Source organism: Lutra lutra, chromosome 7 (assembly GCF_902655055.1).
Source record: "Lutra lutra chromosome 7, mLutLut1.2, whole genome shotgun sequence".
Classification (NCBI taxonomy): domain Eukaryota; kingdom Metazoa; phylum Chordata; class Mammalia; order Carnivora; family Mustelidae; genus Lutra; species Lutra lutra.
In genome coordinates, this window is record NC_062284.1 from 138,335,863 (window position 1) to 138,477,147 (window position 141,285).

At 52.5% G+C, this 141,285-nt stretch overlaps 2 protein-coding genes, 2 long non-coding RNA genes and 1 other non-coding gene across 6 annotated transcripts; 2 read left to right on the plus strand and 3 right to left on the minus strand.

Moving 5' to 3' along the window:
- Nucleotides 1-14,923: 14,923 nt before the first annotated feature.
- Nucleotides 14,924-101,287, minus strand: SYNE3 (spectrin repeat containing nuclear envelope family member 3). Its single transcript, XM_047736453.1, has 18 exons — nt 100,960-101,287; nt 67,488-67,645; nt 57,552-57,724; nt 56,376-56,685; nt 48,822-48,983; nt 46,868-47,215; nt 42,985-43,121; nt 41,674-41,848; nt 35,417-35,599; nt 34,752-34,895; nt 33,610-33,744; nt 30,507-30,668; nt 30,207-30,379; nt 29,664-29,793; nt 28,396-28,554; nt 25,369-25,518; nt 24,345-24,383; nt 14,924-17,391 (listed from the first exon to the last, which is right to left on the minus strand). Exons 2-18 carry the CDS (start codon nt 67,629-67,631, stop codon nt 17,161-17,163), a joined length of 2,955 nt encoding a protein of 984 aa, XP_047592409.1. The 5' UTR covers nt 67,632-67,645; nt 100,960-101,287; the 3' UTR covers nt 14,924-17,160.
- On the plus strand, nt 27,457-30,294 carry LOC125104125 (uncharacterized). The gene is made up of 3 exons (XR_007128595.1): nt 27,457-27,531; nt 28,486-29,878; nt 30,215-30,294. It is a non-coding gene; the product is annotated as an uncharacterized LOC125104125 (long non-coding RNA).
- Nucleotides 101,288-110,774: 9,487 nt separating the features above from the next.
- LOC125105058 (uncharacterized) lies at nt 110,775-117,057 on the minus strand. Of its 2 annotated transcripts, none has more exons than XR_007128800.1 (5): nt 116,817-117,057; nt 115,409-115,565; nt 115,086-115,299; nt 114,051-114,145; nt 110,775-113,234 (listed from the first exon to the last, which is right to left on the minus strand). It is a non-coding gene; the product is annotated as an uncharacterized LOC125105058 (long non-coding RNA). The 2 variants fall into 2 exon arrangements; XR_007128799.1 differs by having other exon boundaries at nt 115,086-115,307; nt 116,817-117,055.
- On the minus strand, nt 115,871-116,144 carry LOC125105905 (small Cajal body-specific RNA 13). The gene has a single exon (XR_007129144.1). It is a non-coding gene; the product is annotated as a small Cajal body-specific RNA 13 (non-coding RNA).
- Nucleotides 117,058-117,336: 279 nt separating the features above from the next.
- On the plus strand, nt 117,337-127,069 carry GLRX5 (glutaredoxin 5). Its single transcript, XM_047738097.1, has 2 exons — nt 117,337-117,693; nt 126,422-127,069. The coding sequence occupies exons 1-2, from the start codon at nt 117,399-117,401 to the stop codon at nt 126,598-126,600; spliced, it is 474 nt and encodes a 157-aa protein (XP_047594053.1). The 5' UTR covers nt 117,337-117,398; the 3' UTR covers nt 126,601-127,069.
- The last annotated feature ends 14,216 nt before the right edge of the window (nt 127,070-141,285 follow it).

The window sequence follows — 141,285 nt, forward strand, 5'->3', positions numbered from 1 at the left end:
AGGGAACAGGGCCTCCGGGCGCCTGGAGCTTGAAAGGCTGCAACAGGAACCAGGGCGGGCGGTGCTGGGTCTGCGCTGGACACCGTCCTGGGGGCAGGCAGCCCCGGTCTCGGTGGGGGTCCATTCTGTGTCTGGGAGGAACGACGGTAGTTGGTCTTGGCCGGGACCTGGGTGCCATCAGACCCAAGGCATGAGGTTGGCACGGTGGGTGGGCAGGTGGGTGGGGCGGGCGCACTGTGGGCGGTGGGACGAGGGCCACACGGTTGGTGGCCTGTGATAATGGTGTCTGGGAGCAGTCGGCTGCTCAGGCACGTGGTCAGGATCAGCAGAGAACCACGGACACCCAAAGGTGGGATGTAGGCTTTAAGTGGAGGCGGGAATGAATCTCGAGGGTCTAATCAAAGCTCAGAAGGAAGACCCTCCCGTGAAGGGCTGGGTACAAGTCAGGCAGGACCTGTGGACAGGGGCCCCAGGCAGCCTCAGCTTCCTCATCTGTGTAATGGGGGTAATAACTGTCACCGCCTCACGGGAGCGATGCGGGGGTTATGTGTGGCGGTTAGCACATGCCTGACATAAGGTGACCACCATGTGAGAATCAGCATGTGTGACCATCCCTCCTGTCACCTCTCTGTTCATGACCGGCCTTTGGCTTCCCAACCCCCTCCCTGTGTCTTGTCCGCCTCTGCCCTGCCCCCACACTCCTACCATCCCCAGGCACCTGCATGCCTTTCAGAGGCTGGACCATCTCAGATTCCCCCTCAGCTGGAGGGACATCCCCGGGATTTGTTTCAAGGTTCTGCGGATGTCATCTTTAAAGGGTTCGAATGGAGAATGAGTCTGGTGCCTTGAGGAGGAAGGACCCCTGGAAACAGACCTCAAAGAAGGTGACGACACGCTACCCGCAGGGAGCTGTCCCGAGAGGTGATCCGTGGCCACTGACCATTTCACGGGCAGGAGGACCCCCCCAGAGAAGGGGGATGGTGGGGGACCAGCCTGGAAAAGCCTTGGCAGGCTGTGGGGTGCGGCCTTCATGCCCACTAGAGGGGGGATGCAATAGGGCTCCTTGCTCCTGCTTTGAATTTAAAAGAGGGAAAAATCCAGGCGAAGGGGTGTGAGTCACGAAGAGACAGTGCTACCTGTTTCTTGAAGCTTGCTGTTTGGGGAACAATGAGGAACCCCCCACAGGGCCACTGTCACCGCGCACCCCAGGTCGTGGGGCCATCCTCGAAGGGCGCCTCACAGCAAAGGGCTGTGATTCTTCACCCTGGAGCCGTTCGTGGTGCCCAAGGCCGTGGACAGGGAGCACGGGAGCGGGTGAGCATGGAACAGAAGGCTTCTCTTCAGTCCCGACCGTGGGAAGCCGGCCTTGGCCAGAGGGCCCTGCGGAGGCCACTTGGGCAGGGGAGGCGTGGGACCTTAAGCCTGTGTTTACTTTAAGCCCATTTCCTATTGAATCTGGACTCAAAGTTGTTATGCAAAGAGAAGTCTCAGTGGGTAATTAAATATTTATGCTCTTATTTAACAACAATTTCCATTTTAGTAAAGAACGCCTGACTTCATCGTTCCCCAGACACTTCTCACCTCTGCCTGGAGCAGGCCCAGCTTCAGGTGGGCCCAGAAAAACATGGGCCGGGGTGGCCCGGGGCAGGGGCGGGGGAGGTGCCTAGAATGTCAGGCAGAAAGTGAAGCTTCGTCGAGACCACAGCGGACAGTGTCTGGGGACTGACCGAGAGCTTGTCTTTGACCATCACACTGGGGGTCAAGCTGTGGCCCCACCTCCAAGGAGCAAACATTTTTCCCTGAGCCTCACTTACCTTGTCTGTAAAATGGGCACGAGGCTCTCTGCCTTACTGGGAGGCTGCAAAGCTGAAACGAGCGAATGAGTGCTGGTGGTTCCCAGGGGTGATGGTGCCAAGAGTGAAGGGAGAGATGGTTAAAATGTAGGTTCTTGGGCTCCTCCGGTTTTCTGATGAAGTGAAACTACGCTGGGACGCTGGGACCCTCTGACAAGCTTTGTACGGAGCCCGGCACGTCATGAGCCGCCAGTCCATGGAGCGCTGCAATCTTGTACACCAGTCGAAGCAATAGTGCTGTGTGACAGACAGTCCCCACATCCAGCCGCTCAAAGGAATCGTTTGTTTAGTTCATGAATATGTATGTCAGTGATTTGGGGTTGGTGGGATGGCTCTTTGGTTGGGCTCGGTCACAGGTCCGTCACCGGCTGGCAGCCCGCTGCAGCCGCGGCACACGGGGAGATGGATGGGCGGGTGGATGGGCCGCAGGACTCCCGTCCTCCAGCTGGCTAGCCTCGCCGTGTCCTCTCGCAGGGGGCGGAGGTACAAATATTCCCAGGGCTCTGCTTACTGTCATGCTTGCTGCCAAGCCAGTGGTCCAGTAAGTCACCCGGCTGAGCCCAGAACCGAGGCGCGGGGAGCAACCCACCCAGACAGAGGGGGTCCCGATTGGTGACCTGCCCAAAGTGGGGGGAGAGGAGTGAAGATGTGGGGTAATTAATATCCTCAATCCATCTCTCACAGGGATCCTTTTAGAAAGTAACAGCATCGCACCTTCTTTGCCTACCAGATTTGTTTCGGTGAGCATGCATTACATTTTAAATAAAAAAGACATCGTCATTCCCTGTCCCCACAGCATGGCAGAACAGCAGTGGTGATCGAAGCAAGGGCAAGATGATTCTGAGCATCTCCTGTATGCCAGGCACCCGGCTAAGTGCTTTAAATACTGGCTCGTTCGACGCCCACAGTGACCCTAGGAAGCAGTGTGTTAGTTTCCTACTGCTTCTGTAACAAACTGCAACATGCTCCATGGCTCAAAATAAGACAGATTTATTATCTTAATAAGATTGATAAGAAGTCTGGGGCGCCCGGGTGGCTCAGTGGGTTAAGCCTCTGCCTTCGGCTCAGGTCATGATCTCAGGGTCCTGGGATCGGGCCCCACATCGGGATCCCTGCTCAGCAGGGGACCCTACTTTTCCTTCTCCCTCTGTCCCCCTCTTGCCCCCTGCTTGTGCTCTCTCACTGTGTGTCTCAAATAAATAAGCAAAATCCTTTAAAAAAAGATTAATAAGAAGTCCAAAATGGGGCTAAAATTGAGGTATCAGCAGGGCTGTGTTCTTTCTGGAGACTCTAGGAGAGGATTCACTCCTTCTCATTTCCAGCTCCTAGAGGCCATGTGCACCTTTGGGCTTGTGGCTGCCTTCTGGCAACAGGGGTAAAAGAATGGATGGACAGATGGACAGACAGATGGACAGATGGATGAATGAATGGCACACAGAGAGATGGATGGATGGATGGATGGGCAGATGGACAGAGGGACAATGGATGGACAGACAGGGGATGGATGGACGGGCAGATGGATGGATACACACCAGAATGTCTTGTCTCCCAGGCTCTCATCTCCCAAGTCTCATCTCCCAGGCTCTCATCTCTCATCTCCATGGCTGAGACAACTGAAAAGCATCTTTCTCACCCGCATCTCCAGGGCTGTCATTTCTTCTCTGTCCGTCAGCATCAGGACACTTCCCACTTGGCTTCGTGGGTGAGAGCCATTCTCTTCCCAAACCTCCCACAGAACCAGTCCCCTCCAGTTGTGAGAAAATAAGTATGTTGCTAAATCATCAGCCATGTCAGTCAGGGAAACTTTAACAAAGAGATTAGTTCTGCTTTTATTTGTTGGTACAATGGAGAGCATGAAATATTTAACAGCGTCGTAATGCAGAACAGATGGGAAAGATGCGGCCTTCCAGGACCTCTCCACTCCTACCTACCCCCAACAGCCAAACCAGGAGGCCCTTGAGGACACTTTACAGGCTGGAGGACAGCCAAGGGACTGCTTGCCCAGGGGTGTCAGGGACTGGCCCAACCCCCCCTCACCCCGAGAATGCCTACTGGGTTATCCATGGAAAAGGATCCAGTTACAACCTTCGGCGCACTGGGGATGCCACAGTGGACCAAGACGCCGCATAGGGTTCAAGTCCTCCTCAGCTTTACGCGGTTATCGGTGTTCAGGGAGTCTTTTTCTCTGGTGCTGATTGTTATGGAATTTCTACCCACAAACCTGGAAAGCTTGAAAAATCACCAAGGAGTCAACTTCGATTTGGCTGTGTGCTGTGCAATCTTGGGCAAGTCTTAACCTCTCTGAGCCTGTGTCTTCAGCTGCATGAAGAATGAGAAGAGCCAGCCAGTGTCTCACTCACACTGAGTGAGACAGTGTGTCAGAGCTGCTGATAGGCTCATATCAGGTGTGCAAACCGTTTTCGGGCCCAGCAGGCGAGTGACCAGGCTTTGAACTGTGGGTCCCACCAAGGAACATATCACATGGGCACTATCTCTGGATCTGGGTCCCACATAAAATTCTAGAAATGTGAACCGAAAGGAATCTTGGGGATTATTTAGACTAAAGGGTGCGAAGCAAAGGCCCATGGGCCACATGGAGCCTAAAGACACGCGCACACACACACACATATACACAGTTTGTACAGGTACTTTCTAATTATTCAAACTACTTGCCACTAAAAAGAAAAGAAATGTTCTAATATTAAAATCTGAAATCTTGTGTGATCTCAGAACTGTCAGATTCAGTAACCCATGGGTCCCACACCCACATGGCGACAAACGGCAGCCCCGCCCCAATCCTTTTTTTCCTGATATTTTTTTCACACGTGATCTCGTTTCTATTTGCGTTTCCTGGCTTGGTTCCGTAAGGATGTGAGTTTGTGAGCCCGATGGAGCGCAGTCCTCTCACTTTTCGGGACAAATAAGACTAAGAGAAGATAATCCAGATATGCCCCTCCCCCCACCGCTGCCCTGGGCGTTACCACGAGATCTTGGAGCTCTTGGCTTAGTTCAAGCCTCGGAGTCCTTCTTAACCCAGCGCTTTGGGCGGTGATTCAGGTGAACCTAGCAGGTACTTCTGCACTGGGTGACTTTGCTCCCCGCTCTCCAGCCCGGCTGTAGTCTTCACCTTGAGGCATTGTTCTCTCTTCCGTACCCAATAAATAGTCTTGGGGGTTGGATACAGTAATGCCTTTGACATCATTGTAAGAACCAAATGAAATAAGTACCCAGCAAACTGTGAATACTATGTTCTCATGTTATTAAGCCCAGTGTGCATTACTCATAAAATAAATGGCTCTCTCCCTGACGTCTCCTCCCACTCCTGGATAAACTCGGGTTTTGATACATGCGCAAACGTAGCTTGGGGAAGGCGTTCTGGCAATCCAGACTGCACATTTTTTGTTTGGCCCCCTGGGCCTTGGGTCGGGGGTCGGACATGCCTTTCAGCACAAACATGATCATAAGAAGATGTTTCTTTAATTAATGCAATCTCCTTCTTTATAGCCCCCACATCACTGACCCCCTCCCTGACCCCGAAAGGCAGGACTTGCTGTGCGTTCAGGCTTGGATTGCTCCGGGGTCCCTACCTTCTCCTGACCTTGCCCATCCAAAGGCTCATTAACCCACAAAACAGCCTTTTTTCTTTCCAAGCTCAGTTAAAAAATAGAGAGCGAGAGAGAGAGAGTGAGAGAGAAATATCCATTCTCTTTCCCTTGCCCACAGTAATCCTCAAATTATGCACAATATCCGGAACAGAAAAATGGCCTCAAATTTAATTTTCTGGTTTCTGAAGAGACTTCATCAGCCAAGAGTCTAGGAGGGAAACCCCCCCGGGGATGGGCCCCAGAACTCTGCTGGGGCTCCTGGGGGAAACGCCCGAGGAAAAGCAGTTATGAAGGCTGGACAGCGAGCCATGCGTGTGTGTGGCTGTGTGTGGGTGCGCCTCTGTGCGTGGTTCGCAGGGAAGGTAACTGCGTGGGGTGTGCGTGTCTTTGGGCATGCGTGGGATGTGCCTACGTGTGCAGGTGTCCGTTCGTCTGCGAGGTGCACCTGTGCACAGCGTGTGTGGGGAGCTGGTGTGTTTGTATCTGGCGGGAGCGTGCATGCATGCAGGTGTGTCCAGTGTGTGTGTGCAAGTGTGTGCATGTATCTACCGTGTGTCGAGTGTGCCTCTATGTCAGTGTGCACGTACACCAGCCTGGCTCTGCACACGTGGCCCTCGAGCGAAGGATTCCGCGCAGGTTCTTCCCGAGCTTCCCAGGCTTTGCCTGCATGTCGTCCTCTCTGCGTGCTCCTGGCGGTCGCGTGCAGGGTGGGTTAAAGAGGATGGACACCCCCGTGGGAATTCCCCAGAGCGATTCACATCCAACCCCATGTGACAGTGAGGGATGTGGAGGAGCAGAGCGGCCACTCCAGAGCTACCTGGACGCACCGAGGGAGGTGGTGGCCATTGCAGGGACTGGAAGCAACTTCTCCTGACACCCAGTCCCACGGGCTTGCTCCTGGGTCCCCTTCAGGGGAGATCAGGACCAGCCGACAGGGAGCTGGTCTTCCCGAAAGATCTGGCTGGGATCCAGGAGTGAAGAGCTTGGATACATGCAGTGGCTGGGCGGGGAGCTGCCTAAGCAGCATCCTGAGCGAGGGTTGGTAATGCTTCTCTGTGTGGCCAAGCAGGCAGTAGTTCAGGACTCTGTAGGCTAAGAAGCGAAGCTGAAGCTATTATGTAGGTACTTAGACAACCACTCGATATGTGGCCATTTAAACATAGAACCGTTTAAAAATTTAAAAATCATGGTTATCTTCTTGGGCTACACAAAACAGGTGGTGGCGGATTTGGCTTGCTGGCCAGCCCAGTCCTAGAGGATGTGAACAACCAAATAGCTCTGGATTTATGGTCAAAGCCAGGGGATGAGAGGACAGAGCAGGAATTAAAGAGCAGCTGGGGAAGAGAAAGTGCAAACCAATGGTCATAAATTAGCCTGGGGGGAGGGGGCCTGGGAGAGGGGGAGGGCATGTCAGCGTCACAGGTGTAAGAAGTTCAGTCACAGCCTGTTAGCAGAGAAGGGTCTCCCAGCAGTACCCCGAGGAGCACATGGACAGAAGTTCGTGTTGTGGACAATGCTCCAGTGGGGTCAGGAGCTATGGTGGCTGAGAGGACCCCGATCTGCTCGTCCAGTCTTCCCATGGGTGGGAACCTCACACTGCCTGGTCCCAGCACCACGTCCAGTTGCTGGATGAGTGTCCAGGTGTGAAGTCTTGGCCCCTCGTCTCATGCGGTCACCCTGTGAGCTCCATGGCTAGGAGATTCACGTCTCAGGGCACCCATGCCTGCCGCACAGCCTCTGCCCCTTCAGCCTGCCTATGGTCTCACCTGGAAGTCCCCATGACCAGCTGTCAGAGGAGGAAAGACTTTGAGCCTAGTTTCCACATGGTGGAACCAGTCAGAAGGAGAGTCCTGCTGAAGGCTGGCGATGAAAAACAGCAGGGAAGCGAAGCCCCTCTATGGGCTGACTTTGAGCTGTCCGTTGGCCCTTGGAAGGACTGGCAGTCCTTCCAAGTGGTGGCTGGCGGTACCAATCTACATGGATGCTGGGCAGTGGCCAGCACTGGGAAGTCAGCTCCGCGAAGGCTGACTGTGTTTGTCCACCATCTTATCTGTCCCTGACATATCACAGGAGCTTAGTCATATTCTTGACTTAAGGAAGGTCAAGGGCTTGAAAAGGTCAAGTTTGGGGATTGATCACGTGGAGGTTTGGGGAAGAGGCTTGTGGGTGGCCCATTTGGAGTAGATCTTATACGCAGGGGTGTGTGTGGGCTCTCAGCTCCCCCAAAGCCTGCCTATACAGAGGAGCCTCCTGAGAGTTGGACGGGCAATCCCACAGCCTCTTTCCCTGGCCATGTCAGTGCCAGTTCACGGGCAACATTGAAACGGGGGTAGGAACTGGATGGTTAACCTCAAAATTCAGTTTACAGACTTCGGGATACTAAGTTAAGGTTGTGAATGAACCTGAGGGACAGAGCATGGAAATGGATATAGCGACCCGTGAGACACGGGGCTCAGTGTGCACCTGTTTCTACAGGAAGGCAGGTGCATTCCAGGAGTGGGAGCCGGCTGTTTCTGCTACTGCTTTCACTCGGAGATGTAGATACGGAAGTAGGGGTGTGCATGGATATTATGTATCGATAGGTGTGGACGGTGGGGTGCTCCCTCATCACCTACTAAAGCCTTGCAAGATGCCCACCTGTGAAGCAGAGAGGGAAAGCTAAAGGGACAGTCACGACTGCTTTGCTGCCAGGTTCTGATGTGCGCTAGGTTCTTCCCACCCAGATTCTCCTGCACGGATGCGCGGTGTGGAAGGGAGGGACACCAGGAGACAGCCTGACGTGGGGGACCTGTGTGCCACGGCGGGCGGGGGCAGTGGAGACGACGAGACTCCTTAGGCAGCCGCTGCCCTGGTTTCCTGGTTCGGCTACTTTCTGCAGAGTGGTCCTGGGCCGGAGTTATTCCTGGATCTCAGGCTCAATTCTGCGCCTTCAATTCTTCCAGCAATTCTGTGAGCCGGGCGATACCCCGAAATTTATCCTTTTCTCCTTAAACGAGTGAGAGTGGATTCGACAGTCTTCGGTGGAGCCCTGATTCTAGAATGCCCCTCTGCAACAAGGATCCCCAGGACCTTGTAAGGGCCAAGGGGACACCCCAGACCCCTAGCAGCTGTAGGGGGGCAGCCCTTTGGGATCAACCTCAGTGCCCTACAGACTCCAAGTTCAGATGGCTACAACGAGACGAGTCTGCGGAAGCTGCCCGACATGACGGAGGAGGTGGCTGGGATAGGGTTGAATGAGTAGCTCCCGATCGCTCCGTGTTTCCTCTGTGCCAAGCGCGGTGCCAGCCCCTTCCACGTATGATCCCTTGAACTCCTAACCACGTCCCCTCGTGGTGAGTATCATTCCAGAATACTGAAGAACTCCCCCAGGGTCAGGACCTTGATGATATGGTTGCAGGGAGCCACACACAGATCAGGCTGACTCCACGTCTACTCCGTGAACAGATCCAACCCCATTGTTAGGGGAGCAATTTAAGGGCAAAAGATTATTGCCACGATTTTCCTAAGGCCAAAAAAACCCCCCCAAAAAACCAAAACCCAAACTATATTAAAAACAATTTTTTAAATTTGGGCTCATTTTAGAAAAGGTACAAAAACGGCACACAGTTCCCAGATCCCATCCCCCCGGCCTCCTCTGATGCTGACATCTTACATAGCCATGGGACACTTGTCAAAACCGAGAAATTCACACCCGTGCGATGTTATTAAGGAGACTACAGACTACATTTGTGTTTCATTGAGTTTTTTGATAATGTCCCTTTACTGTTCCAGGATGCGGTCCAGGATACCGAATTGCATTTAGCTTTTTTTTTTTTAACTTCGCTTTTTGTCATCCTGTCACCTGATTCCAAAGCAAAAGGGCCTCAATTATTTGCACATGCTCAAGGACAGGAAACCCACACTCACGTGTGAGAGAGATGGTCGCAGGACAATTTGGAGCGATTTCCCTTGCTGTCCATTGGTAGCGGAGGCCCCTGTTAGAAACTGGCAACAGAAGGCCACGGCGAAGACCCAGCGGGAGCTGGAAATAGTGGCCGAGCAGGAGGCATGTGCCAAAATGCAACCGCCATCCGGAATCCCCGCCCCGGGAACCCCGAGCAGGCTGGGGTCCTTCCCTTCGCAGCCTAATTGAAGGAAGCAGGGTGGAGAGAGGTCATTGCAGGAGAGGTGGGGGCCAGGACTGGCGAGACAGTGACAGGAAGGGCCAAGGCCAAGTAGCTGAATAACGTTCGCACCCAGGGGTTTCCACGAAAGATGATGAATCTCTCCAATTAAATGTGTCATGGCCGGGCCGGGCTGCCACAGATGAAAACAGGGAAGATAATTACTTCCATAGCAGGGCTGGTTGTGGGAGGAAAAAAAAATCACACAATTGCAAAAATGACTTGGGGTGCCCGGATGGTTCAGTCGGTGCAGCGTCTGACTCTTGGTTACAGCGCAGGGCATGATCTCGGGGTTGTGAGATCGAGCCCCGCATTGGGCTCCACGCTGGGTGTGGAGTCTGCTCAAGATTCTCTCTCTGCCTCTCGCTTTACCCCTTCCCCTACTTCTCTCTCTCTCTCTCTCTGTTTCAGCAGTATTATTGTTTTATTTCTATGGATGGGTAAACAGATTAACCAAGAAATTACGTTCCCCAAAGTGACATAGGTGAGAAGCATGGGAACAACCCCCTGCCTTTTTAGTCTTGTACTTCTCAAATCCATTCTGTCCACCATTAGGGAGAATTCGAAGGAAAGGCTGCTGGGAACTCAGTCGTGATAGGAAGAGTTCTCCTTTTCTGCCTCCTCACCTTGGCATTTTTTTCTGGCACAGCAGACTTTGCTCTGAACGAGCTTCCAGGTGAGAATGAGGGACTGATGGGGCCCAAAAGGGGTGGCAGGAAGGGAGTCAGTACATTTGCATTTCATACTCTTTCTGATATGGAGAACATGAAATCTGTTTTAGCTTAAGAAAAACTTTCTATAAGAGAAGCCTCTTCTGGGACCCCTGGGCGGCTCGGTCAGTTAAGCATCTTCCCTTGGCTCAGGTCATGATCTCAGGGTCCTGGGATCAAGTCCCAAGTTGGGCTCCCTGCTCCATGGGGAGCCTGCTTCTCCCTCTCCCTCTCTCTCTTGCTCTCTCTCTCTCTCTCTCTCTCAGATAAATAAATAAAATTTAAAAAAGAAAAAGAAAATCTCTTCTTTTAAAGAAGAGATAGTGTCTCTCTCTCTTAAAAATAATAATGACTTGATGGGGCGCCTGGGTGGCTCAGTGGGTTAAAGCCTCTGCCTTCGGCTCAGGTCATGATCCCAGGATCCTGGGATCAAGCCCCACGTCGGGCTCTGTGCTCTACAGGGAGCCTGCTTCCTCCTCTCTCTCTCTCTCTGCCTGCCTATCTGCTTACTTGTGATCTCTGCCTGTCAAATAAATAAATAAAATCTTAAAAAAAATAATAATAATGATTTGATCACCCGGCCAGGAGGATGAGAACTCCGCTAAGATTTAGAAACTATGGTTTTCCCACCGAGATGATGTTCTAACACCGAAATGCCTGACCCAGGGTTTGACTCCTCCGTTGTAGAAACAAGCGTGTCCGCCCCCACGCTTACCATCAATGATGTGCGGCGTACTCTCACATCCTACGGATTAAGGCCATTTAGAAGCAACTACACAGACCAACCCCAGGACCTACATAATCCTAAAGGGCACAGCACCCCAGGGGATGGGGTTCTGTCTTTCTTTACCACGTATATTTTGTTTTAGGGGACAGCCAATTAGAAGTCAAGGAGCCACAGGAATCATGAGAGTTTCTTCACGGACCCTGGGTGCTCCCTTAAGACATTAGCCAGTGGGTCCCAGGATCCCTGGTGGACACATTTCTTTCAGGATATTCCTTGCAGCGAGCAAACACTGCTCTTGCTCTAGTCCGACAGTAGAAAATCGTTCCGTCCTTCGGCACCAGCTCCTACCAGCTGGGGCACTGGGGACTTCATTGCTTCCCTTGCTGGGTAGGCCGGCCTGTGGAAACTGAGGACCCCCTTCTAACACAGCAGCCTCTCCCACTCAAGTCAGGGACTCAGAGAGCAATCGGAATGGTGCTGAGGGCCAGGGCATATGCTCTGGGACCGGATCCTGCATCCAGAAGATTCCAAGTCATTCTCACTCACAATTCTGGACAGCACTTAGAGGAACAGAGAGTCTAAAACCTGGTTCAACCTTCTACCAGCCCCTGAGGGCGGCTGGATTATAGACACCTTCTTCTCACCTGAGAGGTCCTTCTCTCTCTCCTCTCAGGAAGTGATGAGGGTTTCTTCAGATAACAGACCAGGAAAAGTGTGACAAGCAGTATTGAAGTTAACAGCGCATTTTTTAAATTTGAGGTTGGGGGGATGATAAATAACACAAGAGGCAAAGCCTTTCTATTCTAAAGCCTTCCCATGGAAACTGGGTATACTTCATAAACAGAAGATTCTAGATACAAATTCACCTTTTCTTGGCAAGCCAGGGCCATTGCTAGGAGGAGGGGGTCATTAACAGGCAGTGGGTCCAGGATTCACTGCTGGTTTCTGAGACTTCCCCTCGAATGGTAACCCCCTCTGAGACCTCCCCTCGAATGGTACCCCCCTTCTCCTTATCTGCGCCCTCTCTGGGGATAGCGCCCAGTGCCCTGTGGGTTCAGAAACCAGACCCCCAGACCTAAGAACTGTTTGTTAAACAAACCATCAACATGGGGTTTTGATCCAAGGGGTGAGAGCAAAGTGCTGGGAGGGCCTTCTGTTATTTGCCTGGTGCCTGCCTCTGTTTTGGGCCGCCTCTCTCCTCAGTGCATTTGGAATTTTCAAAATGTCACTGGGGAGATGCAGGTAATGTTTGTGAGCACGCTTCCAGGTGATCCCGACATTCTGGTCGAGCTGAGAGCCGCTGTTGCCCTGAGGTCAGAGGTTGACCTGACCAGAGTTGCCTCCGTCCAGAAGTCAGAATTTAAAAACCAGTCAGGCCTCACCACCTACCCGCTTTCTCCTCAGGACCCCTTCAGACAAAACCCCTCAACTTCAGGAAAAGATGTTCCAAACCACACAATGCTTCATAGACCAAAATAGAGATTTTTTATTTCCAAACATAAAGCAGATACATTTTTAAACACATAAAGCAACAACAAAAACAAGCCAGACTTCGGGAACACAGCTCCTTCCAACTGGAGCAACAGAAAGGGACTTTGAAACACAGCACGGAGAAGAGACGAGAGGAATCCACGCGTCCCTCCCTCCTGAGCAGGAAAGGCTCTAGGCCGGCTGTGGGCTTGATGTGACCCGAGATAAAGCACACACGTTTCAGAACACTCACTTGGCTCTGGTATGGCTTGCCTTCCCAGAAAGCTTCATTTATTGCAAACGCGTGTTTTACAATCACAAATAATATGATGAGAGTGGATATGGTCCCTGCGAATACTGTTTACATAACAGAACATTTTAAACAGTGAAGTTAGTTTGCCTTTGATGCCAAAACCCACTTAGGTGATGCGCGCACACACACACACACACACACACACACACACACACACACACCCATTCTACCCGTCCACACTGCATTAACCAGACCGGTCCATGGGTGTAAACAGCTGGTCAGTGTCAGGTTGCAAAGATGGCGCAGCTTTGCCCCTGCGGACTTGGCTGACAGTAGAGAGGTTGTAGGGAGGTGGCTGAGGCCTCCCGGGTGGGGGTGGGGGGGCTCTGCAGCGGTGTGGACCCTTCCTTGGCCAAACCGATCACTAGATTGTCTATACTTCCAACCCAGGAAATCTCCAGTGGGGGAAAGTGGGCTTCTCAACTTGGCATTTCCACCCACAAATTTTTACCAAGACCCATGAATGCAGATGAATAATTGTGCCAGGAACAGAAATGACAATACATGGGGCACCTGGGTGGCTCAGTGGGTTAAAGCCTCTGCCTTCGGCTCAGGTCATGATCTTAGGGTCCTGGGATCGAGTCCCGAATCTGGCTCTCTGCTCTGCAGGGAGCCTGCTTCCTCCTCTCTCTCTCTGCCTACCTGCGATCTCTGTCAAATAAATGAATAAAATCTTAAAAAAAAAATGACAATACACATGGAAGATCTGAGGGTGTGCACATCCACGGCCACAAGAGGTGAGAGCAGAGACCGAGCAAGGAGGTGAGTGACGGAGTGAGTCCCATATACCGGGAACCGCTTCCTCTGAGTCCTGGAGGGGAGTTGAGGTGTCAAACACACTCGCCTCTGGGGTTTTTCACTCGATGCAGCAAGCACAGCTGAAGTCCCCACCCTGTGCTGGGCACAGGGCACGTCAGCCATGTCTGGGACCACGCAGGGGGACAGAGAGGGGCTCAGCCCTGCGATGGGCAGAAAGCCCTGCTTCCCTGTGCGGCGGGAAGTAACTGGTGTGGAGGTGTTGTAGAGGACCCTGGGGACTGTGCCCCCTGCCCACCTGCCCCACGGTGGGGGTGACCCTGTGCAGAGCCCTGGGCGAGACCAGCAGGGAAGCGGATGTGGGAGCTGCCCTCCTGCCAAGCAGAGGGCAGAGGCTGGCTCTCTGAAATGCACCTGCTCCCCTGCAGGGCCAGCCCCAAGCCCCCTCCTCTCCTGCCCTGTGTGGGCTTGGCACGGGCAGACCTGGATTCGAATCCCACCTCTGCCTGGGCAAGCATCTCTATGTCTTCAAGTCTCAGCTCTCCTGTCTTGCAAGTGGAGGCAGAGTTAATGCCACTCCCCGAGACCTGTCGAGCTGTCGTAGGAATGAAACGAAATACAGCTCCCCGGGCACTGCACCCGCAAGCACGGAATAGAAGGCACTCTTGGGAGGATGCCTTCGTCCCTGCACTCCGATGCAGAGCTCCTCCCGAGTCACCTCGGGCGCCCCCCCCCCCCCCGCACCCCTCACCGTCAGGTCATGCCTGGGGCCTTTCCCCACGGAGGTGAGGCTGAGGAAAGGGCCGGTGAGGGCCACTTGAGGAGGGAACCAGCACCTTTGATCATACTGTTTTCCTCTTCCCCTCTCCCTTGCTTCCCCTTCCCATCCTCCCTCCTCCTCTGCCCTCCCCCTTCTCTCTTCCTCCTATCCGCTCCATAATCCCCCCTCTTCTGCCCTCCCCCTTCTCCTCCTGCCTCCTCCTATACTCCCCTCTCCTCCTCCTCTTCCTCCCCTCTTCTCTCCCTCTTTCCTTCTCTCTCTCTCTGTGTCACACACACACACACACACACACACACACACACACATGCGCGCGCGCACCAGCTTGTGGATCTGGGCTGTGATATTCACATCTCTTTCCACGACTCTCACTCCAGGGACAGAGGAAAAATAAACACACGCAGGTCCCACTGGGGCACCTTTCTCAAATGGCACTTGAAAGCTCTTTGCGGTGGTTGTTCAGGAAGCTGGAAAGTCATAAAAATCATAACTGTCTGCATCCACTTGAAGCAGAAGAGATTACACTTGAAAAGCACCAGCGAGTAAGCTGTTATTTCACAACTGTATTTATAAGAAAGTAATGAAAATATCAATTCTTTTTTTAAAAAATTATGCAAACAAGCAGGCTCTATGGCCTCCTTATCAAAGTTTAAAAAATATGCAGAGACATCCCCCCGCCCCCGCCAGCCCTGAACATTGTAGCCCTCCCCTCCCCCTCCCTGATGGGGGCCACAGCTGCCTTCCCCGGAGTGCCTATTCCTTGTGGAGCTGCTGACATGGTGGGAGCGGGGTCCTGCCACCGTGAGCCTGGGGACAGGGGTGCCCAGCTCTGTCTGGCCTTCTTGCCTCTCCCTGTGTGGCCATGGCTAAGTTCCTCTCCTCGATGGGCCTCAGCCTCCCCACCTGCAAAGTGGGAGAGTGGAAATGGAAATTGCTCGAAGGCCCTGCCCTAGTCTGACCTTGACCTTCCAGCACCGGACCCACATGGCCCAGGGAGCACCTGGGCTCAGCCACCTGGGCCCAAGGCCTTGGTTCCCTCAGCCCTAAGTGTCCATGGTAGTGGTCTCGGCGAATAGTCTTGTGGTTCGGTTTCTTGGTATCTGGAGAAAAGTTGCTTTCCGAGTGCAAACCAACACCTCTTCTGGGCGATACCATTTTCCTGCCTGTGAATGTCCAGCTTCTCCGAGCTTCAGGGAGGCCTGGCTTTGGGCCGTTGGCCACTGGACAAGGAGAGGCCATGTGTGCAGGTCTGTGGGGCAGGGCTTGGTGCTGTCAATCAGGACCCTTCTGGGTCCTCAATTTCCCTCCCTTTAGAGGGCCTTCCTGGGTCTGGACACTTTATGACCCCAAAGGCCTGTATAACCCCACCCCCCTTGGTCTCCTCCTAGAGGAGAACAGACGAAATCAGTTTGTAAAGAATGGGCACGAGGCATTTTCTAAAAGGCCACTTAGTGTTGATTTAGGGGAAAACACGATCCAGTTATAATGCACTTAGGAGCCATCGAGAGTTCCCTGGGGAGGAAGGGACATGTTTCCGGCCTCAGGGCCCAGCATGGAGTCCCCCCACCACCCACTCCTCCCCAGGGGGTGCTGGGAGATTAACAGCCTAGCCCTGCCAAGAGGGACCCTTGTTTGGGATTTGGGGTGGCCTCGGCCATGGGCCCTTGTGAGGACACCTGTGGGACACTCTGGGCCCAGAAGACCCGCCTCTCTCTGAAGTCCCTTGTTGGAGGAGGAGGAGGCAGAGCCCCCAAGACAGGCTCAGCTCAAGGTCCATCTCTGATCTCTGTCCTGGATCCCAGACCCCTGGTGCCTGGCGTGCCGGCTGCTCCCCTTCTGGCCCTTCAGCTCCAGTGCAGACCAGGAAAAAAAGCCCGAGAGTGGCAGAAGGAACACGTCTTCCCCAGGGGTGCAGCACACAGCGCTCCCTATTCTGCATGAAGACCCCAGCAGTGAGGTTTCTTTCTTTCTCTTCTCCTTGCATAGAACACGTGGAGCCCCAGCTCAGCTGCGGGCAGATCAGTGTCAAGGCCCCAGACGTCCACCATGGCTCTGTGCTATGGGAGGCAGAGGAGGGCGGGGTTCCAGCTCTCCATACCCCCTCCCCGTCCCCACGGAGCCCTCCTGCTGTGTGCTGTTTCAGTGCTGGGGCTCCTTCCAGCTCTTCTTTTCATTCCTTGATATCACTTGTCACTTGTCACTGCTGTCACCAGGCCCGCCTTCAATCATCATGATTTCTGCTTTCAACACGGAGCCTCTAAGCTGCTGTCCTTTGTCCTCACTGTGCCCAAAGCAGGAGTAACTGGGTGCTGAGCGAGGGCCTGTGTGGCTCGTTCACGTCCACAGCTGGGGGTCTTCTCACTGACCTCTGGGCTCGGGGCTTGGCTTCTGGGCAAGCGGTGGCCGTAAGCGACATGTTATTGCTCCCGCTTTTGCGGGGAGGGGGGCGCGGGGATGGGGGGACCGCAGACCAGGGCAAAAATGCCACCCCATCCCACTGGACATGCACACTGCTAGGCATGTCCCCCCTACAAAGAGATGTCCTATATGAAACAATACAGACGGAGCATCTATGCACAGAGGATATAAAAGTCCATCCGGTATTCCCTGGTAACGCACAGTCCATCTTCCATATAAATAGACTAAGACGACACTGTATAAAAAGTGGTTTTCTTTGGGGCACATTAATACGGTATGTATACTGAGGCGGCCCCGCCGGTGGCTGGGAAGCAGCCCGGGGGCCGGCGGAGGGTCAGGGAGGAGAGTCCCCTGAGTCCCCCACGGGTTAGGTGGGCGGCGGGCCACTGTAGCGGAGCATGAGCCGGAATGAGCGGGCGAAGTTGTTGGCCAGCGAGCAGCTGCGGGGCTCCTCCCCGACCGGGAGCAGGAACAGCAGCAGCAGCAGGAGAAGCAGCAGCAGCTGCAGGGGCAGTGCCACGCGGCACGCCTTCCGGAAGAGTGCTCGGGGGTCTCGCCACCAACACGGCCACCGCCACTGCCATGGCCACTGCGGAGTCTGCAGAACAAAGGCAGGTGTGAGCGGGCTCAGGGGCCCTGAGCGGGTCAGGAGGGCAAGGGGGACGCTAGGCGAGCAGTGGCTCTGGGCTGACTAGCTGGGGCTCAGTTTGCCCGACTGGGAAGTGGGGCTAATGTCCGTTTTGCTGGAAGTGAGGATCGCTGGTTTTCTCACGGCAGTCACGGTAGGGAAGGTACCGCTGTGCTCGGCGCCACGCTCTTCAGCACCACCTCCTCCCCCTTCTCCACCTTCTGCATCACCACCGTCACCATCGACACCGCCAGTATCACCCAAAGGCCAGACACAGGGGCCCAAAAGCCTAATCAACGATCTTGCTGTAACACTCATGAAAGTTGCCAAGACACATTTCCCAAAGTCTAGAGGCACTGGCTGGGTTGTGGCCTTGTGGGATGTCCTCACTGCCAAAGAGTGCAGGCCCAAGAGCAGGCTACTCAGGGAAGTAGAGGCCCCATGGCCCAAAGACAGCACAGTGCAGGGCAGAGGCCTAGCCCTTAGGGACCTGGCCGACTAGTGTCCAATGTGGACTCTGTCACACAGTATCTCTATGACCTTGGCAGAGTCAGTAACCTCTCTGGGCCATTTCAGTCTCAGCAAGATGGGGATAAAACACCTACCCCCATTTGTCAGGTTGTAGAGAGGAGTCAAAGCAAAGTATATCTATATACCAATTTAAAAAGTATGTAAGTAGGACTACTATTGTAGAATGTATCTGTTGGGTCCTTGAAGAACCAAAGGGTCACTGTCCAGGAACCAAGAGCTACAGTCAAGTGATGGTGAGGATGACGATGACAATGAAGGTAATGATGGTGGTGGTGATGATGGTGATGACATGATGGTGGTGGTGATGGTGACAGCATGAGGATGGTGATGATGGTGGTGGTGGTGGTGGTGGTGATGATGGTAGAAGAGGTGAAGATGATGGAGATGGTGATGATGGTGGAGGTGGTGATGGTGGTGATGGTGGAGATGATGAGGATGATGGTGACGATGGTAGTGGTGATGGCAATGATAGTGATAATGGTGATGGTGATGTGGTGGTGATGATCACGATGCAGGTGGTGAGGAGGATAACAATGACGACGGTGGTGATGGTGGTGGAGGTGATGGTGGCAATGGTGAGGATGGTGATGGTGGTAAGGAAGGTGAGGATGATGATGGCAACAGCAGTGATGGTGGTGATGAGGAAGCGTTGCTGAATGTGGGTGTTCTTGGGAGGTTCTGACCTGAGCACTTCTGACTCTTCAGCTCTCACACTTGACTCACCTCACCTCCTGCCACACGATCTCCTCCAGGTTGATAACACTTGACCCTATGCCTCCAGCCTCAAGTGTTCTCACTCACCGAAGCCCTTTGCCACTGATTTTGCAAAACCAGACTTCTTATAACCCACACAGCTGAGAAGCCCTCCTGGTGGCGCTGGTATCAGCAGTATCTTGAGGAGGGGGAAAGGTAAGTCACCTGAGTCACTGAGTGAGCATGAGTTCCCAGCGACATCATGGGTCTCCCAGTAAGGCACCAAGAATACAGCAACCCTTTCACAACATTCCTGCCAGGAATGCACAGCCCGACTCCAATCACAAGGAAATACCAGGGAAATGTGTCTTGAGGGACATCCTATAAAATCTCTGACCTGGACTCAAGGTCAAGGTCAGAAAACAGAAGACAAGTTCTAGCCTAGAGGAAACCAAAGAAATGTACCAACTGAATGCAGTGGGTGACCCTGGACTGGATCCTGCACGGAGGAAAGAGGTCTACAAAAAAGGCCAGAAGTAGAATATTAAAATGATGGGATATGACTCAGTGACAAAAAGAAATGAGATTTCAAGCAACCCCAGATCCAGGTGGGAACCTTAAATGCATATTACCAACTGAAAGAAGCCAGTCTGAAAAGGCTCCATATGGTCTGATTCCAACTCTACGATGTTCTGGAAAATACAAAACTACAGAGACAGTAGAATAATCCGTGGTTGCCAGGGGCTCGGCGGGGGAGGGTTGGGTAGGTGGCGCATGGGAATTTTTTGGGCAGTGAAGCTGTTCTTCGTGGCACGAGGAAGGTGGATATGTGCCATTCCACATTTGTCAAACCCATAGAACAAACTTCACGGTGAACCCTGATGTAAACTCCGTACTTCAGCTAACAGTGATGTGTTGATATTGTGACAGATCGATTGTGGCCAACAGACCATACCAATGCAGGATGTTAATAATAAGGGAGAGGTGGGAGAGGGGTCGAGGAGAGGAACTAGCTGGAACCCTCTGTCTAGTCTGCTTGATTTTTCTATCAACCTAAAACTTCTCCCCCAAAAAAGTCTATTAATTTTTTAAAAGGCTATTGAGGCAGCTTTAAGATTTTGAATAACGACTCCGCATTAAGTAATGGAATTTCACCCACACTGAGTCTTACCAACACTGATTGTGTTCACTGGAAAAAATAAGACAAAGACAGAGGCACCCAGGACCCAGCACGAGAAGAGACACCAGAGCAGCTATGGGCGGGGAGCGCAGTCACCAGCCTGGGCTGCCCAGAGGCCAGGGACAGGAGGCCAGAGACATGCTCATGAGGCTTAGTGAAGCAGGAGCTACCATTACCTCGCTGGGGGTGAACTTCAGAGGAGTGGGGAGGTGGGCAGAAGGCAGGTGGGGTGGGTGACGGGGAGTGGGGGGAGATGAGGACATAGAGCACATAGAGAAGAACCTGTCTGGATTTCTGAAGTCAAAGACAAGTTTTAAAACCTTGATGTCCGAAGAGTTAGCACAGACTTTTTCCTACATCGGTGGTAGCCTGTCGATTCTGCGCTTGGTGGACAGATGGACAGACAGGGGCCTAGGATAACATAGCACATGGGGAGAGGCCCGGCCTGGGCTCTCTCCTCTTCAAGGTCAGAGACTGCACAGTCCCAGAAAGCCCAACCCTTTGACCAAGAAAGAGGCAAAGTTAGCCCCCAAAATTGCACAGGGAATCACAGCGGGACAAAGCCACGTTACATCTCCTCTGTCCCCACCCCAACTGGGCCCTTTGTCACGTATGGAAAACGAGCCAAGAGGCCACGCTCCTCCCACTACAAAGAAGGTGGTCACGAGTGACAAAGGCTGGCACCTGAGTGTTAAGAGTGTCATGCCCAGTGCATAGTAAAGATTTAAAAAAAAAAAGATTATTTTTTAAAAAGTTGCCATCTCACTTAGAGAACTCACTAAGGCTTCCTTATATTTGACACCTCAGTATTTCCTCTGATTGAGGACACCGACTGCGAGGTGTGTCATTATTTTATAAACCACTCAGAAAGGACACAACCCACCAAGACTCCACCTAAATCTGGGCCCCAAGGGGCCTCACCTTCCCTGTCAGGGGAAACAAGAAGTCATCCCACCTCCCAGAAAGGGGAAACAAGGAAATACAAGGTATTATCTTGGTACTGGGTGAAGTGAGGAGAGTTCCTCTTCCCTGCGAATGTGACCCACAGCTCCTGGGTGTGTGTGTGGGGGGGGGGGGGGGCTCTGAGTTTACACAATCAGTGTGAGCGAAGGAAAACAAAACAAGACACACCTGCAAGCAAAGATTTTCCATTTAGGGAAATCTCAGGTGGTGAGCGTCCTGGGTGGTGTAGGGAAGCAAGCCCAAATCCTCGTGGAGAGAAGTAGATCCTAGTAAGTCGCCCAAACTCCAGAAATGTGAAAATGTGAAAAATCACGAGTCTTAAGACCTATGCAATATGATGGAGTAAATAAAATGTGACTTTGGGTGGCTCGGTGTCTGGGGCTACACCCACAGGGGCTACAGTGTGCACGGGAGGGGGTGGGGGTTGCTCTCCAGTCGTGCAAACCGGTGCCTTGGCCCTGCCCCAGTCGACCCAGGCAACCAGAAACCCTTGCCAATCTGTTCTTCAGCAAATAAAAGTTTGTCTCCAGAAGGGCCACACGCCCCTTCCCCGCGCTCTTGCAAAAATGCAGTCGACTCACGGCCCAGTTGCGATCGAAAAAGCAATTACGTGTCCTGTGTCTAAATGCTGCAGGCACGCGTCTCCGGTGGCACCGAGCTGCCAAGTGTGTAGGCAGCTGCAAATTTAATAAATCTTAATTACTGTGTTTATACAAACAAGCAGGCTGAAGCCACTGACGTCGCTGGAGCTTTCAATGACTTGGTGCATGGAGGGGAAAAAAAAGTGCAGAGAACCAACTGCTCATAAATAATTAGCTTTGGGGCAGGTTTCCCCCCACTTCCTTTTGGACTAAAAATCACATACGAAAGGTTTTTAAGTTGGCAAGATTACAACGCCTGAAGACAGAGTCTGCTTTCTGCCAGTCGGGCGCGCGCGTGTGTGCACGTGCACGCGCATTGGCGCAGGTATGCGCGTGCGCACACACAGACCGGCAAAAACCACTCAAGAACGGAACCAAAGGGAGAAATCCCTCCACCCCCAGGAGCGTCACTGCTCCCTTTGTTCTCAGAAAGATAAGCAGGGGCAGTGTCCGCAGAAGTCTTCCGGGGCCTCACTGATGGGGCAATTAAGCACCTACTGTATGCGGGTTGTTACAGGAACTCTGCAGACCGTTAGCTCAGTGGACCCTCATTCTGTTCAGCGGAAAACTGTGGCTGAGGGACACGTGGACAGACACACACGCTAACGGTGGGTCTTAGATTCAAATCCGGGACACCAAGCCGTGGTTCTCAAAGTGTGGTCCCAGGCGGCCTCAGCATCACTTGGGAACCTGCTAGAAACTCAGGTTCTTGGGCCATCTCAGCCCCTGTGAATCAGACACGCAGAGTGGGACCCAGAAGTCTGTGCTTCAGCTGTCACATCAGTGAGCCCACCATGGTCTCTGCACACTGGCTTGTAGGCTGCGCACTTCCCCACAGCCGGCTTCACAAAAGCCAGTCAGCCAGCCAGCCAGCCAGCACAGAACTCAGATGTTCACATACTTAGTTATTCTACAGAGCCCGAATAAGCACATTTTTTTAAAGCCACATAGAGCCTGCCTGTTTTGCAAACCCTACAAAACTGTACCCAACGTCTGCCGCCTGCGGATAAGACAATCCCTGCTATAAAGACCCCAGTCTGCTGCTCTTCAGAGCCCCCGACCCAGAGACACTCACTGTCCTGAGCACCATCAGCTGGACGTGTGAGCCCTCCTCCCAGGCGCCCTCCACCCCGCCAGGACGCCCAGTCCCCGGGGTCGGGTCTCTGCTCTTGTGCTCACCCATGGATCTCAATTTCCCAGATCAGTGCTTGGCACATAGTTGGGGCTCAGTGAACCCTTGTGAAATGAATGAATGAGTGAATGAGTGGGAGACAGCAAGTGAACACAGGGCTGTGGACACTCCACATTCAGCCAATACAGGCTGCTGGGACGCTGAGCCTGCTCGGGAGGCCTGGTACCCCCCAGCCACGTGTCCCCCTACACAGAAACGTTCAGTGAGCACTTACTGTGTGCAAGGCATCAGGGACCCAGACAAGACTCCCATGGAGACCAACCAGGAGCTCCAGATCAGAAGAGGGTTCCCCATGGAGGGGCTTACAGTGCGGAGGCCACCAGGAGTCACCAGGCTAGACTGTGGGAGACACCCTGTTCTTCCTGATGCTCTTCCCCATTTCTTGGGGAGACCCTCTGTTATTCCAAATTGGGGATAAAACCAGGCCTCTAGTCTCTCTGAAAAATTCTACGAATAACCGTTCACATGATCTTCCATATTCATTCATGAAGGAAATAAAGCCAGCATTGATAATTGATATTTGATCATTCCATTTTACAGATGGGAAAGTAAGCCCCAAGAGGCAAAGCAACTCGATCCAGGCTAGGTGACGCCTGGCCCAAAGCACAGTGTTGGTCTTGTGACGGCCCCACCCAGTCGAGGGGACACCCATTCCCCTGCAGATGTGAGATGTGAGCCCCAGCCAGAGACCAAGAAGAAATCCTGGTGTGCAAAGCACCTGGAAATAGATTCCATGGTATTAGGGATCTCGAGGAACCCAGAGCTATTTGGAGCAGAGCACGCTGAAGGCTCCCTTCGTTACGGGCCAGTGCTTGGCAGGGAAACAAGTGTGTTTCCTTGGAAAAGGTGACATCAATTTACATTGGGTTTTCCCCAAAACAGGGATAACCACTGGGCCCCCGGGATGCCGTCTCCAAGGCACAGCATGGAAAGCCAAGATGTGGGCTTTGGAGCCAGAGGCCAAAGACCACCCGGAAGCTGCATGCCTGGGCTGAACGAGTCATTCCAATCCAGTCCTGGCTCAGTTTCCTTATGCTTAAGTGGAGGGAGTGATGCCTCTTGAGCATTGATGGGACAGTTAAATGAGATGCCCTGATCATGATTTAGCACGATTCCTGGCACACAGTGGACAGTTACTACCTAGCATCGAGGGCAATAATAATTATTACTCATTAGGATTATTACTGCTGTCACTGTGACTGTCTTGGCCCAGAAGCACCACAGGAGGGGCTCTTGGCACTTCTTAATGGGCCCGAGCGGAAACACCTGCTGGTAGAACAGGAAAGGCACAACTCCCTCCTTCCCCTTCTGTCCCTACCCTGACCCCTGGACACCCAGCCACCACTCAGGGGGCCACACAATCCAGCATGCCCGTAATGGTCCGGGTTTCCTTGGACAGTCCCGGTGTATACCTGTTGTCCCCACATAACTATCAACAGTGTGCCTGTCCGTTCCCCACCACATCCTGGTTTTACATGAAAAACTCCAGGGTCCTTCCTCTATCATAGGTGTGTCACAGCTGAGTACATTCTGCACCCTTCTGGGGCTTTCCCAGGGCCCCGGGGCCCCACATAGGGCAGCCCAGAGCTCATTCCCCACAAAATGTGCCTCGCACCTCATGGAACCTTCCAGAAAGCCCAGGAGTCTGGCTTCAGCATCGCAGGCCTACCAGCCTCCAGACACCCTGCCCTCTAGCGTGTGGAGCAGATGGCAGACACGGTACCTTTTGGAATCCAGTCGGCTCCCCTGGAGAACTCTGTGTCTGTTATTTTCGGGAAGGAAAGGAAAAGGGGAAAAAAGACATTAAGTGAGTGAAACTCAAATCCCAACAGAGCCTGTAATGGAATATTCATTCTGTCAGGGGAGTGTTTCTTTAAGACTTCTGGTCATCTGGATAGGCTGAACCAGCAGGTGATTCGATTTAATGAGCTTTTTAACGCACTTCAGGCCCAGGTGGGATTCTGTCTGGGAAGGCGCAGGCCAGGGGGCCCCTGCCCGGGGCTATGCTGACACCTAGTGGCCAGCACTGGTAGTTGCAGGGACAGCGGAGTTGGAGCGCCAAAGCTTGGTGTCTGGGGTCTGAAGACCCATAGGGCCCCCCGAGGCTACGACAATGGCCCCCACCTCGGGCTAGCCTCAGTTTCCCCATCGCATCTCAGAGAATAACAACAGCACCTCCTTTATAGGGTTGTTACATGGACATCACATTTCATAAAGGCTCTCATGACTATTCTCTTTTGTGCAAGGGGACATGGGGACACAAAGGGGGAAGGTGCTTGTCCCACATCGCAGAGAAAATCGGTGGGGGAACAGGGCTGGATCCCAGGGCTGAGGGCCGCGCTCCCCTCTATCACGCTTCCCCCAGCAGTGCGCTCTGAATGCTGGCTCTGCGGCTTCCTGTCTCCATGACCCTGAGACAGGTCCTGAGTCTCAGCCCCTGCTTTGGAAACTGGAGGCAGGACTGAATAGGGTCCTGAAGGTTTTAGCTCAGTAGGCAGCAAAGCTATCCTCACACATTAACCGTGATGGCTCCCGCCATCGTTCCCAGAGTGCCAGCCACACAGGGCAGCAAGACGACCATGTGACATTTTGTAACCAAGCACTGCTCTCTTGGAGTGGTCACCTCAGTCTGGAGTGTGGAGGCCCAGGGCAGAAAGTGTGTGGCCCAGCTCGTCTCCCTACGTGAGCCTGGGCTTAGCCAGAATCCCATCCCCAGGGCCTGGGACCCATGCTTCCTTAGCACCTACCAGCAGGTAGCTGGAGTCCTTGAGCTTGGACTTGTACAGCATCCACTGGTACCGCAAGTCCTCCAGCTCGTTGGAGGTCCCCCTTGCTGGCCCGAGTTGAAGGAGGTTCTCGAAGAGATGCTGACCTTCTGGCACCCGAGCCTCCAGCTCCTGTGGGGAAAAGGCAGTGTCCTGTGAGCCTTCTAAATGACCACCCCACCTGGCCGGTCACGCAGAGCCAATCAAATTTCACTTGAGAGGCGGCTTGAGAACCCCTTCAGTCAATTCAAGCCAAGGCCAGGCAGTCACTTTCAGGAACAATCCAGAATGATCTCCACGGTTACTTCCATCTCTAATGTTCTAGAACCGGGTCCTCTGGAGAGCCTGACATCAGAGTTGCCCTCATTATAAAAAGCTACACTGTTGAACATGGTTTTGTGTTGGCATGGGCAAGCCTGGACGTGGGCTATGGGGATTAGGCAGATAATCCTCAGGTCTCTGGGGCTGTAGTGATGTGGGGGTAGGAGCAGGGCTCCAAATCAGAGCACATGGGTCTAAATTCTGGCTTTGTAGCCTTGCTTTCCTCCCATCCTACTCACAGTGTGATACAGGCAGTTTGCCTAGCTTTTCAGAACCTATTAGAGTGTGAGCTGGACAAGAGTGAGGCTTAACCTGGGGCAGTCGCAAGTTGTCTGTGATACAACTGGGGTTGGGCAGTGGTGGCAAGAAATCAAGAAATGAATTGTGGCCAAATGTGAAGTAGGAGGTCCGCAGGAAGGACTTTCTGCTCATTGTCCCCTAGATGACTGGACCAAACCTCTGGCCGAGGACAAACTACTAAAAACACTGAAAAGGCATCCAGGAGTTGGCAAGAGAGTGAGGCCCATCAGGCTAAAACCTGGGAAATGATGAAGCCCAGAGAAGTAAGCCCAGTGTCAGGCCTGCTTCTGCTTGCAGGACACTTGCCAATCTGGAAGGAAGAGTTGTGAAGCAGATCATGATTTTGGCAGCCTCACAGGGCTCCAGAGACAAAGGTCAAGGTCTGGGCTCTGTAGGAGTGGAGATTCTCATAACCCGCTCCCCCTGTGGCTGAGACTTCCCAAAGGTTAATCAGAAATAAACTCACACCCTGTGTGGACTGAAGTCTGCATCATCAGGGGGCACAGGGAGCCTCCAACATTGAACTTGGATTCCCTGGTTTCAGAATAATAAAGCCCTCCTTGCCTGGAAGCCACAAACAAAATCCTCCCTGGAAAAGAGATGATCCTCAATTTCAAATGAGCCCTATACTTCTTTCGCCACATGTGATGCCCAGCACAAAAGCAAAGCAGCCACACACCTCCAAGACACTGACAACAAGAACAGGCAGAAACAACACGTAGAAGAAACGTTTCTAAGATGACTTGAGATACTAGAATTATTAGACACACTTGGTAAGACAGGTCTCTTTACTATGCTCGAAGGATTAAACACCAGGCTTAAGAAGATCAGCAGGGTTCTGGAAGCTACGGAAAGTGACAGAGTGGTTATTTCAAGAGAACTGGGTAGAAATTCTAGAACTGGGGAACATAGTATGAAAAGGTAAAGGCCTAACAGACATGTGTAAAATGAATGAGACACAGCTAAAGAGAGAATCTGTAAACTGGAAGGCAGGGTAGAAAAAGTCTCCAGAATGCAACAGGAAGAGACCGAAGGATGAACAAGACATTCGAGAAGGGAGGAGACATAGAGCCCCCAGTGAGAAGGAAGACGATGTTTCAGCAGCATCACAGAAGGAGAGGAGAAGGGGAACAAGGCAGTATGTTAAGAGGCAATAAACAGAGGCAATATGTTAAAGTATCACAGAATTTTCTAGAAAGACTCTAAACCACAGATTCCAGAATCCAGATGAGTTCCAGGTAAGAAAAATGTAAAAAAAAATTCCAAACCCTAACATATCCCAGTAAAACTGCAGAGAAACAAGGAAAAAAAGAGGTAGGCTGGGGCCTCGTTAAGCTGACATCGTGTGATATGCTTAGGGTGCGGATGTGGTTGGATTCTCTACTGAAAAGCTCTCATCAAGGGAAGAACAAAGGCAGGTTTATGATGCTGAAGGTCACTCTGGCTGCAGAACTGAGCTGTGACCTGGATGGGGGCCCAACAGGAAGGAAGGAGGCCAGCTGGGAGCCTACCACCATAATCAAGGTCAGAAGTGGTAACTACCTAGATTAACACAGTGGTAGCAAGCGGGCACAGAACAAAACGCACTCAGGAGGTGGAATCCAGAAGGGCTGGGGAACTGTTTAGACATGGAAGTGAAGGAGAAAGAAGATTGGTGGTAGAAGGATCGCAAAAATGGCTATGATGCTCCTAACGCACCTCCCTGCCATATCCATGCCCTTTGTGATATGACCTTGAGTATTTCCCATCAGGAGGTGGAGACTCTTTTTCCTCCACCTGAATCTGGCTTGGCCTTGTGATTTTCTTTGTCCAACAGAATACAGGGGAAGTCATGTACCAGTTCCTACTCTAGGCCTCAGAAGGGCTCCCCCACTTACCCTCTCAGGCAATGGCTCTGCTTCTAGAAGCCTGGGCTGCCCACAGGAGGAAAGCAGATGTGTGGTTCATCTCCAGCAGCCTGCCAACCCCCAGTAGAGCCGCCCAGCCGACCGATAACTGACAGCAAATCAGGGAGCCCTGCTGAGACCAGAAGCATTGCCCAGATGGCCTTAGCCTAGACTGCCAACCTTCAGAATCATGAGTTAAATGAAACGGGCTGTCTGAAGCCACAAACCATCGGAACGGTTTGTTACACAGCAACAGCTAACTGATATCAGAGTTGAGATTAGTAGTGATATTTTCCAAGTTCCCTAGGCTGAAGGAATGAATGGTTCTTCTAGAGTTCTTCTGAAACACGTGAACCCAAAAAGTTTAAGAACTGTTACTTATACATAAGTAAAAATGGCTCACAAGCCAAGTGTGTCCTTTTTTTTTTTTTTTTTTTTTTTTTTTAAGAACTCCCTGGTGGCAAGCACATCCACGGGGGGAAACCTTTATGTGAGAACTAACCTGCAGCTTTGTCTCCCTGGTCCTCAGATCCTTGGCGGTGGCTGTTCTCATGGCGATGATTCTAACCAGCTTGGCATTTTCCTCCTCCAGCCACTGCTCGAAGTCCCTTTGGAGCCGGGAGAAACCTTCATGGCCGCCTTCGTCCTGGAGCGGATTTGCCTGCGGAGCACACAGTGCCGTCAAGGCATCAGAGGTGAAACAGCCCATCGGCCCTGAACCCTGGGGGTTTCCACTGAGGCAGAAGGTGTGGATGGGGACGCACAAAGGGAAGGAGAGAGGCCTGGGCGGGAGGAGGCATGTCTCTCCATTCAATGTGGCCATGTTAGGAGTTTAATTCTGATTCAGGTCCGGAGGTCCCACGGGGTTGGGGTGGCCCAGGGGTCTGCCTCGGCCAGTGCTCAGGGCGCCCTGGGTCCCCCAAGGCTGTGCCACAGGATCTCGTGGATGGGTGCCTGCGGGGCATGTGGATCACGGCACTTTCAGCCCCGAGCTGCTGGAGCTATGACAGTGGGTCATCGTGGCCACCTGCTGGTGTCCTAGCAGCAGCCGCCACCATTCCTTACCAGGACGGCTGGAACAGTGGTCACCTGTGCACCACACCTGGCCCTCTCCGGGCTCTGTGGCCAGAGGGAATGTCAAAAATGCAGGGCTGTGGTCAGCGAGGCTGTGGGTGTGACCCTCTGAGGGCCCCAGGTCCCAGCTCTGCCAGGACCACCTTTCTGTGCGGACCACCTTTCCCCCACCCTAACCCCCCCACCAGTCACAGCGACCCCCGGCAGGTCATTTGGGAAGGGACAGTACAAGAATACAGGGGAGAATGAGAGCTGGCATTGGTTTCTGAAGAACCAAGAAGGAATGTCTTTTTAATGCATTTCCTTGGCTGTCAAGAGAAGGGACAGATAACGCAAGGTGGTTAGGTTAGATCTCTCGAACAAAATACAGCTTAGGGCACAAAGAGGGGCCCACCCTGCACGACTGCAGTTTGCAATCGGGGACCAGCAGGAAGCCCTCAGCCCTGCGGGGCTGGCTGGCTATCTCGTGTCTGAGGGGTGAGGACCTGTCCCCACAAGGGACGCCTCTGACCTTCCCTGGGGCCTGGGTCTGGGGTCTCTGGGTCCCTCAGTACCGTGGCACAAGGAGCTGGGGCAGGGGCATCCAGGATGGGACCCAGCCAAGTCCTGAGCCGAGCACGTGGCTGAAGACCATCCCCCATCCCTGACACTGGCCCTGGCCACCCCGCCCCGGGGAGCCCCGCGAGTCAGACGCACCTGACGGCGACGCCTGGAAACAGGATCCACGGGATCGATGAGAAACCCGGCCTTTGGGATGTTGTTGGTGAAAATCATTTTCTTCCCCGAGTCCACTTCCATCCTCTGAAGCTGCCGGTTTCTGATGAGGCTGAGGAGACAAACGGGCCAGTCACCGCAGTGATGCGATGGGGACTCGCCAGGTCACGGAAGTAACAGAACCGGGGCACCGCGTGGTAGGAGCCCATCCTCCGGGTCGTCGATCCTTCAGGTTTGCCGGAACGCTCCCCTGGCACATGCATTTCCAGTTTCCTACTGGAGACCCACGTGACCTTGTCATTAAAGTGCAGGTACCCATGGACAAGGGGGAGGCCCCAGGCAGCGTGGGCTGGAGGCTCAGCCCCAGGCTGGGACACTGCCCTTGGGATAGACCAGAGCTGCGCCTGGCATCATGCTTGGCACCCAGCGGAACACCGGCCTCCTGTTCTAAGGGCACCCCAGGGCTCTCCCCTGCATGGTAAGGGGGTGTTGCCTGAGACCAGGCTCCGAACCAGGGACCCTCACCTCAGCAGGCTTTCCTCCAGCCGCCTCAGGGCCTGCCACGATGCCACCAGCTCCTCCAGCTCCTCCTGGACCACGGCAGCCCCTTCCGGAGACGACTTCTTCATCACCAGCTGGCCGTGCGCTTCGACCAGGGGCAGCTGGGCCTCCTTCTCCGGGAGCTCAGCCAGCAGCCTCTACAGGACACGCGGCCCCGCACAGTGAGAAGTTGGGGCAGGGGTCTCCGGTCCCCGCGTGTTGATCTTTGACCTCCCAAGCCTGCTTCTTGGGAGGCAAGGGAGGGAACTGGGTAAGCCGTCTTACCTCGACTTCGACCTCTCGGGACGGAGCGTCCCAGGGGCCCGTGTCCTCCTGGTGTGACCGAAGCTTCTGAGAGACCATGGCAATCCACTGCCGCAGCTCCAACAGCTCGTGGGAGAAGGTACAGTGCTCCCGCACGCCCTGCTGGCACCTGTCCGTGAGGTCCTGCGGCACAGCCCCGGGGGGCCCAGTGTGGTCTGAGCACCAGAGGGGGCTGGGACCCTGGGCGCCCCCACATCCTACAGGCCCCCCAGTAGGATGGCCCCTAGGGCTCCCCACCCAGCAGGAACACAAGAGGCGAGTCCTCCCTTCTGCCCAGTATAGGGAATTTACCCTGGGTAGACCAGCTGTGGTTTAAAGCATCTCTAGTCCAGCATGACTTTTACAGACGGCACCGTGTCCGGACGAGGGTGCGGGCAATCAGGGCTCCCCCGCACCACCTGTGTGCACAACCCTCACACACCACTGGGGAGAACCAAAGGTCAGCGTCTACTACAACTGAACACAGGCAGCCCTGGACCCCAACCATCTCACTCCGGAGGTAAATGTAACAGACACAAGCATCTTCACCAAAAGGCACGCCCGCGAGTGGTGCTACTTGTGAGAGCCCCGACCTGGAAGCTAGGCAGGTGCCCAGCGACAGAAGCGCGGGTGTGTATGCGGAGCTATCTTCAGACAGGGGACTATTTTAGAATGAACAGTTTAAACAAGAACCCAACGCAGCACTGTGAATGAATTTACAGCCAACCTGTGGGCAGCTGGGAGCTGGACACCAAAGATAACGTTCTGTCAGATTCAATTAAAATAACATCTAAAATCGGGCAAACCCAATCCATGGTGTTCCAGGTTGAAAGTCGGGGTAACCCTCAGGTGCCAGGAGTGGTGGGCCATGACTGCGGGGGGCATGAGGGGCTCTGGGGGCCGGGGGAAGCCACTATCATTCTGTGTCATGATCTGGGTGCTGGCAATGTGGACCATTTTAAAAAAATTCGTCCAACTGCACGCTTAGACGCTTGCTTTTCTAGAAAGGATTATACTCTGATAGTTTTGGAAAATGGTCTTGCTTTTTCCTGCCCTCCTCTGGGTCAGCCCCTCTCAGCTCTCTGAGGCTGGGCCTTGTTCTTCTCCGTCTTCAGGAAAGGAGGGCGCCTGTCTGTCCTCCTGTTCACCCAACCTGGGCCCCTCTGAGCCCTCCCGCCAGCCCACCACAACGCAGTCAGACCCCCGGGTCTCTCTGCGAGCCCTGGCTGAGGCCACCACCGGCCCTGCCCTCTTGCATTCCGGATGCTGGCTGATACCACTGGACGCCAGGCCCGCTAGAGCTGGGGACACACTGACACTGCATCCCATCTTCCTGCAACAAACCAGTCACCAGAGCCCGAACAGTCACCTAAGACTCCACTGCTCTGCAGTGTCACCACACCTGCCCCTCCCGTCCCCTGGGCACCTTCAGACCCAATGCCTTCAGTGGCCTCCGGTTGCTTAGTGGGGTAGGTGCCCCCCGCCCCCCAGGGGGAGACAGGAGGGTCACCTGGGCTGTGGGGGAAGGACCTATTTGCACTTAAAGGATTTAAAAAGCCCTGAGTACCCCAGTAATAAAGGGGGGGCATGACTTCTTTGAAGAAGTATGTAGACAACAAATGAAGCATGAGACGGTTGGAGAATCCGCGTTCCCCCACTACTAATCGGGCTCAGCTGATGCTGCTTCTAATTATTATCCCGATCAAGCAGACTCATCACGTGATACAAGCATTAGCGCTCAGGCTTGCTGCTTCTCTGGGCTCTGTGGGCTCCCAAGCAGCAGGGACGGTGATTCCTTTTTCTCTACGCCCCCTGCCTCCACCTTGAGACCACTAGCCGCTAATTTATTAAGTGGAGTTAAGTCAGTCACGCAGATCAGTGGGCATCTACAGGTGGGTCCGTGTTTCCTGGACGCTCGCAGGGTGGACACCTGCAGATACAGTGAGAGCGACAGGTGTGGCCACCCCGCTGCCCCATAGCCTGCAAAGTTCCTTGTGCCCTCCTTGAACCCGCAGTGTGGAAAAACATGCTGATCATGACCCCAGCTTGGACACTTTCCCCAGCTGACGGACAAACACAGAGGTTTCTGGTCCTAATAAACAGCCTGATTTTTCCAGGAATGCCTCTCCTCCGTCAATGGATGGAAGACTGTGCTTTGGTGTGACTGAAACTTCACCAAATGTTGTTCACATTTTCGGAGAATCTCATAAGTAGAGGCGCTGGGGGCGGTCACCCACACGGGGCGCGCCTTCCTGGGACCACCTTCCACACTTACATGCCCAAAGCATTTTATTCTAACTACTGCCTTTTCTCTTTCGTATTACAGGAAAGGCATTACATGCCGTTCTTACATTGTGTGGGCCACTTAGACTCTCTATGAATTTCGGGATGACACAGGATGTTGGGAACATTTGATATTAAAATAGGCCGGGTCCCGTAGCGCGGAGAAGCCCGCCTTAGACTGTTTTCTCGAAGAATGGCTGCCTGAGGGCCGGCCCCACAATCCCCTGGGCACAGGTGACCAAGGCAGACCCGGGCCCCTATCTGAATCAGTCACTGACACTTGTCCTCAGGCCGGTTTTGAAGAAGCTTGTACCCCGCCCCACTCCCAGGGCTCAAAGGGCCGGCAGAAGGGTGCAGACCCGACAGAGCCCAGGGCGGCCGCTAGAGGGCGCTGCAGAGGAAGCCCCGGGCAGCTGCGGCGCAACTTTCACCTTGCCCTTCCCCCAGCCAACGCCCACTGCACCCCCGGGGCTGCTGTGGGGATCAGAGCAGCCCGTTCTGTTCCTCCACCTCCTGGCACACCTGGAATTGTATCTGAACTTGCTATTTTGCTGACTCATGGTCCATCCACCCACTAGAATACAATCCCCCGGGGAGCAGGGGCTTTGGCTGGCTGGCTGGTGCGGCCTTCCGCCTTGGGGCCCAGAACACTGCCTGGCGTACAGGAGGTGCTCAATAACCCTCTGCTGGGTGAATGAGGAAGAGAAGATAGGAACGGAAAAAGAAACAAAGGTTGGAAGGAATAAAGGAAGAAAAGACAGAGGAAGACCCCCAGAGTGTAGGATCCGGGAGCCTGGTTTACCTCCAGAGATCTCTGCAGGGCCTGGTAGCTGGTGGAAAGCTGGTCCATTTTGTGCTGGTGGCTGGGGTTCCCCTGGATGAGAGGCTTCAGGGCCTCCATCTGTGCCCTCAGGTCCAGCCCTTCTTCCTGAAGCCCCTGCAGGAAAAGCAGCAAGTGTGGCTGTCCTGTTTGCCTCTTGTCATGGGAGCCGATCAGGGTTGGGGGGAGAGATTCTGAGTGGAGGAGCTCAGGAGGGTCCCGGCATGATGGGGCTCCCCACCCCTGAGGCTGCACCATACGGCCATCTGACCGGTCCCCCTCTCAGAGCTGGTAAGATCTTTAAAAGGAGACAAAAATATTCTGGGACAGGGTGCCTGGGTGGCTCAGTCTGTTAAGCATCTGCCTTCAGCTCAGTCAAGATCCCAGGGTCCTGAGATCGAGCCCTGCGTTGTGATCTCTGCTCAGCACAGAGTCTGCTGCTCCCTCTCCCTCTGCCTGCCACTCCCCCTTTTTGTGCTCTTTCTGTCAAATAAAATCTTAAAAAAAAATTCTGGGACACCAGCCTGGAAGGCTTCTCTGGGGAGCAAACTCCCATGTGAATTCTTACTTGACGACCACTTCTCCTGGAGAAGAATCACAGCCCAACCTGAGTTTCAAAGCCCCCAAATGCACCATTTTTAATGTCTTCCTAAGAACCCTCTCAACAGAAGGATGAGCTCTGCCGGAGTTTTAAAAGGATCCTTGTATCACATGCATTTAAAATCTTATCAGCTCCTTATCAAGCCGATAATTATCGACCTGCAGCCTGTGCGCAGCCTGTGTGCAGCCTGCAGGTGTTTTAAAGCATTTTTTCACTTTAAAAAATCCAATTATTTAACTGAAGGCCGCTGAACTCATTAGGAACCCTTAGCAAAGCAATTTAAGGAAAACAATACCCACAGTAGACTTTGGAATCACAGAGTAAACACCACTTTGCTGGGCTCGGGAATCAGCTGTCTGCACGTACTAAAGGTCTCTCAGAGGCAGATAAATCAGTAGATAAATCAGAAATTCAGAGGAAAGGTCCGAGCTCAGGTGAGAGGCTCCGTGGCGGCTGGAGGGGACCTGCTTCTGGGCGCAGCAGAGCCCATGAGCAGAGCCACTCGGGCCCCACTGGCCCTTACCTGCAACCTCGAGAGCTGGGCCTGTTTCCGAGGAAGGTCCTGCTGAAGCCCATTCTCGGTTTGGACCCTGTCTTGGAGGTCCGAGAGCTTCTTCTGGAGGGGCTTAAAAGCAGCCCCAAAATCTTTGTGCTGGGCCAGCAAGCTCTGCAGAGACACATAATGGGCAGCACAGAAATTAAATTTCCTCACACGCACCTTGCACAACCTGCCCCTCACACCCCCACGGCTCTTTTTCCAGCCTTCTCCTGGCCGCCTCACACCCACTCAGGCATCACCCCCTCCAGGAAGGCTTCCTGGAGCCCTTGCGGGGGTGGACGCCCTCCCTGGAATCACCGTGGGGGTCCTCACATGACGGCTGTTCCGCTCTCTAGTACAGAAATCTCCTTTGACACTCCTGCCCCCCAACCCCGGGGAAGCTGGTTGTGTGTGACAGCAGTGTAGACAGGGGTTTGGGGGGCAGAGGAGGGGATGGCAGGTGCCCAGGACACCCGTTAGAAGGCTCGCTCGTTCATCACACCCGGTGTACAGATGAGGAGCTGAGGCCATGGGGACAAAGGGAGAGGGCAGGCCACTGGCAGCCGGTCGTGCCGCTGAGTCAGGAAGGCAGGCCACCCCCCTCCCTCCCCAGATGGGCTGGTGCCCAGTGGGTGGCCCGGGACACCCACCTGCAGCTTGCTTTTCCTCTGCAGAAGGCTGTTGTGCAGCAGGTCCCTGTCCCGCACAGAGCTCGCCACCTGCTCCAGGAGGGCCGCGGCTCTGTCCGGGCCGAAGATGCTCCTCAGCAAGTCCTTCTTCAGCTGCAGCCCCGTCAGCTGCTCCTTCAAGCGGGAGCTCTCGGCCAGCGCCGCCTGCGGCAGACAAGGCGTCTGGTAACCCCAGGGGCCGGCAGGGCAGGTCCGCACTGGGAGGCTGTCCTGCTGCCCCCCACCCCACAGGACGTGCGCCTTTCATGCCGGGAGCAGAGGGGATGGCAGAACAGGTTGGGGAGGCCCTGCATTTCAGGGTCACCGCAATCCGCTCTCACCCCCCCACTTCCATTAATCACCAAAACCTGGACAAGAAGTCTACCTCCTCTCCAGCCATCCCCCCCGCCAGAGTCCAGTGATCCTTTCCTCAATGACCGTCCCCCACCCCACCATCACTGACAGCAATGGGCCTACCCCCTGGGCGCTGTTTAGGACATTCTGAAGGTCTAGGGGCCTCGGGGAGTGCGGTCAGTGGGAATTCAGGAAGGCCCCCTGGAGGAGGTGACTGCTGTGTGGAATTCCGCTGTGTGGGGAGCTCGCCAGGTGAGGGAGGGCCTAAAGGAGACTCATGTGATGAGAAGCTGGCTCCCATGCAGCCGCAGTCGGACGCGGCACAGCCCAGGCCCCACCTCCTCCAGGAAGCCTGCCCTGACCACATCCCCCCCAGTCTATGCTCCCTCCTCCTGACCCAAAGCCCTGGGCCAAGCCTCAGGTTCCCGCTGATTAATTTGCCATTTGGGGTAAGCACCTCTTGGGACTCAGAGGGCCCTCAGGGGTCTTGTCATTAGCTGGCACAGTCCTTCCATTTTATTCCTGTGATAGTACTGAGATACTGAGCTACTCACGGAGCTGGGAAGGAAGAACAAAGATCGGCCCAGCCAGGTAGGTAACTCTAATCCAAGGCAGAAAGTGATCACTTCCCTCAAAGTTTCAGCAGAGCCCTCTGGGTGTTCAAGGCAGAGCTGAACACTCCTAGTTGGGGAAATCCAAGAAGGCTCCCAGAGGAGGCAGTTTTTCCAACAGCCCTGGGAGGGCAGAGAGGGTCCCTGGAGGAAGGGCAGCATAAACACGGCCGACACAGCTGAACTGGTGTAACCTTCCTACGAGGGCCTGTGGTTGGTGATCGGCTACAGAGAGGACAAGCCTCTTTAGGGAGGGGGTGACCTGCACTCCCTTTTCAGCAAACCTGGACACCATACCACAGGGGTCACAAATTCAAGCTGAGGAGTCGCCATTGTGAGTGTGAATTCTGTACTAACTGGGAGGCCTTGGGTAGCTCCGAGACTCAGTTTCCTCATCTGTAAAATAGGCATAGTCACACCCAACTCACAGGGCTGGATGAGGCTGACATGAGGGGAGACCCAGCCAGCATTTAACACGGTGCACAGCCCACAGCGGGCACACTCTAGCACACGGCCCTTCTCAACTGGGGTCAGTACACCGGCTCTTCCGGGATGAGCTGCATCCCCCGCCGAAAGATAGGAAGTCATGGTCAAGTCACCATCCCCAACTACCTCCGAATGTTGCTTTATTTGGAGATAGGGTCTTTACTGAGGTAACCAAGTTGAAATGAGGTCATTAGGGGGACCCTCATTCAGGGTGACCTGTGCATTACTAAAAGGGGAAATCTGGACCCAGATACACATGTGCAGATGGAAGAGAAGGGGAGAAGCTGTCCACATGACCCCAGAGGCCGAGATTGGAAGAATGGGTCTATAGGCCAGCGGACACCAACAACCGCCAGCAAACACCAGGTGCTAGAAGAATCAGGGAAGTCTTCTCCCCTAGAGGCTTCAAAGACAGCATGACCCCCTGGACAGCCTGATCGTGGCCTTGCTTTCTCCAGAACCATGAGAAAATGAGGTTCTGCTGCTCTAATACACCAAGTTTGGGGATTTGTTACAGTTACCCCCAGAAAAAAGTATTTCAGCCATGTCCAATGTTGGGGCCTGGTGTCTTGGTTCCGGAAGAACTTTGTGGGTCCATAGACTACTCAGGCTCAGTGTAGGAGCTGAGCCAAGAAATATAGGGCTGGCAGCCTGAACCTGGCCCATGAAACCCATGCTTCCTGGGAAAGGCTGGTGAGCGTAATCCAAGACATGATCGCATCCAGCAAACAGCATTTAAACACGGACAAACCTCAGTCCTGCCCAATTTTCCAATACACTGCTCTATGAAACTCCTGGCCTGGCGGTCCTGAGTCACATTCTAGAAAGATAGTACCTCTCCCTCTAGCCTGGCATAGGTCCTGGTTAGCTTTCTACCCCAGTGAGATGGACAGGATGGAAACACAACTGGGCTCCAGTGGGAAAAGCACCTGTCACTGAATCAAAGCCAGCCCTGACACTGTTGCTGTGTGACCTTGAGTCCCCTCTCTGGGACACAGTTTCCTTAACAGTCAAAGGATAATGATTTAATTGTCCTGCTTGCTTCCCAAACATCTTCCCAGGACCCAATGTAACGGCAGGAATAAGAACAGAAGAGGCTAGAATCCACCATTCTAGCCTCAGCTCTGCCTCTCGAGTGACCTTGAAATTGAGTGTCTCTGCCTGACCTTGAACAAACACCCTAACTTCTCTCTGGTTCTGGTCCCTCAACAGCAACATGAGGAGGAAAATGATGGAAATGGAGACCAAAATCTGTACATGGATATTCAACATATACAAATGATGAGAAGGAAAACTGGAAGCAACCTAAATATTGTAAGAAAGGAAAAGCATATCATGCAGCCATTTAAAGTGATGACTTTTTGGAAACATTTTATCTTTTTTCCTTAAAATTTGTTCAGTTGGGACGCCTGGGTGGCTCAGCTGGTTAAGCAGCTGCCTTCGGCTCAGGTCGTGATCCCAGCCTCCTGGGATCGAGTCCCACATCGGGCTCCTTGCTCAGCAGGGAGCCTGCTTCTCCCTCTGCCTCTGCCTGCCACTCTATCTGCCTCTGCTCACTCTCTCTGTCAAATAAATAAATAAAATCTTTAAAAAAAAATTTGTTCAGTTGAAGTATAATAGACCTATAACATATTTCAGATGCACAATATAGGGATTCGGTATTTGTGTACACTGTGAAAATGATCACCACACGAAATCTAGCACCATCCGTCACCATAGAAAGTTAGGATTATTTTTTCCTTATGACAATGAGAGCTTTTTTTTTTTTTTAAAGATTTTATTTACTTATTTATTTATTTGGCAGACAGAGATCACAGTAGGCAGAGAGGCAGGCAGAGAGAGGAAGAGAAGCAGGTTCCCTACTGAGCAGAGAGCCTGAAGCGGGGACTGGATCCCAGGACTCTGGGATCATGACCTGAGCAGAAGGCAGAGGCTTTAACCCACTGAGCCACCCAGGCACCCCGACAATGAGAGCTTTTAAGATTTACTCTTTTGGCAACTTTCACTATGCACTACAATAATGACTATAGTCACCATGCTGGACCTAACAGCCCATGACTTATTTATTCCGTAACTGCAAGTTTGTACCCCTCGACCCCCTTCACCCATTTTGCCTACTCCCAACACCCCACCCCATTGGCCACCACCATTCTGTTCTCTATATCTACAAGTTTTTTTTTTTTTTTTTTTTTTGAGATTCCACATAGAGATGGGATCGTGTGGTATTTGTCTCTCTTGGCTTGACTTGTTTCATTTAATGTAATGTCCCAAGATCCATCCATGTTACTTTCAGTGGCAAGATTTCATTCTTTTTTATGGCTGAGTAGCATTCCATTATGTATGCTCGGACCTATCTATCACATCTGCTTTCATCCATTCGCCCATCAGGGGACCCTTCAGTTGTTTTCAGGCCTTGGCTATTGTAAATAATGATGTCATGAACAGGGAGATGCAGATATCTTTTCAAAGTAGTATTTTTGTTTTCTTTAGATAAGTACCCAGAAGTGGGTATTGCTGAATCATAGGGTAGTTCTATTTTTAATTTTTTGAGGAACTTTCATACTGTTTTCCACCATGGCTTCACCAATTTGTACTCCCACTGACTGTGCTCAAGGGTTCCCTTTCCTTGACATCCTCATTGATGCTTGTTATCCCTTGTCCATCTGATGCTAGCCATTCTGACAGGTGCTATCTCACTGTGGTTGTGAAATGCATTGTCCAGATGATGAGCGATGTTGAGTACCTTTTCATATGCCTGTTGGCCATCTGGTTGTTTTCTTTGGAAAAATGCCATTCAGACCCTCTGCCCAGTTTCTGCTGAAAAATTTGCCTATAGTTCATGAAGTTTCCCTTATCCGTAACACATTATTTTTCTCTTGCTGCTTTTAAGATTCTTTCTTTAAAGTTTTGACACTCTAATTATCATGGGTCTCCCCGAACCATTTTAAATGATGCCCAAAAAAAGCTCAGATGGGTCAACTACAAATATCAGAATACACAACTATATAACATGATCCCAAATACACAAAAATTGTCATGAATTATTTAAGGCTTCTGTCTAATGGTGACCATATTGCACAGAAATGACTAGATGGATTTTCAACAGATATAAAGTGTATTATTTGGGATTGTCTGACCTAAAATTGATTTTTCCAACACATGTAAGATCCTCAGGCCTCCCCCAAGTGAATTTTATGTGTGTTGAAGGGCCCCTAGAAATACCAGGTTGGATAGAAAATGTGATGTTGTGTCCCTCCACATGTTAAGAGTGGTCCTAGGGTGCATGGGATTGTGGACGCTTTCTGCTTCCTTCTTCACAAATCTTCACATCTCCAAGCAGGCATGACTTTCATAACCAGAATGAAAATGAATATAAAGCAAGGCTTATATCTGACATTCTTTTGCGTGTCCTCCCACGCAGTGTGTCTTAGAATCCCTGGACCTAGTATTTTATAGACTAAAATGGTTGAAAGTATTTCATGGACTTCAGACCTCCACTGGGTACCATCGGGCAGCATTGATGGGCTAATCCGAGCTGCCATGTTGATGGGGGTTTGTGGGAAACGCTGAGGTCTGCTTGCCCAACACTCATCCCTCCTTCTTGCTCACCCAACAACCAGCACTGTGTCGGATGGCAAAGTGCCCGGTTACGGGTGCTGAAATGAGTTTCTAGGGTCAGGATGGGTCTGCCTCTACCCTGGATGCCACAGCAACAAAATGAAACTTCCAGATAAGTTCTGATTCCCCGTAAACGCTCAGCTTGACCAGAAACACAGTGTATCTAGCCTGCAATCCCCAAATGTCAAGCCAACTCTCGGTTTTCTCAACACAAACAAGGCTAACCGTCAGCCAGTCAGAGGTTTTCTATCTGTCTTTTCCTTGTCCTTCTTTCTTTATCCTATTAAACCTTCCTGCTGTCTGCCCCATTTTGCAGTTCTCCAAAAGGAGGCTGTCCGCTTCATGAAGTGTTAAACAAAGTTGGTTTGTCTCCTCTCAATTGTCTTCTTTAATCATGTTTGACACCAAACCATCTGTTTGGTATAAACCAGTCCTGGCAAACCCATCGTTCTCAACCAGTGATTGGCCGAGGGAAAGTCATGTGACCTGGCAACTGAGCTGTAAGGAATCCCCTGGGGCTTCTGGAAGGATGGTTTGCCTCCCTGTTCAAAATGGTGAATAGAGAAATCCTTTTTGCCCCCATACTGTTCCTTCCTGAACAAGATGTTGTTCATGGGAAGATGCAAGCTTGCTGTGGTGGCAGCCATCTTGGGGCCATGAAGGGAGATACAGCTTCAAGCTAGAAAGAGCCTGGGTTCCAGAAGATACTGTTGATCTGTCAAGCCAGTCCTGAACCACCTGAAAGTCTCTGGGTTTTAAGCTACCGTTGGTCAGAATTTCTGTCACTTGTCACATGCCTCCTAACTGAAAACCACGCAGTAAAGGTAATGGCCTCACATGCCCTCCCTCAAAATTGCTCATGCTTCCCCCAGAGGACTGCAGGAGGATCCTGGACGGAAGGGGTGTGGGAGGGTTGGTAAAGTCCTATGGTCACACTAGCTACCAGACTTTGCCTTCTACCCAAGAACTGAGGATGACCTTGGTTGCTGATGACATTTCCTGTGTCTACTTAGAACTTGCCAGGCAGGGGTATGATGAACTTTGCCCAGATTTCTGGAGCACCCAGGATCACGCCTTTCACTGGAAGTAGGGCTGTGGTGTCGTGCCTAGCGGGCGTGGCCTCCCTCCTCCCCCCTGCACTGGTCAGCCCTCCTGGCAGGACGTGCTTACCTCGATCTGGGGCAGGAAGGTGTGAATGGAGGGCAGGTCTGGCAGGCTGGCAGTGATGTCCAGGAGCCTCTGCGCCAGGGCCCTCCACAGCTGCAGATCCTGTAGGGGCCGCTGGAAACGCTGCCACAGCTCCAGCCCCGTGGCATTGTGAAGTTTGGCGCTCTGCCCCTTCAGGCTGCAAGGGCCACAGAGGGGAGACACGGAAAGAGGAGAGAGTGGGGTCAGTCCAGAACTGAGGCCTCTACCGGGACTCCTGCAGAGCCCAGCGCACGCTGTTCCCGCAGCCTTCTGGGTGTGGCTATGGGGCCTCGGGGGTCTAACCGGCTGGATTAACGTGTGCTGGAAGGAAGCCAGTTCTCAGACAGACCTGCAACCCAGCCTCACAACCCGAGAACTCAAGCCTTGAAGAGGAACCATGGAGCCCCTGGCCTGGTCCAGCCCACCGCCAGGCACCTTGAGGAAGCTAAAGCAAAATCCTTTCCTGAGTGAGAGACCATCATCCTGGGCCCTAATAATTTCTAGAAATAATCTCTCAACTACGACATCCAATCACAGAGAGCCAGCACATAAAGCCTCAGCAGGAGAAGCTGGAGGGGAGTCCCTCGGCTAGCCGTGCAAAGGAAGTTCATGGCCCTGCCACGGCCTTAGCTTCCCGCAGGGGATCTGGGCCCCTGCTCTGAGGTACAGATGCACAGCAAGTGGGGAGCCCCCGAGTTCATTCAGAAGGAACCTGTGTGTCAGGTGGAGGGAGGAGAGGTGCTGTGGATACGTGGACAGCGTGCTGTGTTTACAACTGCTCTGAGGCTCCTGGAGTGAAAAGAGCTACAGGGTGCAAACTGGCACTGTGCTCGGCTCCAGCATGGAGTGTGCTCTGATCTGCTGGTCTTTGCTGAGCCAGGACCCTGGAGCCCCAGCTCGGCCTGAGCCCATGGACCGAGGGGGAGGTAGAGGCTGGTCTGAAGACAGGCTCAGATGCTGAGTCAGCACCGTCTGCAGGCAGGGGGATGGTGCTTGTCTACCCAAAAGCCCTCCCTTTGGGCCATGACTTGGGGGACGCCTCCCCAGGGCGAAGCTACACGGAGACCGTATGGAAATCGGTGAATGAGCCACGCCTCCTGGAACAAAGCCAAGTCCAGTCCTTCTGGGAGCAAAATCCCTGGGATTGAGGGGCACCAGAATTATGTTAGAGTTCCCAGATTGTAAGAGAAAGCAAACAGGTTTCCCAGCGATGGCCTTCGAGGCAGTCAGAAGCCCCCCTTGCACGTGGGGTTCAAGGCACACCCTGAGTCCCGCCTCCCTTGGTGCGGATACCTCTGGAACTCCTGGAGGGCAGCGACCACGCTGTCGGAAAGCGGCTGTGGCTCACAGGAGAGGGCGATGAGCTCCTTCAGCTGGGCCTGCAGCCGGGCCACCCGGGGCTCTTCGGACGCGAGGGCCATCCGTGTCGCCTGCGGCACACAGACCAAACCAGAGGGACGCGGGAGAGTCAGCAATGGGGGAAGAGTGCGGCAGGTGGGAGAAGCCCGTCACCCAGGGCAAGGACTGGGGTCTCCAGAAGCTCAGCCTTTGCTCTCCGCTCTGGGCCCTGATTTTGGCATTTGCTCTCACCAAGCTGGTTTTTGTCTCTATCATCCCAGACCTCAGTAGTGTCATGAGGACCCGCACCTAATAACACCAATAACGAATATCTTGGGAACGCTGCACCCGCCGAGTGCTCTGGGTGTCCCATTCACTGAAGCTGGGCAAAGGCCCTGGGAAGTAATTCTCTGGATCCCCACTAAACAGCCAAGGGAAGCTCTGGCTAAGAGTTTTCTGCTGGTCGTGGGGCCAGTAAGCCATGGACCTGACGTGGGAGCTGGGCCCCTCCGGCTCTGAGACTCTGCAGCATTAGAGGAAAACAACAGTCTGAGGTGCTTTGTGGATCTGGTTCGTTATTGGCAGACTGACCTTGACCTTGATGCTTGCTGGGCCCGTGCTCAGTAGGAGGAGAGATGGGGTAGTGGAAAGTTCGGGCTTTGGCATGGCACAGGCTGTCTGGGAAACCCCCTCGGCCCCTTCCTAGCTGGGCAACCTCGGGCTGTTCCCTCACTGCTAAAATGGGGCCACCCCCTTGACCAGGCACTGGGTACAGGGCAGGAGCCTAGCCGTGCCGCTCCCCAGCTGCCCCACATGCAAGCCTGACTGAGCCTTGGTCCAGATTGTTCACTCACAGAGACCAGCAGCAGCTCCAGGCAGCCTCAGTCTTGGGTGAACCACAAGTAAACTGGAACTGGGACCCGCAGGGAGCTCAAGGGAGCAAGATCAGCAGGAGGGATGGGAGGCGGCAGCCAGGGGCAGGAGGGAACGCTGTGCAGGCAGCGGGCTGTGGAATCTGCCTGGGCAGACTTACTCATGCTCCAAATTATTCTTGTCTGTATTCAGTTATGAAGCAAATGTAATGAAATCTGTGCGTGTTTTCATAGAAGAGGAAGACACAACTGGTATGTGTGAACTCGTAGTTTCCAAGCCAGTCACGAGGAAGCCCCGCACATCAGCTCCCTGGAAGGCTGGCCAGCCTGTGGACAAGAGCCTTGGCCGACGCCGGGCAGGGGTCTGCGGTGAGGAGCAGAACTGTGGGCAGGGGGCGCCTCGGTGGCTCAGTGGGTTAAAGCCTCTGCCTTCGGCTCAGGTCATGATCCTAGGGTCCTGGAATCAAGCCCCGCATTGGGCTCTCTGCTCAGCAGGGAGTCTGCTCCCCTTCCTCTCTCTCTGCCTGCCTCTCTGCCTACTCATGATCTCTGTCTGTCAAATAAATAAATAAAATCTTTAAAAAAAAAAAAAAAAAAAAGAACCGTGGGCTGCCTTGGGAGAAAGGCCCATCCAGACCCCACGACGGTCAAGAGTCAATGTGGGGCCGAGCAGGTCACAGAAACGTCAAGTGACCAGGGACAGACCAGCAAGGACCCACGGTGGAAGGCTGCCTGCCCACACGCTGGTCTGGCTCAGCCATGTTCCTCATTAGACAGAGCTGCCCTCCTTGTGAAATAAGGGGGTGGGGGGGCTCTTCCAGCCCTGCCATGCCCTTTCTGCACCCATGAGGTGGGCATCTTTAGTGGCTGGATTGTTGGGATGCCCACGAGGGGGGCCGTGTGAAGCAGCTGTGGTCAAGGCTGGGTTAGACACAAAACCGCTCTGACTTCAACCTCAGCCGCTAAAAGTCTCCCTGAAGTGGATGAATGGTCCCGCCCGGTCCTCCTGGGGATGCCACAGACCACTCCCGGCCCCTGTTCTCCGTGGGGACGGGTCTTGGGACTGCCAGCAGAGAGACCAGGAGGTCTCAGCCTGTCTGAGCTCCAGTGTCCTCGTTCCTGGTCCTTGTCTCTCACTATGCTAATTTCCTAAAACTGGGAGTTGAGGGTTAAAAGCATGTGCTCTGGATTCCGACTGTCTAGGTTCAAGTTCAAATCCCTGCCTCCACCTGTAGAGTGCATAACCACAGGCCAGACTTCAACTCCTGAATGCCTCAGTTTCCCCATCTATAAAAGGGGATCACGGCAGTGCCCCCTGAAGAGGTCTGTCCAGTACTCAGCATGCTGGGTAAGCAATGACTATATCGCGTCGGTTTGAAGATGAGCACATCGCCCTTTCACCTGGGGCCTGACACCACCTGCTTCTCTGAAGTTTGCCTGTTTCTCATTTCCTTCTTGGTGCAAGGTGTGGCAAGCGTCCTCTACCTTTCACGTGCTCTTCGGGGCCAAGCCGGCTCCCAGCCAAACCTGGTGGGTTCCGTGTCCCCCCCCCCCCCCCCCCCCCCCCCCCCGCCTCCGACTCCGATGGCTGGCTTGGAGCAGGTCAGGTGTGTGTGCCTGCTCCTTCCTACAGAACACAGATAAGTGCAAACAATATCTGTGTGAGTGCTCACTCAAGAGCAGAAGTCTTGAGTCATAAATTCCAAACTTCCTTTTTTCATTGATTTCGGTGAATCACAACTTGACAACTTGATTGTAATTGAGAAGACATTGGAACCAGGTGGCACAGAGAGTTTGTAGGGAGGTGGTCAGGCTCCTGCCTCGGGACAGGCTTCCTGACACACAGCCGGGCGCAGGCAAGGAGCTGTCATGATGGGATAGTGGCAGGGCTTTCTAGGGCTTTCCTCCCGAGCTAGTCCTCCTTGAGCACCGGCTTTGGCATGTTAATGCTAAGCACTTTTTAAGTTTTCATCTGGTCATTTCTGTTCTGCATACAACTGAGGTTAAAGCACTTCTCCCAAGACCACGAGGTTAGCAAGGAAAGAAGGCAGGACCTGTGCCCTAGCAGTCTGACCCGAAAGCCCACGCCCTTGACCCCTGCACTCGCCACCTCCACCGGTGCCAGGCAGACGGTCCTAAAGAGGAAGCCATTCCCTCCAGACAGAGCTGGTCGCCGCAGTGGAAGCTGGTCTGCTATGAGGCTCGGCGAGCCTTACGGCCTATGTGCCTTGTTTCTACCCACACAAAAATGTGTCTGAATATGGGCGAGAGGAAGAGAAAGAAACCAAGTGACAATGCAGACTGGAGGTGGGACGTGGGCAGCTTTTCTGTTAGATGTTTCCTATCATAGCACTAGCGCGGAGCTGACCCGGTGAGTGAGTAAGTGAAGACAGGAGTGGGGGAGGTGGGGATCCTTTAAAAATCTCTCTGGGCGGAAGTCAGACCCGCTGAGTGCGCACACGGGTAGGAGGAAGGTGGATGCACTCTGACTGCATACTCTTGTCTGGGTGGGAAGCCAGCCCACCCTCCCGGGATGGGCACTGTCTGTGGGGTCTCCCCAGAACCCTAGCATCTCTACACTGAAGCACGTTCCCTCTGACCTAACTCTCCCTGCTCTGGGCTCAGGAAGCCCATCCCACATCCCACCACTGGGCAAAGGAATGGCAAACTCAAAGCCAATCCACCTCTGGGTCGTCGTGTGATCCTGGGGAGGTCGGGCTGGAGAGGTGAAATCTCTCTGGGCCTCAGTTTCCTCATCTGGAAAATGGGTACGAACACCCAACTTGTGTATTAACACCCAGGGAATCCAGGTTCCCGAAGACCCAAGGAAATCAGAGTGAGTGTGCTTAAGGCTTAGCTTGATTCTCCCCATGAGGCAAGGGAGCTCCACGTGGTGATGCCCCAAGGTGATGCCCCGAGCACACACAGCCCCCGGAGGGTCCATATCTTCGCCAAATTCTGCTTACCGAGTAGCGTCTCCAGCGGGCCACCAGGTCGTCCTCGGTTCCCGCCTTTGTGGTGGGCTCCAGGCCCTCCTCGGCCAGCCTCTGGAGGTCCTTCCGGAACTCTCCCAGCTCGGCCTCCAGCTGCCGCCGCTGCTGCTCACAGGCTCCCATGGACCTGAGCAGGCCTTGCAGCCGGCCCTCCTCCTCCCCACAGAGGACTCGCAGCTTCTCCAGAACCCTGCGCATGTCCTCCAGCTCCTCGGCGATCCTGTCTGCACCCAGAGGGGATGTGTTCTGGATGACACCCGCAGCCTGCTCCTCCAGCCGCCTCAAGGACGTCTCAGCCCTCGGAAACTCATCAGCGATGTCCTGGGGGGGGCCGGGCAGGGTCGGGCGGAGAAACACGTGAGCAGGGAGAGAGAGAATCTGCCACATTTCCCAGAGCCCCTGGGAATGTCACGTTAAACGCCCATCCCTGGTTAGGTTAACTCCCAGGTTAGGGTCCAGGGCGCCTTTCCAAGGAGTGCACTGTCTGCCTTAATGGGGTTGACATGCAACACGACGATAGGGTTCCCTTCCCTTGCCTTTTATACCCATTTGATTAAGTCCAGGAGAAAATCTCTGTTGGGTGTTTGTCTTTAACCCTCTCTGGTGTTTGTTGATCATCGTTTTTAACGAGGACAGAGGAAGCCTCAGAAGTAGGAGGGCGAACAGAGCCTAGTGACCTGTTTGGTTTCATTATATTCATTTGCGTGGTTATCTACTAATTATGAGCGAGTGCTGGCCTTCCATTCACGACAATGACCTCCATTTTCCCTTCAAATACAATGTTCATTCACTTTTAACGAAAAACAAATTTATAGAAACACCTTTCAATCTCTTTTGTTTGAAAGTGTCTTCCAAATATGTTACTTTTTTTGTCGAAGTGTCATTGCATGGGGTCAAGTATACAGATCTTAAGCATGACTGTTCAGATGGTTTTGAGAAACACTCAAGCCCATGTGGTCCACACTGTTCCCAAAATTTCTAATATCCCCAGAGCTTCTAGAACTTCACATATCTGAAGTCACAGACTATATCAGCTTTGGAAACTGGCTTCTTTTAGTAAAATACCCTCTAGATTCTTCCATGTTGTATATAGGAGTACCTCTTTTTTTAAATTGTGATATATATATATCCTGTTCCACAACATCTAATACTCTGCTGACTAAAATCTGAGTTGCTTTCAGTTTGGGACTATTATAAATAAGGTCTGGCAAATATTCTCATACTAGTCATGTAACATTTTTTTGGAGTCATTTTCATTGTGTGTGTGTGGTTTTTTTTTTTTTTTGAGTCATCTTAAGTACAAATATGAAATAAATGGTATAGGTGCTGGATATCTGTGGCAAAACTTATTATGCGATCCTTGAATTTCTGACGGTGATCCAACACTCCATTTACAGAAGACGTCAGAAGCTCATTCAAGGTCACGGCCATTCAGGAAGGCCAGAACAGACCAGGTCTCTCACCACCACAGGCCTGATGCCTATGCCAGGATTCCTTACCATGGCATTCTGACACCTGTGGGGGGTCACTCCCTTGTGGGGGCTGCAGTGTGTACCACAAGATGTATCACAACATCTCTGGCCTCCACCCTCCAGACCAATAGCATCTCTACCCCCAGCCCTAAGCACCATCTCCAGACATCGCTGGGATGTCCCCTATTTGAGACCCACTGGTCCAGAGACCACGCTGCCCTGGCCTCGGGTTTCCAAATGCCCTGCTGGCTCAGAGATCTCCAGAAAGCAGCTGAGCTCCCAAACATATTCCACTAGCTTCCATGCTCCTCCCCATGTGGGGGTCTGCATGCCCTGAGTTTTGTATCTCCTGTGGCCCCTAGGGCATCCTATTAAAGACATGACAACCCAGACAGAACCCCCGTACTGGAGCATTTCCTCCATGGCCCCTCCGATGGAGACACAGCCCAGTTTACCTGCAGTATGGAAAGCCGGTGCTGGGTGGACAGTTTGCAGCTGCGTCCCACACAGCTGCTCACCTTATCCATCACCGCCTTCAGCCACAGCTGGAACTCGTCCACATCTGCCTGGAAACGCTCATGCTCCCGGGTCATCTGCTCCAGCAGATCCACTCTGTCCTGCGGGAGGGGAGGAGAGTCACACCCTACGGAGGTCCCCTGGGCAGGCTGCCCATGGCCTTCAAGGCCTACCTGCCTGCTTCTGTGTGTGTGTGTGTGTGTGTGTGTGTGTGTGTGTGTGTGTGTGTGTGTGTGCTTAGGGGGTGTGAGATGCAGCCAACCTTCTGTCCTTCTGCTGAAGGCAAAGAGGTCCCAGATGCTCTCCTCTACCTTATTAGCAATGAAGAGACTCTTGGTCAAAGCGCGTCCTCACTGGGCCTGTCAACTCTACAGCTGGCTTTTTTGTCTTGCCATGTCCTGGGGGTGGCCCTCAAGACAGGCACGCTGTAACAACTCTTACTACACAAAACCATCACGGGAGCACTCACTGAGGTGCCGGGACTGCTTGAGGAACTTTCATGGGTATTATCATCTCCTTGAGCTCTCCTGACCACCCCAGCAGCTGACACTATTATTATTATCTTGGTTGGACAGATGGGGAAACTGAGGCACAGAGAGGTGCCTCAGAAAGCGCATGCCCAAGTCACCTGGGTAGGAAAGCGCCAAGGTTCAAACCCAGAAGGCAAGACGGGGCCAGCGGTGTCTGCAGGCATGCTAATAAACAGAGGCTCTCCCCACTTCCTCCCGGGTACAATGATGTTGCCGGCATGGCATGGGCTGCGGTTACCTCACTTTGCAGACAATCCCACTCTTGTTCTAACCACACAGGAATAAGATGGTGTCCTGAGGGCGGCTATCATCTGGGAAATAGCAGTGTCCCCACTGTAAGACCTGTGGGCCCAGGGACTCTGTTTCTCAAACACACCCCTGATCACAGCCCCATTTCTCTAAAGCCTTCCATGGCTCCCCATTGCCCATAGGCCCAGATTTCATGGCCATAGCCTACGGGTCAAGGGCAGGACCCCACGATGTGGCTGTAGCTCTGAGGTCAACACCCTGGGCTCAGGAGCCCCCTGCCCATGACCTAAACCCTGGCTTCCCTCCTGCCTCAGTCTCCCTATCTATACATGTGGTTAGTAACAGTCCCTGCCTCACTGGAGTGCAGTGGGATTAAATGGGTCAGAGCTCACAGAACCCCAGAACCACACTGGGTGGCTAGTCAGCCCCTAATGCCCATGAGCCTTTGACTCCTGTCACTTGCTGTCCCCTGTGCTCTTGTCACACCCAGCAGAGCGGGAGTGGGCAAGAGAGCAGCTCCGTCTGGATACGCTGACCTCCAGGCCCCACCTCCTCTCTGCCTTGGCCGGCCACCCCCAGGCTGAATGAGCGGCCTTCCCTCTGTCCTGTGCTTCCCTCCTGGCCTTGTCACCTTCTCGGCGAGCCAAGGGCTCCCTACACACCAGGCTGCCCCGGGCTGACTTCCTCTCCAGGCCCGGTGCAGGGTGGCTCTGAGAATGAACACTTCCCTAACGGCAGGAAGAAATCAACATAGAGTATGGCCAGCAGAGGGATGTTTTCAAGGAGAGCCAAGAAGAGCGAAAGAGGGGACTTCCTTCTCATGAGTGCCCGCTAAGTGCCTGGAACGGGACACACGGCATCTTATCTTCCCAACGGAGCGCAGCCCGCCCATTCTGCAGACGTCCAGGCTGATGCTGGGAGGTCACGTAACTCTAGAAGGGCCTTCTAGACAAGATTTAAACGGCCAGTGCCTGACTCCAAAATCCCGGCTGCAATCCGGAGGCGGGCAGACTAGAAGCTGGATGTTTTCTGGCCTGTCTGCCCCGTGGCATCTGGTAGGGCAGTTATGGAAGCGCCAGGCTGTGGCTCACAAGCCGCCAGAGACACACCCGTCCAGCAAGCTTGTATTCCAATAAAACTCAAATGTGGACGCTGGGATATGAATTTTGTATCATTTTCACATGTCCTGAAAGATTCTGTTTTTTGTCTTCCTCCCTTTAAGCGGGTAAAAGCCATTTTCAACTCGCAGGCTGTAAGAAATCAGGAGATGGAGCGGACTGGGCCCACAGGCCCTCGTTTGCTGGCCTCAGCTCCTCCTTGGCCAGGGAGCACGCAGTGTCCAGGAGGGCCCTGACCTTCTCCGAAACGAAGTCAGAAGTTCCCAAATGGCAAGTGTGGACAGACCCGTGGATTCAAAAAACTTCCCCGCCCTTTGAGAAAGTCCTCACCATACCTGGGAATAGGAATAGCAATTCATTTAGACCTTTGCGACAACCAGGACAGGGAGGAGGAGCTATCCCCATTTTGGAGATGGGGAAACCAAGGCACGGGACCAAGGCCCTCAGTGAAGAGCCGGGAGCCTCCCAGTAACGGACCGAGGCTTGGTGCACCACCAGCAGTGCCCAATGGGCGCCCGAATTCCAAATGTGGACCAAGAGCCCATGACCCGCTCCACACCTCCGCTGCTGGCTCCCTCTTCCCGCGGGATCGTGTGCCTCCATCAAAACCCTCTAAGAGCTACCCCGTCTGCAGGAAAGCCTCACTTCTGAAACTGGGTCAGGAATAACAAACAGAGAATCAATGCAGGTTGATGCTGACAGTGACAAGTGTCCCCCCCCTTCCCCCGAACGTGCTGGCCGGCCGCCCTGTGGGTGAGCAATGAGGTGCTGGCCAACGCTTGGGGAAGGCAGAGTCAATAAAAGTCTCCGTGATACTGAGCAGGTGCTCAGAGCCCAGCGCGGTCGAGAAGGGCAGGCGTCCAGACTTGCTCTGTGCCAGGCAGAACGGTCACAGGGCACAATTCAGCCACGGCCGGGCAGGCACCGTTGCTGGATGACAGGGGTGACAAATGGGGGCCTCCCTAGCCTTCCTGCATCAGACCAAACAATTAAACCATCTGTGGCGGACGGAGCTGTCAAGAATGTCAAAACCCAACCAATTAACAAGGGCAGCGTGGACTGATGTCTGTAGGTCTGTGCCAACGGCTCTGATTCACGGCCCAGATGCCAGACGGACACGCCCCCTTCGAGAGCCGCCTGGGGAAGCCGGGGGAGGAGGACGCTGCTGGGTGCTTGGCCCTTTCACAAAACAGAATGGGTGGTTTAAAAAAAACACCTCGTAGTAAACTAGCAGGACCCCGCTGGCAACCAGCCTGCTCTCCTCTTGACTCCCGAGGGCTGGGGTTGGCAGTGCGCCACACTGCTCACCTCAGGGCTTGGCCAGTGAATGGAGTCCCAGGGTCTCCCTCCAGGGGTGGCCGCAAAGGCCACAGCCCAGAGTGGCCCCCACGGGGCCTCTGTCCTCCTGTCCTCCTCAACACCGGCGGCTTTGCTAGTGAACGCATCGGAAGTCAAACACGGGTTTTCAGAGGGTGAAAGCAACCGGCGGCTGACTAGCTTGAGAAAAGTCGAAATGGACTCTTCGCTGTCCAATGGAAAGGCAGGTGTTAATGCCAGAATGTCTGCTACAGCTGGGGCCGTGACCCCCGATTCACGGGTTGCAGCCGAATCCCTGAACATGTTGGTATTTGGGGGCGGGGCCGTTGAGATCAGGGTCACTTGAGGCCATGAGGATGGGGCCTCCAGGATGGGTGCCCTTAGAAGAAGGGACAGCAGAGAGCTTACTGTCCCCCTCTCTGCCATGAGAGCAAGAAGGCAGCCATCGACAGGCCAAGGAAAGGCCCCTTACCAGGAGCCAAACCTGCCAGTGCCTCGATGCTGGACTTCACAGCCTACAAAACTGTGAGAAATACATCTGTGCCGTGGTGTTGTGTGACGGCAGCCCGAGCGGACGAGGACGATGCCGCGGAGGCCCACCCTGAGCACAGGCCTGGAGCCCTGGGCATTCTGACCCGGCCTCGTCCTGTCCCTGGGTTAGGAGCGTTTCAGCGGCCCGCCTCAGGACGGCTTTCTTATCTGCCTTGGGAGATCCTTTCATGCAAGGAGAAGCCTTTTTCCAACATCCACGGTAGGTGCACAGGAGGCATCTGGACCACAGTGGATCCTCAGGGGCCCCAGGACATGGAGTGTTGCCCGCCTTGCTTAGCACAGAGTTCCAGAATGTTCCTGTGGTCTAGGGCTGCAAGGCTGGGGTGTGCCCTGGGGGTTGGTGTCTGTGTGGCGGGGGCTCTGTCTCATTTCACTAATGAGGACCTTGGGCTTGGAAGTTAAATCTCTAAGGACAGCACCAAAGTTGGATTTGCTCACTAAATTCTGAGTCTTGGGGTGCCTGAGTGGCTTAGTCATTAAGCATCTGTCTTCAGCTCAGATCATGATCCGGGGTCCTGGGATCAAGTTGCACATCAGGCTCTCTGCTCAGTGGGGAGCCTGCTTCTCCCTCTCCCACTCCCCCTGCTTGTGTTCCCTCTCTCGTTGTGTCTCTCTATGGCAAATAAATAAATAAAATCTTTAAAAAAAAAATTCTCAGTGTTCGGGAGGTCAGGGCCCCTCTGGAATCTGGAAGAAGCTACGGCTCCTGCCCCGGGGCAAATGCACTCACGCAAGTCTGCAGAGAACTTTGGACGGCTCGAGGAGCCCGCCCTGGCCCTCCCCAGCCAGCACCTCTGGTCCGCTGCGGCCCGCTCTGGGGGAGACAGGCAGCTGCTCCCGCCCATGACCATGGGCTGACAGGGCTCCCCGTGAGTGGGAACAGAGCTCCCAAGGCTCTGGTGGCCGGGAAGCGAAAACCCAGCATCTGCGAGCTTCAGCCAGCAGCCGGAAGCCAAGCTGAATTCACTTCTCCACGAAGGACCAAGTCACCCTGCAAACATGGGAGCCCCCAAGCTTCTGCTCGACAGACCTTGATAGCTTCTCTCTGCCTCCCAGACACCACGGGAAGCACAGTGCTCCCTCCTCAGGGGCTCCAGATCTCCCACTCGCTGTTGCCTGCCACTTTCTCCGCGTGACCCTGAAGGGTGCAGGGCGAGGACCCGAGGCACCGCTGGGAGTAGAGCCTAGCTGGAGCGTCACCTAGAACCTTCTGGGTCTTTCTAGAGGGACAGTGGGGACTGCCACATGGGTGTTTTTTTGTTTTGTTTTGAAGTCTGCACAACAGGCCTAGGCAAACCTGCTCTATCTACAACAGAGAAGGCTGGAAGGACCTGGTGAGGCCAAAGACATGAAGAGACTTAGAAAAGACAGACATCGCCAAGAAGAATCGTGCTTTCTATGATCTTTCGGATCCAGTGAGGGGGAGGGCCCCCGGAGTGACCATGAGGATCTCTGAGGTGATCATTTCCACACGTGGACTGGTACTCACCCAGGGTCCCTGGCACACCCCCTCCACACACACGCACACATGCATACACACACAAAACACACCCCCCCCCCACGCCTAACGACGTTCCATTTCCTGTCCTCTGCCTGCTGCGGAGGCTGTCTGCTGATTGACAGCAGCACCTGTTTCCTGTAAAGTCACAACCAGGAGGCCCCAGGGGCTGGTGCCTTCTCTGCCGGGGCCCCAGGGGCAGACCTGGAGAGTCACTGCCCTTGCTGCTCGGGACTTGGGGAGGGCCAACTGGCCTCACATATGAGAACCAGGCTCCCTGCCTGCCTGGCCCGCCCGTCCATTCTGTCCCCGGCACAGCTGCCCCACCACCTCCTGTCCCTTCCCTCCGGGGCCTTGGGAATTGTGTGCATCTAGGCTGAAGGGCAGGGCTCTCATTCACTCTGTAAACAGCTCCTGGCACCCGCTGTGTCCCAGGCTGCATTGTGGTAGTGGTCGTGGTCCCTATTTACTCTCACTGCTATTGCAAGCAGAGCAGAGGTGTCCTTCCTGCTGGGAGGACGCCTGCCGGTTTGCAAAGGGCTCACCTGTAACTCCTTCAGTCCTCAGCCCGGCTGCTTGTAGGGTGAGCTGCCCCAAGCCACGCAGCTGGGAAGCAGCAGAGCCTGGAGGGAACCCAGGTTCCTTCCCAAGTATTCGGGGACGGGAGTTCTGTTCTTGCTACGGTTTTCCAGGATTCCTGTCCGTTATAGGACTGCTGTCCTTAAATTGTGATCAGAAGGAACCCAGCAATATGGCAGGCTAGAAAACCTGAATACCTCCCCAGGACCGACAGCCCCAAACGCCACATACAATTTAACAAAGCGTTGTTTAAACGCAGGCCTGTGTGTGCACACACCAAGGGAGGAGACATCACGTGGACCCCAAGCAAAGACTGTAGATTGCTAAACCCACGGGTATGCTTGAGGTTAGTGCAAAGGCTGGAAGAGGAAGTAGGACTTTTGGGCCCAGAGGAAGCGGAGGCAAATGCCAAATGTCAGAACCCTTAAGGGTGAACCAGAAAAATCTCCCCATACGCAAAATACAAGAAAGAAGTCTGGGTTTCCTCTTGGGCTCTGGGATAAAAATAAAACCAAACAAATATAAAACAAACAAACAAAAAACAATCACCTTTCAGAGTATGGAGCCAGGAGCCTCTCGCATAATTTTGGCTTGGGGTTCAAGTTTGGAAACAGGAACTCCCCAGCGAACACACTGACATGAACAGAGGAATCACGCAGGTGAATTCCCGGGGGAGCCTGGCTGAGGCAAACACAGGCCACTTAGGGGTCAGGCCCCAGCCACGGGGGTTCTGCAGACAGAGTCCCGCTTGGGGCGAGCTCACAGCTCAAAACTACGAAGTCCCCAAGGAAATGATCTGCCCTCTCAGGAGACCCAATGGACAGCAGCGTCAGGCTCTGGAACCTCAGCTACCTGAACAGCGTGATGGTGACTGCAAACTGTATGTACTGAGAACGCTGACAGATAGAGCCCGGATCCGGAAGGAGGGCAACATTTACACAATGACAGAAAGAACAGTGGAGATCATAAAACAAAATTACAATTTCTTTTAAAAATACTAATTGAAATTGGTAATTCAATGAACTGGTTAAAAATTAAGAATAAAATAAATAAATAAATAAATAAATAAATAAAATAAAAATCAAGAATATATGGGCCCATTGGACCCTGCTCGGTGGGGTGTCTGCTTGACATTCTCTTTCTCTCCCTCTGCCCCAAGAGCATGCTTGCGTGCTCTCAATCAATCAATCAATCAATCAAATCTGTACTAAAAAGAGGGCAAGGATATAACGATGTGTGGGGATGGGGACAAAGAATGGGCAGAAGGATTGAGAGGGAAGGTCAGGAGAGCAGAGGAGGGAGGGCTGGAGGGTGGCAGAAGGGAGGGGGGATGGGGGAAAGGAGAGAAGGTGGGCAGAGGGCAGCATCACTGGCGATCAGTCCGTGCACAGGCGGGTGGGGGGCAGGAGAGTCAACAGCAGATCAGGTAGTTTAGTGAGGGAAAGGACAGACAGGGAGTGGGTAGGAGCAGGGGCGGGTCGCTGCAGGGCGGGGCCAGCAGATGAGTGGGTGTTGGGGGGCTGCACCGCAGTGAGTACATGAGGGGACGTCCAGGATTGGACGTGCAGGGAGCGAGTGCTTAGCTGTGTGGGTAAAGGGCAGGGGTGAATGACACAGGGGCGAAGCTGGAGCCCGCCACACCTCACACACCTGGGCTTTGGCCTTCACCGCACTGTACTCGGCCTTCATCCTCTTCTGGGCATCTTCGTCCACGCTGGGGTCCCCGATTCTGCTGAACAGGGAGCCCGCCTCCTCCAGCAGCCGGTCCAGGAGCACGGCCTGGTTGCCCACGTTGTGCAGCAGCACCTGGGCATGGCTCAGCTGCCACTGCTTCTCCTTCAGGCCCACCTGCAGCTCTGCGGGGGCCTCCAGCGCCACTGTCATCTTCTGGAACCAGCGGTAGAACTCATCTCGAGCCAGCAGGTACTCGCTCCAGTGGAGCCACACCCACTCGATGCGGCTGCGGACAGAGCGGCGTGAGGCTGTGAACTGCCATATCCAATACCGTCCAGAGTGCGGGAGTATCTGGGGGCTTGTACCCGGCTCTGGGGAGGCAGCGCACTGGGGGCCTGCATGTGGGTTCAGAGGGGCCACGAACTGGCTGCATCTCCCTGACTCCTCACCCGCCTTAGTTTCCCCATCTGTAACATGGATATGGTCTCATCTATCCAGCATCTATCCAACATCGAACTACTTTGGAATTCTAAGTGAAGGGGCTTGCAAAGCCGACAGCACTGGGCCAAGTCACCCCAGCCACTCACGTCTGGTTTCATAAAGATGGAGCGGATGCTGTTAGCTCCCATGTACCGGGGGCCTACTGTGCCTTGCCCTTGACCTTTGTTACCCTTTTCCCTCTTCTCAACCACCTTCAAGGATCACTTGATTACACCCTTATCCCGGGGAGGAGCCTGGCACTCAGAGAGGTCAAGTAACTTTCCCAAGACCACACAGCAAGTCACCAGCAGAACAAGGGGCAATCTCAGGTCTGTCTAATCCCTCATCCCTCATTGGCTCCCAGGTCTAGGCGGACAATCTAGGCTAAATTGCTATCAAGTTAATTTTTACTCTGCCATTCTGCTAAAGGATGAACACTCGGCAAGTCTGCTAAGAACTAACTGTTGGCGAAACACGACCGGCTCCGCTGTCTATTATCATCATTAAGCTTGATTATAATTAGAAAGAGGTAGGCAGCGCTGGCCAAAATCCCCAGAGAACGCCCTGTTCCCAGCAATCCCAGGACTGGAGAAATGTCCCCTGGGCAGAGGACCCCAGGACAGTGCAGTAGTGGACAAGGAGGGTCCCCAGCAGGGTCCCCAGCCACCCTACCTGTGACAGTGAATCATGTAGGTGACCGTCTCCTCCCACTGGGCTTTGATATCCTTCAGCTGGGCCAGGATTGGGGGCTTCTGGTCCTCATGGCAGCACGCCAGGAGGGTTTCAGCCACCCGCAGCACAAGATCCACCTTCACACGCCCCTCTGGCTCCAACTGGCACAGTTTCTGTCATGGACACAAAAGCCAGTTTCCAGGGGGTGAGACAAAGAAAGTACAAGTGGACAGAACCTTGGCAAGACACTGGCATGATGGCAAGACCCAGGCCTTGGAGGTCAGCGGGGCTGGGTTCTCACCGTAGCCCCTGCCTCCTTCTCCCGTGACTGTGGGCAGCCAGCTAGTGGCCCTGAGGTCGGAAGCAGGGAGCCACGGAGCTGACTGCGCCCCCGCAGAGCTGTTGGATGGCGTAACTTCCTTCCCTTTCCCACTTGGCCATTTCCAGCTGTGTGAGCTCAGACGAGCTTCATTAGCGCCCGGGAACCCAGGACTTGGTTTTCTCATTTGTAAAATGGGGTCATTTATAGTAACTAGCTCCCAAATTTTTCTTTCATTGTTGTTTTTTAGTATAAAATGAGAAAATGCAAGGTCCATGTCATGGTGTATTGGGCCGTGAGAATCTGTCTCTCAGGTCTACTGGCAGGGGTGGGCTTGACCCAGGGCCTCTCAGCTGCTCCCTCCAGGGACCAAGCAGGAACATCAAGGCAAGCTCCTCTGATGGGTGACTGGTCCGGGAGGCCCCGTGGCCTGACCAGGCTCCCTTAGAATCACACCACAGTCCCAGACACTCCCTGATCCCCTGGATTGGGGGTCGGACCTCCATCAGACTGACCTTGCCCCTCCCAGCCTGATGGGGCTCCCAACTCATTTTCTCTCATAAATGTTTCCCTATCAAACATACTGAGATTTAAAAAAATTTTTTATTTAAATTCAATTTAATTACCATATAATGTATTATTATTAGTTTCAGAAGTAGAGTTTAGTGATTTGTCAGTTGCAAAGAACACCCAGGGCTCATTCCATCACGTGCCTTCCTTAATGCCCATCACCCAGTTACCCAGCCCCCTACCCCCCGCAGCAACCCTCAGTTTGTTTCCTATGATTAAGAGTCTCTCATGGTTTGTCTCCCTCTCTGATTTCATCTTATTTTATTTTTCCTTCCTTTCCCCTATGTTCACCTGTTTTGTTTCTTAAATTCCACATATGAGTGAAATCATGTGGTATTTGTCTTTCTGTGACTTATTTTGCTTAGCCTAATATCCTCTAGTTCCATCCATAATGTTGCAAATGGCAAGGTTTCATTTCCTTTGATGGCTGCATAGTATTCCATTGAATATATATACCACATCTTCTTTATCCATCCATCTCTCCATGGACATCTGGGCTCTTTCCATAGTTTGGCTATTGTGGACATTGCTGCTATAAACACTGGGGGGCACGTGCCCCTTTGGATCATTATGTTTGTATCTTTTGGATAAATACCTAGTAGTGCAATTGCTGGGTCATAGGGTAGCTCTGTTTTTGACTTTTTGAGGAACCTCCATGCTGTTTTCCAGAGTGGCTGCACCAGCTTGCATTCTCACCAACAGTGTAGGAGGGTTCCCCTTTCTCCACATCCTTGCCAGCATCTGTCGTTTCCTGACTTGTTAATTTTAGCCATTCTAACTGGTGTGAGGTGGTATCTCACTGTGGTTTTGATCTGTATTTCCCTGATACTGTGATGTTGAGCACATGGTTTTTTTCATGTGTCTGTTGGCCATTTGCATGTCTTCTTTGGAGAATTGTCTGGGGAAGTCTGCTGGCCATTTCTGGACTGGATTTTTTTTTTTGAATGTTGAGTTTGATAAGTTCTTTTTAGATTTTGGATATTAGCCCTTTTTCTGATAAGACATTTGCAAATATCTTCTGCTATTCTGTAGGCTGCCTTCTAGTCTTGCTGACTATTTCCTTTGCTGTGCAGAAGGTTTTTATCTTGATGAAGTCCCAATAGTTCAGTTTTGCCTTTGTTTCTCTTGCCTTTGGAGACATGTCTAGCAAGAAGTTACTGTGGCTGAGGTCGAAGAGGTTGCTGCCTGTGTTCTGCTCTTGAATTTTGATGGATTCCTGTCTCACATTGAGGTCCTTCATCCATTTTGAGTTATTTTTGTGGGTGGTGTAAGGAAATGGTCCAGTTTCATTCTTTTGCATGTGGCTCTCCAATTTTCCCAACACCATTTGTTGAAAACACTGTCTTTTTTCCATTGGACATTCTTCCCTGCTTTGTTGAAGATGAGTTGACCACAGACTTGAGGGTCCATTTCTGGGCTCTCTATTCTGTTCCACTGATATTTGTGTCTATTTTTGTGCCAGTGTCATACTGTCTTGATGATGACAACTTTGTGATAGAGCTTGAAGTCCAGAACTGTGATGCCGCCAACTTTGGTTTCTTTTTCAACATCACTTTCACTCTTTGGGGTCTTTCTGATTCCATACACATTGTAGGATTGTCTGTTCCAGCTCTGTGAAAAATTTCAATAGTATTTTGGTAGGGATTGCATTGTACATGTAGATTGCTTTGGGTAGCACAGACATTTTAACGTTTGTTCTTCCAGTCCATGAGCATGGAATGTTTTTCTACTTCTTTGTGTCTCCCTCCATTTCTTTCGTGAGTGTTCTATAGTTTTCAGAGTATAGACCCTTTACCTCTTTGGTTAGGTTTATTCCTAGGTATCTTATGTTTTTTTTTTTTTTTTTTTTTTATCTTATGGTTTTTGATGTAGTTGTAAATGGGGTCGATTCCCTGATTTCTGTTTCTTCTGCTTCATTGTGAGTATATAGAAATGCAGCTGACTTGTGTGCACCGATTCTATATCCCATGACTTTGCTGAACTCCTGTAGCAGTTCTAGCAATTTTTTGCTGGAGGCTTTCAGGTTTTCTACATAGAGAATCATGTGGGCTGCTAAGACAGACAGAGTGATTTCTTCTTTGCCAATTTGGGTGCCTTTTGTTTCTTTCTGCTCTCTGATGCTGAGGCCAGGACTCCCAGTACTAAACCATCTTGAGCTTTTATCTCACCTTGACCTTGGCCTCTTGGAGGACCCAGACTAACACACCATGTGTAGCAATTAGCATGCCTTTGATTAATAGCAGGTTGTCTCCTTATTGACTGGCATTATTTACTTCTTTGGCCATTAAAGTGTGGTCTCTGTAATAAAAGTACAACTGGATTCCAATTCCAAAGCCACTCCCTCCTACCTGCATGACTTTCATCACAGTACTTAAGACTCTCCAGGCCTGTAAAATGTGAGCCTGACGCCATTCAGGGTCATGGTCACACTCCCTGATTCAGGGAGAGCCCTGGGCACACCGTCACCTGGCCATGCTCCACTGTCAGCTACCAACTGTCCACTGTTAGCACTGACTTTTCCCACCTTTGATCCCTGTTCGGGGACAGCACATTTGCTTACCGCTCAAGATTAGTTGTCCCACCTGTCTCCCTGGTGACTGGCTGCCAGCCTTCTCGGCATGAAGTCCCAGGGCCTGGCTTTCTGGGACCCTTCTCTGTGGTGGGCACTGGGACCAGGTGAGGGAAACCAGATGCCACTTCACTGATGGCTGTGTGCCCCCAGGCAGGTCAACGGATCATTCTGGGCCTCCCTTTTACACCCTGAGATAGTGATAACAATCCCCACTTCGTCTACCTCATAGGGTTATGCCATTAATCTAAACAAATATAGTTACTTAAAGCATTGCTGGGTTAGTATACTTTGTAAAAGGTTGAGATATGATGTAGGGCCTTTTCCAACACGTAAAAATGGGCAGTGGTGTCAGCCCTTGTCACCTCCTAGGAGAATGGTTACCAATTACGGTGATGACGATGATAGGGGCCTGTCGTCCTCCCTGTATTTTCAAAGAGTGACATTAAACAAGCTCCTTTCTCAGGCTCTCTGTGGTCTGTGAGCATCGGGGTGGGTGGTACAGGCAGAGTGGAGAGCAGGGAGCTATCCCAAGAGGGGAAAAGAGGCTTTGTTTGCTTTGGGGCCTGGCCAAGCAGGGGGATACAGAAGGACCCCAAAGAACCCTACAGAGTTGCTGGGTCCCTCTCAGTATCAGGCTGTGATGTGGAAGACAAAGACACCCTAGTAGTTAGTGTGGACTAAAGATCTGGGGGCCCCTGCGGAATGTTCTGGGCTGAGGGAGATTACCCACCCCCTGCACAGACCATGTCATTCCATTCAGGAGCAGGGGTCCCGCAGTGAGGCTCAGGATGAATTTCTTGTCATCTCAGAGATCTAATTTGATGAAGGACCCGAGATTTCTGACCCCCAGTGTTGAGGAGTAGACGGAATGCCCACACCCTGAGCTCACAAGAGGGGTGCCCCGGTAATGGCAGTTTCATAGGCAACTGGGAACCCACAGAAACCTGAAGCCTTGCAGGACAGTTCTCCACAGCAGTGGGAGCGGCCTCCTCATACCTGCCCCCCAAATGAGGCTCTGTCAGAATCTGGCTCTATAAACCCATGGGGCCAGTGGCTGGGGGTAAAACGCTGAGCTCAGTCTCACCCCCAGAGAGAGAGCGCCAGCCAGGCCTGGAAAGTCCCCAGGAAACAATGGCCCCTTTCCCACAACCTAGTGTCCTGACGGTGTGACCTCCTGTAGGCCTCCGGCCCTTTGCTCTCCTGCCTCCTCTGCTCGGAGAGGTGCAGGCTGGATGGAGGGGACACGGCAGCCCTCTCAAACCTCTGCCCTTTGCAGGGGAGGGAGTCTGAGGTTTCCCTACCAAACAGGGGAGAGCTGGCCAGGCCCAAAGGCAGACAGAATGCCAGCCCCTCCTGGCCCAAAGCAGAAACATCTGTCCTCAAACCAAAATATCAACTAGTCGGGTAGTTGCCATCGGCCTGAGGCCGGGAGGTTGGGCCTAAGCTTTTAAGAAGCCGATTCCACCTTCCTTCACTGCTGTCAGGACAACGCTCTCTGGCTGGTGGGAAGCTCATTTACAGCGATCAAAGGCAAGATCCAGGAGTGCTTGGCAGGAGGCGCTGGCCAGCTGGGAAGGGGCACTCGACCTGCAGCCACAGAATGATCCTGCTTAAGGAGCCAGTGAGAGTCGCAGTCTGGTGGGGGTTGGATGTCACAAAAACCTCAGGGGAGAGGAGAACAACCAGATCAGGAAAGCTGGAGGAACAGGGTCAGTCTGGGCTTTTACCAACGCAGCCAGGATGAGACAGGAACCGTGCTGTGTACTATGCTTAGTGCTATGCTGGGCACTATGTGCAGTACTGGGTTGGGTACTGACTTGGACACTGTGCTGAGTATTATGCCAGGCACTAACTATAGTGGGTAATATACTGGGCATTGTGCTGGGCACTGTGCTGGGTAGTATGCTCAGTACTATACTGGGTACTAAGTTGGGCAGTATGGTGGGTACTGTGCTCAGTACTGTGTTGAGTACTATGCTGGGTACTATGTGTAGTACTGTGCTGGGTATTATGCCGGGCATATGCTAGGCACTGTGTTGAGTACTATGCTTGGTATTGAGTTGAGCACTGTGCTGGGTATTATGCTGGGTGCTATGCTGGGTATGATGCTAGGTACTATATTGGGTACTATTCTCAGTACTCTGCTAGGTACTGTGTTGGGTCCTGGGGTCCAGGATGAACCAATACGGCCCAGTGCTTGCAGGGTATGGTAGGGTCTGCAGCCAAGAGCACAGAGGACTGTAAATGAGCCACAGACACAACAAGGTAATGACCAGAGTTCCAAGGAGGGACGTGGGGAAACCCGAGGAGGCTTTGTGAGGAGGTGGCACTGGCGCCAGCTCTTAGTGACATGCAAGCTTCTGCGACGGGGGCTTGAGCAGAGGTAGAGGAGCACGAGGTGTTCAGGCACAGTGTGTCCGGCATTTGGAAGCCAAGTCCTAGGGAACGAAACCTGTTTCTGACCACAGCCGGTGGTCTGGAAGCCAGCCAGGAAGCAGCCCAGCAGAGGCATGGTCCCGGAGCAGGGCCATGGAGGCTGGGAACCAGAGGGCAAAGAGACGAGATGCCGGCACCCAGGGGACCGGCTCCTGGAGGCTCGGGCACGGGCAGGGAGGGTTGGCACACACCCATTCCTGCATCGAAAACACGAGAAACTACCTCACCCACTGGGCTGGCTCTGCCAGGGGGCCTGCACTTGGCCAAGGACCCCAGTAAGCCATTTGCCTCCCTGCTCCCTCCACCCCACCTCCACCCCAACAATCTTAAGCTCCAGGTGTTCCAGAAACTCTCCCGAGGCACCACGGCCATGCGGGGATTCGAACCCCAGCCTGCCAGAGCCCCAGTTTCCAGAGTAACACTCTCCAGTCTCCCTTTCCAGAAGGCTTCCACCACCCTGGGGGTCCTTGAGCTGCACGAGGGGAGAGGACCCTCCCTGCACTTCGCGGAGGGCATGCGACTCACTCCTGGCCACAGAGCTATGAGGTGTCACAGCTGGACTGGAACTTACACCCTGGCCACTCCAGCAAATGATTACCAGGAACACACATCACTGAGCTGGGGGTGGCGGGGGGACCCACAAGGGAGACCCCGAGACCCCAGAGAGAGGTCCCAGGGACTGGGTAGGTAGAAAAGTCCCTAGCAGCTCCCTTCACCAGATGGCAGGAGAGAAATGTTTTCTTTCTTATTGCGAAATTGGTTTTGAAATGTCAGAGCCCAGAATGGAGCATGCCTGAGCCATGGGAGAGCCTGCGGTGGAGCACCCAGGACACGACCCCTCCCCCTAGGCTCCAGGGGTGGGCACAGGCTCTTCCTCAGGACCACCCCCGCCTCGGCTTACCATCCCCGCCTCACACCACCAGAGGGTGATGACCTGCCGGTATACGGGTGCCAGGTCCAAAGGGATGGGTAGTACCCTGAGACAGCGGGTACATACAGGGCTGTAGTGTTCCAGGACTGAGAGCATCAGGAGCTGGGCTGCGGGTGGGGGGGGGGTTGGGGCGGTGCTTCATTTCACAAGCACACCCACACCCACACTCAGTAAAGGGTGTTCCAAGTAGAGGCAAGAGCACAGGCCAGAGGCCTGCTGAGCGGACATCTAGGCTGTCTGCCAACAGGAGAGGACGTGTGCTTGCTCGGGGTGAGGGCTGGAGCAGCTGAGGCCGGAAAGCAGGGTCGAGTAGGGAAGAGCAGACTTGGACATCAGGTGAAGTCTGGGTTTTCTTTGGTGGGCAACAGGGAGCCATGGAAGGTTTTAGAGGAGGAGAATCACATCGTAACATCAGGACACCCTGTGTGGCGTGGATTCTGGGCACACCTGTCCCCCTTTAGGTCGTGAGCCCTGGGGTAAGGTGGACCTCGCCTGCCTCCACTGCCCCAGGCCCCTGCATGGGGATGGCCAGCGACGCTTAGGACTCATGCCAGGGTTCAAGCTCTGACGAGATCAGTTTCTGGAGTTTTGGCTCCTCACTGTGTCCAGGAATCACAGGTTGCTATTGAAAAGTGGGCACAGTAAAACAGCGTTCACAGGGCTTTTGTAAAATAAACATGAAAGCGGAGAGTGCTGCCCGGAGGAACTGACAGGTGGTGAGTGAATGTCGCGCCCCTGCTCTGGTGATCTGGGAGGACGGTCATTGGTACATGCCTCCTGGTGGCAATGACAACGCTGCTGACGGGGAAGGCCGAGTCTGACACAGGAAGGGGTTCGGGATGCCAGCTCCCCTCCAGTGGGAGTCCTTCAATCCCAGACCCTCCGAATTTCCAAGCCACCATCCCCCCTGTTGCGGAAGAGACATCCAAGCCCCCCGGCTTGGTGCTCCAGGCTGTCCCCCACTGACCCCTAACCACCTCTCTGGTCCCATCCCCTGCTTCTGCCTGACACCCGGTGCTGTGCCAAAACCAGCCCCGTTAGGGCTCCGAGTGTGTGCTTCGGGCTCTGCCCACCTCCAGGCCCTTCTTACTTGTTCCCTCTGCCTGGAGACCCCTCCTCCCCAGCCTCGCCCCTGCAGTCCCCCACCCGACTACTTCCTCTGTACTGGAGCTTCAACAGTAAAGTCGCTTGTCCCCAGAGAATGCTCTTGATCTCCCAGACTGGGAGACTCAACCTCCCTGGGGTTCTCTAAGAGCCCCGTGTTCTCCACTCACTTCACTGTCCAATCGGGAAGCATTTGATCATAGGACTTAAAAGTGTCCCTGCCTTCCTGCCCTGACGGTCACTTGGTGGGGGGCTTTAACCAGCCCCGTCAAGCACTTGTTCCTGGTTGTCCTAGGAGGACACGTGGCCCGGGATGGCGAGTGCTCATGCTGCCCCAGCAAGCAGGCGACACCCCGCACTGGGAGGGGGGGGGGCCCACGCCTACCTTGCAGGAACAGGGTTGTGTTTAATCAGGTGTGTGGCAAGGGACTGTGTCAGGAGCAACCTGAAGGCAGCGGACAGGAACGAGTCGGTCACCTGGGAGTCCCAAGACCATGGTCTGAGGCCTGCCGTAGGGGAAGCTTGTGAAAAAACATGCCTCAAAAGGGCAGGTCTCTGGTCCACCAGAGTCAGGCCACTGAAGGCATGAGAAGCGCCATTCTGAGATAATTAGCACCATCCCTTTCGAGAAGGGAAGTAAATGGAGGCCCAACAGGGTCAAACGACTGGTCGGTGCTCACACAACCAGCAAGAAGCCGAGCTGGGATTTGATCCCAAGATGTCCAGACTCCATAGCCTGGTGTCACTCAAATCCAGTGAGCTGTTGTATGAGAAGAATGTCGCAGAAACCAGAAACCCTGCCGGGCACAGTTTTATTGTGAATAGCATCTCTGGTCATCAGAGGAGCACATGACGCTGTAGGGAGGCAGAAAGCTCATCTGACAAGGACTCAGAAGATCCGAATTCCAGGAGGGAATGTCCCACCCAGAGACTGTTCCAATGTGGACGAGTCACATGACCTAGGCCTCAGTTTCCCCATATGTAACTGAGGCTCCTCCTTCACAATGTTGTGTTGAGCCTTAAATATCAGCCCTATAAAGGTGATATAAATTTCTTCATTTTGACCGTCCATTTCTAAAAAGAGCATTAGATATTTTCAGAAAGATGCAGCAAATCAGTAAGACTACATGAAAAAAAGAAAGCAACCCAGGACACTGGGTGTGGGGTCAGCTCGACTTCTAGCCTGGTTGGGAGATCGGTTTGTGTCGGAGAAAGTAAGCCTCCCTTAAAAGCGACCATTGTTAGGTGACAAGTTAGAATTGCAGGATATCCCGATAGAGGTGACCTGAGAGACATGTCTGTCACAGCTTTGCTCACAGATGGGAAACTGAGGCCCAGAGAGGGAGAGGGACTTGGCCAAGGTCACACAGCACATTAGCATCAGCATGGAGAGTCCAACCTCTCTGATCCATGCTGATGTTTCTGTCTTGTCCCTGGGCCTGGAGCAGGTGCCCGTGGATGGGGGCAGCGCAGTGCCAGGCCAGGCCCCGGGCACCAGCACTTCTAATAGGCATAGCACCACAGGCCCTGAGCCCTGCCTTGTGGGGAGCAAGGCCAGACCCTGGCCCTGGGGTCACTTCTCACTGGGCAGAACCACCCTCCTGAAGGCCAATCTGGACCCACCCAGACCTGGAAGGGACGTTCGGCTCAGGGACTCAGGGAAGCAGGAGGATGCTAGGGACCCACCTGGCTGCATGGAGCCTCTGCTGGTGCAGAAGAACCAGACGGCAGCTGAGCAAGCACGGTCCCAGACCAGCTGCAACTGTGTCACCCGGATCACGTTAGCAATACCGTTGGCAGGGAGATAAGATGCGGGGACCCGGGAGGGGGGCTGCCCTGACCTCCCAGATCAGAATCAGCACTCAAACCCAAATCCCCGGGAGATTCCAACACATCCAAGTTTGAGACACACCCCTGCCATTTATCAGCCCGGAAACCTGAGGCCTGATAGGGGAGGGACACGGCCAAGGCCATGGGGCCACAGAAGCCACGGCCTCTGCGTACCTCGGTCTCCCGCAGCCTGGCCTCCAGGGCCGCCCGGGGCCCCTGGGTGTTGTCGTTGACCTGCAGTCGCTCCTGCACGGCCTTCATCCACTCGCGGGCGTCCTCCACGCTCCTGTCGAAGTCCTCCTGGGGCGGCTGAGTCATGGCACCTGCGGGGGCTGAAGGCAGGACCACATGAGATCAGGCCGGCGGGTGAGAACGCCGGATAGTGTTGGTGGGGGGTGGAACCGACGCTGGGGACAGACCCGCATCCCACCAGCGCCCCTCCTGGTGCTCCCACTCAACTGCACAGTCCTCCAAAGGACCACAGAGGAGACGGGGTCTCTCCTATGGGAGAGCGGGCCCTGGGCGCCGGGCTGGCAGAAATTCTCCCTGGCCTCTCAGCATCCCTGCCTCCCGCTCACCCTAGCTGGGGACTCAGGACCAACCCTCTTCTGTCTCTGTGGGTTGAAGCCCCTCCAAAGGAGAATCCCAAAACACATACAGTCTGAGATGTCCATGACACATAATGAATCATGATCTCAATGGATCCAGTAGTCTCACCCGAGAAATAATTTTTGGCATTACGCAAGCTGAGGTCAGCCCCGGAATCCCACCTGAATATTACCGTCTCAGGGCTGGGGACGGGCCCCATCCGCCAGGGGTCTTATTGCTAGCTCTCCACGAATTTGGGGCCATGGGGGACAATCACTGGTGTCTTTCCGCTGAGCCACAGACCACCTAGCTTGTGGTGGCCACGGACATTCAACTGACCTTGCACTTGAGATGACCTTGCACCTTCAACTGACCCACCTGCTCTGCCGCCTTAGGGGAAGCCCTAAGGCCTGGATCCCCCAGCTAAAGCAGCCCTCCCTACGGTGCCCTCCGCTCCCTCACCCTTACCTTTCAGCTGCAGACACCAGGGCACAGATATTCGCCCGTGACCTTCCTAGAATCCCATTAAACCCAGGCAAAACTATTCTGTATTCCAGCTCTAGTTGTCTGCTTATGCCACGATAACCGACTTCGGATTAAAGTTATTTATATCTGCATCTTACGTGAAGGGATTGTGTGTAGCTTATCCCCAACCTCCCATAACACCTTGCACAGAGTCAGCCCTCCGCCAATGCTGAGACAGCCCAGAACTGGTATAAAGTTTAAGGCACCGAAAAACGAATGTAGCGTTGGTTAAAATGGCAAATGAAGCAAAACTGGAAAAACCCAAATGCCCAACAGTGGGGCATTAGTTAAGGGATGCAGGGTTCCCCACCTTTCAGGATATTATGCAGCCCACGAAAAGTACGCTTAAAATGAATGGACGATGGAGAATTCTTACAATATGACACCAAAACATTCGGCAAAATTGTATATTTAGTAGTTACAACACTACACTAGAAGCAAACAGAGCCACAAAAAACTAAGCTCCTGGGGAAAGGTCGGGCAGTCTGGCCATGATGGGTCCACGTGACTGGCTGCACAGTGGCTGAAGCCACATCCCACGTGACCTCAAGCCTCTCTTTTCCTGGCACAGTGTCCTTGGAGGCTGCTCGGGTAAAGATTGTTGGCCTGTGGATGGTGGAAACATAGAGTTGGAAACTTCGGTTTCCTTATTTTTCCACAGGCACTTTGGGAATTTTCTAGAAAGAGCAACCACCCCTTTAAAAATAAAAATAAAAAAAAAACAACAACGGTTTCTTCACAAGGTTGAACTAACTGTGTGTTGGCTCTGTCCTCTTGATCATCATCTTGTGGTCCAACAAGCCTTGACGGAGGGCCTGAGGCTCTGAGCTCCCACCCAGGGCCGGCACGGGCTGGGCTGTGTCCTCAGAGTGCAGGGGACGGGCCTTCACCGCCGAAGCAGGAGGTCCGCAAGGGGGACCTGGGCCTGCAGCTTGGAGCTCAGCGTCCCATCCTGTTGTTTTCCTTTCAGAGCTGTTTTTATTTTTTTTTTTCTAACAATTTAATAAGTTCCCTGAAGCCACTCCCTGTCTTTGAATGCTCCGTTTGTAAAGCACAGTAGAATGTGTGGGCGCTTAAATTGGTTCATTGTGTCTTTAATCTCCCGTCTAGTGTGGGACTTGATTGGCTTCCAGAAAGCTCAGCTTTTACGTAACTTTACAAAGCAAGGCAGGGGAGGGGCAGACAGGAGTCTCCCAGAGTTTCTGGGGGCAGGACCGCGGCAAGAACTTTCTTCATTGCCACACGGGCCCGAGAGAGGCTTGGGAGAGCCATTCTGGTGGCAAATGCCCAGGGCCTGTAAGGCAGGGTGGTTTGCAGACCCCGATGTACATTGTACATTACACCGTCGTACGATGTACATTACATGGGACACCTGAGGTGTAGTGGGGTACGGTGGGGCTCAGGTGGGCCTCAGACCCCTGGATCGGCCTCCACTGAGGGACCTCATGAGGCTAGGCTTGGGGAGCCCCAGGTGGAGTTCAGGAGACCAGGGCATCTTAGCCTGTTTTGCAACCATTTCGTTCCCCATGACACGCATGGGAACTCAACACAAGCTCGCAGCCAGGCCTGTCTCAAGAAGCTCACAGGAGAGGGGCGCCTGGGTGGCTCGCTTGGTGAAGCGTCTGCCTTTGGCTCGGGTCATGATCTCAGGGTTCTAGGACTGAGCCCCACGTCTGGCTCCTTGCTCAGCAGGGGGTCTGCTCCCTCCCACCCCCCCACCCCACCCCTGCTTGTGCTCACGGCTCTCTCTCTCAAGTAAACAAAATCCTTTTAAAAAATTAAAAAAGCTCATGGGAGAGAAGCAGCACACTGAGCACGCATGTGGGCTGCAGATGAGTGTGCTCAGGGCCGGCGTGGGAGTGGTTTGAGGGAAGCGGGACAGCTCCAGACTTCCAGAGCTTTCTCTGAATAAAGGCTTGAAATCCCAACAATAGAGTGCAAAGAATTACAAAGGAAACCAATCGTCTGAAAACACAGTTATCAGGGGCCCTGGGTGGGCTCAGTCTGTTGAACTTCAGACTCTTAGTTTCGGGTCAGGTCACCATCTCAGGGTCGTGAGATCGAGCCCCACATGGGGCTCTGCTCTCAGAGGGGAACCTGCTTCAGGTTCTCTCTCTCCTTTCCTTCTGCCCCCTTCCTGTGCTTGCTCTCTAAAAATAAATAGATAAGTAAATAAAATCTTTAAAAAAAAAACAACCCATAGTTATCAAAAGACTAAATCAATGAGATATACATGCACACACAATTTTTTTTAATTTTTTTTAATTAATTTTTTATTTTTTTTAAAGATTTTATTTATTTATTTGACAGAGAGAGAGATCACAAGTAGACAGAGAGGCAGGCAGAGAGAGAGAAAGAGAGAGAGGGAAGCAGGTTCCCTGCTGAGCAGAGAGCCCGATGCGGGACTCAATCCCAGGATCCTGAGATCATGACCTGAGCCGAAGGCAGCGGCTTAACCCACTGAGCCACCCAGACGCCCCACAAACACACAATTTTTTATTAACACATTAAATCACAAGAGCTAACAATGGGGCTTCACTACACGACTATTTCTGAGCTTTGGGCAGGTGATCCTGGACAGGGAGGGTAGAGAGGGGAAGCCTTTACAGGGGTGGACAGAGGCTGGGGGTTAGGGCCGAAAGGGGCAGGGGCAGGAGGACCCCTGAGGGAAGGCTATGGGAGTGAGCACGGGGCTGGTCGTAGGAGGAGGAGAGAGAGCAAAAGGAAACGGTCCCAGTTTCCAGCCTCCTGTGTGGTTACCACAAATGATGGCAGGAAGAGAAATGACATTTTGGCCTTGACGACAGACAAGCTGGGTCAGGGCGCAGGCATAAAGCCAAGGCAGGACAGATCAGGGGCTCAGCTGGAACCCGGGTCAAAACCCCTAAGTGTGAGAGGCTGACATGTTAGTAGGAGGCTGGCAAGACTTGTGGGATCAGAAGGGGGGGAGCTGAACTAGAGCTTGAGGAGGGAGGCTCAGGGCAAAGTGAGGGGCCCAAACGCGGTTGATAGGTGTGCCGTGGTAGAGGGTGCTGGAAATGGGATGCAGCCCAAAGGGAAGAGAAAGGCACGAACACAGCTGCCATGGTAAACGGCCTACACTGTGCCAGGCACTTGGCCCAGGGCACCCCCCACCCCGACCTGAGAGGGAGGTGACACAGGGGGCGGCAGACTCACGTTGCCCTGCAGCGGGAGTTCAGCTCAGCCTCCCCCTGTCCACCAGCACCTTCCTCGTAGAATATCGTGGGGACTCATCAGGAAAGCAGGTGCTTCGAGCCCAGCGCTGACCCCCTCACTTCTCCCCTTGCAGGTAAGAACACTGGGACTAGGATGTCTGGGTGGCTCAGTCGTTTAAGCGTCTGCCTTGGGCTCAGGTCATGATTTCGGGGCCCCGGGATCGAGCCCCACATCCGGCTCCTTGCTCAGCGGGGAGCCTGCTTCTCCCTCTGCCTGCTGCTCCCCCTGCTTATGCGCGCGCTCTCTCTCTCTCTCTCTCTCTGATAAATAAATAAAATCTTTGGGAAAAAACAAGAACAAAAAAACTGAGACTAGACACACAGACCCATGGCTTCAGGCTGAGAGCTGAAACTCCTTCTGTCAGATTCCACAGTCTGTGCCCGTCCCGCGGACCACACTGTCTCCAAAGCCAAGTCTAGTTCCCTGCCCCCTGGGGCATCTGACAGAAGTGCCTCGGGGCGGGCAGTGACTCTGTTTTGGACAGGATCCCACCAGGTGGGCCGAATCCACTCAGTCCAGCAGCAAACCTCCGGGGCCGGCCAACGCAGGGGTGCGGGAGCCAAGTCGAGAAGACCAGAGGGAGCCAGGAGATCGGCCACCTTCACGCAACTGGAGGGATGAAGGGCTGGGAGCCACTGAGCAGTAGGGACCAAGCACTGCAGCAACAAAACCACTGACTGACTACTGACGCCCTCCCCCCCCCGCCAGGGCTCAAAGCCCGTCTCCTGACAGTCGGTGCACAGACCCCCCCTCCCCTTCCCAGGACCTGCAGAGCTGAGGTGGTACGGTGCAGGCCCCTCCTTGGCTCTGCGGTGCCACCAGACTCCCTAAGGACCAGGCTGGGACAGTCCCCTGCCTCAATCCCTTCAACGCCTCTTCTGGGAACGCGCACACACTGTAATACACATGCCATTTGGGGATCTGGATGCTGTCACCACCCTGCTTAGGACCTCGCCCAATTCCACTGGGGAACGCGGTACCCCAGGACACCTAACCCCTCCCAGGCAGAGAGAGGAGCAAAGCCAGGTTCACAGAGTGGCTGTCATGGGGCTGGCATTATTGGTACCAATTTACAAAGATAGAGACAGACCCAGGAAAGCAAATGAGCCTGCCCCAAGGGGTGGACGCAGGGTTAAGGATAATAATTGCGATAGGCAACAAGGGTCTGGCGTTGTGTGTGTGCCTAACTCTAGGATGAAGGGCTTATGGCTATTAACTCATTTATCCTATAAAGCCCCAGTGAGAGACTCGGCATTACCCCCACATTATTGCTGAGAAAATTAAGGATCCGTGATACTAAGAATGTCACCCGAAGTCAGAGGGACATTAAGTAGAAGGTGCGGGACTTGGACTCAGGTTGGCTTGTGTCCAAAGCCTTTGCTCTTAAACACCACGGTTCTACGAAGCGTCCATGCCTTTGCCCGTGGCCCCCAGCTGCCCAACCCCAGTGAGGGCTGCCCATGCAGTGTGGGGAGCCCGCGGATCCTCTCTGATGAATGTCAAAATTCCAAAAAGGCTACTCCAGGGGGAAATCTGGGCCTCTGCTCAGAGATCTGGCCCTTGCTGCCAGGCAGCCACGGTCATGCAGTGCCTGGCCACTGGCATTCGTTCTGGTACCCAGAAGCCTTCAGCACACAGACCTCAGTAACCCCTGGACCCGTGGGAGACCCTATGGAGAGTGACAGCCCGCTGTGCCTGCCCTGCCAGCCTGGCCAGCAGCCCCCACCACACGCTGACCCTGAGCCTGGGGAAGGGGGCTCGCGGCCCTTCCATGACTCGCCCAGCTTCCCCGTGACTCATTCCTGCCCTGCCACGGTTTCCATCCTTACTCATTCCCGCTGCTCTCATGGATGCAGATGGAATTTCAGGCAGCTGGTTTGAATCCCAAAGTTTATTTCAAGTGGATTCTGGGAATGCACTCTTTTGTTTACGTGTGGGGATGATGATGTGGCCAGGCCACCGTTCAGAGTGTCGTTCGGAGCACCAGGACAGTCCTGGGGTAGTTCTCTCCTGCCCAGCATGCCCAGAAGGTGATTCTGAGAGCAAAGCGTGAAGAGTGGGGACAGAGTCTGGCACCACCTTATTTCATCTTTTAACAGCCTCTAAGGGCCTGAATCCAGAGCCGGGACAATCGCTGGGCTCTGTCCCATCTCAGAGGGAAGGACAGGCTCAGAGAGGCTAAGGGACAGCCCAAAGCCACACAAACGACAGGCCACTGCAACCCGGCCCCTGCCCATCGCATTTGCTGATACCAAAACCCCCTCATCCTACCAGGCTTGTGGGGTCCACTCTACAATTCCAGCCGCAGAGGGGACCGGCCAGCGACGGCTTTCACAACGAGGGCTCTGAGAACGATTTTCGAACAGCCCCCGTCACGGATAAACGGCCGCTGGCAGTGAACACTGTTCTCCGGCCCAGCTCCTGCCCCAGACTCTGATTCCGAAACAGCGTTTCCCAGTCCTCAGTCGACTGAAGCCAAGCTCTCCGTCAAAAGGCACAGCGTGGAGGACGCCACAATTTCTGCCCAGGGAGCGCTAACCTCAGCGAGCATGGTCAGAGGTCAAATACAAACATCTGGGAATGGAGAGAATGCACAGGGCAACTGAGAGAGAATGGGGGGAGAGGTGGGCAACCAAGAGAGAATGGGAGGAGAATGCCCCCCTGGGGCAGGGCAGGGGCTCCTGGGGCACAGGTGTGCTCGGCTCCAGCTGCCGGCTGGAGGCGGGGCGGGGGGCCAGGGGGCAGGCGGGGACCAGTCAGAGGCCTCAAAGGGGTGGGCTCTTTGTAGGGATCTTGAGGCCCCAGGGTCATGGCCGGCTCCTGGCAGCGTGGTCAGGGCGGTGAGAAGTCAAGGAGGCAGGGACTGGCTGTCAGATGCAGATCAGAGAGCACCGGGCAGGGTGTCAGAGTACTAGTCTGACCTGGCTGGGACAGAGAGCCTTAGACCACAGGCACGAGGTCGCTCAGGCCAGTCAAGGCAGTCCTACTGGCTTCTGATTCAGAAGAGATTGTTAGGTGGGTGTTGGTTTTTCACACTGTGGGTCATGACTCAATCCAGGCTCTGGCAGTAAAAACACGGCTCACACTCCCAAGGACACCGTGATGACACCCCCTAGGGCTCCGGGCCGGGAGGACAGTGTGGCCAGGCCAGCCGCAGGTGCTGCCCCAGGCTCCAGGGCCCCGGCCTGAGAAGATCTGGCCCAATGGGATGGAAGCCAGGATGAGGTGTCAGCCCTTTGTCCCTGCACCTGCCCTGGCCTCCCTTCCCAAGTGATCTGTGACAGCATAGCAGTGACAGACATCCCCATGCCCCTCCTCCAGGCCTCTCACTGGTCCTGCAAAGCTGAGGCATCTATCAGGTCCCCTGTGCCTCATGCCTTCTCTCAGAGGTGGTGGGGTCGGGGAGTCTTCCCCAGGGAGCAGCAAATCCCACAGTCATCCCCGAACCCACAAGACCTGCCTGGCCTTCTGGCCCGACCTCCCACAGCACCTCCCCCAGAACTGGAGCCCCCTCCCTGCACAGTCTGCACCATAGCCCACAGGAAGTGTGGCCACAGCGACCATGCACACCTTGCCCCATGCCTCCTGTGGCTCCCCCGTGGAAGAAGGCAATGGCAAACCTTTTTAAAGGAGAAATTGTGGCTGCATGAAACGTATTCTCAGAACCCACTCTCACCAAGACGGATTTCAGAAATGAGAACTTTCTGCTAGGTGAAAATCTGGCCTTTCAATCTGAGAGCATTGCCCCAACATGTATAGTTTTTAACTTTTTATTTGTTTTTATTAGACTAGATTTGGCATACAACTTGTGGCCTCCAGAAACATCTCCCTGAGGTCCTAATTTGAGAAACCTTGGACTGGCGGATGAAGCCAGTGCTCCTTGTGACCCTCAAGGACTGAGCTCCCCACTAACCCTAGCTCCACTTTGCTGCATCACAAGGCACACTGTAGAGTCTTCCAGAAGCTTTGAGTCTGGGTGCTGCCCCCTCCTCCTGCTTAGTTCTGGCTGGTAAGTCCTTTCCTACCACACCCCTATGCTCCTCCTTCCAAGAGACACTTCTCTGATCTCCTTTCCAAGATCCACTTAGAGCCACCAAGAGAGGTGGAGACCTTCCCATCTTCCTCCTTCCCCGCCCAACGACCCCTCCCTTCCTCAGCAGCCCGTGGACACTGTGTACACCGCTGTTGATTATAGGTTTACTAAGCACCATCTGTGGATTTCCCCATGTTCTCCTTCTGACCTAGGAGGGAGTTAGGATCATGGTTTCCATCTCACGGAAAGAAAATTGGGTTTTGCTTGGGCGGGGGGGCACAGCATGGTTAGTAAGCCACGGACCCAGAATGGGACCCGGCCGCTGGACCGCGCTGTTCCTGTTCCATTGCTCGTATGTGCTGAGGAGTTCTCCGAAGGAGGGCAGGGTCAGACTCATCTTACTGGTTAGCTGACTGGAGATGGGGTCACCTTCATTTCCAACGGCTTCCCTGGGAGTATAACTGATGAATAAGGCATTGTTAAACCACACAATTTATAGGGTTTGACATGTAACCCATAAAACCATCACCCCACTCAAGATAAAGAACACATCTATCACGCCCGGGGTTCCTGATCCCACTTCTGGTCCCTCCCTTCTGTCCACACCCCATCTCCGGCAAACGCTGATCTGTGCACGGTCCCTGCAGGGCACTTGGCATTTTTCTGGAGGATTTCATATAAATCGTATGATGCACTATGTACGTGTGTATTTATTTTTGGCCTGGCTCCTTTTCCTCGCCACAGCTACTCTGGGATACATCCACGCGGATGCCCATATCAGTGGCTCATTCCTTTCTGTGCTTTGTAACGGCCCCATTCTGCGCAGACAGCACAGATGGACTGTTTGCAGCTTTTACGAATAAAGTGGCTCAGAACACTTGTGTATAGACATTCCCTTTCATTTCTCTTGCAGAAATACGTAGGAGTGGAGAGGCTGGATCACGTGGTTGGTGTGATGTTTACACTTTTTGGAAACTGCCAGGCTGTTTTCCAAAGCGGCCACACCCCCGTCTGTTCCGCCAGCAGTGTGTGTGAGGGTTCTGGTTCCCGCACATCCTCCCACGGCCAGGTCTTCAATCTTAGCCTCTTCTAATCGGTGTGCCGGGATAGTTTATTGTGACTTTTAATCTGCAGTCCCAAAAGGCCAACCACTTGACTGACTTGTGTTTGCGCTTTGAGCGCCCTTACTAAGCTCCCGGGCTCTGCAGAGCACTTCCCAGGCCCCTCCTCCTTTCAGGCTGTCCCTGGCTCAGCTCCCAGCCTGGCCATGGGCTGAAGGCCAGAGGAGTAGGGAGCTGAGTGACAGGGGGACACGCAGCCAACAGGAATCTGCTCCAATTCCAAGGGGCCTGCCAGCTGACTCCTTGAACAGGTGGTTCTCTGAGGCCAAAACCCTTGAACCAACAGCCAGAACCATGTAGCGTGTGATGGTCTCTCTCAGCTCTGAAACAGGGGTTCTGGGGGGGTGCCCTATTCTGTGCTCCTGGAGCTCTCAGACGGGCTGGGTTCAAAAGGGACCTGGATGCCTGCACACAAGTCAACAACTCAGCTCACTCAGTGGCTGCCACAGGATGAAAAGCGACAACTTCCCCAACCGCACTGAGCTCCTTTGAACGTGAACTTGCATCTGAGCCTGGCCCTTGCCTGTCTTGATCGCTGCTCCCTTGATCAAGGTACCTGGGACAGACACTGAGACGTGGCTGGTGTTACACATATTTGTGAACAGACAGGTAAATCTGGAAATTATAAAGAATAGTATTTACTCCCACTGTCACTTAAGTTGGTACTTGGTAATTATCAGCTCAATTCTTTTTTTTTTAATTTTTTCTAAAAGGAAGAAATATGGAACCAGAAGGAGCATCTCTCTGGCCATACTGGTCCTTGATGTACATATACATGCTATGGGTTTGGGGAAAATCCAAGAAAGGCGGGGATGCGGGAGGGAGAACATCAGCGACTCTGCTAACCCATTATCAGAGCCTTCCTGTGGGTGACATGGGCCCCGGAATGGGATTAGGGGACCCTGGTTCCAGTGCAGACTACCACCAACCAGCTTCCAAACCCAGTCTCCTTGTTGGCAAAGTGGAAACAATCAAAGTCGTCACCTGACTTCCATCCTCTCTGAGCTTTCAAACTGGAAGGTTGTCACAAAGGGAAAGGGCACACCCAATTCACCTTGGGACTTTTTTCCAACAGAATCACTCTTAATAAAGGAATTATATGTGACCAAGAAGCCCCGCCCTATCCAAAAGTGTAGGACTTTGTAATAATCGTCGTCTGTGCTGGGGAAAGAAAGGCTAATTTTACTTTGTTACCAGGTCACAACGTGCAACAGCCATGGGCTATAACAAGGCATCAGGAAGCCCATCTACCATGCTGGAGGGAACGCTACATTGTTCCAACCCACAACTCCTAACTGTTCTAGCTGGAGACCTTCATAAGAGTGAGCTCTCTGGGTCATACCCTACCAAGGTATGTTATAGGTAAGGAAACAAAGCACAGAGATCTTAAATAACTTTCCCCAAAGCATGCAAAGCTGGAATTGAAACTCTGACAGTTTGGGACTCCAGAGGCTTCTTCTCCTCGACCATGGCTCTTTCCCTGTGGACAAGCGGTCAGTACTACCTGGCTGGCATGTTAGGGAAGACTGGAAGGCCAGGGTGTCAATAAAGTAAATACCGTAGCTGGGTGGCGGATAAAAGACCCATGAATGACCTGTACAGCTCAACCTAATGTTCCAGATACTTCCTAGAGCAAGAGTTGGCATTTGGGCCAGGCCTATGGCCTTATCAGCAAAGCTGTGTTTTGGCATCTGCCCCTCATGCCTGTAGCCCCTGGTACGCTGCACCACCCCGGGTACCCCTGGCACCCAGCACGCCCCACTTGGCTCCATGACTGTCGCTGATGTGCCGACTTTCCCATCAGACTGTGGCCCTCAAGGGTGGAGGCCCTGTCTCACCTGCTCCGTACACATAGGCCTGGAGCACAGTTGGTGTGGAGAAAGGCAGTGCTGCTTACTAACTGAGCACAACATCGACGTTCTTGGAAAGGCAGGCTTGGCTTTCATCCTGACCAGGGAGTCGCTGAAATGGCCCTCAGATCTGAGACTGGCTCCAGATCTCTGGCTGCAGGGCTGGGCTCACAGCATGATGGGATACCCCAAAGAGCCAACGAAAGAGTCTACAGAGACCTCCCTGAGTCTCAGCATGTAACAGTCGGACCCCTTCTTAGGAATCCTCTTAGCTCACTGAGCCATTCTATAGATGGGGAGACTGAGGCTTACAGAAAGAAAGAGACCCATCCAAGAATTCGCTCAATGGCAGAGCTCTGGCCAGGATTTACTGTGGTATAAACACATTCTATGTAATGCATGTTTCTTCAAAAGGACCCACTGATGAAGAAACAATTAGTATCATAGTTACTGTTAATTTTCAACAAGAGTGCCAAGACAATTCAATGAGAAGAGAAGAGTCTTCAACAAATAGTGTTGGGACAACTTTATATCCACAGGCAAAAGACAGACCTTGGACCCCTACCTCACACCATAGACCAAAGTAACTCAAACTAGATCAAAAATCAAATTGTAAAGAGCCGGACTATGAAACTCGTAGAGGGAATCATAAGCATAAATCTTCCTAGCCTAGGACTGGGCACTATTATCTTGGATGTGACACCAAAAGCACAAGCAACAAAGGAAAATTAGATAAATCAGACTTTATCAAAATTATAAACTTCTGTGCTTCAGAGGACACTATCAAGAAAGTGAAGAGAGGGGCGCCTGCGTGGCTCAGTGGGTTAAGTATCTACCTTCGGCTCAGGTCATGATCTCAGGGTCCGGCATCGAGCCCCACATCGGGCTCTCTGCTCGGCAGGGAGCCTGCTCCCCCCCACCCCCATCTGCCTCTCTGCCTACTTGTGATCTCTTTCTCTCTGTCAAATAAATAAATAAAATCTTTAGGAAAAAAAAAAAAGAAAGTGAAGAGAAAATCCCACAGAACGAAAGATTTTGCAAATTATTTATCTAATAAGGGACGTCTATCTAGAAAGACAAAAACCCAATTATAAAATGGGCAAAGGATCTGAACGACATTGCTTCAAAGAAGATGTGGGTACAAATGGCCAATAAGCACATCAGAAGATGTTCAACATCATTAGCCATCAGGGAAATGCAAATTAAAACCAAAATGAGATACCACTTTGTGCTCATTGGGACACTTAGAGTCAAAAAGATAAACAATAACAAAGTATGCTCGAAGATGTGGAAAAAGGGGAACCCCAGATACTACTGGTGAGAATATACAATGATGCAGGCACTTTGAGAAATGGCCTGGTGGTTCCTTAAATGAACACATAGTTACCAGAGGACCCAGCAATCCCTGGGTGTCTACCCAAGAGAAATTACAACATGGCCCCACTCGAAAACTTGTACACAAATGTTCATGATAGCCAAAAAAGTGGAAACAACCAATACGCCCATCAACTTATAAATGGGTAAATAAATGTGTTATATTCATACCATGGAATGTTACTCAGCAAGAAAAGAGAATGAAGCCATCATAAAGCCATACTATAATTGTCCCTTAAAAACATGATGCTAATGACAGAAGCCAATCACAAAGGACCACACACCACCTGATTCCACTGATATGAAATGTTTAGAACAGGCAAATCTATAGACATGGAAAGTCGATTTGTGTTACCTAAGGCAAGGGTTGGGGAAAGATGGGGGTGGTGTAGGGTTTCCTTTTGGGGGAATAAAAATATTCTAAAAATGACCACAGTAACTTTTGTACAATTCTGTGAATGTACTAAAAGGCATCAAACTGCATACTTTAAATGGGTGAAGTGCATGTTGTGAATTATATCTCAATAAAGCTGTTTTTTTAAATGGGTGAAGTGCATGTTGTGAATTATATCTCAATAAAGCTGTTTTTTTAAGAAACGATCAGAATCCAAAAATTAAGAGGGCCATTCAAAGAGACCTAGTTTAAGCACCCATCTTTGTTTGAATTTCCTTAAAAATGTACCATCCAAAGGCCTCTAAGACTCTTGCACATCTCCAGTGATGGGTGGCTCACTACCTCTTCACAGCAGCCCATCTTCTTTTTACAAAGCTCAGGGGAGAAGGAAGTTCTTCCCTCCGGGGATCCAAACCCTGCACCGTGCCAGTGGTATGCCCATATATGAGGAGTTAACGGGCTACCTGAGATCTTTTATAAAATGGTGAACCTATACATTCCATCCACTGAGCACTTATTAGGTACCAGGAGACCTCTCTGTCTCCTGACCCACATGGCCTCACCTGACCCTTAAGGTAACTTTGATGGTTCTTATGATAGCCCCTACTACAAAGATAAGGAAACTAAGTTTCAAAGAGGTGAAATAACTTGACTTCAAACTTTCAGGGGCACCTGGGTGGCTGAGTTGGTAAAGTGACCAACTTGACTTTGGCTCAGGTCACGATCTCAGGATTGTGGGGTGAAGCCCCTTGTTGGGCTCCACAGTAAGCATGGAGCCTGCTTAAGATTCTCTCTCTCCCTCTGCCCCTCTCCCCACTCAATCTCTCATACACGCTCTCTCTCTCTCTCAAAAATAAAATAGAATCTCAGAACTGGTCACTGTGGTTGCCCAAGAGGCACAGCTGGGATTTGAACCTGGGTCTCTCAGACGCCAGCGCTGCAGCCCAGCCAGCCAGTCGGGCCAGACTGCTTCTGAGAGCCTGACACCACGCCAGCATGCAAGCCGGGCTTTGGGACGTTACGTGAGTGGCATGAAACAGGAACAAACAGAAAGCAAACTCTGCCACCCCACAGAGGGGCAGAAGGCGGCAGCCTGGCAGGCTGAGCAAAGTGCGGGCCTGGGAGCAGGCGGTGCGGCCGGCCAGGACCGCGTCACCAGGGCAGGCGGGCTGACACTGGGCAAACTCTGTGGAGCAGAGTGAGGCCCGGGGAAGCATTCCAGCGGGCTTGCCAGGGTTCACAACTCAAGGACACATCACTTGGTACTGGGGATTCCTGGGAGGAGCAAACCCTCCCTGTGAGAAGCTACTTGATGTGACAGCTTCTGCTGAGTTAATCATAAAAATATTTTGTTATACTTGAGAGTTGGCTCTCAATACCCAGTTCCAGTTTATAGATAAAGATGCTGAGATAGAAGTTGCACGGCCTGCACAGGGGCCCAGGGCTAGTAGTTGGGCGATAAGGAGTCAAATCCAAGCTCATCTGACTTCCATATCCAGATGTGCCCAGTGCAGAGGCCGGAGCCAAGCCTGGCACGGCCTGCCGGTTGTAGGGCTCGTGGTCTGCACAAGCACCGACTCTGAATGGGGCCATTACAGGTGCCCAAGTGGAGAAGCACACCAGAAGCACTTGGAGCCTAGAGAACAGAACGATGGGAGATCCCGGGAGGGTTCACAGAGGAGGGGACACCCTGGCTGAGACGTCGACAAGTAGGGTCTGCCTAAGGTGCAAAGCGGCAAAGAGCAAGACAAGTGGACGGAGAAGCGGGCCTAACAGCGAGGAGGTGGAAAATTGCAAGGCCCAGTTCAGGCTGCAGAGGGGGCTTGGGAGTTGTTAAAGGGAGACAGAAGGAGGCAGTTGTCGGAGAGGCAGGCTCCGGGGTCTGAATGGCAGGGATGCGAAGGGGTGGACTGACTGTCCTCTGCAGGCAATAGGGAGCCAGTGAGTATCCGTGAGCGAGGGAGTGGCATCCCCACAAGCAGCGGACAGCATCTGCTCACCCCTGTGAAACAACGTGGGACTGAGCAGGTTCCTTGCAACCTGGCACCTCAGCCCACATGCTGGAAAATGCCTCCTAAAGTGTCGTTTTCCCTTCTCATCACAAACACACCCCTCACAAGGGCAAGGTTGCAAGTCAAAAGATCTTTCTCGACAACTGATCAAATGTGCAAACGTCTGATGAGCTGTAGAAAGCGGCCTCCAGCCCCCAGCAGCGTCTGCACTTGAAGCCTGTCCTCGTGGGCCCTCAGCCAGCAAAGCACCCGGCCACACCTCGTGGCCAATGCTATTTGGTAGGTAACAGGTACCCTGCCTGCTCTACTGTCCCTACCTGGCTCATCTATGACCTACAATTGCCCTTGGGTGGTTGTCAAGTTTACCAGAGACCTTGACCTTTGGATACCCAAGGAGGCTCATGGGGTTGGGAGAGATGGGAGCGGAAGTTCATACGCGGGAGGCCCCCTGCCGTGGGCCGGGCACTGGGCAGGTGCCGGGCATCCCGTACCCACCGACACCAAGGCAGGAGTGACTGCGCCCCTTCTCCAATGGGGAAACAGAAGCTCAGAGGGACCAGCTGTCCTGCCCAGGTCAGATGGTGGCCGAGGCACAGAGGTGGGAGCAAGCTCAGGCCCGTTTGCCCCGTGCCAGGCTGCAGAATGGCCAGCAAAATGAGGAAGTGAGTCAGGAAGGCAAGAGAAGGGGGGTTCCTTTCTGAGTCAGAACAGGATTTCCCATCACACACCCGACTGACTGCAGAGGCACACAAGCTCGGGGGTGAACCCCAGCGGCTCCCTGGCAGGGGCCAGCCCCCCACACTGAGCGCCGCTGAGATGGAGACGAGCCAGAGAGAAGCCTGCATAGCTTGAGGTGACGGCTGCTGGGCCTGGTGACACCTCCCCAGCAGGTGTCCTGGCTATATGGCCAGACAAGGTCACCAGTCCCAGCTGCAGGGGTCTTAGGCCGGGGGTTCCAGAAAATGAAGCCTGAGAAAAACCCAGCTCTTCCCTTCTCCCGCCTTGTGCCTTCTCCTTCCACCCAGACAGGCCAAGGAAAGATGAAGGTCAGGCTCTCAAAGGACCGGGAGGGAGGAAGCAGGTGCTTGGGTTGGACTCATTTCATCTTCTAAGCGAGAACTACACCAGGCTTTTTTTTCCCTCCAAAGCCTGGGAGAGGCTTGGTCCCTTTAATGGCAAATCTCATTTCAACACCTACTCTCCACCAAACGCTGTGGTTGTGGGTCAGCGTGAAAATCACAGAAGGGAAGAGAACCGCTGAGGTCCTACACCCTTGGGTGGCCTGACAGCTCAGTCTGTCTTTCTGCTTCTGGAAGATGGGCACGGGGCTCACCATTCTCCCGCAGCCTCCCTCCCACCCCTGATCTCTGTAACACAGCGTTTCTCAACCTGAGACCTTCTGCAACCCCCCAGTTCACACGTCCTGTGGGAAGCGCTCACTGAATTCACCTTTCAGAATGTCTCTGTGAACCAGGGATTTTAATCTGTCCCCCGAGACCCTCAGGTGCGGCCCACGAGGGCTCCTTGAGCTAGGAACCTCATGTCGCCTTTTGGGCCTGCCTGTCCTCCTGGTGAGGTCTGCAGGTCTCATGAGGCCCCCTGACTCGGGGAAGACGAACACCGAGCCTGCCCCACACCACCCATGGTGTTAACCATTAACAGTTCTCATTGTAAGTGACCCAGAACATTCCACAGGTGGATGTCACAACCATCCTCAGCCATTCCTGTTTCACATTTTTGGTGGAGTTGTTCTCAGTTTGACTAGAGAATTGGCAAATGTATCACTTACTTAACAACTGAGTCTCTGATCTACTCTTGCTGGTATTACACACATGGTATTTTCCAGACCGGGACACATCGTTTTCTTGGCCCTGCCCTTTCTTTCTCTCCAGCATCGGCGGCGAACCCCCTTTTCCACAAAGAAACAAAACATGTGGTCACAGGGCCCTATCCCCCTGGCTTGTGACAAGGAAGACCAGAGAACGGTCAAATCTGGGTGATATGGGGCGGCTGGGCGGGGCAGGGTGGGGCTTGTGCTGGTGAGTCACTGCCCAGAGCCCCCTCCCACCCAGGCACAAAGGCCCGCCTCTTCTGGACACTTCCTCAAAGCGGCCAGGCCTCCGGAGCTAGCCTGCTTAGCAAATTCAGACCTAAGCCAAGTGGATTTAACTTCTCTGACTTCACTTTCTCACCTGTAAAATGGGAAGAAGAGGGGCACCCGGATGGCACAGCTGGTGATGCCACCAACTCTTGATTCGACTCAGGTCATGATCTCAGGGTCGTGAGATCAAGTCCGGCATTGGGCTCCCCCCTCAGCATGGAATTTGCTTGAGATTCCCCCTCTCCCTCTGCCCCTCCCCACTCTCCCTGCCTGCTCTCTCTCTCTCTTAAATAAATAAATTTTTTAAAAAATCTTTAAAGTTGGGGTAATAACAATAATATGAACTTCCTATTGCTGATCTGAGAAAAAGGTGAGCTCCGTTGTAAAGGGGTTAGAACAGTGCAGGTAAACAGCAAGGATTACATAAGTGTTTTAAATAAATAATAAGTTGACAAATGGGGGGAGGAAGGAAAACAAAACAAACCAAAGCCAAGACGCGACATAACAGTGCAGCAAAGAGGAAATGATGGAGAAAAGTTGAGGCATCATTTCGCAGAGTATTCTGGGCCATTCACAATGAAAACATGTGACGGTTCCCACCGAGGCATAAGTCCGGGAGACTCCGCCCATTCTGGACCAGGGGTCGGCAAACTTTTTCTGGAAAGGATCGGGGAGTATCCCAGCCATATGGTGTCTGTCACAGCTACTCAGATCTGCAGTTGTGGTGTCAACACAGCCGGGGCAACGCGTGAACCACCAGCATGGCTGGGTTCCAGCAGCTTTGTTTATAAAAACAACTGGCACTTGGCCGGGGGCTGTAGTTTGCCAACTCCTGCTGGTAAATTATGCAAAAGCTGTGTCAACACAAAACAAAAAAAAGATACAGATTGAAAGGAATGTGGAAAAAGACAAGGGGTATTCTTAGAGCAGTGGAATCACAGGTACATTGTTGTAATTTCGATTTCCTTAAGGTGGTACTCACAGTTTAAAAAAAAAATTGAAGGGCTTTAATGTAACACACTCTAATAATAGCACATTAAGAGATTTCGCTCCTCTGTTAGACTTTCCAAACAAGTTGACGTGAGTATTAAGCCCAACAATGACATTATGCTGCACAGAACAGGTAGACTTTGAAGTATGGTGGGTCTGGGACTGAACTTGCCTGCTCTGTTTGCTGTGTGACCTTGGGCAAGTTTATTAACCTCTCTGTTCCTTTGTGTTTCTCAGTTATAAAGTGAGAATAAAAACAGCACCCACAAGCACACAAAAGCCTGGCACTGAGCCTGGGGCACAGTAGGGCTTGCCTCTCAGACCCACCAGGACCCACAAGGATCCACGTGAGCCAGATCCCTCTGCCCCTGGGCCTGTGTCATCATCAAGAACAGGCTGATTAGAAAGCTGGGCATTCTTTCCAGGTAAGAAAAATGCCCTGCTGTGGTTTTCAGGTTTGGTTTAGAAAACAACAACTTGAACATCACTTTTCAATTAAGAAAAGGCACTCCAGCTGTGGGAAGAACAGCCCCAGGAAGGGAGTGTTCATTCCAGATGGGAGTTCTTGAAGGGAGCCCTGGGGGCTGTGCTCACTGAACCCTGGGGAGACCCTAGGCCAGACAGAGCCAAAGCCATGCCTGTTCCCAAGCCTTAGGCATCAGGGTGCTTCGACTCCTCCCCCAGAAGCCCGCCAGTCTCTCTCTTAAGATTTTATTTATTTATTTTGAGAAAGAGAGAGAGAGTGAGCACAAGCAAGGGGTAAAGGCAGAGGGAAAGGGAGAAGCAGCCTAGCAGACTCTCCGATGAGCAGAGAGCCCAGTGGACTCGGGATTGTATCCCAGAATCCTGGGATCATGACCTGAGCCAAAGACAGATGCTTAACTGACTGAGCCACCCAGGCGCCCCAGAAGTTTCAGAAATAGAACGCATGGTCCACAGATAGCTGGTTTATAAATAAAGATAAAAATTCCCATCTACATAATGGAATACAATACTGGGAATATAAATGACAGATGTGTAGAAAACAGCATACATATGAACAAATGCAAGATTCCAGAAGCTTAGATTAGAGTCCTTTACATAACACTCATATTTCCCAGGACAACCTCAGGTATCTCTAGAGGAGAAAGTCTTGCAGGACCAGAGTCCTCTCCTCTTGGGGGTTAGGGTCAGGGCCTTCCAGACTTAAACCCTTCAGTGCTCCATAGCCCCTGAGAAAATCCTCAATGCTTAACAGGACACCTAAAGTCCTTCTCCATTTATCTCTGCAGCCTTACCTTCCTCACTTCCCACTTCCTTCCCTGTAACAGGAGCTTCCTGGGCGGGGCCCTCCCCTCTATGCTCTTCTCTCCCTGGCTCCATTTACCCATCACTGCCTCCAGGAAGCTCTCCAGGATTTTTCAGTGGGTAGCAGGCTGGGAATTAACGTTGCTAAATACCTACTAGGTGTCCGGCACTGTGTTCAGTGTTCATGCACATTCAGCTCATTGATGTCTCCCACCTACTCTCGTATGCACAGCAGGAATGATTGATTGCCTTTTTTATAGGAAAATCAAGATTCAGGGGGATTGTAATAATCTGCCCAGGGTTACACAGCAAGTAATCCTGCTGCTGTCTTCTCTCCTCTTAGCAGAGCCCAAGAGGTTTAAAATTGTCCCCGAGCTGCTCAAATGGCAAGGTGATTTCCACAGGGCCAGCCAGAAGAGTCCACACCCTGTATTGTTAACCCCTGCCTCCTATTTGCAAGCCTCATGGCACCCTGGAGACGTTCCCCTCAGGGAACCTTCACCTCTCTGCAGTCCAAGGTCAACTGTTAACAGGCAGTGCAGATTATAATTAGCACATGCCTGTTCCTGCCAGGGCTTCAAGATGCCAGGTTCAGGATATGTCTGTGGGAAGCCAAGGGCACCCGGCTTGTGGGCTGACTCTGTGCTCTGGGATCTCAACAGGAGGGTGTGACCCCCAGAGTGACATCCTTGTAGGCATAGAGGTCCCACCCAAATTGCCTGGACCTTAGCACCAGGTGGAAGCCATCCTCCAGGGCTCAGGGGAGTGGTGTGTGTCCCAGTCCCAGGGAACTATGGCCTTACACCCCTCCTGGAGGGGCCCCTGTCTGGGTTTGGGTGCCCTGTCAGTCCCACAGGATAGTTCTCCACTGTCAAGGACAACCCATGGCATCTGATGACGCTGTCACCCTCCATATCCCCCTTGACCCTCTCCCTGGCAGTCCCCTGCCTAGGGCTGGAGTGAGACTAATCCCTTTCCTCCTGAAAAAGCCTGGGCTCCCGGGTTCTTGCCACCAGTCCCTTTGCGAGCCCATGTCGGTTCTGGCCATTGCCCTGGCAAGGTCACCCACCCAGTGGGGCGGGGGGACAAGGGAGGCCCACATGTGAGCCTGGCACTTGGTACTCCCACCCCAAGAAGAGGAGCAGACACATACTGAGCTCCCACAGGAGGCACATGACACCATCTGACTTTCTAAAATGTGTTTTGTCCCCTGCCCTCACACAATGCTGGCTTTCACAGATTTCCTTGAAGGGACTGAGGGCCCACGTGCCACCAAGCCTGAGAGGACCGCACTGCACAGGAGGGCCGCCACCACCCAGGGGAAAGTGCCTTCTTTCTGCCTCCATGGGAAGGCGCTGCCTGTACTAGGTCTGAACCATCAGCGGCTCCATCCCCAACTGGCAGGAGCTCAGCGACCCCCTCTTCCTTCACATCCTCTTCAGAGCATGTGCAACCTTCTGGTCTGGCCCATGCCACTCTTGCCTGCTTGTTGAATCGAGAGGATTCTAAAACTTTCTAGAATGTACGTTCCATCAGAGCAGAGACTCTCCCAGTTATGTTCACTGCTCGCATCCCACTTCCTGGGACCGTGCCTGGCACACAGTAGGTCCTCAGCAAGGAATAAATGACTCTGCTCTACACGTTCAGTGTCATTCATCCCTCCAAGAAACCTTTACAGGGCCTCCAGGTGCCAAGTGCAGCAGAGGAGACATGACAGTGGGGGCCTTCCCTTGAGGAGCTCACAGTATATGGGGAGAGAGATGCAGAATCACAGAAGCCCAGTGACGGAGCTGAGTGAGGTCCAGCTCAGAGGGGCACAGCGGGGCTGGGAGACACAGCTTGTGGTGAGGAGCCAAGGGTCGGAGGAGAGCTCATGCAAAGAAGCAAAGCATGAACGAGCATCTGAGTCATTCGCCCCAGCGTGGGGGAGACCCTCAACCCCAGCCAGTCCCCCTACAGAATTTATGGAGCGCTCTGTGCTCTGGGACCTGCAGTAGGGGGCAGCGGGCAGGAGCGGGCAGGGGGGATTGGTGTCTCCCGTCATGCACCACAGACCCAGTGACTCCTCATGCAGAGGGGCTCTGAGCAGACACTGAGGCTCAGGGGAGAGCTGACCCCCTCCTACACCGCCCAGCCATGACTCAGACTGCCCAACGCTGCAGTTGGGACAGTGAGACCGACTGACCAAGTGGGACCAACTGTTCCGGTTTGCTCCAGAATTTCCCTGTTTCTGCCCTGAAAGTCCTGTAGTCCAAGAGACTCTACCATCTAGGGCAAACTGGGGACAGTTGGTCCCATCTGTGCCCATCGATCTTTCTCTCCCAAGACCCCTCCCCCAGTCCTGACACCCCTGTCCCTACCCCAACCTCTCAGCCACTCACAGGTCGGGGCTGGGTTTCCACAGCCTGTGTCTAGGCCGCTTGTCCTCAGGTAGCTGAGAGAGGGAAATGCTCCAGGTTACAGGCGGGCAGCTGACCAGCGAGCCCAATGTCCGTGTGTCCTGCCTTCAGACAAGGGCAAGGAGTTCGGGAGACCCTGGCTGGCCTCTTCCCCCAGCTCAGAGCCCGCAGCTGGCCCAGATGTGTGATCCCTTCACAGTCTCCCTTGCCTGGGCTTTATCTCCAGTGGCCTCCACAGTCCAAGGTGAGGCTTCCTCCCCAGCCTTCTTTTGTGCATTCAGAGCAAGGCCCACTGCAGGCGCCCCGACAAACACATGCTCAGGCAACAGGCCACTAACAATGACATTTCCATCCCCATTTTACAGAAGGGAAAACCGAGGCCTAACACTGGTTAAGAACTCACCAACGGTATCTGTTTCCTAAGACCCCAAGGATTCCATTCTTCAAATGCAGCTACCCTGAATCCAGTCTTCTAGAACCTTCTAGAGCCTTCCCCACTAACCCTACAGAGACTCAGACACCACAGATGTTCTTGCCCTAGGGGAGTCTGGTAAACTTAAAGACTTCCTCCAGATGCCTGTTTCCAGGCTGGGACCACTAAACCAGAACTCCCTGCAGAATGACAAAGATTCCCCCCTAAGATATTTACAGAAAACCCTCAGCCTGGAGCCTGCCATGGGCTGCTGGAAGTCCGTACAGTCCCCCAAATGATGCTCATCCCCCAAAGACTTTGAGGCACAGTACAGAGCCTGGCTAGAAAGGGAAAGATGCTGATTACATTAACCGCTCAGCAAGTACTTAGCTGAATTAGACTTAATCCCCCCTCTGGTCCACTGGAAGGACATTGCACGGAAAGAACTAGGTCCTTCGAGTTACACGCCTTCCAGTTCTACTGTTTATTATCAGCCGTGGCCTTGGATGAGCTCTGTAACTTCTCGGGGCCTCCTTCTCCATAAAGTGCCAAGTAAGAGCTACTGTGCAGGGTTGCTGGCTGAAGGGAAAACGCTGCCCCAGCCACCTGTGCTCTTGAACTCGTTGCAGGGGGAGAGGACACAGCTGACCTCCCTGGAGAGTGTGCTATGTGCGTGGTACGTGTTAAGCCTTGCACTGATCATTCCATTGTTGTGGTAAGTCCCACTATTCTTGCCTCTCCAGATGGAAGAAGCAAGGCTCAGAGAGGCTGAGCCACCTGCCCAAGGTTGCACAGCCAGCACAGGGCAAGTTTTCTCCCTCCAGGTTCCTCTCTTCCCCGCCACTAGACTTAAGGTTTAGCTGAATGCAGGAACTGAGTCATCGACCCAAGGTTCTATTTTAAGCAGCAGGCTTCAAAGACTGAGACCTGTTTCAGAACTAGCATCTAGAACCAAAATGATTAGAACAACAACTCGCTCCAATTTGCAAAACCCACCGTTCCCAGCAGCAGGGGCTTCTAGTACAGGCGCCTGCAAACCACCACCCACTGCCTGTTTCAGTATCCAGCTTTCCAGCTAAGAATGTTTCTGTTTTCAAATGAAGGGGTGCCTCAGTGGCTCAGTCAGTTAAGCATCTGTCTTTAGCTCAGGTCATGATCCCAGGGTCCTAGGATCGAGCCCTGCATGAGGCTCCCTGCTCAACAGGGTGTCTGCTTCTCCCTCTTCCTGGTACTACTCCCTGCTTATGCTCTCTCAGTAAATAAAATCTTGTTAAAAAAAATGGTTGGGGGAAAAAACTGAGAGAGTAATATTTTATGATGGGTAAAAATGACGTGAAATTCTAATTCCAACCTCTGTAAGCAAAGTTTTATTGGCTGCAGCCACGGTGCCTTGCATACAACGGGAGAACTGAATCGTTACAACAAAGTCTGCGCGGCCCATAAAGCAAAGATAGTTACTATCTGTCCCGTCACAGAAAAGGTTTGCCAATGCTGTTTATCAGCTCCAGACAAAGACCTCACCCCTCCAGCTCCGATCAGCACAGCATTCCTGAGAGGTGTGGAAATCTAAAAGACTCCATACTATTCCTTTCGGCCAAAAGTCTGCAATCCTTGATATCCACATTGAGCTGACCAGTTAAAAGACAACAGGAACCTCACACAGTCAGGAAAGAGGGGCTCATGGGCCAGCTTGCCCGTGGCACGAGGTGGCTCCCCCAGACGAAAGCAGGAAAAGCGGGCTGGGGCCAGGCAGGGTCTGTTCTCCTGGAGTTCGGCTTCCAGGTCCTTTCTGGAGAGTTGAAGCACTGAGGCCGGGGGTTGGGCCCTCCTCCATCTGCAAAGTCAAGGTCTGAAGCAGCAGATTTCTCACGTCCCTCCAAGACCTGGTTCTCCCATGTGCCAGTGAGGGTGCCAGGGTCCTATGGAGTCAGATCCTGGTGACTTTGCATTCACTGGGTTTATGCAGCAATGTCTCCGGGGGAAAGAAAACCCGTGAGTGTGGCCCAGGGGGCTTCCCGAGCTGTGATCCAGGAGAGATGGAAACCCGCTGTGACAGAGAGGACCAGCTGGCCTGTTCGGAGGAGAGGGTCACTGAGTAAAGCAAGAGGGGGACACCTCAGGCACTATCACCCCCGACTCTGCTAACCCTGGCTCCCCAGGGGCCAGGCGGCTGGTGTGAACAGTCTGGGCTATCTGCCCGTCTTGCTAGGCCATCCACAGGGAGCGCCTCTCAGATCCATCAGGACGTGGGGCCTGGAGGGGCCCCCGTAGGCCAACAGTCACGGCTCTTACATACCTCAGCCATCTGCGCATCACATCTGCAATCCGGCCCATATCTAGGGATGCCCGCTCTGATTATTTTTTCTCATTAGTGTTTTTTTGTTTTTTATTATTCCCACTTACACTTAGATTTCTTTTAAAAGGAGAATTTTTATCTTTACCTCAAAGAGACAACCAGAGTGAGGACCGATTACCGTGCACAGAACCTCATAAGGGATAAACACAGTGCATGCAAACACCGTTTATTTAACTCCGTCTAAAGCTGCTGCGAGCTTGTGCCCGAGCTTGCTCATCGTTAGGGATGGGCAAGCGTTCGACCCAGACAGGACCCCACAGAGACAGAACCCAGTGGTTCTCAAACAACCCCGAGTGGCAGGATCGCCCAGGGAGCTTTGAAAAAACACAGGTAAGCAGCCCTGGGTCCGGATCTGTACACTGACCTAAAGGTAAGCCCAGGTGATTAGGAAAACATTGCATAATCTGAAGGTTAAAGGGGAAAAGTCAGAGGGGAGGATAGAAAGATGGAGAAGGGAATTAAGATCATTACCTGCTCTGAGCATGTGTCACCACATTCATTCTGTCTGTGATCAGTAGCCCCCAGTCCAAACTCAGACCTCGGACCTCATTTACACCCTTATATTGTACTGAGGACCCCGAGGCTCAGGGCTGGGATAAGACTGGAGGGCCCAGTGGGGTGACATTGACTTTTTCCCACAGTCAATTCTATAAAAGAAAAAAGTCACTCTGGGATGGCTGGGATGCTGGGAGGAATGTGAGTGATCAAGATACACAGTCTGCACCCTGTACACCCCAATAAGAGCATTCCCAGGGTTGGGGGGCCAAACTCCGCCCATAGCGCCCCTGCGCCCCGCCGGAGCATAGGCCCCCGCCAGGAACACCTGAGCCAAGCTGACTCATCAGTAACATGCAGATCCAGCCACTGGGACTTCCCTAGCAGAGGCGGGCAAAAGTGGCCAGGTCCCTTGCACGTGACCCACCTGCCACCAAAGTCACTTCCCCAGCTGGGGAGCACCCTGGGGAAAAGGGGGAGTGCTCAGAGAAGCTGGAAATGGAAGAGCCAGGGTAGCTGGGACCAAGCACTCACTCGGAGCTGGGAATCCCTTGTCCACCTGTGCCACTCTGCAGGGAACGTGTGACCAGCCCCATGAACAGGTGAATTGGCCCAGCCCATGCAGGTGACGTGACTTGCCAAGATGGCACTCCCCCCACAAGACTCCTGCGAACCACAGGGCACAGATGTGCCTCTGGAGTCCTCCTTCCCTGTCCAGCTCAGCGGACATCAGGCACGTGACTTCCAGCACCGAAGAGCTACAGCCCGGCCACGAACTTGTGTCTCTCTGGCTCTCCATGCAAAGTGGGTCCAGTGAGGAGCTGCGTGACCAACCCCACTGCTGCCTAGAGGGGAACAGCATGGGGACCTACAGGGCCACCCCCTCACGGGGCCAAAGGAGTACACGAAGCAGCAAAGACTGCTGGGAGCCTCTGCCCTCCCCTCTCCCAGGCATTCTGGTAGTTTTGCCTAGAAGGAAATGGGGACAAGAGATGCCGCAGATGGAATTTCCTACAAATCCATTTTCTAAACTCATTTCTGAGCCAAGCTGCATTTGAAACCAGCAAACAGATAAACAGGCAAATCACATCAGCCAGGCTTCACTGCTGCTCAGTCCTGAATGGAGGAATTTAACCTGACAGACCCAACTGGCTCACATCCAGCCTACAACGGCTGGCTTGTGGTCACCAAGTTCTCAACAGGGTGTGAGCAAGCCGCAGGCGGAGCTCCGGGACCTCGGGGACAAAAGGGCGTGGTTGGGGTGGGGCGCCCCTGGGGTGAGCCCTGGCTCTGGAAAACCTGTGGCATTCCTGGACGCCTGTGACACCGGCCCCACAGCAAGGATTTCCTCTGAGGAATGGCCTGTCAGCCTGAGCGCCTCTGGGGGTTGCCGAGGAAGAACTCAAGAACGCAATGCTTGGGGAGGAGACCTGAACTCTAGGTGTGACTCACCACGGCCAGCCCAGTGCGTGCCCGGCACGGAATATGGAGAGGCCACTGAAGGCTGGGGGTACCCTGCACGGACTGTGGAGTCAGAGGGTCAGAGCTAAATTCTAACTCCGCTGCAAAGTGGCCAAGGGGCACAGTATTGAACGTCTCTGTAAAAGGCGACCCTCAGAGCCTGCCTCCTGGGCTGCTGGGAGGACAGGGAGGGGCAAACACAGGGGATATTTGGGGCAGTGTAGCCACTCCTGAGTGCTGAGCAGATGTTAGCCATCAGGATCGAGTGTGCCGGGCCCCTCGGGGGGCAGTCGGTGCCCCTTGTCAATTTCTACTTCCATTCATCCCATAAATAGGGACTGGGCGCCTACCACCTTGGTGAGGCTCTGGGGACAGAAAAGAAATCCTTGCCCTCACGGAGTTGACCTGCCAGCAGGGAAGATAGAGGATAAGCTCAGGGGCCAATAGGTGGGGTGATTTCAGGGAGTGATAAGTGCAAGAGAGACTCAGAGAGGGAATGAGTGTCAGATGTGAGTCCCAGGGGTTGCTAAGACTTGTCGGATCCCAGACAGGCCCTAGGTCCGGCGCCGGCCTGGGAGAGCCCAGGAAAATGGATAGCTCTCCAAGAAGACAGTCTCCAAAGAGGGCCACAAAGGGAGTCGACCAGTGTCCCACCTTCTCTCCCTAGCCTTGGGGAGACACCTTTCTCCTCGGTGTCCTGGGAATTACTAGGACCTGCCCTGTCCTCTCCAGTTGGGGGTACTCATTAGGGCGACATCAGCACCCCTAGAGTTTGTAAGATGCGATTTTGAAGTGTAGAGCCTTTTAATTAAATAATAACAATGAGGAAATGAAAAACCCCATATCTCTGTCCCCAAGGAGGTCACAATCCTTGTGGAATCAGACATGAAAGCTGAAATTCAAACACCAAATGGAAAGAAAGTACACTAGGAATAGGAAAACAAACCCTCAACCCCGCTGGGTGGCCCGAGGCAGGCTTCTAGGAGGAGATATCTAGCAGGTTTTGGTGGGGAGGAGCTGGGGGAGGGGGACAGGTCTGGAGGCAGCGAAAGTCCAGGATGGGTTTGTGGCCTCGTGGGACCAGGAGGTAGCCCAGGTGGTAGAAAGCACAAAAGGCCAGCCGGGCAGCCTGGGGGCCTGGGACTTAGTCCTCAAAGCAAGGGGAGTCCCTGGAGAGGACAAGCATGGGCTCACGGGCTTAAGTAACCTGCTCTCCCCTACAGTGGGCAGATTGCAGTGGGAGACTCAGATGTTCCCAGACACCTCCTTCGAGGCCATGGCTCTTGGATGAGAGGACATCCAGACTTCAAGGCACCTTGGAGCTCTCCTAATTTCAGCCTCCCATTTCGAAGGGCAGGGAGCCAAGACTGGCCCAGGCAAAGGTCAGTGTGCCTGGGGACCGGCCAGCACCTCCCATCATCACAGAAGGGCCAGCTCTTTGAAAGAACAAGGAAAGAGGCTACCCCCATTGAGTCAGCCTGCTGTATTAGTTCACCAAATGTCACTAGGGAGGGGCTCAGCCCTTTCCAGACCTCAAAGAAAACTCCTGGCTTAATTAGAGGCCCACCGGTGACTCCAGGGGCCTTACCTCTTCTATGTAGGCCTCCGTGATGAGCCAGACGGCCTAACCCGAAGACAAGTCTGTCTACATCATCTGCCCAGCCCACCTGGTGTTATGGCACGAATGCAGACGAAACAGACTTTTAGGGAAGGTGGCTTCGAGGGAAGAGTACCATCCGGGGACCAGAAGACGTGATCTCAGATCCCAGATTGGCCCCGAGGCACCAGAGAGACCTGGGCCAGGCACTTCCGTTCACTGAGACTCTGTTTCCCCAAGGGGAAAATTAGAGGCCCAGAGGAGATGAAGACAAAGCTGGGGCTGGCTCTGGTTCTCCGCCGCAGCTGTCACTTGCAAACCCTTCGCAAACACTGCACACACAATCTCCGCGGGCACAGACAGGCAGTGCTTGTTTCCCAGCCTCTGAAAGCCGCCTGGCTAGGGCATAAGCCTTGCCGGGTGGGGAGGCACCACCAGCCCTGACAGGCACATGACAGATGGGCTCATGGTGCCACAACCGGCCCCAGGAAACAGGGCAGGGTCGGGGACCGGCCCTGGTCTTGACCGCACAGGTGAGCGCACAGGCTGGACACACAGCTGTCTCTGCGCCGGCTGCAGATCAGGAGAACCACCACTGAACGCATCAGTCCCCCTGGCGCCTCGAGCCCCATTGGCCTCTGCAGAGGGAAGGCCCGAAGAACAGCTGTGATCTGGGCAGAAGGAAGGTCGCCCAGAACTGAAGGGAGCACCAGGGTCAAAAATGGGATAGATTCCCCAAATCTCAGAGCACTGCTGTCCTGCTCTGCCATAAGCAGGAAGAAGCGGCGTTAGAGCTGGCAGCCTCTAGAGCCTTCTGCGATGGGACAGGTGGGCAGACACCGCCCAGGTACGCTCGACCAGGGCATGTCCTCATGACACGCCCGCCGGGCTGGGCCACCAGGGACTGCAGCTTCTGGGGAGCGAAGGACACATTCACAACACAGCACACGCAAAACAGTTTCTGTCTTTTCAGTTCTTCCTCTGGGTGGGACCCCCGCTCCAGCCCTTACCTGCCCTGGGATTTGGGGAAGGCAATCAACCTCTCTGATCCTGTTTCCCCAACTGAAAATGGGGGCAAGCATACCCAGGGCAGTAAGCTCTTTTGATGACTTATGAATAGAACAAGTGTGCCCCAAAAAGACCAGGAGGAACACGAGGGACTGTCCTAGGAGGGTTTCGTAGCGAAGGAGGATGTGGGTACCGCTCATGAACGCCTTTGGATGACATGATCACGTCTGTGTTCATGGAAGTTCTAGAAGTGGTCATGTGTGTGGTCATGGCACACTGTAGCTTTTTTCTAACTTTTTAAAAATTAAAATGATCATGTTAGTGTAGTCTTGAATATGCCACCCATTTCTCTGCCTGTCCCGAGGAGGCGACCCTTGTCACCATGGTGGCCTGGGTGTGGCAGGTGGGGTCCCGATGAGAGTCACACAGGTGTGGGAGCCCAGAGTGAGCTGTCTTCCCTGCTTATGTGCCTAATGTTGATTTTGGCCGGGGCACTTCCATTAGCCATAAAACCAGCAGGTTGGTCCAGTGACCCGAGGTCCCTCCCAGCTCAAACATTTCAGGACTTTCTGATTCATAAGCATAAATCATTACATGGAGACTTTAGAAACTCCTGTTGATAACCTGAGATTGCTGTGCTCACACCATCTTCTAGCTGTTAGGACTTCAGAAGAGGGAGATGATTTCTCCAGAAGAGGAAACCAAGTGTCTGTCCCACACTAGGATTTGTCTGTGTTTTATTTCTTAAATCCAGCTGGATTAACATCCGAATCCATGGGAAGAGTCTGATTTCCTAAGAGAGCTTCCTGAAATGTTTCATATTTCATATTACCTTTTCATTTTATTTGCATGTAAGATTTGATATCCACAATGGAATATGTGTGTGTGTGCGTGTGTGTGTGTGTAGAATCAGATACATACTTGTAAATGAAGAAGCATAAAACTATTTTAAAAGAGTACCCACGAGCATACCACTCGACAGAAGAAACAGAACGTGATGGATGCCAGCAAGGGTGCATCTCCCTTGCCCTGTGCCCTCTTCCTCTCCGAAGATAACCCCCCTGGGTTTGGTTTTCCCCTGCCTTTTATAAAATCTGCTTAAATCTGTAGCACAGGATCTATGTAGAGAGGCGCACAGAAAACATACATGTCCTTACCAATAGTTACAGAGGACATTCCTTTGTCACAGACCCCATGACCCTCCCGATCCCCTCTTACCCTCCACCCCGATGGCCTCTGCAATGGTCATCTCTGACTCATTAAAGGTGATCACTTCTCCCACTTCGCCATTGCTCTACTTCCCATATACGCATTGCTGAACAACTCACGGTTAGCATTTGTGTTTTGACGTTTGTTCGTACTTAGCAGCTCTCTGCCCAGCCTTTCAAAGCATTTCGGAGATGCTGGGATTCCCTGCCCAGAGTATGCACACTAGAAATCCAGGCCAGAGAGGCAGGCCGCGGCACATTGTTCCGGTTACACTAGGATTAGTAGTGATAAAACTGCGGTAAGTCCTCCTCCGATGTGTCCCCACCCTGCGGGGCATTTGCTGAGCCTTGTCCCCCATTGTCTCATTTATCCCCCACAGCAACCCCACAGGGAGGTGTGGGGGCCTCATATCTCTACTTTAGAGATGACCAAACCAAGGCTTGGGCGGCTGGGACTGTCCCCCATCTGCTTCCTAGCTGCTTAGCCCCACCAACGCTGTCCCCAGATCCCAAGGCTATGATTCCTTGGTGGGGGGGATGTGGAGAGGGTCAGCGGACAGTTCCAGAACTCCCATCTCCTCCTCCCAGGTTCTTCTCTCGGGGGCCCTGTTGAGCTACGTTTTGATGTTGCAAGGAGAAAAAGTTCAGAATCCATTCTTTTCCAGCAATTACCAATGTCTTAGTGATAACCAGGGTCCTGCCTCATCAATACTATTCCCCTGAGGGCCAGCGGATAACACAGTCCTTCCTTTGAGACTCGCTGTGGGGTATAAGGAAGAGCAGCAAGTCAATAGCCCCGAGTTCAAATCCTGACTCTGCCTCTCCCAGCTTCTGCATTTGTCCCCTCATCTGTAAATGGGCCAGGAGTGGCAGCCTCGGCTGCGGTCAGGGCCACAGGAGAGATAGGAAATGCTTCCTGAGAGCCCACAGACACATGGGGTTCCCTGGCAGGCCCCCTCCAATCTCTCTGCCTGGGTCAAAGACCAGCTTTCAGGGCTGTAAAGGCTCCAGGGCCACCTGCCACTGGACAGACATGGGTTTTCAAGGCAGAGAAGAAAGGGCAGAGCTGTGGTGGGCAGAGGGGACTCAGGTATCCCCCTGCCATGGGCCCTGTCACAGTAAGCTGTGACAGCTGTTTGCATGGGCTCTGTCGGACGGATGCAAAACGCTGTTCCTAGAATGCCTCATTTAATGCTCACAGCACCCAAGATGGGGACATTATGGTCACCCCCCTCTCATGGGAAAGAAAAGGCAAGCTCTGAAAGGTGACTTTTTCATGGCCAGAGCTGGACTGGACTACGATCTTTGGCTTTTCAAGGCAGCCTGGGTCTAACGTGGCCACCCCTGTTCGTAACAGCTGGGCCACACGGGAGGCCCCATCACCCTCTTGGCTCTCAGGGGCTCCACCGTTTTTAGGGGGTCATGCTGGACCTGTCCAGTCTTACCTCCCCAGAGCAGAGGTCACCCTGCAGCCATGCCAGGATCCCCCAGCTGTCCTGGCCCCAGGCTGTGGCATGACGAGGCCTCGAGGCCACACAGACAAGGACAAGTCTTCAGCAGTTACAGAACATGCAAAGCAGCTGGGAGAGAGGGTTGGTTGTTCCCATGGAGACGCAAGGAGTTCAAACTCACCCCAAAGTGGGTTCCCACAGGGGGCCAGCCTGCACCCTGGGGCAGAAACCAGAGTCTGGATTCTCAGACCTTCCCTCAAGGCCACTAGCAAATCCTCCGGCCTCCTCAGGACCCCCCAGCAAGGCAGAAGTTCCAGAAATAAGCCTCCCCAGCCCACTCCCCCTCCAGCTGCCCCCAGAGGGGCCTCCCTAGCTGAAAACAGCACCCTGGGGCCGGCAGGCTTGGCACAGCTGTGACTGTCAGCAGCCCAGCGAGGTCCTGCTTGAGGAATGTGCAGACCCACATGTGTCAGAGAGCCTCCCTGGGGCACGGCTACAGGAAACAGAGCAAAACAACCCGTTGGCACCAGCTTGTCCCTCCCGCCTCCCAGCTCCTGACCCCCGGGGGCTGCTGGCTGTGCAGGAGGCAGGGCCTGACCCTTGGAGAGAGCCAGTTTCTGTTCTTGGTTGTGCAGATCTGGGCAAACCACTCCTCATCTCCCGGCCTGCTTTCTCTCTCCTTGGTGGATAAAGAAGGCTGTCCCGCCATGCTCAGAAGGGCTGCGATTTTTGTGACATCCTCCCTTTTGTGGGAGGATGGTCTCTTTTCCCCCATGTCTCCCCCTGCCCTCTCTCACCTGGGATGGGGCATGCTTCCTGGGCACATCGGGCTCCCCCACTGGTGCCAGGAGGAAGTGATCCCTGCGGAGACCTGGGAGAGGGTCCCAGAGCAGCCTTGGGCCAGAGGTTTAGGACCAAAGTGATAAAATAAGAACATTCATTATCACCCACCGCAGCCTTATAGTTTTGAGGCAGAGGTCGGCTGAGCTGCGTGGGGCACTCATGTGCTCCTGGGTGGACCACCTGGTTACCCCTACCAGCTGCCCCGTCTAGAGTCAAGATCTGAAAACCCTGAGGGGAGTCAGCATCCATTTCGGGCACGCTCAGGCCGTGCAAGAGATCTTTGGCTCGCTAGGCCCTCCTTGAGAGACGTGGGATGAGGCTCAGAGACGCCAAGGGGCTCGCCCAGAGCTGCACAGCCGGCAGGAGGTGTGTGAAGGAAACCGAGCGAGCCTGGGGCGACCTCCCCCGCCTAGCACTCGGGCTCTGGGCTGCCTCAGGCACTACGAGGAGAGGAGGAGAGCGCGTGGTCGCCGGGACCCGGGATTCCCGCCCGCGTTTACTGCCCAGGCCGGGGACACGCGGCGGCGCGTGTCCGCGGTGACAGGTCCCCTGGCCCCACGCGGAGGCTGAGCGAAGACGGGAGGCGGCGCACGGCCCGCCTGGGACACGCTACTCAGGGCTTAGGGGCTTTTTCTTGGGGGCCGTACCTCCCGGCTCGGGGAGCGGAAAGGCTCGGGGACTTCGCAGGCGGCAGGGAACGGTTGGGTTTAAACTAAAAATACCCGCCCGCCCGCCCGCCCGCAGCTGTCACGCCAGGGCCCCCGCCCCCGCGTCCGGCGCGCTTCCCCGGGTCCCCTCGACTTTCGGCAACCCATGCCCCTGGGGGACGCGTCGCGGCTGGGCGGGGGGCTGCGGCCCCGACCCTCCCCGCCCCGGTTTGGCCTCCGGGTCCCGTGCCACTTACCCGGTACGGAGCGTGCAGGAGCGCGGCGCCGCGGGCAGCTCTGGCCCAGCCGCCCTCCTCCCTGCGTCCCGGGAGGCTCCGGAGAGGGGCGGGCCCGGGGCGGGGCCGGACACTCGCCCCCAGCCCCGCCCAGTCCCCTCGGGGACTTGCCGCGGGAGCCGCCCTCGGGCGGTGCCACCCGGCAGGGCTGGGGAAGGACGCGCCCGGTTCCACGCGCTCCGCCGAGGCCCCCGGTGCACCGCCCCAGCCCCCCGGCGCCCAATCTCAGACCCCTCGGAGGGAGGGATCGCGGCCGCGGGGGCTCCCCATCTTCACCCCCGGCCCCGCGCCCGGGGCTGCGCACTCGCGCCCGGGAGCCACCCGGATCTCCGGACCCCTGCCTGCCTCTGCCGGGGTCTCATCCTTGGGGATGACACAGAGCTGCCTCTCCCCCGGGAAAAGTTGGATCGGGGAGGGAGTTCCTCTGGCGTCCAGATTTGGGGGAGAAGGCTCGGGGGCTGGCAGGTCTTGCCCCCTCAAGAGCCGTGGTGGGGCTAACGGCAGGGCACTCCTCCCGGAGGCGAGAAATCCGAGAAGGAAGTGACACCTATCAGCTGGCCTGACAGTGGGGGCGCCCCATCCGGTCGCTCCCCCCACCCAGCGCCTGGAGCCACCGCGCTCGGGATCTCGGGGCCCCAGGCTCAGATGGGGCCCCCCCAGGATGCCGAGAGGGGGCGACGGTGCGTGAGCCGCAAGGGATGTGAATTCTTAGCCTAATTGGGACCTCCCACCCAAGCAAGGCCCGCGAAGTGTCTCCCTTTCCTCCCAGAGCCGCACTCCCACCCCAAAGACAGGTCCTCTCACCCTTGCTCAGCTACTCAACCAACTCTTAAGCCTTGCGGCAGAATGTCTGAATCTTATCTACCCCTCGGTTTTAGCTCCCGGCACACCAAGGCCCTTTGGACTGACTGTCCACCCCAGCCTTGATCTTTGTCAGCCTAATTACGTGTTTTGCTGATGGTTCTGTCTCCTGTGCTGGTGATAAGAGCCGCTAAGGACACAGCTGGTGGAACTGGGTACCAGGGGGACTCTCGTCCTCACAATTCAGGTGCGGTGATGCCCATTTTGCAGAGAAAACAGGAAGGCTGAGCCTGAAGAGTAGGGAGCTGGCCCAGATCTATGGCTTCCCAGAGGGTATTTTCCTCTTCTGTTCCTTAGTAAGGTTGGCAGGTCCTCTATCCTCATTGGTTGAACAAATCAGTGTCCGAAGACAAAGATTAAATTGAAAAACAGGACCAGATAGTAATGGGGGGGGGGGGTGTGCACTTCACGCATGCGTGTGTAGGGGTGTGTGTGTGCCTTTTCCAAACCAAGGACAAAGCCGAAGAATGCCACAGCCCAGAAGTAACACTGGGGTAGATCTAGCAGGAGTCACAATGCCGGTGTTAGTCACACCCTCTAACTCAGAACTCTGTTCATTAAGCTATAATTATGCACAGGGCCCTAGGAGATGCCCACAAATGGCCTCTCCCACGCTTCCCCTTGACCGGTTTTAGGTGCCCTATTATGTTTCATTATCATCCTACCTCCATCTGAGGGGCTGTCACAACCCTGGGGGTTACAGCCGCCAAGCTGAAGGTCCAGACAGCAATGAGCAATTATGATGATACTTGGCATTTGGAAACGCGCTTTGTTTTTCCAAACACTTTCACGTGTATCTCCTCGTGGCATCTCTGCTGAGGTCTTCCAGGTGGTTAAGAAAAGTTTCCCGAGTCTGTCTTAGGATGGAGGTCAGGTGCTTGGCACAAGGAGGAAGATGGTCCCACCAGCACTGCTGGAACCGGGGAGCAGCGGGCCAGCAGAAGTCAGCTTCCTGCAGGGAGAGATGGTTTAGCACAGTTGGGGTAAAGAACTCAAGCTAGTGTCAAACTGCCCGAGCTGGCGACTTTCTGCTCATTACTCACCCTTGGTTTCCTCTTCGGTTACATGCGCCCAATAATAAGAATCCATCTTGAATGGTTTGGCACCTGGTGGTGTGAGACCCCCATTCATATGAGCTATTCTGGGCAGAGCATGGCCACGACAGTTTTGTTACACATCATCAGACATTTCCTGAGCACCTACTATGTGTGAGTCCCTGGGGATATGGAGAGTGGGAAACGGAGGCCTACTGCCCGAGGATGAGCTCACAGTGCAATGATTCTGTGTCCGGGGGATTGTCTTCCGAGCGGGGCGATGGTGGGCATAGAGATGCCCCGACCCCATTGACCCCCCCACCCCCAAACCCTCCCCACACAGCACAGAGTGCCACCTCACAGCTATGAGACCCACACTTCGGACCCAACTCTGTGTTCCAACACTGTGTGAACCCCAGCAAGCCGTGTAACCTCTGAGAACATGGGCTCATCTCTTGAGTGGGCATAGCAAGAATATTCCACGGGTGAGAATACATGTGATAAAAATACTTTCTGTGCTAATATTAGTAGATTTATTGTCATCCTTAGTATTCTCTTCAGCTTTATAGGGCTTGGTCACTTGCGAGGATACTCTCCCGTTGCTCTTCTCAAGCCTGACATCAGCACAGGGAGTGATTTTTTGTTAATTCGTGGCAGTCTTCCTCCACTCCAAAGTAGTCCACACCGACCAGGAATGTGCTGAGTAATCAAAGTGGGAGAGAGGGGGAGTTTGCAACTAGGGACGCTGTAAACCTTCACCACTATCTTCAGCATCACCCACGGCTACAGAAAGGAGTAGAGACGAAAACTGCTCTGGAAAGAAAATTCTGGCAAAGGATGTGGGGGGAGAGCCCCTCCAGCATCTCTGGAATTGAGCACAGGAAACCCCGCCCTGGCCTCCCTTTCAGAAGTGGCCCAGAGAGGGAACCACAAGGAGGCCCCAAAATTATGCCATTCGGAAATTCTGACTCATTTGGCAGTGGGGGCTGTTTGTGCAACACACAAAATGTCTCCCAAAAAGTGAAATTTTTACTGCTCCTTCCCTGCGTCCCTTCCCTGCAGCCAGCATCTCCACCGCCACCCATGGGGAAGCAGGGGCTGATTTAAGAAGCCGGGGAAATGACTCAGGTCTGTTACACATTTGTCCTTGGTTGGCGATCTGAACGAGTCTTATTTGCCAAGCTGATTTTAGTTATCTGCTTGTGTGTTTAGTCCGCACGAGAAGCTCTGGACAAAATCTGGAGCGGCTCTCCTGGCTAATCCAAACCCCTTGTTGTATGAATGGGTAAACTGAGTCAAGACAGCAGCAAGGAGGAGCCCTGCCCAGGGCCCCAGGTGGTAATCGGTGTTCTGGAAACTTTGGTTTCCATTTCTCTGTCCCTAGCCTGGCTTCCCCCTTTGGTGATGACTTAAATAAACACCACTGGCCATACTGTGATGAAAAGCTCACACTGGGGTGACCATTTCTGGGGTCCCTCCTCAGAGAAGCCCTGATCTGGGTGCGGAGAGCTGGTTCTCATCCTGGCTCTGCTCCCAGCTTCTTCTTTCTCTGTTTTCTTTCTAGCCAATCTTCCGAGGGCTATTCCGTCGTTTCCCACTCTGATCCCATTATGTGCTTGTAGGGTGAGGGGCCCATCAGTCTGGTTTATTCTCAGAGTCAGTTGCTGTCCCCACCAGCAGCAGCAACCCCGTAACTGGGCAGGGGCACCCCTGCTGGAGGGCAATGAGTCATCTCAGGCTCTAAGCATGGACACCGGGGTAATTCAGGATATTGATCTAGATCCACTCATTGTGCCGCATTTAGAAAATAAAAATACAGAGCAGTTGGAAGTACAGGCCTGGATCCTGGGATGACTGGGTCCTAGTCCTGGTTAATGCTGCCAGTTATTAGTGAAATGAGAGAATCGGAAAAGATTAGCTCTTGATGACTCCTCCCAGTTTAAAAAAACCATGCGAATCCTGATGGTGTTAGACAATAATGTTGTTTAGCATGACTAAACACTGCTATTAATATGTCCCAAGGATTAAGTACTAATGGAAACAAAAATGTTAAGTACAATCCACAAACTTCCTTCCTAAAAAATAAAACCCTTCTAGAAGAGACTTGCCATATTTCTCCCATCAGTGGGCAACCCAATCTATTCTTTCTGCTTCTGCTGGGAATGCCCTAAGTGGCTTTTTAAAAATTAAACATTTGGTTTAGAGACAATTGTAGATTATGCGGTTGTGATCAATTACACGGAGGGTTCCCTGTACCTTTCGCCCGGTTTCCCCCGACAGTGATGTCTTGCAAAACCGCACAGCAGGATACCACGACCAGGATGTTGACAGTGACACCATCAAAATGCAGGTGGGTCTTCCCCATCCTCCAAGGGTCCCACAAGCTGCTCCTCCCCCCTGCTCTGAGTCCCTCCGTAACGTCTGGCAACCATTAATCCATTGCCATTTCTACAATTTTGCCGTTTTCAAGTGGAGAGACCACTGTTTGTCTAGCCATCTGCTTGCTGAAGAACATCTGGTTGGTTTCCAGTTGGGGGCTCTTGTCTCCCAGTAGACGTTCACTGTGGGCGCTTTTGCGTCTCTCCAAGTCTTCCCGTTTAGCGTGTTAGCCGCTGGCTGTGGCACCCGTATATGGTGCCAGAGCACGGGATTTGTTCCTGCTTGTTTGTAGTGAGGCACTCACTCCAGCGGTGCTGGTGTGTCCAGCGGTTACCCAGGACGGGGCTGTGTGCTGTAGGAATCCGGCAGAAGTAAATGACATGTTTCCTACGACCAGGGATCTCCCGTCTATCAACGATGCAGCATTAAGACTCAAACATTGAAATAACACTGGAATCACAAGACAGCACTGCCTGTCATCAAATACTGGACTGCACTGTAGGGAACTGAACCTTAGAGGAATCTAGAAATGGGAGGCGCGAAGGTCCAAGTGTTTGGGGGAAGGTGTTCTGGGTAGTAATGACAGTTAACATTAATTAATGCAGCATTAATGACCATGTGCCAAGCACTGCACTAAGCCTTTACTTATATTAACTCATTTAATCCTTTTCACCACCCTGCAAGGTAGCTACTATGATCTAATTTTACAAATGAAGGAACAGAGAGGGTGATGACTTGCCCATCGTCACACAGCTATGATGTGAGCGGGAGCCAATCCAGGCATCCCGGCCTCAGGCTGCGTTTAATCCCTAGGCCTTCTGCGTGTCTGGTAGCAATCGCGGAGGACCATCTCCTGGTCATGATGCCATCCCCGTCCACTTCTTAGGTTCTATTTTTGCACAGAGTTATGTGAAGCTGAAATGTTCATCTCTGGTATCCTTGGTGTGATGAGTTCCTTAGGGGTTAAGGTTATTGATGAAAAATTAATTGTACTTTGCAAAGAACTGCACGGGCTTTAGCAATAGGCAAGAAGCCTGCGTACACTCTATGTGCGGGAGAGGGTGAGCACCGGCCTGGAGGTCTGCCCCATGTGTGTGGTGCGAGTGTGTAAACAGCAGGGCTGAGCACTCCAGTTATGTTGAGTACCTGTGTACGCAGCGAGAAAAGCATCGAAGTTCCAGCTTTATCCCGTAAAACACTCAGGGATGGCTGAGTGCATTTCAGATCATGAATGTGGCTTCATGTCTTCTGAATGACTGTGTAGCTGGAAGGCCACGTCCACACTCACTCTCTCCGTGGCTGCCCAACGTGCCAGGGGTGTGGTTTCTGTTCAGTCACAGCGTTCCCTGCCGCTGGCCACTACAGCTTCATCATTTTAGTTTAAATGAGAGGATATCCGGATGCCTGGGTGGCTCAGTCGGTTAAGCATCTGCCTTCAGGGAGGCCTGGGTGGTTAAGCGGCTACCTTTGGCCCAGGTCATGATCCCAGGGTCCTGGGATTGTGTCCCATGCTGGGCTCCCTGCTCAGCAGGGAGCCTGCTTCTCTTTCTCACTCTGCCTGCTGCTCCCTCTCCTTGTGTTCTCTCTCCCTCCCTCTCTCTCTCTCTCACCCTGGCAAATGAATAAACATCTTAAAAACACACAAACAAACAAACAAGCAACCCTCTGCCTTCAGCCCAGGTCATGGTCCCAGGATCCTGGGATCGAGTCCCACATCAGGCTCCCTGCTCAGCGGGGAGTCTGCTTCTCCCTCTCCCTCTGCTGCTCCCCCTGCTTGTGCTTCCCCCCCTTAAAAAAATTAAACGACAGGATTCCAGCAACCTGGCTTATGTGTTTGTTTTTGTTCTGAAACCTAAATGCAGCCTTGAGAGTGTTGACTGCCAGCCCTAGGGTGGGTGGGCAGAGTGAAAAGCTCATTGGATGAGACCCTTCGGACCAGGACCCGGGGTTATCTCTGGGCTCTGCCCCCTCCAGCGGGCAGAGCCGGGTGCCCCCCCTCCCCACCATGTCTCTACATCTAGAAAGTGGGGACAGTTTCGCCCTGCCATCCCCGTAGGAGCTGTCCCCGTAGGAGGTGTCCCCAGGATAAGGACAACAAGCACGGACTAAAAACCCACTCAGTGAGAATGTTTGCTCCTGTGGGAAATTGGATCCTGCCGTTGCGATGCTTGCAGACACAACTGCAGGACCCACGCCAGCTCGGAAGAGGCGGTGAGTGAGGAAGACTTCTCCCCGGAGGAGGAAGAGGAGCCTTTATTCTTTTGCTCCCTGGAGACGTGTTTTTGGAAACCGGCTGTGGTGTGCTCTGCTTGCTTTGGGCAGGCTTGGCAGTCCTGGGCACGCTGTGTGATAGGCAGTGTGCCCAGGAAGCCAGGAAGCCTCGGAGCCCCGCCTGGAGGGTGGCAGAATCTGGGCAGGGCATTGGGGGGCGTGGGGCCCTCCAACATCGCGCCAGCAGGCGGGGCTCTGCTCTCTGGGGAAGCCCGCGCTCGGGGCGCAGTGCTCCAGCCACAGGGGCTTGCGGCTAACAGGTCCCTGGTCTGAGTGACACCTGCTGCTCTTGAGGACGGTTCTTGATGGCCCAAGAGGAGTCCCCAGCAGAGGGAGGCCCTCTCGCTGCAAGAACCTCGTCCACAACGTGTTAGAATCTTGCCGCAAACGGCTGAGCCCAGACACACGGATCCGGTGTTTCCAGATAGACGGCTGCACGTCCCTGCTGCAGCAGGAGCTGTTCCTGGCCCGGGACGTTAAAGAACTTTCATCCTCGATTTCTCCTTTGATATTGTAGAGTTGGCACGCGGAGAAGGATGGCAAGGCCATGCACCGCGCCTCCAGGCTAGTTAAAAAGCCTTGCTCAGCAGAGAGAAGCAGCCCAGTGGACCGGCGGAAGAGAAGGCAGCACACATGTCTCGGTGTCCTTGGGTGTTTGAAAGGTCCTTGCTGGCAGGACGCCTGGGGAGTCAAGGCTGTTCACCATCCGCATTGAAATGTTTGCTTGTTTGTGTCACTGCTGAATGCAGCAGAAGGACTGGACCCAGTATGCTCGGCTTTCAGATCCTGGGTTTGCACACAGACGCAGAAGTGATGGCCAGAAGCACCTTCCACCGCCACTGTCCTGGGTCTTTCATGTTCCAGAGACCCTAAGAGGTCCAAGGAACATCCTGATCGCTTTGGCCCATGACCATGCTTCACTCAGTGGCCCGATTGTCTGGGCGACACCCAGGTCCTTTCTGGCCTCTCCTCCTACCTCCTCCCAGTCCCATGGCCTGTCTTTCCCTAACTGCACACGTTCTCCGGGTTCTTCTGTTGTTCCTTTTCTCGCTCTCCTTGCCCAAATCTATAGCCCAGACAGACCTGTGGAGGCAACAATCTGAGTGTAATGTGCCCCCGTTTTTTTAAATTTTAAGATCTTATTTTTTTAAGATAGAGTGAGAAAGAGAGCACAAGCAGGGGGAGAGGAGGAGGCAGGCTCCCCACTGAGCAGGCTCAATTCCCAGGACACTGGGATCATGACATGAGCCGAAGGCAAACGCTTAACAGACTGAGCCACCCAGGTGTCCTGTGACCCCATATTTTAGGTACAATCTAATGATTTCGATTCCCTCAGAATGTCCAAAAGCTATTCACGACTTGCCTTTCCATCCCCGCCCCCCTTCTCCCTTGTGTCCCGAGTCTCAGCAAGAAGAACCACCAGGCACCAAGCCAGAATCCTGGGGATAAGCCCGAGTCCCCCGCTTTGCTTCCCAGCCAGCTGCCCACCTCCAGCCAGGCACCAGATGCCGTCAGTCCCAAGGGAAGCCTCGCATGGGTGCCCTGTGCCCACCCGAGTCCCTGCCCGGCCCCCCTCTGCCACTCTGCCCCCCCACACACCTTGCTCAACGTGCCTACGGGGGTAGATCTCCCAAGCTCCGCAGCTCACGCTCTCTCTGTGACCTTCTTCCACCCTGGGGAAGAGAGCCCGAGGCCCTCAGCTGTGTCCACATGTCGTCATCTCTCCGGAGCGTGCCTGGGCCTCGGAGCCTCTGCCCTGGATTGTCCTTCCCTTTCAAACAGCCGCCCTTCACCTTGCTTTTGACATAGTTCGAGCGCCGTCCAGTCTCCTCTACAAGCTCTCTCTGGCCCCCGAGGCACCGACTTGCTGTGCTGTTTTCTTGCGTCTGTCCCCACCATAGGACCGTGAGGCCCTTGGGAGCAGGAGTGCCTCATTGTACCCTGTGTCCCCCTTAGCGTCTGTGCTGGAATGTGTCTTCGTGTCCTGTGGTACCTGTGGTTGGGGAGAGGAGTTTCATGCAATCTGGGATTTCGGAGATACTGTCCTGTATTGCTCACGGTGGTATGCGCTCTTCTCTTGAGAATGATGCCCAGAGCACATACTAAGTGCCTGGTATAGGGCTAAGGACCAGGGGCAAAATAATGAATTCTGTTGGCCTAGAAGTTGATGGTCTAGTGGGGGTAGGACAGAAAAAAATAAAACTGTGATCCCTACAAAACATCTGAAGGGCTTGGCTCCCAGCAGCAGGGAAGTAGGGTTGGGCTATAAGACGCACGGTGATGTTCTTCGATGCGTTTAAGGGCACGTTCCGGATTGCACACCACAACATTCAGATGTGGTACGGACGGCTGTCTCCAGGCCTGGTGCTGGCTGAGCTCCCTCAAATCCAACACGTGGTTCACCGTTTGCAAAGATCCAACCATATACCAGTAACATTCAGTCCCTCCCCATCTAATTAAACTTCGTATTTCTAAGGGGCTTACCATGAACTAATAGACGGTACCTAATAGAAGTCAGATAATATTGTTTATCTGGCATAATGATGGAGGAAAGTATTCCTTTGAAGTTTTTTTTTGTTTGAGAGAGAGGAGAGAGAAAAAACAGGAGAGCACATGCACGGAGAGGGAGAGGGAGAGAGAGAATCCCAAGCCGACTCCCGGCCGAGTGCAGAACCGGACAGAGGGCTTGGGTCCCGGATGGTGAGATCATGACCTGAGCCAAAACCGAGAGCCAGACACTTAACTAACTGAGCCACCCAGGGACCCCTGAAGTTTATTATTATTATTTTAAGATTTTATTTATTTATTTGAAAAAGAGAGAGAGAAAGAGAGAGAATGAGAGGGGAGAAGGTCAGAGGGAGAAGCAGACTCCCCATGGAGCTGGGAGCCCGATGCGGGACTCGGGGATCATGACCTGAGCCAAAGGCAGTTGCTTAACCAACTGAGCCACCCAGGCAACCCCTGAAGTTTATTTTTTAACACTGCCCTTTGACCAAGCCATGCGTGTGTAATTTGCATAGGCAATTGGGTCTATGTTGTTTCCCTGACTTCCCAACCAAAGCCTGGGGAATACGTTCTTCTCTTGGTGACTTGGGATTATTTTACGAGGCTCTAAAACCCAAGGCATAGTGACATGTGATGGCGGTTGGCCCGCACACATCAAATGCTTCCAGAATGTTGCTTTACCAAACACAAACAACAAAACCAGACAAAACCCCAGAGTCTGCTGCTTCCTTCGTAGACTCTCCGGGTAACCTGGCACTCCCTGCTTCTTCCTGCCCCTAGTGTTAGCCTTTTGAGCTTACGGCTCATGCGTGTGACTGTCATGTTAGAGAAGTCAGCAAGCTAGCCCTTCCCTAGAGCAACAGGGGGCCTTGGAGGACGGAGGGACTCTGCCTGGAAGCGGACGGCTTCCCAGACGCTGTGCGGGGACGAGGACCCACGGCTCCTGCGGGCGCCCGCCGCCCTGGCTTCCCAAGTAGACCAGCGCGCCCTACCGGCCTGTCCGGGAAAGGCAGACACTCGGGAAGTGCTCCGAGTTTCTAGAAAGACACATGATCTTTAAAGACACATGTTTTACTTTTGCACATGAGCAAAAGTCCCTTCAAGTAAAAAGATACTATTGGCCGTGTCCCCGGCCAGCAGGATGGGTGAACTATCACAGGGCAGCAGCTGCGTGGGATGAAAGGAGACGAACCCACAGGAGTCTCTCTCATCCCCCATGGGGTTGTACCAGAAACTTAGTGCTTCCTAGACAGAGGTCCCCGCAGAAGAGAAGGCCGTGTGGCTGCAGATCTGTGCGGGGTGGGGAGAAGGCCCTGAAATACGTTCACCGTGTCCTCAAGGCTTCTCACACACAATTCTCTTGGTCACCCAATTTTTGTAAAGCGCTTCCCCTTCCTTTTTTTTCCTTTTACAGAGTATAATTGGTTTATAACTTAGTCTTTTATTAAAACTCTCCAACTCCAGCTTACAGAAATTTGATATCAATTAATTGTATCTCAGTAGGCTACACTCTCAGAAAGTATAAAGTTAGAATTAACAAAAGGGATTTTTCTGGCCATAAAGGAAAAAAAAATTCTCTAACTTTTCTCTGTAAAGGAAAACAGTTAAAGTCTCCACCCATTTCCAACCCCTGCCGCAGCCCCCCCCGCCCCTTCCTCCTCTGTCAAACTGGGGTGATTTCCCTTCCTTCCATGATGGATTGTTGCAGAAGGCTGGAGCAACGGAGCCCCACGATGGCAAGATTTAATTGAGAGCATGAAATGATTCAGACTCAAAGGCTGAAGTACAAAGTGAAATTCTGATGCATCCTCAAGAGTATTTATGGCCTTGGAAATACATCTTAGCAATCATTCAAAAGAAAACAATGAAACTTTTCTAAATGTTCCTCTGGCTGCAAACACTGGGTGATCATCAGAGGGAGACCTTCTGCGAACAGTTAAATCTCCTAACAGGTTTGACACGCAACACTGGCTGCTTGCTTTTCACACCCTAGGGTCTAGGGACCTTCTCAGAAGCTGCTGGAATACAGTAACAGTTTGTGCTCTGGAAACTACCTCCTGGCAAACAAACAAACAACACCCCACATAATGCAAAACATAAAAGATTTCATTAAACAGACAGTGAGGAAAAATCAACAATCATTCTATCACTTTTAATCAAGTCTTCACATGGTTCCTGATTACCATTTATTTCTTATTACCTTTGAGGAGGTTATGATTTGGGTTCTTTTCCTCTGAATAAAATGAAGTTTTCAATAAAGCATCGCGCAGCCCATGCCCGATTTTAAAAGCCTACAGCAGAGTTTGGGCCTGTAGAAAAGCAGCATGGGGACAAAGGACCACAAAACTTCCGAAGTGAAAAGCTATGTTGATCCCTACCCCCCGCCAAAGGATTTTGGACTGAAACTGTGGCCATTTTAGTTTCACAGAGTCTACAAATCACATCTGTATCCCCCAGATACACATGCGGCAAAGCTAATTCAGGAATATTTGATTTTCTGCAGGACTTGCTGGTGATACTATGATTCAGCAGGGGAAAAAAAAAAGTGCTTTGAAGGCAACAAAAACACATAGAGGAACCCAAAGGGCTCTAGTCTGCCAAAAAGATGTTATAAACAAATGCTGGAAAGAGAACATAATTTGGGAACCACTGGAGTTAATGAAAGGTTCAAGTGAGTTCATGTACAAGAACACATGATATGCCATACATGCGAGAAGGAAGATGGTATTATCTGGGGGGTAACTGTTTGGGAGCAGAATGGAGTACAAATACCTTTCCTAAAACCCTGCAGCCCTCATATAAAGACATCTTGGAATAGACAATACCTTTTGCAGACGTCACAAACACAATTTTCCCAAACCCCGGAAGGGGAAGATAGGAGGGGTGGAAAATCTCCAAGAGAAGGAACTTTTAAGTCTAAGCGATGTCAGCCCTAGAACCCAGGCCTCACAAATCCCAGGACAGAATCAGGGGCTGCTGTGGCATCCAGGCTTCTCAGAAATTCTTCTTAAGAGAATCCGCTTCCTTCAGGGGCGCCTGGGTGGCTCAGTGGGTTAAGCAGCTGCCTTCGGCTCAGGTCATGATCCCAGGTCCTGGGTTCAAGCCCCACATCGGGCTTTCTGCTCAGCAGGGAGCCTGCTTCCTCCTCTCTCTCTGCCTGCCTCTCTGCCTACTTGTGATTTCTCTCTGTCAAATAAATAAATAAAATCTTTAAAAAAAAAAAAAAAAAAAGAGAATCCGCTTCCTCCTGGATCTCCCAAGTTCTGTTCTAAACTCAGCGAACCCAATTTACGGCACACCGTGTTTCTCTTCATTTCACCCAGACGAGGAGAGCTGGACCAATGGAAGGGGGCCCTAATGAGGCCAGTCTTCCTGTCTCTAGGCGGAGCCCCCCAGCCGTGGGACAGAGATTAGCACGACTGAAGCCACTCCCATGGCCAGAGTAGGATTTCTAAAACCAGCTGTCTTGTCAGATAGAGGGAGTGAGCACCCAAAAGGCATTTCTATCTTGGCACGAGGGATTGGCAAAAATGCTCTCAGAAGGCTGGGTATTGCCTGGGTTTCTCACACGTTTCACTATTCTTAGGGGAGCTGGGGAATCGAGCTAATTCCATGATTGTGGTGATGCTATAAAGTTACCGGATAGTAGCCAAGCGCGCCAAGAAAGGGTTCAGGTTCCAGCTCATGTCTGTGGAACTGTGGGTCTCAAATGCGATTTTAACTCAGGAATGTTGGGTGGTACAACCCCCTGTGGAGTCCAAGCAGCCACTTCTTTCTTAAAATTACTCTTCTAGAATGCTCCGGCTGGCTTGGGCCGCCCATGTCTGTAGCACATGTGCTAGGCACAGAAACACACCCTCTTCGCAGGAATGAAGCAGGGACTTTAATACTGAGGTCAGCATACAGACACAAATGATGCTGGGTGTTCAAATAATGGGTCGTCTTAGGCTCAACAACCTTGACTCTTCATTGAGGGCTGTTATATAGAAGAAATGAGCTCACATTTGTAAGGTTTTTAACCATAGGTTTCATGGTGAATTTGCCTTCGGAGGGGTGGGTAGAAAGGAGAGATTCTTCCAAATATAGTAAAACATTATCTATAAATAAGCACAGGGAGAAAAACATTTTAGGATGCTTGAGTCAGCATGTTTATACACGGCATGGTTATTGAGTTTGTGGTCTAATTACACTTTGTGACCCAAATCCCAGGATTCAGATAAGTTTCTGTGTTCTTCCCACCCCCACCTTCTCACTAATATCCAGGTGGGAGATCACAAACTGATAGAGATTCCTGACTTATGTTCAAAACACCCAAATACTTGGGAGTGTAAGTGCAGATCTCTGACAACTGCTTAAGAGGTCTATTTTTATCATGTTTTCATTACAGAATTTTTTTCTCTTTTATTCCTGGCATAGTTAACTTAGGGTCAGGTATGCAATATAGTGATTCAGTCATAATAAGAATTCTAAAGAGAATCCTCAAAACTGAAATGCCAAATTATACATAAGAGTTTGATGCTTTGAGAGAAATATTTTGAACACCAGTTTTTTCCACTTCTTTATTTATTTATAAGATTTTACTTATTTATTTAGAGTGTGCATGAGCAGGGGGAGGGGCAGAGAGAGAGAATCTCCGGCAGACTTCCGTAGAGCCGGATGGGGGTCTTGATCTCGTGATCCTGAGATCATGATCCAGGCCGAAATCAAGAGTTGGATGCTCGACTGCCTGAGCCACCCAAGTGCTTTAAATCACCATGTTTGGTGCCAATACTCCAAGGGTGGTTCTGAGATTAAAAGCAGGAAGGAATGTGTTCGATATACATAGTATTTTATATTTGTGGATGCTTTAGTAAAAACTTAAAATTTAGGTCTACAGTTTTCATGTCTTTGGTTTAGCTACCTGATTTATCCTCCTGCCTTTGATCTTGCCATCAACGCTGCCCACTGAGCCTCCTGAAGGGGCACAGACATGCTTCCCCATATCCTAAGGTTTCACGCACGTTCTTGGGCTCTACTGCACACGGGAACTCAACTTACTGTAGGTTTGAAGAACACAAGCTCTGTATTGTTCCTGCTCCAGGTTTACTCGTCACCTTCAACAGCAGCTCTGTTCTCCACTGAATAAATAATGTGTGATAACTAAGAAAGACAACTATGCTTCCAAGCCACTGTTACACACTGGGGAAGGGACAGTTTACTCCCTGTCACGGGCCCACGTCTCTGCCTTCGGTAAGTCTGTGAGCTCTTCTCTCTATTCCACTCAATACAAAAATAGATCAGTTTAGAGCAGGAAACGAACAGTTTGAGATTTTCAGGAATTATCAACACTTATTTAAAAAAACAAACACACCCAAACTTACTACAACATAAGCCTGAGGAAAAGTGAGGTGATTTGGGAAATAATCTGTTCTCTAACGTGAGTGCCCCAGACCAGGTCTTCTTCAACAAGGCATCCCCGCACTTCCTACACATTCCTGTTCATGTCTTGTGTCTCTGATTTACCTGGAATCCACGAATCTGGGGGAGAAAAAAAAGCATTCTGTAAGGAGCTGATCAATTTTGGGTCCCCCATGAGAAAACGATCACACATCCATAACATCAATGAGGCTGAAAAAAACAGGTCCCTGAGGAGCACTTCTGAGTAGCATCTTGAATTTATTCCCTGTTACTAAGGTTCAACTTTCATGCTGAATGAGTATTTCCAAGAGTACTTGCTAACAGTACTCCGGCTCATTTTCTGGTTTTAAATTTGAGAACTTCCAAAACAGAAGCATGTCACCTCCAGCAACAATTTAAAAAAATTTTTTTTTTAAATTTAAGTAATTTGTAGCAGTACTTAGTGTCCAACAGAAACCACTCCGTCTGTTAAACAATATCTCGACTGCGAGGCTTCTCTTACTGTCGGTGGATAGATAACGACACGGCACAGTCATTATCACCGTGGCAACAGTACCCAGGACTATCCGAGGAAAATTGCACATAGAACCGCTGGCCCTTGAGCAGTCATGCCTCAGCTTCCTCCGGAGTTTGCTTTCTCTGCAGGTCTGGTGTGCCCCAGGGTACCACCAACCCTGCGCGGCTCCAAGACCACAGATGGTGCATGGGTTTCACCGGAGTCCCGAGTTCCGGAACCCTTCATTCCACCAGCAGGCACACGTGCCACGTCCCAACCACCGCTCTACGCGGTGAGGATGCAGCAGTGAGTTCACTCCAGTGCCTGGGAGGGAAATCTGTAAACCAGAGAATGAATGCATGTCAAGGTGCCATGCGTACAATGGGGAACAGAGGAAGCAGCGAGCCCTCTTCTGCACCCGCTTCGCAGTTCCCCAGCTGACTACCAGCTCTGGGCATCCCGCGCTGGCACCATGCCCGGCACGCAGCAGCAGCCCAGGAAACCTCTGTCCCGCGAACCAATTCCCTCCTAGCTCCCCGTTCAACAAAGCTTTCCTGGGCCTTAGGCTCCAAGGACTAAAGAGGCCTGCAAAGCCCACGAAGCCACATACCCGGAGGGGATCACGCACACGAGGGCACCTCACGCACTTTCAAGATAATAGTTATTCTGGAGAAATAACCGTGCGGTGGAGACGGGAGCCTTGGGGCCGGGTGTGGGCCTCTGCTCCCACGCGGGCTGCGGGGCAGACGGACAGCCGGACACGTGGCCCCCGCCTCGACCCGGGAGTCCCGGACGCGAGAACCTGGCCCCGGCCCGTCCCCACCACGAACGGCCGCGTTCGGCCACGGCCTTACGGAGGCACCGGGATCGCTCACCTAGGCTGGGAAAGGCGGACCGGACCGGCTCCAGCCCCGTCGCCATCCCAGACGCTGGAACCAGCCTCCCGGCTACCGCGTTGCCACGGCAACTCAACTACCGCCTACACCGGAACCGGAACCACCGCCTGGATGTGACCCCTTCCCGGCGTTCTCCGGAACGCCGAAACCCGCCCACTGCCTTCCCTAGTCATCCGGGAGTATCCCAGCAGGCCCATCTACCCTCGGAGGAAGTCGTCTTCCCCCTGGTTTCGCCTCTCCTGGCCTCGGAGCGTGACGCTGATGGACATTCACTCTCTCCAATCAACTGACAAAGCGACAGGCAGCGACCAATAGGAAGGCCGCAGGGTGCCGCTCTGATTTAAGTACGGCCTCCAATCTGGTGGGGGCCGGGCGAGCCACATGATTGGTAGAATCGAGTAAAGTGCGGGCTAGCGTTTTCCAATTATGTGGAGCAGTTCGGAGCCGGCCCAATGAGATCCTCCGGGGGGCGGGCCGGGCTGCCGCGGGCCGGGGGAAGGCTGGGGGGCGGGGGACGAGCCGAGGGCCCGGGCCGTCGAGGGCTCCGGCGAGCGTGTGGGCATGAGTGGATCCCTGGGCCGGGTGGCAGCGGCTCTGCTCCGCTCGGGGCGCGGCGCGGGCGGCGGCGGCCTGCGGGGCCCTGGCGTGCGGGCGGCGGGCTCGGGCGGCGGCGGGAGCGGCTCGGCGGAGCAACTGGACGCGCTGGTGAAGAAGGACAAGGTGGTGGTCTTCCTCAAGGGGACCCCGGAGCAGCCCCAGTGCGGCTTCAGCAACGCGGTGGTGCAGATACTCCGGCTGCACGGCGTCCGCGACTACGCGGCCTACAACGTGCTGGACGACCCCCAGCTCCGGCAAGGTCAGGGCCCGCGGGTTGGGGGGCGACGGGCAGAGGCCGCTCGGCGGGGCTGGGCTGTGCGGCGCGGGCTCTGTTTGTGGGTTCGAGTGGGGTCGGGGCACCGGCTCCTGCGCTGTGTTCGGGGTCGGGTAGGGGCATCGTTGACTTGAAGTGGGTCTTGAGGATCTGGGCATCTGGTACTCTTGTCAGCTTGGACATTGGGGAAGTTCTAGCGGTTCCGCGGTCCCCACGCGGAGCCGAGAGAGGCCTTTTGGGGCCAGATCGCTCAGGCTCGGTCCGAGGAGAGTGGTGGGGAAAGGGGCCTGGAGGGATCCTGTAAGAACCACTAGAAGGCGGGCACTTTGGGGGACACGTTGAGTGAGTTGGCCTGTCTCTTGGTGCTGTTGATGGTAGAGGAAGGGCCGGAGCTGCCCTTATCAGAGGCGGTGGGGTCAGAGGCTGGTGCCTCAGGGCTGGGGGTGTCAGGAGCTATCGTGTGTTGCTACAAGGAGCGGGTAGACACAGCTTTTGGACTCGTCTTCGTTGGGATCACTTGGTGTGGAAGGAAAAGGCATGAACTTTATTTTTAGATCCTTGAGGCCAGGGAGGGATTTGTAGGGGTCTAGGGCTTGGAGAGAGAGGCTTGTGCAGAGAGGTATGAGGAATGACCCTTGGGCTCTAGCTAACTCGAGCTTGGATCTCAGGGAACCTGGCGCCAATCAGGGTGTGCGGCCAGATGGCAACAGGTCCCGTGGCTTGTCGCTGGCTTGGGAAAGGAGGGAGGGCCCTGACAGCTAATAGTACCTTTTCTGCGGAACACGGTGCTAGGAACCTTATAAGTATCTCAGTGGGGGAGGAGGACAGGGCCAGTGGAGTACATAGATCTGCTCCTTGGCTAGGGCCCTTGGTCAGAGTTGGTGGAGAAATGGGGAGGCTGTGCCTGCACTTCCTGGAGGGTGGCTTAGTATCCTGCATTCCAGTTAGAGACCTCCAGTAGGGGTCCTGGCATCTCTCTGAGCCCGTGCTGTTCTTTAGTTACAGTGTTCTGAAAACAGTTTTACCCAGCACCAGGTTCCCTGTTATTCTACATGTAGAATTCTAGAGTTTGTTATTATGTACTTAGGACTGTTATTCTGCAGTTGAAATGATCAGTCCTCGTCTTCCCTCCTTGACCAGACAGGCTGGTGTGGCGGAAAGACTTGGGGCTGGAATCCCGCTGCAGCCAGTAGCCGGGCAACCCTAAGCAAGTCCTATTACTGCATTTTCCTTTTCGGTAATGGGACGATAATGAAACCAAACTTGACAAAGGTTTGATGAGGAAAAATAGAGAAAGTAAATCTTTTTAGAAAGTGCCCATCATTTTATCCGGAACACAGAAGGCACCCACTCAGCGGGAGGTATTTTATCATTGGGACTTAATGGTTCTCAGAGGAAGTATATTTTCCGCAGATTAATTCGTGGAAAACTCTCAGTTTGGATGGGTGGAAACTAGTAGGAGGACGGAAGGCAGGATACCATGACCCGCTCTGTGTGATGCTACCCTGTAGTAGCCTCCTGGTCCTTGTTTGTTTGCCTGCTAGAGTGTCACTGGCTGCTGGGTGCACCGGCACTCAGGCCGTGGGGTGTGTTTTTCATACAGGGTGGGGGGGTAGGGGGATGGCTGCAGTCTTCACCCAGCGGTGGCTGCTCTGCTTCAAAGATAAGATAGGAGAAACTACTCCGCAGTCTTTCAGCAGGGACCTTGCCACAGGGCAGGCTAGTAGGGCTGTTAATAAAAAGTCATGTCATTGATAGCTTGCTTAGTATAAGGTTTTGAGGGTCTTTGGTTTGTGGTTTCTATTCTGTTTACTTTTATCTTTTGTAAATTTATTTATTTATTTATTTTAGAGAGGGAACGCAGAGGGGAGGGACAGGAAATTAGGACTTGAACATAGTTTTTCAGGGGGCACAATTCAACTCACAACACCAGTCTTTTTAAAGATTTATTTATTTATTTATCTGAGAGAGAGAGAGAGCGAGCGTGCGGGAGCGTGCAGGAGTGTGCATATGCAGTGGGGAGGGGGCAGAGAGAGAGAGGGAGAGAGAATTCTCAAGTAGACACCCCCCACCCCCATCTGAGTGAGCAGCCACACTCAGGGCTCTATCCCAGGACCCTGAGATCATAACCTGAGCAGTTGGTCAACTGACGGAGCCACCCAGGTGCCCTGTGTCTCCCGTTTAACCTAACTGGAGATGGGGGTGTCCTGGAGCGTAAGAAGAAAGTAGGAGCAGAAGTAAGAAGGTTTACACATAGCTGAGGTTCCCATCTCATATTTCAGTCTCACGTTCCAGTGTTCAAGCAACAGCAACAAGAATTTAGCCCTTAAATTTTTTGAGCGTGTTGAGTTTCATCATTTTCATTCCCAGTTTGTTTCATACCAGATTATTATCTTGGTCAATAAATGTGTTGCGTATATATTGGACATTAACACACACCTCTTTTGTGGCTTGGAAAAATAAGCATGCATGCCAGTATTAACCCTCAGACTGGGGCAGGGTGGTGTGAGCTCGTTCCCGCGGTGTGGATGACTTTAGTCAGGGTAAGACTCGATAAAAACACAAACACTCTTCATCTCTTTGCTCTCTGCACCCTTGAGTTTTACGGAGAGAAGCTGACAGGCTGTCTGATGCTTGCTTTTGCTAGCCACAGATGTATCTGTGCACTTTTCCCAGATCCAAGGTCACCGCTTGTAACTAGAGAGGGGCTCCTGCAAAACTGCCTTTCCTTTTCTCTTGTGCCAGAGCTTTACAAAGGACTCAGAGCCCAGGGAACACCCACAGAAGCTGTCTTCCTGTTCTGGGGGCCGGGTCCCTGAAGTGTGATTCGGAGACAGCTTGGCCTGTGACCCAGGGAGCAGAGACGTGTGTGAGGTCTTCCTCAGGTCTTTTCTTTCTCCTGTTGACCTGGAAGAACACAGAAGGTGGCCACAGAGGGACCGGGTCCCAGTGGACAGGTGTCAGCACACCCTAATCCTGGTCTAACAAAGAATCTCATTTTCTGTTGTAAATCTGACTTGCTCATTGAAGAAACTTGGAAACGCTGAAGGCAATAAAGGGAAATTACCTGCAATTCTATATCCACCATTATTAACATTTGGATCTAGTTTCTAATCTTTTATTTTTTAAAACCACATTTGAGATCAGGCATGTCTGGGCATAGTATTTTGCCCTCCCGAAAAGGGGGAGCTTGTCTTATGCCACTGCCTGAGGATCCTGTATATTGCTTATGCAGAGCAAGCTTTCAGTGATTCTTTTTTTAAAGCTTTTATTTATTTAAAAAAAAAAAAAAGCTTTTATTTATGTTGAGAGAGAGAGCGCGCTAGTGCGCATGTGCACAAGTGGGGGGAGGGGCAGAGGGAAAGAGACTCCTAAGCTGGTTCCTTGCCCAGCGCAGAGTCTGATGCGGGGCTCGGTCCCAGGACCCCAAGATGATGACCTGAGCTGAAACCAAGAGTCAGACACTTAACCAGTGGGACGCTTAACTGACTGAGCCACGCAGATGCCCCTCAGTGAATGTTTTAATGAATAAGTAAATCCTTCTTTTATATATACCTCTTTTAAACTCTGTCCCATGCTCTTAAAAACATAAACACTGTGAAATTTCTGCCTGTTCAGATCATCTGTAGAATGAATAGCCATTATCCTGTTGTAGAGTGTTTAAGTATTTGAAACTATGCTCAGCATCGGGGAGATTAAGCAACAGGAACAAATCTGTGACAATGGCAAATGTTAGAAGTTACATTAACAAGTGGTGTTTCTGGCCTTGTGTGGCAGATGAGAGTATAAAAAGGTACCAGCACATGGGAGGAGTAACTGTCAGTACCGGGTCAAGTTGAAGGTGAACATGGCTGAAGACCCAGCTGCTTCACTCCTGGGCACACAGTCTAGAGTGGGGGTTGACAGACTTCCTTTGTAAAGGGCCAGAGAGGAAATACTTCAGTCTGTGTGGACCGCACGGTCTCCATGGCACGGATTCTGCTCTGCTGCGGTGGCGTGAAAGCGGTTGTAACAGTATCTGACAGGTGGGTGTGGCCGAGTCCCAATAAAACTTTATTTACAAAAATAGGAAGTGGACCACAGGCGGCCCAAACGCCATAGTTTGCCACCCCTTTCTCCAGAAAGGAAGCCCCTGCGTTTGAGTTAGAAGACAGATAAAATGATATTCATTGACGTGTTGCTTGTAATAAAGAAAAATTAGCAAGAGGGGGTCTTGGTCTCTTAGCAGACTGGATAAATAAACTGTGGTATAAAGCTGCATGGTGGGAAACTAAATTGTGGCTAAAACGAGCTGGATCTAGATGTCATCCATGTGACTGTGTCCCAGAGAATGCAGTGTTTAGTTGTGAAGTAAATTGCAAAAAAAGTAACTACGGCACAATGCTGTTTGTGTTAAAGGTGTGAGACGGTCCCCCGTGTCATGGATACACGTGCAGTGTGAGTATGGTTCGTGGGCTAGGGTGACTTGCCAGCCACAGGCCAGAGGCCATCTCTGCCGGTCTAGAACCTGGCCTTCGGACTCATAGAAACCTGGATGGAAATCCAGGCTCCACCACTTGCCAGCACTGTGACTTTGGTGAGATAACCTCTCTGAGCCTTGGTTTCTTCATCTGTAAAACAGAAAATTATGCAGTCCCTGTAGGATTTTTGCAAAGTTTAAGTGAGGCTATGTGTGTAAAATTCTTAGAGAGTATGAAATTCAATAACCCTTAGCTCAGCAAATGAATATTTTCGTGCTGCCTGGCCGCAGGACTGGTATTTTTTTCTGCGTTCGTCCCCATTGCGTGTATTTCTCAGAGGAGCACGATGGAAGGATGGCATACGGGACATCACGGTGGACAGAATCTCCGCTGGTACCTGGAGTTGTGGGAGTTTAACCCCATCACCAGTTAGATCTCATCACATCTTCGCAGTAAATCCGGAAATAGTTATTCCCACTTCACAGGCAGGGAAACTGAGGCTAAGAGAGTAGCAGATTGATCTGACACTGCATTTATTTACAAGCTGGCAAGCCACAGCCCGCTGACTCGAATCCAGTGCTCTGTTCACTCTGGCACTGGCCCCTGGAGGGTCTGCCTTTCCCTTACTCTTAGCTCAGATATCTCCGGTGATGCTGTCATTCTCTCTAGGAAGCCAGAGGAGGCCCTGTGACTTGCCCGAGGCAGAGTTGATCTGCATCAGATTCCGAAGCTGCTCCTACGGTGAAAATCTTCCAGGGAGAAAGGAAAACTGTAATTGTGGTGCTCCTATCCTTTGTTGTCCAGACTGGGAACGAAGTCTAATATTCTGAAACGTGATGAATTTTGAAAAATCCCTTTTGAAAGTTCTGGAAGGGAACTTTCTAATACCCTTATTTTCCCCCCCACTCTGGTTTGATGCTTTGGAATATTCATTTTTTTAGTGGGGCAGTAGATGCCTGTAGAACTGATTTTATCAGACCGCCTCCTTCCTTACTCCCAGTTTCTAGTGTCACCCTATTATGTAACTTTGCAGTCAATATTTTTTGTCCCAAATTGAATCGTTGTCACTTGTCATCTGTAAAATATGATTACCATTAAAATCCACTCTTGGATACGATTTCCTAATTTTTCAGAGTTTCTCTCTCTGATTCTGAGTTATTTGGAGTGAAATTTGGAAGAGCTTTCATTGTATGTTAGTTTTTGAAAGTGGAAAAGCAAGAGAAGTTAGCCACGTTTAAACGATTACATAGGAATTGATGGGATTCATTTTTCATTTTCAGCTTATGAACAGTGGTCTTTTATTCTTGGAAGTTACTTGCATTGTGCTATAGGAATCACTTGAATATTTCTTTAAATAGTCAAACCTGTAATCAGACCTTTAAAAATAGAAAATAGTATATTTTCAAGATGCCAGAGCTCTTTGCCTTGATATCAGCTGCCTATAACGTTTGTTCCCCTAAAACCAAAGAAGCTGGGGGCGCCTGGGTGGCTCAGTGTGGGTTAAAGCCTCTGCCTTTGGCTCAGGTCATGATCTCCGGGTCCTGGGATCGAGCCCCACATCAGGCTCTCTGCTCAGCAGTGAGCCTGCTTCCTCCTCTCTCTCTGCCTACTTGTGATCTCTGTCTGTCAAATAAATAAATTAAAACAAAACAAAACAAAACAAAGAAGCAGGTAAGTTTAATTTTGATAAACTATCCACTAGTTGGCACCATAGCCACTGTCACATGCCATCATGGGCTCTGACGCCAGGTTCTCCTGAATTCTTGAAATACAAATTATTAGGCAAGAGAGCATGGCCCTAGGGTCTGGAAGGTGTCTGTCTCCCTCACACATGGCTGTGTTGTGTCCCATGTTCAGGTTGGTTGGAAAGCCCACCTGTTTGGTAGTTTTAACGGTGACGGTTGATTCCGGTGACATGTCCTCTTCCCTCTAGTCTGGACACGTGTTCTGTAGTGATGTGCTGCTTAAATGAACGAGACAACCCTAAAGCTTTGAGTGAGTGTGGGACTGTGAACGTGATTGACGCGAGCAAAGTATTCTACTTTGCAGAGATTTTAAAAAATGACTTTTTAGGATTGGATGTATGTGGTTGGAGTGAACCTCAGATGGCAAATTTATTTTGATTTTTGGTGTGTCTCATAAATTTGCTGTGTTTCATTTAGGCAGTCACTGAAAGAATCATATTCGTTGTCTTGGAAGGCTTAACACAATGTATTACTAATTGAAAAAGATCCAGATAGAAAATCATGCACATAAAGGGTTTATGCACACAATATAGAAGATATTTAAGAAAGTTTCCAAGAATTATGACTTCTATGCTGAGTCATCTGTGTTGCACCAAATATCAGAATTCAAGATAAAAACTTGAATTCATTGAGAAATTCTAATAAATCTAGATTTTTGGTACTCTAATGACATTCTGATGGTTAATGGAATTTTCCCTTTTTTAGTAACCCCCGTACCTCTAGCGGATTTATTTATTTATTTTTAAAGACATCCAAAGTGGCTTAGAAGTGTCCTTTTCTGGGCGTGAAGTGTACAGCATGATGGCTGTAGTTAATAATACTGTATTGCACATTTGAAAGTTTTTGAGAAACTAGATCTCAAAAGTTCTCATCACAGGAGGAAATCTTTGTAACTGCACGTGGTCACGGATGGTAACGAGATTTACTGTGGTGATCAGTTTGTAATATATACAAATATCAAGTCATTATGTTGTAGACCTGAAATGATACGATGTCATATGTCAATTACACCTCAAAAAAAAAAAAAGTTAAAAAAAAAGTACGTTTTTTGGGCCCTATGATATTGTAACCCTTTCTCGGTAGAGGAAGTCTGGAGGAGAAAGATAAAGCCCTCCGTGGGGGGCCTTCTCTGGTTCTCTGTTTAGAGCAAAGTCACTATTTTTTTTAAGAAGGTAGTGACTTTTAAAAGAGAAGAAACCATTATTATCTTAGGACTTGTGATAAGAGTCAAATGGCTGATTTTATTTGGAAAACAAGTGATCATAAATGATAGGATATCAAAGACTAGTTTTGGTATTTTTCGTTGATTTACACAAAAACCACCACTGAATGATTCTTAATTTGCGTAGTATTGTATTTTGTTTGAAGAATCTGTTGACTTTTCTGTTTTATCTTGTCTGCTCATTTTGCCCTTTTAAAAACACCTTCCTATCTATAGAAGTATAAAAATAGCAACTGTGGTCTATAGTGGTTAATTCTTCTATGCCATGCTTTTGCTCAGCCTCTCTTTATAGCACCAACACTGGTGTTTTATGGATGGATGGATTTTTAAAAGCGTATCTCATCTGTAGGAAGGAGGTAGAACACGAAGAAAGAGTAATCTTTTGTCTTAAGCCTGAAACCACATTTACTTCCTCCTGTCTTGTTAAGACCATCAGCCTTATGGTCTGGAACTGAACAGAGTGGTCGCCCAGCTGGGGTGTCCTAGGAGGTGCCACATCTCTGTGTGTCCTCAGAACCGTTCGCACGGTTCTTGAGGTTCTTGTCTTTGAGGACAGGGAGGGGGTCTCTCTCACCCCGTGGCCCAGGACATGGACGTTAGCTGGGCTTTGGGCCTTTCCTTGCTTTGACTCAGTGACGGTGAATTCTGGGCCGAGCCCCATCAGCCTGCCCCACGGAGAGCCCATCGAGGGGCTGAAGAGGGTGAAGGCTGTAGGCCGCCCTAGGATAGAGATTGTTCTTTGGGCAAAAGGATTATTAAAAATAAAACCCAGTGACACAGCATCTTGGTGGTGTTCCCCAACCCAGACGGGCACAAGAAGCCTGAGTGAAGCCTGCCTCGCTTGGCAGACTTCCTGGGGTGGACCCACGTTAGGCGGTCCATTTGGAAAGGAAGTCATAGTGCTGAAGTTTTGTTGCACAGAATCCATGACTGCAGAGGAAGGGGGACCATGGCATCCACCGGCCAGGTTCTCTGCCCTCGGTCCCTGTTCACCGTCTGTCCTCTGTCCAGGGAGAGCCTCACCTCCCCGATGCTCAGGAGGACGGTGGGAGGTGGGGGTGGAGACAGGCAGACAGTTGAGTGACTTGGGGCGACCTCACAGTTGGTAATCGGAAATGGTAGGGTTTACGTAGCGGTCTGGTTTTCACTAAAGCTCCCACTCCGTGGCCGACACATGGTTCCCCAAGGATGGGAGGGGGACGCGGTGGGGGACCCCGGGAGGAAATTGCCCCCTGCGCAGTTCAGCTCCGAGCACCTAAGTGACGCCTGAGTGTTCTTCCCCGCAGGCATTAAGGACTACTCCAACTGGCCCACCATCCCGCAGGTGTACCTCGACGGCGAGTTCGTGGGCGGCTGTGACATCCTCCTGCAGATGCACCAAAATGGGGACCTGGTGGAGGAACTGAAAAAGCTGGGGATCCGCTCGGCCCTTTTGGATGAAAAGAAAGACCAAGACTCAAAGTGAGGGCGGCCCGTGGTCCCCCGCGCAGCAGCGGGCTGCGGGTGCTGAGAGCCACTGCCCGCAAAGCCTTACCGAGTCTGCTGTTCGCTCTCCGGATGACCGCTGCTTGCACGGGTCCCCCTGCTTGTCAGTAGTTGGGGGGTTTGGTGTGTCTGGGGTTTGGGCTGCGAATATTCGATTGTGAACATAATTATAACCACTGCACTGTAATAATGCACTGTTGTATTATGATATTGTTGTAAGCAAAATCTGTCCTCATATTGTCATCTGCTCTTTGCCTGATTCAGGAGTAAAACCAGGAGCTTTTAAATCATCATTATTCATGAATCCTCTGCAAATGTGTCAGTTGGCAAAGATAATACCCACCCCCCAATTTTTCGTAGCTTCTTCTGTTAAGAAAAATGATGGCCAAGGAAGAAGATGTGGGAACTGGGGTGCTGTTTTTTAAAAATAAACTGTCAACTGAGGGAAACCGTGTGCGAGTTGTTAATTCGGAATGGTGGTAAGCCTGTCCCTCAGTCTGCTCGGGCTACTGTGACAAAATACCACGGACTGGCTGGCTTGTAAACAACACGTGTTTACTTCTTCAAATTCTGGAAGTCTGAAGTCCAAACTCAAGGCTTCAGCAGATTAGGTCTCTGGCGAGGGCTGTGCCCGCCTGGTTCACAGGCTCCTCTTCTCCCTGTGTGTCCTCACGAGGAAGCTCTCTGGTCTCCCTCTTAGAAGGGCACAGATCCCATTCACGAGGACCCTGCCCTCCTCATCTGCTCACCTCCCAAAGACCCCCCCCCCAAACCACCACTCTGGGGGTAGGCGTCAGCACAGGAATGTTGAGGGCACACAGACCTTCAGTCTGCAACAGTTTAAGGATGTTTAATGCCTGTGACCTTCTCTTTCTAGAAATTAAGAGTGATTCTTAACACTCTTCCGTTAAATTTGACATAGAAATTGCCATCAGACTATGGTCTGATTTTTCGAGGGGAGGTAAGTGTCAACACTGAGTGCTGTTGACGGTGCAGTTGGAGGCCTGGGTGTCGTGCCCAGAAGTGAGGTGGCTGAGGCTAGGGGAGGCAACCCCCCTCACCCACTTTGGAGGGCTGGTGCTTGGCAAGCTGCACTGCCAGCAGCTGGGGAGAAGTCACCGGCAGGCCTCCAAAGAGGAATCCACACAGCATTTTCTTAAGAAATACAGTGTTTACATGATACTGTGTAGAGAAAACCCTAAAGACCACCAAAAAACTAGAACTGATAAAGGAATTCAGTAAGGTCTCAGGATACAAAATCCGTTGCATTTCTGTATGCTAATAATGAAGCAGCAGAAAGAGAAGTTAAGAAAACAGGTGCCTGGGTGGCTCAGTGGGTTAAGCCTCTGCCTTCGGCTCATGTCATGATCTCAGGGTCCTGGGATTGAGCCCCGAATCGGGCTCTCTGCTCAGTGGGGAGCCTGCTTCCCCCTCTCTCTCTGCCTGCCTCTCTGCCTGCTCTGTCAGGCAGATCTGATCCGTGGTCTGTGATCTCTCTGTCAAATAAAAAAAAAAAAAAAAGAAAAGAAAACAGTCCCATTTATACTTGCACCAAAAATAAAAGTACCTAGGAGTAACACTTAAGCAGGTAGGTGAAAGATATGTACTCTGAAAACTCTGAGATGTTGATGAAAGAGATTGAAGACCTCACAAAGAAATGGAAAGACATTCCTCACTTAGGGATTAGAGAAACAAAAACAAATATTGTTAACATGCCCATGCTACCCAAAGCAACCTATAGATATAATGCAATCCCTATCAAAGCACCAATAGCATTTTCCACAGATTTAGAACAAATAGTCCTAAATCTGTATGGAACCACAGAAGACCCCAACTAACCAAAGCGATCTTGAAAAAGGAAAAAAAAAAACACCCAAGAACCTGGAGATAACACAATTCCAGATTTCAAGTTATATTACAAAGCTGTAGCAAATGACAGTATGCCACTGGCATAAAAATAAGACACAGAGATCAATGGAACAGAATAGGAAACCCAGAAATAAACTCACAATCATATGGTCAATCTACAAGAAAGCAGTTAAGAATGTGCAATGGGAGAAATTCTCTTCAACAAATGGTGTTGGGAATACTGGACAGCTACATGCAGAAGAATGAAATTGGACCGCTTCCTGTCCTCACACAAAAATAAACTCAAAATGGATTAAGGCTCTAAATAGACCTGAAACCATAAAAATCCTAGAAGTGAGCACAGGTGATAATTTCTCTGACATTGGCCTTAGCAATATCTTTCTAGGTGTGTCTCCTGAAGCAAGGGAAATAAAAGCAAAAGTAAACTGTTGGGACTACATCAGATTCCACACGGCAAAGGAAACCATCAACAAAGCTAAAAGGCAGCCTGCTGAATGGGAGGAGAAGGTATTTGTAAATGACATGTCTGATAAAGGGTTAGTATTCAAAATACATATAGAACTGCTACAACTCAACAAATAATCCAGTTAAAAAATGGGCAGAAGACATTAACAGACATGTTTCCAAAGACATCCCAATGGCCAGCAGACAACATGAGAAGATGCTCAACGTCACTCAACATCAGGGAGATGCAGATCAAAACTACAATGACCCATCACTTCCCATCCGTCAGAATTCCGGCTAATATCAACAGCTCAAGAAAGAACAAATGTTGGAGAGGATGTGTAAAGAAAGGAGCCCTCTTGCACTATTGGTGGGAGTGTAAACGGGTGCAACCACTGTGGAAAACAGTATGGAGGTGCCTCTAGTTAAAGATAGAACTACACTATGATAATCAGACCACTGGGTATTCACGCAAAGTACACAAAAACACTAATTTGAAAGAATATATGTACCTCCGTGTTTATGGCAGCATTATTTCTGAAAGTCAAACAATGGAAGCACCCTAAGTGCCCATTGATAGATGAGTGGATAAAGATGTGTATATGTACAATGGAGTATTACTGTCATAAAAAAGAACAAAATCTTGCCACTTAGAACAACAGGGTTGAATCTAGATAGCATAATGCCAAGCAAAATAGACGTTTTTGTCTATATATGATCTTACTATGTAGAATTTAAGGAACAAAGCAGGGCAGGGGGAGGGGCGGAATGCCTGGGTGGTTCCATCCGTTAATCACCTGCCTTCGGCTTAGGTCAGGATCCCAGGGTCCTGGGGCCAAGTCCCATGTCAGGGATCCTGCCTCTCCCTCTGCCTGCTGCTCCCCCTGCTGTGAGCACTCTCTCTCTCTCTTTCTCTCTCTCTCTCTCTCTGATAAATAAATAAAATCTTTAAGCAGATTCAAGTTCCTGTGATCTAAAAAAGCAATAAGCATGCAAAACTCCATGTCCTCTCTTTAAAAAAAAAAAGGGAAGAAAAACAGTGGCGGTGGGGTGGGGGTGTGGGTAGGGAGCGACAAACCAGAAAAACCACGCAAAGAACCAGACTCTGAACTATAGAGAACAAGCCATGGTTCCCCGGGGGGGGGGGGGGGATGGGGAAAATAGGTGCAGGGGATGACGAGCACTGAGTAATGTATGGAAGGTGGGATCACTGTGTTGTACACCCGGGACTCCTACAACACTGTGTGAACTCTGCTGGAATTAAAAAAAAAAAAAAAGACTTGGCACATGAGAAATAGATAAGGTCTTTACAAAAGGGATAATTGGAATCACAGAAGATACTCTTGTAATATGCAGTATCTTTGTTTTTTTAAGTTAGGATTTATTTATTTATTAGAGCGTGAGCAGGTGGGAGGCAGGAGGGGCCGTGGCTGAGAAGCAGACTCCCAGCTGAATGTCAAGCCCAAGGCGACTTGGGGCTCAACCTCACAACCCTGAGATCAGGACCTGAGCCAAATCAAGAGTGGGTCACTTCGGGGTGCCTGGGTGGCTCAGTGGGTTAAGCCTCTGCCTTTGGCTCAGGTCATGATCTTGGGGTCCTGGGATCGAGCCCCACATCGGGCTCTCTGCTCAGCGGTGAGCCTGCTTCCCCCTCTCTCTGCCTGCCTCTCTGCCTACTTGTGATCACTCTCTCTCTCTGTCAAACAAATAAATAAAATCTTAAAAAAAAAAAAAAAGAGAGTGGGTCGCTTCACTGCCTCAGTGCCCCAGGGGCTCCTACGGCAGGACTGCGGAGGCGGAGCTGGAGGCAAGCCTTACAGGTCCTGGGCGGAAAGCCCATCCTGTCACCAGGTGCCCTTGGGTCCCCAGAGGCCTTCATCCCTCTCCAGGGCCTTAAGCCGGACGTCCGTTGGAATTGTATCTTCCCAGGGGTAGAAGTAGGAGGAAGAAAGCAGTTTTTCATGAACAGACCGGGAGTGACAAGGAAGGAGGGAGGGCTCATTCCCTAGAGCTGTTCTAGAAGCTCGTTCCCTGTCCTTGGTCTGCTTGAGTGCCTCTTGAAGAAGCTCTGAAAACAGACCGACGTAGGTAGGATTGACCTTCTGGGTTCCTGCCACCATCCCTCCTCCAGAGGTTTTGGGATCCAGAAGAAAGGAAAGAGGAAAGTGGGAGCCCCAGCCCCACTGCAGGGGAGACCGCCCCGTCGGATTAGCGGACCGCTCCTAGCCCACCACAGAGCCAGGGGCTTCAGGGAGAGGAAAGCAGATTGTTCTCATAAAAAGGATTTTTATGACCTGAATTCTGCCCTGCATCCCATCCATACCTTGGTGTCAGCTCTAAAATTCCATGGACCCCTAGGGGAAGCTGGGACTCAGCCAAGTGACCTTGTTTTGCAAATGGTAGTGTGGCCACTAGAAGGAAGGAAGGCTCAAGGTCTCCCCTGAGTTGCCGTTAAGGAGGCCAGGAGCCAAGGTTGCAGCCTTAGCCTTTGGAGAGAATATCACTGACAAATCACACGGTCCCTGGACCACACAGCTCTTCTTCCCATTCACCTCTGACGTGTAACTGGTACTTCACAATTTTGCCCTTTTTTTTGGCTTTTCCTTAGATCTGCCTACACACCTTTAGGGTTCACCTGAAAAATGAAACGACGAGAAGATCATCAGGGAAACACCAGTGTAAGACACTTCCCCCAGAAGAGCAGGACTGGGGGAGGGCCTCCGACTGAACAATCTTACTCAGACCGACGCTCGTGACTCACGGTGACACGCTGTCTGTCGCCAGAGAGCCTCAGTGTTCAAGGAATCACTGAGTTCTCCAGAAACAGAAGTGTTCTTTGCAGAAGTTAATTAATACTTTTTTCCTCTATATGCTTAACGAGTCTTTCCCAAGTGGAAAATTGAAGATGCTATCTTCTATCAGCCTGAATAATTGTAATGATCTGCATAAGCAGAATTCACTGTGATGATTAGAACAGCGACACCAAAGTTCCTTGTACAAACAGAGGTGTCGCACATCATGTATTTTGAAGTGGAAGGTCCGCTTCACAGCCTTTCAGCATAGTACGTTCGTCGCGTATCCTCGAGGTTTTTTGGCTTATTGGTTCAGCTTCCAAGCACTGTGTTAATAGACCCTTTAGAAATAGCAGAAGTTATTTTAGAAGCTTAAACGTTTGCATGATTTCAGGCAGTTTTTGCTTCCTGAATTGGTCGTTGTATAAATGTCATCACACTTCATTTAAACAACGAGTGTTGGAGATACTTTGGGACAGAAGGGAAATTTTAAGAAGTCTCTTGGCCTTGGGGCGCCTGGGTGGCTTGGTTGGCTGAGCGTCTGACTCTGAAATTCAGCTCAAGTTCTAATCTCAGGGTCATGAGATTGAGCCCCGAGGAGAGCCCTGCACAGGCTGTGGAGCTTGTTGGGAAATCTGTCCCTTCCCCTAAATGCCTCGGCCCACGGGTCATTCACCAGCGCTCAGGTTGTTTTGGTGGGGATTTTTAGGTAAAACATATATAATGTCGCCCTTGACTCCAAGGCGCCCCTTTCCACATCAAATGCCCAACATTTCATTACCTTCGAGAGTTCTCTGGCCCTTTCCGGGTGATCTCATCCCACCCCCAGCTCACCCCCACCCCCACCCCCACCCCACAGGCAGTAACTACCAGATTTTTTTTCTCCTAGAGTCACAATGCACTTTCGCTATTTATATTTCACTACAGAATTTTTAAAAAAGTGTTACTTTTCTTTCCTACAGTGGGAAGTCTTCACCCATAGATTGTGCTTTTATTGTTCGGAGTTATGCTTCAAAGAACACCGTCGAACCTTGAGCCAATTCTGATGTACCGACAGCAAGGATTGTGATACTAGATTGTCTTGTACCTAATTAAGAGTTTTCACAGGGATCATTTTTCCAGGAAAAAAAAAAGGGAGAAAAGAAATGATCCCTGGCTCATAGGAAATTAGGTGATGAAGTTCAGGAAGTATTTCCAGATGACTGGTGTCTGTCACCGGACAGGCAGGGGTTAAAGCAGGCGGTGCTTTGAAGCCCATGCTGAGCCCCCAACTCTGCAGGGGGAGCTCTTCCTGCCCCGACCCAGGCCTGCAGCTCTTCCGCTGGGGGTCAAGTGCGGCGAGGCCAGGGTCTGACATGCGTGTCAGAGTACTTGGAATCTGAAGGAGAACTTGGCGGTGATTCAGTACCTGAACAAGGAAGCTGGAATCCCGAGAACCTAGCGTCGTATTTCCCACATGCTGGCTTTTTTCCATTTTTATTTTTATTTTTTAATTTTTCCCCACAATTCCTTAGCAAACACTCCTTAGAATGAATTTTGGGAGCGCAGACACTATTTTGGAGGAGAGAACAGAAGATGGTTTTGGTCCCACCCATCCAAGCCACCACAGTCTGGGTAGAATTTCGGAAGGACCGGTTTGGTGGTCGGAACAAGGGAGCCCCAGAGGTGCCCGTGTCCTAATCCTGGAGGGTGTAACTGTATTACCGGGCGCTTTGCCAATGCGGTCCAGTTCAAGGTCCTGAGACAAGGAGACGGCCCTGGATGATCTGCGTGGGCCCAGTGCAGTCTCACGTGTCCTGGGAGAGGGAGGCAGGGTCACGGTCAGAGAGGAGGTGGGATTTCAGCGGCAGAGTGTGGAGAGGTGGGCTCTGCAGACGGTGAGGGGGTGCGGGACAAGGATGTCAGCGGCTTCCAGAAGCTGGGAGGGGCAAGGAAGCGGCTTCTACCCTGGGGCATCCAGAAGGACCCTCCCCCCACTTCCGCCTTGAGGTTGGCCCAGTGAGACTGATTTTGGATGTCTGACCTCCAGAACTGTAAGAGAATAAAATTCAGGTTGTTTTCGGCCATCGAGTCTGGTTATTTGCTACAGCAGCTGCAGCAAAGGGATACGGCTGGATTTGTGTGGGAGGCGCCACTTGCTATGAGTGGCCAGGGGTCTGGGGACAAACATTTAGTGAACCCCTACCTTGTGCCAGGCATTTAGACCCGTAATATACTGGTCACAAAAAGCCTGCATATGTGGGAGAGGGTCTCTGCGACAGATGATAAAGCAGACTCAGTGGGTTGGTGACTTGTCCAAGGTCACTGCCTGGCGAGTAGCCAGGCTGGGACTTGAATGGAGGTCCTCACGCTGTATCACATATCAGAGGCCTGGCCTGATGGTCCCGTGCTCAGCGTGGTGCCAGCTGTGTCTAGGAAGACAGCCTTGAGAAAGGCCTTCTCCTGCCGCTGAATTCAGTCTTCACTTCCCACCAAAGCCCGTAGTGGGAGAGGCTGGGGCTTCTGGAAGACCCTCCCTGACCATCCACAAGTAAGTGTCCCCAGCCGGGGGGACATCCAGCTACAGAAAGCAGCCTGCAGTGAGGCCAAGGAGGCTGGGGGGCCCCCTGGTGATCGGTGTGCGAGGATCGAAGATTGAGGGGCGTAGGAGAAGCAGGAGTGAAGCAGGGAGTAGTGGGACATGAATGTGGGGGGGGGGTCCCAGGAGCAGCCTTCATGTCACACATGGCTGTCAACTTTTCATGGGGGAACAGAGGGGAGCTTTGGGGAGACCAGGCAGAGGCTCCAGCCTGAGATGGGGCAGATGGTCTAGAAGCCAGTGGAGCCGAGGACACTCTCGGAACGCAGAGGAGGGCGCATGTGATGGACAGTGCTGATGGGAGCTGTCTGGCTAGGGAGGCCTGGGCCCGCCACCTGCCCTCCTTCCCTCGCTGCTAGAGCCCAGGACGTCGATTGCGTGTCCCGCTGGGGCTCTACTCCGGCTCCTCCAGGGCCCTGGGACTCCTGTCTGCTGGGAGTGTGTCTGTGTGCCCGGGGCCCCGCGGGCTGGAGACTGAGGGGCTGAGGAGTAAGCACCCGCACCAAAGACCTGGCCCCCAGCTCCGGTGAATTTACCTGGCGGGCAGCCCTTGGGCCATGTCACATGGTTGCTGGAAGAATCAGGCGTTGTCCCTGCGGTGACCTGGCGAAGGCAGCTGCCAGCCCCTGCCTCATCCTGAATGGACTCTGTCCTGTGTGCCTTCTACCTTTGCTTTCAAAATGGTCTCTAGCTTGTCACTGTATAAGGCACATAACAGCTTCAGTAAGTCCCGTGAGTCCTGTGTGGTGGTCCCAGGGACCCCTGGCCATGGGGAGGATCTCCAGCTGGCTGGGCTGGGGAATCCCAACACTTTTTTCTTGAAGAGTGACCAGATGTCATTAACTTGTTACAGATGACCTCCACCATGACCAGCCTGACCTCTGGACTCGTGGACCCCCCCCCCCCCCACGCCATGGCAGTGCCTTTAAGAACAGGCACACTCAGAATGGACAGACTGGCTCATGGGCACAGATTCTGTGCCTGGCCTCAGTCATGGTGGCCTTCCTTCCTGGACCAGACCCCCGATGGCCCCGCACACTAGCGCTCTGCACCTTGCAAGGTCCGAACCAAAAGAGAAACAGTCCTAAGCCCTCTCTTTCCTCTCCCTGGAGCCAATACCTGAGCTGGGATTTCCCGTCTGGGTTCCAACCTCCTCTGCAAGCTGTGTCCCCTGGGAGCGACCTCTGACCTCCGTGTCTAGCACTAACCCTGGCCCGTTATCCACCCCCAAGAAAGGGCCCTGGGAGGGGCTGTGGGTTGTTGTGCAGAAGGACCTTAAGCAAGCTACAATTTTGCTGCACTTTTCAAAGTCACCTGAGTTTTCTCCTACTCATTTAATGGACTGTTTACATTTGAAGACTTTATCCAAGTGTTGACTGAGGTTAGCGGAGCCGGCGGTGAAGGTAAATACCTCTGAGAGCTGGGACTTGTGCAGAACCCAGCTAAGAGCTGCGAACTGACATGAGCGACCCCAGATTGCTGTATTCCAGATCAAGTGGAAATAACTTTGGGTTTCCAAACAGTCAAATACATTAAATATACATATACTGCAAGTATCCTAATTTTAACGTTGATTTGTAAAAAAGATTCTATTTATTTATTTGAGAGAGAGAAAGATCGAGCACGAGCTGGGGGGAGAGGCAGAGGGAGAGGGAGAGGCAGACTCCCCACTGAGCAGGGAGCCAGATGTGGGGCTTAATCCCCAGACCCTGAGATCACGACCTGAGCTGAAGGCAGATGCTGAACTGACTGAGCCACCCGGGTGCCCCAAATTTTAACATTGATTTTAAATTTACCAGTGAGAGTGGGGCACCCAGGTGGCTCAGTCAGTTCAGCATCTGCCTTCAGCTCAGGTCGTGATCTCAGGGTCTGGGGATTAAGCCCCACATCTGGCTCCCTGCTCAGTGGGGAGTCTGCCTCTCCCTCTCCCTCTGCCCCTCCCCACACTTGTGCTCACTATTTCTTTTTCTCCCTCTCATATAGATAAATAAAATCTTTTAAAAATATAAATTTACCAATGAGAGCACTGAGGCATAGAGAAGTCGAGCGGCCAAGAGACACACAGTTGAAAGAAAGTGAAAGAAGTAGCTAAGGAGCCCAGGGGGCAGCCCCAGGGCCCACGATCATAACCGCTACACTGCTAATCTAGCAACATATAATGTATTCTAGAACACACTGATTTAGGAATATTGCTTCCCCCACTGTTTATGAAACACTATTAAAACACTCCATCTGCATTTTCATTATCGATGTGTCTGTCATCATGAGAGCACATTTGGAGCTCTGTACCAGCTTTTCTAGAACTGAACTTCTCACACTTCGTGGGGCATACCGACCGTCTTCTGGTGGGATCCTGTTTAAGTGTAGGTTCCAGTTCCAAATTTCTTTTTTTTAAGATTTTATTTATTGTTTATTTGAGAGCAAGTGAACAAGAGAGCAAGATCAGGAGAGGGGCAGAGGGATGGAGAGAAGCAGACTCCCACCTAAGCACAGAGCCTGATGCGGGACTCGATTCTAGGACCTGGGATCATGACCCAAGCCAATGGCAGATGCTTAACCGACTGAGCCCCCCAGGTGCCTCCAGTCCCAAATTTCTAACAAGCTTCCGGGCCAACGCTGCTGCTGCTGGCCTGAAGACTATGGAGTGAGAAGCAGGTCAGGGGAGTGCATTGCCTCGGCTTTCATTTGAGAGAGATGAGATGGAGCATTTTTTTTTTTTTAAAGATTTTATTTATTTATTTGACAGAGAGAGATCACAAGTAGGCGGAGAGGCAGGCAGAGAGAGAGAGAGAGAGGGAAGCAGGCTCCCCGCTGAGCAGAGAGCCCGATGCAGGACTTGATCCTAGGACCCCGAGACCATGACCCGAGCCGAAGGCAGTGGCTTAACCCACTGAGCCACCCAGGCGCCCCAGATGGAGCAGTTTTAAATGTATGTGTGACCACGGGAATCTGGTCTTAAGCCTAGTAGGGCACTGGAACTTCTCCTGTTGTCCCGTAGGTGTTTACCCCCAGTGTCCATGAAGTAACCACGTACTGTTCTGCCTTTTAAAGTGATCTTTAAAAGACTTGGTTAAACGACCTTCAACATCCCAGCTGGGACTAGTGATTGCATCCTGTTTAAATACTTTGGCCAAACTAGTTCCAGGTGAGGTCATTTTGGGGCTCTCCAGATGGAAGGTCGTTATTTCGAGAGTGGCTCAAAGGAGGCCCTGCAGGCTGCCATTTTGGAAAGAGTCAACTTGCTGCTCCTTCTGCTTAAGAAACTCTTCTTCCCTACGTGGCTGCTTCCTTCTCATGGTTCGTGTCTACTCAGAGAGGACATCTCTACCACGTTGACCGGGGGGGGGGGGGTGAACCCTACTTCCTCCCTCCCCCAGAATGCTGGTCAACATCAGTTTCATTTTTGATCCTCCGTCTTTTTTTTTTTTTTAAGATTTTATTTTTAATTTTTTTTTTTTAAAGATTTTATTTATTTACTTGACAGAGAGAGAGATCACAAGTAGACAGAGAGGCAGGCAGAGAGAGAGAAAGAGAGAGAGGGAAGCAGGCTCCCTGCTGAGCAGAGAGCCCGATGCGGGCCTCGATCCCAGGACCCTGAGATCATGACCTGAGCCGAAGGCAGCGGCTTAACCCACTGAGCCACCCAGGCGCCCAATTTTTAATTTTTTTTATTTGGCAGAGAGAGAGTGAGTGAGCACAAGCTGGGGGAGCAGGAGAGGGAGAAGCAGTCTCCTGGGTGAGCAGAAAGCCCCTGTGGGGCTCGTCCCGGGACCCCAGGGTCATGTCATGACCTGAGCCGAAGGCAGACACTTAACCAACAGAGCCACCCAGGCGTCCCAATCTTCTGTCTTAATCATGGCATCTTCCGATACCTAAACCGAGCTTATGTACGTACATATGCACGTGTGTACATGTATGTGTGCAAGTAGGTCTGTCTGTACGTGTGTGTGTTCATGCGTGTGGGGGATGGAATGGCTATCTTTTACCAAACGCAACTTCCAAAACAGAAACACTGTCTCTTATTTTACTAGGCTCTTGACACGTACTTATCACATAGTTAACAAACACTCATTTTGGTTTCGTTTCAAATGCTAAACAGATAAAACTCTTGCATAATCTCAAATTTAACTCCGAAGAGTAAAATACAGAGTTCTGATGTGTCTTTGAGATGCTCTTGTCTCTGGGTCTTTGGTGGGTCGCAGAGCGTGTCGCACGACGGACATCCAGCAGATGGCGCCGTTTCCCCGGGACTGAGCCGCTCCGCCTGGGGGTGGCTGGGCGGGCTCCAGGCTGTGGCTGTCCCTTGACTCAGGCTTACCCACGCTGAGCCAGATTCTGATCTTCCCAAACAATCCTTTGTGTGGAAAGCAAATGGGGCAGATTTACACATGTCCCCGGGTACAGCCCCGCGTCCCCCACATGCCTCACTCCCTCCCACAGAAGGGGTCTCACCTCCTCCCCTGGGCCTTTGGGGTGCAGCCCAATCCTATAGAGGAGCCCGGTGGGTTTGGAGCCCATCCCTTCCCCTCCCAGACCCGCCTCCTGCGTCAGGCCAGAAGCGGGCGGTGTGGTGTTCTTGGGCTCAGAGCCACCCAGTGGGGGGATGGTGGGGAGGGAATGTGGGGTCTGAAGACCAGGAGGGCAGTCCTTGCTCCCACTGAATTCGGACGAGCTCACTCAGCTCTCTCTGTTTCCTCCCCTGTCAACTGAGATAATCACGGGGCCTCCCGTCAAGGAATAAATCAGCTGCAGGTAAAAATTAGCACGTGAACTTGCTTCTCTACGGGGGAAGCCAGCAGAAGGTGGTTCCCCATGGGGTCAAGGCAAAGGCAGGGTCTATCTTCTGCTGAGATGCTGAGGGGCTGGCATCGCAGAGGGCCAGCCAGGGTATCTGCTGTTGGCTTGCAGATGGGTCATCGAGGGAGCAGTCTGACTTGCGCAGGGGTTTCCAAAACACTTGGGGCTTTAACTGTGGGATTCCCATTGCACAGAACTCCCAGAAGATCCCTTGCAAGGACTTCTGAGTCCCCCTGACACTGGTGCCCTCTGCCTGTGCCTCCATTCACACTCCTCCTGGGGTCTGTGTGATGCTGTCGCCTCGGGATCTGGATCAAATACTCATTCCATGGGCCTCACCCCTCCTTCTTCCTAGAGGAAGCCACAGCCCCCCAGTCCTGGCTGGTGCCTCCTGGGACCCTACTTTCCTCCCTGCTAGTTCTTGGGTTCTTCCTTGCTTCCACCACTGAACATAGGCTCCCAGGGGGCAGGTACATGTCTCCCTTCTTCCCTGCAGCCCCTCTGGCACCCAGCACAGTGCCTAGAGCATAGTAGGTGCTCACTAAATGCCAATTTTAGTGGCAGAATCCTCTGCCCTATGCTTCCTTACAGGAGGTCCACTCTCTCTCGAGGCAGAATCATGGACATTTGTGAATGGAAGGACAATCTTGCTACTTTAAAAAGGCCCTGAGTGGGAAGCCAGTCAAAAATGGTGATAAAACTAGTTTGGAGTGGTAGAAAAAAGAGTCTTGTTTTTTATAAGACCCCAGAGTTGGGGCACTCTACCATCTATAGTAGCAGAGAGCACAGGGCTGGGACGCAGGTGGCCTGGCTTCTAGCCCTGGATCTGTCACTCTTATGCTGTGCAACTTCAGGAGACTCACTTTTCCTCTCTGGGCCTCCGTTGCCCCGGCTGTAGAAACAAACACTAGGGTTGCGGGTTCCCTGGGCTTTGCTCTGTGTGATGTGACAAGGGTTTGTAACGCAGAAATCATCATCAGGGGCTGATCAGTACTCACAGCAGCGGGCTAGTTGCCGGCAAGACTAACACTGACCCTGGTCACCCTGAGAACACCCTGGTCAATGTTAGTCCCGAGCTCACTTTTTCAAGGCCTCCAGAGTGAAGCTCGCTGATCTCGGACAGGACAGCGTCACTCCAAGTCTTAGGTAGACGTGTGCGTGCTCTCTCCCTGTGCCCGCTTCCCTCCTAAACCATTTCTGACAAAGTGGGCTGAGGCTGAATTGCATTCGAAATGCATCATGACCGTGGCCTCGGAGGCATGGCTGGGACGGACAGGTGTACTTGCAAAGTGAGAAGACTTGACCCAAGTTTGCTTCTGCCATTGTGGACTTGTATGCAATGGATTGGCTCCAAGGCGACCCCTCCCATGCTGGCTTCCCAGGACCGTGGCCACTAGCTGGCGGGGCGCTGCCTTCTAGACCTGGGTTGGCAAACTTGTTCTGCAAAAGCCCCATTAGTAAATATTTTAGGCTTGGCAGGCCGGAGTGTTCCTGTCACCGTTCTTCGACTCTGCCATTGTCGCTTTAGGAAGCCTTACATAATATGTAAAATATACGTGTGGCTCTGCTCCAGACTTTATTTATGTGCACCAAAATTAGAGTTTTATATAATTTTCACATGCTCTGAAATACCATTTTTATTTTGTTTTCTTTTTTTCAACTATTTAAAAAATGTAAAATCTGTTCTCAGCTCACCAGCCACACAAGAATGAGGCGGTGGGCAGGATTTTGGGCAGTTTCAGACCCCTGTTCCAGACTGTGGTGCAGGGGCTGACCAACCTCGCAGGCCTGGGCCCAGGACGGGGTTTGGGTCTCCTGGAAGGGTTTAGAGTATAAAGCAGGGCCTCGCTTATGTGTCAGGAGAACAAGAAAGTCAAAACAGATGAGTCCTATGTTCCATCAGGGAGTGGTAAGTTCTAGAACCCCACAGCAGGGAGAGGGGGCAGAGAGATGCCACTGGGGCCTCCCCATGTTTGAGGGACCCGAATAATTTCCATAAGGCCTGACCAGGGTTGACTGGCCCTGTGAGGCCAGCAATACTTTCTGCTTTCAGGGACATCCTTGGAAGGTGAGGGACACGCAGGTGGCTCGTCCCCACATGGCCTCCATGAGGGCGCCTGGTGCCCATTGAGAAGGGACGTTTGTGTGGATGTCCCTTTGTTGTTAGGCATCGCATGGTTACTTA

Excerpts from the sequence above, each read along its gene's own strand:
- SYNE3 (XM_047736453.1), bottom strand. The coding sequence starts at position 67,631 with ATGACTCAGCCGCCCCAGGAGGACTTCGACAGGAGCGTGGAGGACGCC. Across the intron at positions 57,725-67,487 it reads CCAGGCTGCGGGAGACCGAG|AAACTGTGCCAGTTGGAGCC; the intron begins GTACGCAGAGGC and ends TGTCCATGACAG. Across the intron at positions 28,555-29,663 it reads TTTCCAGGCGTCGCCGTCAG|GCAAATCCGCTCCAGGACGA; the intron begins GTGCGTCTGACT and ends TGTGCTCCGCAG.
- GLRX5 (XM_047738097.1), top strand. The coding sequence starts at position 117,399 with ATGAGTGGATCCCTGGGCCGGGTGGCAGCGGCTCTGCTCCGCTCGGGG. Across the intron at positions 117,694-126,421 it reads CGACCCCCAGCTCCGGCAAG|GCATTAAGGACTACTCCAAC; the intron begins GTCAGGGCCCGC and ends TCTTCCCCGCAG.